This window comes from Halichoerus grypus, chromosome 2, assembly GCF_964656455.1.
Source record: "Halichoerus grypus chromosome 2, mHalGry1.hap1.1, whole genome shotgun sequence".
In the NCBI taxonomy this organism is placed as follows: domain Eukaryota; kingdom Metazoa; phylum Chordata; class Mammalia; order Carnivora; family Phocidae; genus Halichoerus; species Halichoerus grypus.
This window is the reverse complement of record NC_135713.1, coordinates 51,810,293-51,954,471: the sequence shown is the minus strand read 5'-3', so window position 1 is coordinate 51,954,471 and position 144,179 is coordinate 51,810,293.

The window sequence follows — 144,179 nt, the reverse complement described above, 5'->3', positions numbered from 1 at the left end:
TTGTCATCCGTGTCCATTGATGTATATTCAGCACTTAGGTAAGTGCCTTATACTATTTGTTAACTGAATTAAGTAATGAGAAAAGGCTTGATATATCCTAGCCAACTTATTTAAAATGGCTTGACATAGGGACACCTGGGTGGCTCAGTCGGTTAAGTGTCTGATTCTTGATTCTGGCCCAAGTCATGATCTCAGGGTTGTGAGATCGAGCCCTGCATCAGGCTCCATGCTGGGCGTGGAGCCTGCTTGATTCTATCTCTTCCTCTCCCTCTGCCCCTCTGCCACTTCTCTCTCTCTCTCTCTCTCTCTCCTCTCTCTCTCCAAAGAAAAAAATTAAGATGGCTTGATTTATAGCATGGGACATATCACATATGTGCATTTCAGACAGACCAATCAAAAAGTTAGGCAGCTATCTTCTAAGAGAAGAGTCTAATGTTTTGGTGTCAAACCTAGCTACTTTAAACAGACTACTCCAGTTTCCAGGTATATAACTTCAGATATTTAATTATGTAGAGTTAAATTAGTTAAGTAGGGCACATATATAAAATTAATTATAATCTATTTTTCTGTCAGAGAAGTCAAATAGTTATTTAATAAATGACTTTTTCTTTCTCTAAAATACATCTAATATAGCAGTGCTTATTTTATAGAATGATACACCTGTTTTGATAGTAAAAAATTAAATTTCATAATGCTAGCTAACTCATGTCCCTCAGGGTATCAATATATCCATAGCATAATTACCATACCTGGCTTGATTTCTTTATGGCATCTTGCTGCTGCACAGATGGTAGGGAGGAATTAATAGCTTTTGGTTGAGGATTCTCGATAAAGTTTATAGCCTTTAAACCTGGGGAAACTCCAAGTCATGATAGCATCTGCTTTTAAAAAGATATGAATGTGGAATCCATTACATACCATCCTTAATTTATTTTCCAGAAAGCAAAATATTGGTATTGTATGGCATTTGCTTAATGATAATATAAAGTTGTCAGGTATCTATAAAACCTATACACTATGTAGCTACTACTTCCTTCTTGATTATGACTCCAAACTACTTACTTCAAGCCCTAGGATTTCTTAAACAATAGAGGAAAGACGAAAAGCAGATGACATTGCAATAACAGCAAAACCAAACACAACAACAACAAAAAAGAAAAAAATAGTGACATAATGTAGGAGGAAGAAAAAAAAATAATAAAAAGAGGTTACCCTGACATCTCTCCTGCTCTTTTCTCAGGCAACCTCACAGAAGCCCTCTCACTTACCAGTTTTTGGGCATCTCCTTGTAGAACATGGCAGCTATGAAGAGTCCCATACTCCTATTGGAGAAACCATTCCATAAGTCTAGACTGCTTAACTGGTGCTTTATCTTACAAATAACCAAAGATATGAGAAGATAAAACAAGATGTAGGCGGAAAAATATGATAATGTAAAAAAGAGAAGATGAGAAAATATAAGCTAGGCAATTTATCTGATGGTCGAAAAATACACTCACAACGTGAAAATGCTTTACAGTAAACTGGGTTAGGTGGTACCCCCAGACTCTGATAGAAGCAAATGCTCTTCGGGAGAACTCACCTTTAATGTAGGCCATGAAGAAGTCACAAATAATTTTTAGGGAAAACACAATGAGAAACAACCAAACACATAGGGAAAAGGTAATGTAAGTAAAAAATAACAACAAAAGAACTATATTAGTGTCCTATTGTTTCTAATTACCACAAGCTTAGTGGCTTAAAAAAACATATGTTCATTATCTTATAGTTCTGGAGTTCAAGAGTCTTAAAGGGGTCAACAGGGTCATATTCCTTCAGGAGTCGCCAATGGAGAATCTGTTCGCTAGCCTTTTCCAGCTACTAGAGACTGCCTGAATTCATTAACTCCCGGCCCCTTTCTCAAACCACTTTGACCTCTTCTCCCATCAAGCCTCCTCTTCTGACTCTCACGGTCTTGCCTTTCTATTATGAGGATCCCTTGTGATTGCACTGGGTCCACTGGGATAATCCAGGGTAATCTCCCCATCTCAAATTCCTGAATTTACTACATCTATAAAGTTCCTGTTGTCATGTATGTAAACTTATATTTATGGGTTTCAGGAGGGTGATGTAGATATTTTTGAGAGTTCATTACCTTCTACAATAGCACATAGAGATAATAAAATACTCTCAGACTTCAGATACTATAATTATCAAAACACCTACTACAAAGTTATGCTTTTTTTATATTTAAAGAAACAGAGGGCAGACTGGAAGTCTGTATATGAAACAAGAAACCATGAAAATGACCTAGCACATTTTAAAAAGTATCAAATAGGGCCTCTAGAAATGAAATCAAGTAAGTTATATATATATTTTAAATTATGAGTTTCAGGCACACAAGAAAATGCAGTTAGTCAAATTATTTCAGAAAAAAATTCTAAAAATTTCAAATTTTCAGAATATATGGAGAAATGTCCCATTTCCTCTTCTGGATGGAACTATCACAGGTATTCATTTTATAGTGTTCTTTACATGTACACTTATGAACTCCTCTGTGAGAAATATGAAATGTTGAAAATATCCATAAACATTCTATGTAATTAACTGGAACCAAACTGAAGATAAATGTGAATGACTCATTAGAAAAAAATCTCACAATATTAAAGATAAGTTGTAAGAGAAAGTTGATGTGATGTAGAATGTAGATCCAGGATACTCAATATCAGCTAATAGAAATTCTAGAAAGAGTAAATAGACCAAATTTAAGGGATTAATTTTCCTAGAAATTAAGAGACTCAACTAGTAAAAGTGGGACAGTTGTCCTTAAATAATCTATACATAATTGCAATTTTAGATGTGAAATGAATTTAAATAAATTTATTGTAGAGTGAAAGAGAATAAAGTTCAGAGATCTGAACAAATGAGATGGAACATATAATAAAGTTCATGCTGATTATCAATGAGTAAAGAATAGACTGCTTGATAATTACTGTTAGGACACTAATTTTTCAAATGAAAGTTTTTGAGATTTTCTACCTTGCCCAAACAGTTCTCTAGTTGAAGCCAAGAATATAAGTGTAAATCAATAGTGAAAATTGGTATAATATAGAATATAAAGGTAAAGGTAGGCATACCTTACCAACATAAGATAAAGATCTATTTACTCATTAAAGATATTTCTTTTCAAATTTGATAACGTAATTGAAAACTTATTTGGAAGAAGTAATCCTAAATGATTCAATTTGGCAAATCTCTTCAGACTTCTAACACATACAAAGCACTATTCTAGGTTCTGGGGATACCTAGGGAACAAAACAGACAAAAATACCTGCTCTCATGAATTTTAAATGTCGGTGGAAAATAAACAAGAAAAAGATATGATCTGTGAGAAGCTCCCAAGTGCAGTGGGGGGAAAAAAGAGTAGAGAGGGTAATATGGCTTGACTTTGGCAGGAGCTGAAGTGTGTTGAAATTATTTCAAGTCATTAGCATAGGTCTTACTAAGAGGTGTGACATATGAGGAAAGACTTGAAGAAGGTAGATGGTGAGCATCTGGGGAAAAGCATTCCTGGCAAAGGGAACAGCCAGTGCAAAATTTGTATATTCAAAGAATATCTAGGAGGCCAGATGTTTGAAGCCAGGCAAGTGTGGAGGAGAGAGTAAGAAATGAAATAAAGCTAAACAAGGTGATGGGACAAGTGAATTGTCAGGGGAACATATTTGCAACACTTATAACAAGCAAAATATTGATATTCATAAAAAGAGTTCCAACATCAAGTAAGAAAATAGCATACATCCCAGAAAATATTGGACAGTGCTTATGAATAAGCATATCACTGAAGAAGCAAACTGGCCAATAAAAATCTTTAATATCTCTGGTGGTAAGAGTGGTCAGAGAAATAATAAATAAATATATTAAATGTGTTTGGAGCACTTTTCTAAGCACTTAATTAAACATATGCTTGTTAGGGGTGCCTGGGTGGTTCAGTTGGTTAAGCATCTGCCTTTGGCTCAGGTCATGATCTGGGGTTCCTAGGATTGAGCCCCGCATCAGGCTCTCTGCTAAGCGGAGAGTCTGCTTCTCCCTCTCCTTCTGCCTGCCATTCTTCCTGCATGTGCACGTGCTCTCTCTCTCCCTGTCAAATAAATGTATAAAATATATATTTTTAAAAAGCATATCCCTGTTACAACAAACCCATAACATTGAATCCTTATTTTAGAGATGAGGACCTTGCTACACAGAAAAGCAGTCTAACCAAATTTATATGGCTTGATAGTGATGGATATTAGGTATTCTGACTCCAGGATCCATTATCTAAGCATATGTTTGATATTTATTATTCATCAATGAAGTGGAAAAAACTAAATAGAATGGCATCTCCTATTGGTAAAGTGTGGGGAAATAGGAAACTTCATCATAATCAGTTTAAAAATAAATGATATATAACTTAAGTTTAACAATTACAGTGAGTTGGACCTCATATTATTAAACATAATGCCGTCTTTATGATACTCAGAAGATTAGAGTTGCCCACCTTAACAGTGGTGGTGTTTGGGTATGAATCCAAATAGTTTAGTCACAAATCCCTTTCTTTCAAACACTACACTCCAATTCCAATATTGTTGAGAATATAGCTTGTCTGTAGTGTTTTTGGAAATTGGACAGCACTTATCAAAATTGATAGCACTTGTCAAAATAATACATGCATAATTTTTGACCCAGCAATTCCACTTCTAGGAATATTTTTAATAGATATATTTGCATAGATAAGAACGAAAATGTTCATTATGATGTTTTTGTTTTTGTAAAAGATGGAGAGCAACTAAATGTCTACCAGTAAGGGAAGAGTTCAATAAGCTATGATAAATCAGTAAGATGTAATACTGCAGTACCGAAAGAGAAAATGAAATAGAACTGTATGTTCTGTATGGAAGAGTGGAATATGATTATTATGTTTTAAAGTTTTGTGACAATATGCTGTATCATAATGTCATTTATGTGAAAATAACCTTTGAATGTGTTAAATTTATAAAATGAATACATACCTAAATGTATAAGCATGTCATATGCAGATATATATGGTTTGTATATGATTTGTTATTTGCATTTGTATGAAAATATGGACAAGTAAAAGGCATCAAGTATTTAGAAACATACATCTGGTATTATATAAATTATCTTATAAACAGATTATTGAGCTAATAAAATATCATAAAATATACTATTCTAAAGTATAAAATTCTATTTTTAGTGCAGTCATCACTACAACCAAATTCTAGGCCTTTTTTTTTTTATTTTAAATGTTTTTATTATGTTAATCCCCATACATTACATCAATAGTTTTAGATGTAGTGTTCCATGATTCATTGTTTGTGCATAACACCCAGTGCTCCATGCAGAACGTGCCCTCCTCAATACCCATCACCAGGCTAACCCATCCCCCCACCCCCCTCCCCTCTAGAACCCTCAGTTTTTTGTTTTTTTTTTTTAAAGATTTTATTTATTTATTTGAGAGAGAGAATGAGATAGAGCATGAGAGGGTCAGAGGGAGAAGCAGACTCCTTACCAAGCAGGGAGCCCGATGTGGGACTCGATCCCGGGACTCCAGGATCATGACCCGAGCCGAAGGCAGTCGCTCAACCAACTGAGCCACCCAGGCGCCCAACCCTCAGTTTGTTTTTACCTCAAAGAAATCCTGTACCCATTAGCAGTCATCCCCATAATCCCTTTCCCTGAACCACACTCCCATCTAGCCCATGGCAACTACTAATCTACTTTCTGTTTCTACAGATTTGATTATTCTGGACATTTCATATAAACAGAATCATACAATTTGTAGCTCTTTGTGCGGGCTTCTTTCATTCAGCATAATTTTAGGGTTCATCCATGTGGTAGGCTTATTAATAAGTTCTACCTTTGTTTTGTGAATAATTAATGTTAAATTTATGGGTACACACTTATTTATCCATTCTTCGATTCATGGACATATGGGTAGGTTCCACTTCTATGGATACATGGCTTATTTTTGGCTATTATGACTAAAGCTGCTATGAACATTTATATATAAGTTTTTGTGTGGACTAGTGATTACTTTTTCTTGGTTATACATCTCAGAGTGGAACTGCTTGATCATAAGATATCTATAATAATTTGGGTCACTGTCAAACTCTTTTCCACAGTGGCTACATCATTTTACATGTCAACTAGCAATGTATTAAGTGTTACTTCTCCATATTCCTAACACTTGTTTTTATTTTTTTATAAATTTTTAAGTGTAGCCACCCTAGTTTATGTGAAAAGTTATCTCATTGTGCTTTTCAGTTTCATCCCCATGATTAAATTTATTGAGCATTGTTTTATGGGTTTGCTGGCATTGGGATACTATATCTGGGGAAATGTCTATTTAGATCTTGGACTGTTTTTAAATTTCAGTATTTGTTTATCACTAAGTTGTAAGATACAAGACCCTTATCAGATACATGATTTGTGAATAGTTTCTTCCATTCTGTGGATGGTTTTTTCACTTTTTTGAAGGTATGGTTTGAAGCACAAACGGTTTTAATTTTCTTATAATCCAGTGTATGTACATATTCTTTTTGCCACTTGTGCTTTTGGTGTGCTAAGAAACCATTGCTTAACCTAAGGTTAATATTCAATATATACTTTTATGTTTTCCTCTAAGAACTGTATATTTCAAGCTATTAAATTTCAGTCTATAAGCCATTTAAATTTAATTTTTGCATATGATATAAGGTAGGGATTCAGCTTTACTCTTTGGAAGGTGGCTACCCAGTTGTCCCAGCACAGATTTGCGAAAAAACTATTTTTCCCCATTCAATTGTCTTGGCACTTTTGTCTAAGATCAATTAGCCACTTATCTCTAAGTCTATCTTTATGCCAGTACCAAATTATTTTAATTATTGTAGATTTGTAGTAAGATTTAAAATTAGGGAAATTTGAGTCTTGCAACTTTGTTCTTCTTTTTTGAGAATGTATTTTTTGGCTGTTCTTCGTCTTTTATATTCCATTTGAGTTTTAGGATAAACTTGCCAATATCTGCAAAAGAAAAGGCCAGTTAGGATTTTGATAGCAATTGTGTTGAATCTATAGATTAATTAGAATACTATTGCCATCTTAAAATATTGAGTCTTCTGACACATGAACATGAGAAGTCTTTTAATTTACTTAGATCTTTAATTCCTTTCAACATGTTTATGGTTTTCAATGTACAAATCTTATACTTGTTTTATGAATGTGTAACTAAGTATTTTGTTCTTTTTGATCTATTATAAATAGAATTGTTTTCTTAATTTCATTTTTGGAATGTTCATTGCTAGTGTTTATAAATACAGTTGTCATTTGCATATTGACCTCATATACTACAACTCTGCTGTACTTGCTTATTAGTACTAATTTTTGTATGTGTATTCCTTAGAATTTTCTATATATAAATCATGTAATCTGCAAATATAGATAAGTTTATGTCTTCCTTTCCCAGCTGAATGCTTTCTATTTCTTTTTCTCACCCAACTACCCTGACTAGAATCCACCCTCCTGACCCCCACAAGTACAATGATAAATAGAAATGGCAAGAATTAACTTGATGTCCTTAACTTTTTCATGATTTTGGGAGAAAGCATTCAGTCTTTTATCATTATGTTTTATGGTAGTTGTGGGGTTTTTTCAGATACCTTCTAAAAGTTTGAGGCTTTTATTTCTAGTTTTTTGAGTTTTGATTTTTTTTTTACAAGTATTTTTTTTAAAGATTTTATTTATTTATTTATTTGACAGAGAGAGACACAGTGAGAGAGGGAACACAAGCAGGGGGAGTGGGAGAGGGAGAAGTAGGCTTCCTGTGGAGCAGGGAGCCCGATGCTGGGTTCAGTCCCAGGACCCTGGGATCACGACCTGAGCCGAAGGCAGATGCTTAACAACTATCATGAAAGGATATTGAATTTTTGTCAAATAAGCTTTCTACATTTACTGAGAAACAGTTTTTATTCTTTATTCACTTGATACGGTGTGATTATTAATTGATTCTGGGCGTTAAGCTGACCATACATGTGTGGGATAAATACCACTTGGTCTTGATGTATAATCCTCTTTATATGTTACTGGATTTATTTTGCAGATTTTTAAAGGACTTTTACATTGTTATTCATTTTAATTCTTTAAGCATAGTTTCCTCTATTTCTTTGAACATGTTTATAATATGGAGCCCTTCAAAGTTAGTTTCTATTGCCTTTTTCCTGTATGAGTCATGCATATATTATTTGCATTTCTCTTTTTATTGAAAGCTGTAACTTGTATTTCAGCAACTCTGTCTGGATACACATTCTCTACAGGAGGGAGGATTATTGTTATTTGATTGGTCAGACTTTAAATTTGTTTAGTGACAAATTCTGTGAAGTGTATCTACCCTGCAGTGTGCAGCCTCTGATGTCCCTGCTTAGAGGTTTTTTCTTTTCTTTAATCTTTTGGTTTGGCTACTTAAAGGTCAACCATAATCAGCATAAGCCATTTATTGGTCACAGATTATGCTTAAGCACCCTTAACCAGTAAGATTTCTACCCCATACTATTGGGTAAGCATGTAGTTGTAGGCTACTACCACTACTCAGTGTGTACATTTTTTTGGCCCACATTCAGCCTGGAACTATTAACTTGGTGGTTACCTCTCTAATCCAGCCCTAGAAAGTAAAGCATTGGTCATGTATACTCATCCAGACCTCCAGTAGTGGGTATGATTTGTTTTCAAATCAGGCTTTTAGGGAGTCACATTTGGGTCAGAGAAGCTTATTTGTCAGCCAAGATCTGGTTAGAATTTGAATTTAAGACCTTTGTGCCAATGAGCTATGTTCCCTGCATTGATGGGTCTGTGTGTGGCTTGGAGGTTATTTTCAGGTCTGCCCCATGTCCCACTCTGATTGATCTTGAGTGGGTACAGCTTAGTGCATGTGCATAGCTTTCCTGAACTCCACGGTTGATTGTGAGTCCAGGGGTAGTCTTCTTTTTTTTTTTTTTTTTTTTTTTTTATTTATTTGAGACAGAGAGAATGAGAGAGAGAGAGAGAGCACATGAGAGGGGGGAGGGTCAGAGGGAGAAGCAGGCTCCCTGCCGAGCAGGGAGCCCGATGCGGGACTCGATCCAGGGACTCCAGGATCATGACCTGAGCCGAAGGCAGTCGCTTAACCAACTGAGCCACCCAGGCGCCCTGGGGGTAGTCTTCTTGAATGCCTAATGGTAGAAGGAGGGCAGATGGTGAGCCATGTGTTCTTGGTTGCCCAGTCTGTAGTGGAGTTTGCATCATGCTGGGCTGGATGGGGGAAGAAAGGGAGTGTGTCATGATTCAAATACTACAGATTCTCACCATTCTTACTGAGACTTAGTAATTGGTGCATGTGAATGTTTCTTCATTTGCTATATGCTCTTAGGACAACTTCTCATAGACTTTAAATGATTTTTTTAAATATTTTATTTATTCATGAGAGACAGACAGAGAGACAGAGATAGGCAGAGGGAGAAGCAGGCTCCCCAAGGAGCAAGGAGGCCGATGCGGGCCTAGATCCCAGGACCCCGGGATCACGACCTGAGCCGAAGGCAGATGCTTAACCATCTGAGCCACCCAGGCGCCCTAAATGATTGTTTTTTTGTAATTTCCAACAATAAAATATTTTGCTGGAAAATGTCTTCACTCCTTACGTTATCATTTCGGAAGTCCTGCCTCCTATGTAAGTGTTTGTATAGGCAAGTCATACATAGAAATACATATATAATGTATATGAACCTATATACATTTACAAATGAATAGGAAAAGATCTGGCAGGCTCCTCACACTGATACTAGCAGACTGGAAAATTGGGAATGGCTGGCTAAGTGCAGAATTAAATCTCTGTCAGTTATTTCTAACAATATTCTTCTGTCACTCTCTTGCTTTAGACCCCTTATTACGTTCCTGCCAGTCAAAATACTAAATACCTAAATGTCAGCATTATAAATTCTTCACAGTCTGTCTCCAAATTATTTGCCTGATGTGTCCCTTACTCTCCTACCTTCCTACTAAAATCTTACTATTCAAGGCTCCTCTGATATCCTGCCTTCCCCATGATTCATTTCCTGATTACTCCTCTGGACTACACAGTCCTTGTTCATGGAACTGTATGGGGTAGATGGTTCAGTTAACATGACTTTTCCTGCTAGATTTTAAGTGCCTCAAGAATATTGTAATCTGCAAATATAGATAAGTTTATGTCTTCCTTTCCCAGCTGAATGCTTTCTATTTCTTTTTCTCACCCAACTACCCTGACTAGAATCCCCACCCCCCACCCCCAGCAGTACAAAGATAAATAGAAATGGCAAGAATTAACTTGATACCCTTAACTTTTTCACGATTTTGGGAGAAAGCATTCAGTCTTTTATCATTATGTTTGATGGTGGTGGTGCATAGCTTTCCATATTCCCTGGAATATGTCTTATTCACTGTTTCCCCAACACTTGACACAGAAACTGTCCCTTAGTAGGAACTTAGTGGAAGTTAATCACTCTTTAATGAAAGTATTCCATGATAATCTATCATATGTGGCAGCAGAAATCTCTTGTTTAAGGCTGTAGCTATGTACCTTAAACAGTAAGTGTAAATAGGAATATGTGCTTCGTGAGGTACTCAGTGAAAACACATCATTCTGCACACTTCGACTTACAGGGCAGAAAGTGCAACTAAGGATGTGAAAGGAATAATCTGAAGTTCTGGGCTCCCAGAAAAGGAAGTGCTAAGGAGGCTTCTATTTTCTAAGGGTCTACTCCGCTCGCTTCAAGCAGCCTGCTAAGCACTTTGCATCACTTAACTTCCTTTAAAAAAAAAATAACCTGAGATTTAGGTATTATTTGTTATTATTCAATCTTACAGAAGGAGAATTTGAGGCACAGAGCTACTAAAAGACTTGCCCAATGTCACAAAGCTGATGGCTGGGGAATGAGGACTCAAACCCAGGCCTGATTCAGAGCTTGGCATTCCTGGATTTTAATTTCAGTCCTTGTAATAAAACTGTTTTGAATTATCACATAACTGGAAGTGCTCTCTAACTTCTGTTTTCCCTGCTTGGGGGCATCTTAAAAATCAGTGGCATGTTGGACCGACTGCATCCTTCTGTCTGATCTGATACTGTCACATATGCATAGACATGGTCGGGGCTGTGACTTAGAGCACCTAATGGCTAGCAAGCTTGTTCCGCATTTCCTGCAGGAACAGCCTTTCAGATGTCTCCTTGGTGGGAGACAGAGGGCGCTGCCAAACAGCTAATAGGCACACCTATCTTTGGGGACCAGTGCTGGATGATGTTCTCAAAACAGAAACCATTTATCCATAGTTGCATGTGACGTACAGTAGGTTATTGCTGTGAATTTTCCCCTTTCCTCCTCCTACAATAACAGATAGTGGCAACTATTTGGATAATGCCGGCACTTTAATCATACTGGATGCTGTGAAAACGCAGTGTTATTCAGGCGGCAAAGTATACGTAAACACATTATAAAGATTACCTGTGTAATTGGAAATTACTTGTTTCAGCAAATAACTGGAATTCAGTCCAATAGGCTAGTGGTTTGAAGCCAACATGGTTTGTTTCTTAAGCAGGGTATCATATAAGCAATACATCACCATGATTTGCAGTGACAGATTTCTAGAGCTGAGACTGTGTTCTATAAATGATCTTCATAGATCTTATATAGCACAGTTTTACAGACATTGTCTACTTGGGAAAGAGCTGAGTGGTCGGTTTGACCCATATGGGGTTCTTTCTAAGACTTCTCAAGGGAAATCCTTTTGATATCTGGTTTCTTGTCATCCTCATGTCCAATAAATCATGCCACACCACTGTAGGCAATAGAATTTTTACAGTATGGGCCTTAGAACCAGACAAACCTCCACTCAAATCCTGTCTCATCTATTACCAACAGCATGACCTTGGACAAGTTTCTAATGCCCTCTAGACTCTTGTGTCTTCATCTGTAAAATGGGGCTAGTAACATCTAGCTCCTTGGTTTGTTGAGTGAGTAAGTGAAATGATTAAGGTTAAAAAAAAAAAAAAAAGCCTCAAACAGTTATGGTGCTATCAAAACACAGTGTTGAGAAGCTTTGAGAATCAAGTCTCAGGCTTAGCATAGGAGAGAATCCTGGTGGGTTAGGGGTGTTTCCATGGCCACGGAATGGAGGATGGCAGCCCACCTGCCATCTCCTACTTCCCACCTGCAGATCTTACTCTGTCATTGTCACTTACTTCTCCAACCCCAGGTTAGAAACAAAAAATTTCAAATAGAAAATAGTTTTACCAATACAGGATGATTCTTCCCACAGAGCCTGAATGCTAAAAATTGTAAACTTACAATAAAAGGACTTCCCTTTGATGCAAGTAAGAGATTGCTGATTATTGAATCTCTTGGCTCATGGGAATAAAATCCTAAGAGAGGTTTGGATTATTTAGGAGTTTTAAGAGTAAACTAATAAATATTGATCCATATCTCTAGAATCTAAGAGGAATTAGTCTGGTATAAAAAGGAACAGAGCATTGAGTCTAAATTAAAACAGGGTTTGTTTTTTTTTTTTCCTGGCATTTAAGTTATATTTTTATTTCACAGTAGCTAGCATTTCAGTAACTTATTTTTATCATTTCTGTAGTTACAATCATCATTAATTCAAGCAGTTAGTCAGCAAGTCAGAAATGACAAGTCTTGGGCACTGAGTATAAACTAAAGGGGAGAGAGAGAGAGAGGAGGAGGAGAAAGGAGGAGAAGGAAGTAGAGAAAGATAATGAGAGACAGGAAAAAAAAAGGGAAGGAGGGATGGAGAGAGGGAGAGAGGAGGGGAAAGGAAGAAAGGAGGGGAAAGGAAGAAAGGAGGGGAAAGGAAGAAAGGAGGGGAAAGGAAGAAAGGAGGGGAAAGGAAGAAAGGAGGAGGGGAACAGTTCCTTTCTTTGAGGATCTCATAGCCTTGAGGGCCTGCTTTACAAGTTTTTATTTAAGTAATGATTTTAAAATCATTACAAGTATTAGAAACATTTTAGATTGGAAAGACAACTGTCAGTGCATATTTTTTGTTTCTTACAATTTAATGGGCATATGCATCACCGAGAGTTGGTATTAAAATGCAGATTCTGACTCAGTGGGTCAGATTGGGGACCAGATTATGTATTTCTAACAAGGTTTCAAGATGTTGCTGATGATCTGCTCCTGGAACCACACTTGGAGTACATGGTATCCTATGGGCCCAGCTTTACCACCAAAGACTTGTTCTTTCCAAGGCAGTATAGCTTCTTGTGAAAACCTGTACATATACTTAGAGCAGCTGTTTTGAAATATGGCTACACATTGGAAACTTCTAGGGAGCTTAAAAATATTATTAATATCTATATCTCATCCTTCCCCCAGCCCCCTAGAGGTTTTAATGTAATTGATGTGGGGTATAATCTGGACATCAGGATTTTCAAAATGTCCCCGGGTTTATTAAGTTTCTGTTGGTTCTGTGACAAGTTACCACAAGCTTAGTGGCTTAAAAAAAACACAAATTTACAAATTTATTTTTCTTACACTTCTGCAGAACATAAATCTAACAGGGATCTCACTGAGCTAAGATTAAAGTATCTGAAGATGCATTCCTTTCTGGAGCCTCTAGGGGAAATTTATTTCTTTACTATTTCCAATTTCTAGAGGTTGCTTGCTTTTCTTGGCAATAGTTCACTTTAAAGCCAGTAAATCAGGCCAAGTCATTCTTATGCAGCCATCCCTCTGGGTCTCCCTTCAGAGCACTCTTCCACTAAGGGATCTTTTGATTACACTGGGTCCACCCAGATATTCCAGGATAATCTCCCTATTTTAAGGTTAGCTAATTCCATCTGCAACCTTAATTTCTTTTTACCATGTAAACTATCATATTCATAGGTGCCAGGGGTTAGGATATAGACATCTTTGGGGACCATTACTCTACCTACTGCACCATGGAATTCTAATGTATAGCCAGGGATAGAAATCAAAATATAACATTGTCACTTAAATCAGACCAGAGGGAAATAAAGATGTTCTAGAGGCATTGGGAAGGAGGTAGACTTATCCTTTTACATTTGTCATGTATTTCTCACTTCAATAATATATATGCCTTTCTTCTTGCCTGAGGAAATAAAATCTCTTTAATATGTTCTCATTTGCTTCCTGTTAGATATATAGGATATAAGATGAACCAAGGAGAAAAAAAAAGTCCTAAGTAAGGAAAATGGGAGGTGATGGGGGAATATTCAAACACTGGTATTTGTGAATTATTCACACACCATAGATTGAACCTTTCCATTTTATTCTTCGAGTTTATGATCTTCCCCCCTTTCATATGCCTCTGGCCACTGCCTTGTTTCTGGTGTCTGATCAATCTCTTAAATGCCAATACCCTGGGCCCAGAGGACCACACTGTGACACCTGAGCTTTAAAGTGACAATTCAAGGGTAAAGGGGATACTAAAAGAGAAATGAATTAGCTTATTATTAATGTGGACCCCATTATAATGCAAATATAGTTGTTCTGAATAGTCTTACCCTTTAAAATTCAAAGTAGCGTGGTTTGACAGTTAAACATGATAGGAGAAATAACTACATTATAATGAAAGTAATCAACTTCCCAAATCTGCATATTTGCATGCAAAATGAGTGAATAAAAATCTAGGGTGGGGTAAAAGGGAAAGAGATTTTAAAATTCCAAATACAAGGGATCAAAATTATTTACATATAAAGAGTTATATGGCTGATATCACATAATCTTATGAATTCCTTCGTTCTGAGTCTCATTTGCATCTAGTACAACTTTCTGGAAGCCGGAACAATGGACCCACAGATAATTGGCATGCTCTATGCGAACATAGAAACCTAAAGAAAACAGATTATCACAATAACCCCTAGTTTAAAAATTACCTTTTTTAGGGATCGTTTTGGGCACATAGAGATCAGTCGATTAAAATGTGAATGAAACAAACAAATTTATATCCCAAAGCTACTTAAGTCACAAATAAAATCTCCAGGTTTAGCTTGACAGTAATAATTTTTTCTTTCTTCAATTATCTTGTCAAGGGCTTTTTCTGGTGACTGGAAACAGAAGTACAGGTAAGATCAGATCATCGTTTTTCAGGAGCTCATAGTTACAGGCAAGAGACATACTGAAATAGCAAGTTGCAATGCTCTGCTAAGTGCTCTGGTAAAGACCAACACATCATACTCTGATTGGAAAAAGAAAGGCACCCCCAACATATTTTATAGAAGTAAAAAAATACTTCAAGACAGACCTACTGGAAAAGGTGATTTTATTAAAGACATACTCTTGAATATAGAAGGAGTTACCCATGTGATAGATTGAAGAAGTATATTTTGGACAAAAGAAGCATAAAATTACCTGAAAGAAGGGGGAAAAGGGAGATAGTGAGGAGTACAAATAGGAGATAGAATGCCTTGGGAATTTTTTGGCTTAATTAACTGAGCTGGCCTAACAGGATGCCAAGCCAAGCACCATCTCTACTGTCAGAGATGTCATACTGCACCCATATATATTGTAGTTATGTAGCGTATATTTTAATGTAGTTATTCCTCTCTCTAATCACATTTAACTGTCCTATCCTATTTTGAATTTTGAAAAATAAGACTACTCAGAACAACTATATTTGAATCATAATTGGGTCTGCATCAAATTTCACTGAGTGAAATCATATTAAAACATTTTACGCGATTCGTTGCTCAAAGTGTGTGTTCCTAGACCAGCCACATTAGCATCACTTAGGAACTTGTTAGAAATAACAAGATCTACTGAATCAAGAATTCTAGTGGTAGGGCCCAGAAATCTGTGTTTTAATATGACTTCCTAATGATTTTGGTACATGTTCAACTTTGACAGCCACTATTAAATGAACACGAGAGCAGCTTTATAGGAAAATTTGCTTATTTATTATTAATACTGTTGGTGATGGCAGTTGGTACTGGTTATGGAAGTGGTGGGTACAACGTTCTGAAAAAGCCCTATCTTGGCAAATCTGTTTGGATTTTGGACATTGCTACATTCATGTGAAGTTTTGTTTTTGTTTTTTTCCCCCTGCATGTTTTAGAGGATCCTTGGCTTTATCTCTATATTTTCTTAATGACATACTTTTAGGAATCATGGACGGTGAAAGTCTCACGAGGTTTTGGGGTGAGGGGGCATTGCGCCATTCCAATGTCAGAGAGATAATTCAAATGAAGACATTAGTGTAATATTTCCTTAGAATTTGTTCGATTTTCTTCATTGTGATTCTGCAGTTTTGATAAGAAAAGAGAAAAAAAAAAACTAATCTAGCCTAGACTCATTGGAGATTTATTTTGCTTGCTAATAGAATTTACTTATATATAAAATTTTAATTTTCAATTTAGTTGATAAGTACTTTAATTACCCAGCTGTTAGAACCACCAATGCCTTCTTAAATTATTAAAGATTAGTTTTGAAGCACCTGTCATTGTCTTCAAAAGTCTAAACAAGTAGAAGAAAATATTTTCTTTTATTCTACTTTTATACTGCTTAGAGGGATTAATCAGGCAACTTTTCCTTTTTATAAAGTTTTCTACAAATTGTATTGACATTGCTGCCACTGGAGTATGTAGTAATTTTGAAGATTTGGGGTAGATTAAGTTCTAGATTTCTCAGACTATGTAATTAGAAGCTCAGCTAGCACAAGTGTGCACATTGAAACAGAATTTCAGAGAAAATCCCCTTTATCCCAGCGGGAACAACCATGCCATGGAGAGATTTTACCAAATAAACAAGTTACCAGAAAGTTCTGTTGAACATACACTATATTTTCCAACCATTCTGGTTAAATGAAGTTCTTTAGTGCTTCCTGTTCTAAACATAAAGTTGGAAAGAATTTCAAGAGTTTTAGTATTTGAGTCACCTAATTCTTACGAAGACTAGACTGATACCATCTCATTAGGATATTGCTCTATATTCATTATAATGGTATAAATTTACAATGATTCTAAATCCTTCCTTTTTTTTTTTTTTTTTTTTTTTTTGAGAGGGCTGGGGGAAGGGCAGTGGGAGAGAGAGAATCCTAAGCAGGCTTCATGCTCAGTGCAGAGCCTGGCATGAGGCTTGATTTCACGACCCTGAGATCATGACCTGAACCGAAATTAAGAGTCCAACTCTTAACCGACTGAGCCACCCAGGTGCCCCTAAATCATTCCTTTTCAAAGTACATTCCTCAGAACTCTAATTCTCCATTTTTGTGTATATGTGTGTGGGGAGATGGGTGCAGAGGGATGGGGAGAGTTCAGAGGTCAAATAAATTTGGTTAATGCACTATACAACAGATCCCTCTTGGAGATACACACGACAAATTAACATATTAAAAGCTTTATTAAATTTTGAAATTTATTTAATAGAACTTTCAGCAGTTTTTTGAATATAAGTGCTTTAATTTTAAAAGTAACCCCTATAAACATTTCTTTTTAAAAATATTTTTAAGTAATCTTTACATCCAATGTGAGGCTTGAACTCACAACCTTGAAATCAAGAGTCACACGTTCTACTGACTGAGCCAGCTAGGCACCTCAACACAACTTTTAATATGTTCTTCTACAGGGTTTTCCATTATAGTTGGAGTTGTTTTTTTCTTTTTTTTAAGATTTTGTTTATTTATTAGAGAGTGAGAGCAGAAGCAGGGGGAGCAAGAGAGGGAGAAGCAGGCTCCCCACCAAGCAGGGAACCCGATGAGGGACTTGGTATGGGACTCAATCCCAGGACCCTGGGATCATGACCGGAGCCGAAAGCAGACACTTAACCAACTGAGCCACCCAGGTGCCCTGGAGGTTTCTTTATAGCTATTAATACAAAAGTCATTCCAAATTTAGGCCTAAAGAATAATTGGATGAGATTATTAAGCAGACTAAGTCTTTTACTCTTCTTCTCTACAGAATATCCCAAAAATATTTTGATACAAAATATCCTGCTCACACCAAAAAACAACTATTCCCATCCCTATATAGATTTCTTTTTCCCACATATAGCACACTATGTCAATATGTCCTTCAATATAGATGACAGGATCACGCCTTGTTCTAAATACTAGAAACATACATGAGAGCGTCTATCACTGTGAAAACCATACTACATTTCAATAATTTTTGAGCCATTATACTTATAAAGTAACACTTATAAACTAGGAAGCATTATAAGGGCATGTCAAAGACACTGAGAATTTAGCAACCATTAGGTTTCTCCTATATTCCAGGAACCACACTAGCCCCTGGGGATACAGTAGTTCTTGATCTCATGGGGCTTATGGTAGAGCTCTTGTTAATAAAGCCATGTTTCTTAGAGTTCAGTAGCTCAGAAATTCGTTTACTTAATCGAATTTTTACAACATAAATAATAACTATATTGATCACATGTTTTTATGTCAGAACTTGTTTGGTAATTCCCATAACACAAACTTGTGAATAAGTATTCCTATTCTACATTATAGTTATAGAACCAAAGCCATAGAATTTAAGACCTAGATAAGAGTAGAGACAGATTTTAATTCCAGGTGGTTCTTGTTTGAAAGATTTTTCCTCTACTTCACCATATTGTTCATATTAACAAAGACTGTTTAAGTCTTTACTTAGAAAAAAATGGTCATTTCTGATGAAAAGTATGAAATCTGTTATCTTCTGAGGGTATCTTTTTTTTTTTTTTAAGATTTTATTTACTTATTTGACAGAGAGAAAGACAGCGAGAGAAAGAACACAAGCAGGGGGAGTGGCAGGCAGAGGGAGAAGCAGGCTTCCCTCAGAGCAGGGAGCCCGATGTGGGGCTTGCTCCCAGGACCCTGGGATCATGACCTGAGCTGAAGGCAGACGCTTAACAACTGAGCCACCCAGGCACCCCTTTTGAGGGTATCTAAAAATACAGATCTAGAAGCTAGAAAGTCAGAATTTGGTTGTGTTTTGACTGTTCCTAACTTGCTCTGTGACACAAGGTCGACTACTTTTTACTTACTAACTTACTTATGTCCCACTTTTCTAAAACATATTATGGAAGTTAAATATAAACATAGAAAAAGGCACAAATTAGGTGTTAAAGCTTGATGCATTTTCAGAATGTGAACACATCTATGTAAAAACACCCAGATCATTATAAGCAGCTTAGAAGCCACCCCAAGAATAACTACTCTCCTAACCTCTAATAGCATAGATTAACTTTTTATATAAGTAGAAGCACACAATATGTATACATTATGCAGTCTGCCTTATTTGGCCTGTTTCACTCAACCTTACACTTGTGGGATGCATCCACAATTTTGCATGTAATGAGGTTCACTCTTGTAAAGATGCTACAATTTTTAAATTTTATATATATATATATATATAAAACAGCTTTAGACATATAGTTTCTCAGGCAATACAGTTCCCTTATCCATACAGTAGACTTCTGATATATTAGAATTTACTCAGCTTTGTGTGCTGAAATGATACCCAGAGATCTTTTCTAGACACAGTTTTCCATATCCAATTCATTTCTGTGCTTTCTCACTCTCATGCTGTTCTTCTTTCTCAAATTTCTTGAAATTATTGGACTTTGATGGGAAGTCCATTTGATATGTTCTCTGAGACACTGAGTTTTACTGGGTCTCCATCACTCAGTCTTTTCAAATGTTATTACTTAAATTTGTCATCTAGAAGCACTCTGTTTCCCAATCCTGAAAGACTAAATCCAGAAGGAGACTTTTGGACTCTGCATCCACTTTCCTCTACGCTCACAAACTGACCCATTCTTTCCTGAGCCTTTCCCGTTCCTGTAATGCCTTCCCAAATGGGCACAAGAACAACCAAGACCGAATATTTGCATTCTATCCGCAGTGCTCCTTCCTTAGAGGTGCTGCTGGAGTCGCAGGTGCTGATCTGGGGCAACGCTTTGCCCAAAGCTTTGATTCTGAATACCATTGATTCACATATTTGCAACTTCTGATACTGATTTCTTAAGGACTGATGCCCAACTGGTATGTAAATGCTATTTAGGCTTTTTGAAAAGCAACACTACATCTTGTATCAAATTTTCTGTTAGAGTAGGCAATCTGTGACAGAGTCAAAGAAATTCTAATAGCTCAGTGGCTTATCAGAAAAGTGTATTTCTCACTCACTTGAAATCTGGGGGCAGGGCAGGTGGCTGTCTTCCAAGTGGTGGTGGTAGGACCCAAACTCTATTATTTCTTATGTCTCTATCATGTTGAGGCTTCAAAGTCAGGCTAGTGTCATCCACCAGGCAGATTGAATAGGGAGGCTTGGAGGAGTGGTGGGGTTGGTAAGTGAATCGGACAAGACATTCTATTCCTCAACCTGGAAGCAGCATATATAACTTCTGTTCGCATTCTTTTGGCCTGAACACAGCCATGTAATTTAACTGCAAAAGAGGCTGGGAAATGTAATTTTTGTGTTTCTACAATGACAAAATGGAACTGGTGAGCATCTGGCCAAACTTTTCAATAACAAGAGAGATCATTCTCAAGAAATCAGTTCAAGTAATACCATTAATGATGGTATACTGAATAGAAATTCTAGAACAAACAAATTGGGTGTGTGCATATACAAGTGTATGCAGAGGTACATTCATTCATTTGGTGGGTACTGTGGACATTTAAGTCCTTAGTTGCTGATCTTGTCCCTGGCCTTTTCTGTAATGTTACTCTAAAAGAAGAAGCTCAATTCCAAAGTGGACAAAGAGACACACTAAAAAGTTGTTCTCCGGGCACAGGCTAAAGCCTCTAGCTATAGCTTGAGTCCTCAGTAACCTTCTCTCTGCTTCCCCATGACTGAAATTGTCAAGCAGAATTTCTGAGGGGAGGATAACACTCTCCATGTGGAAATATAAGGGAATGCAGGGAAAGAATGAAAGGAGGGAATTCCCAATGACATCTTCAATGCTCCTGGAGAACCTGCTGTACTTTTTCTGTCTATTCAAAAAGAATATTCTAGGCTATAGAGTTCCTTTGTTGTCCTTCCTGACTGGGTTCTGCCTTTATCTTTAAATGTGTGTTTCTTTTTAAAATGAGGAATAAAAGATGCACCTGTGGCTTTAAAGTCATCAGTTAATAAGTGATGATTAGGGGCACCTGGGTGGCTCAGTCATTAAGCGTCTGCCTTCAGCTCAGGTCGTGATCTCAGGGTCCTGGGATCGAGCCCCACATCGGGTTCCCTGCTCTGCAGGAAGCCTGCTTCTCCCTCTCCTACTCCCCTTGCTTGTGTTCCCTCTCTCACTGTGTCTCTCTCTATCAAATACATAAATAAAATCTTTAAAAAAAAAAATAAGTGATGATTAAATGTCTTTGTCAGTTATTAGTCACATATTTTCCCATGTTTAGCAAAAATGGAATTTTCCCCATTAGTTATTAGTGGCATTTAACCAAAATAATTATCTCCCTTCTATGGTTGTGTTAGCAGTTAAAAGTTCTATTTTAGCTCTTTCCTGTGAAACCAGCAGAACAAAATCTTAATTTCTGTGAACCAGATTGTCTTAACCTTGCCAAATAGAGCAAATTCATTTGCATTAATAAAATAAGCACATGTTGTTAAGTGCAGCAATGTGGGTGGTTCTGTTCACTTTTATTCTCTTCTCCATAATACGAAGATTCCACGGTTGTGAATCACCACAGTGGTGCCCTTTCCTGAGCATAATGACAGTTGGGTAGATCATTCTATATCAGTTTTTACTTGACCAAATGGTTCAGAGTTGACAGACCAGTGACTGCATTCTGGCTCTGTCCTATACAAGGAGCTAGAATAATCTTGGGACAATCTCATTATCTGTCTAAGTTTGTTTTTTTTTTAATAAAATGGGTTTAATAACAGTATCACACCTGTCATATAATAAGTACTCAGTAATATTAGTTGACATTGTTCAACACACGTCTTCTTTCTAATCTCATGAAATCCAATGACAGATTTAAGACAAAGGTTACTTGAAAGAATCCGCTACAGATGTATTTGTAAAGTGCTTACTACTTGGGGCGCCTGGGTGGCTCAGTCGTTAAGCGTCTGCCTTTGGCTCAGGTCATGATCCCAGGGTCCTGGGATCGAGCCCCGCATCGGGCTCCCTGCTCAGCGGGAAGCCTGCTTCTCCCTCTTCCACTCCCCCTGCTTGTGTTCCCTCTCTCGCTGTGTCTCTCTCTGTCAAATAAATAAATAAAATCTTTAAAAAAAAAAAAAAGTGCTTACTACTTGCCAGGCTTGGGGACATAAAGAGATAAAACAAAACAAAACAAAATAAAACCCAAAGCAACAACATCAAAAAAACACCCAGTCCCTGCCTTTGAAAACTCACAGTCTAGTAGAATAGATAGATGGGTAATAAGATTCATGATGTCCAACAAGGGAATTAATGATTCATTTTACTGGAGTAGGTCTGAAAAAACTTCAAAGAGGAAGAATGATTTACATGAGAGTAGGTAACTGAGTCAAGGTCATCTTACACAGAACAACTTGTGTAAGGAGCTAGTAGTATGACAGTGTGGGGTGCAGAGGCATTGCAAGTCATCCGATAAAACACTGTCCCTGGACGGCATATGTGTAGCAGAGTAGTGGGAGAAGAAGCCCCTTGCGCCATTTAATATACCAGTGGGATAGCATTGAAGTACTTGAGGAGTGATACCAGATTTGCTGATGTTCACTGATAGGTTTTACTAGAGAACTCTCCCTTATTTTTATTTCAGGCAAGCCGAGAAAACAGGGGGAGTAACAAAGGCAGAAAGCTAACTCCAGTCCTCAGAATCCAGTTTTTGGAATAAAATCTGCATTGATAGATTCATTTATGTAATAAATATATTTGAGAACACCTTGTGGTTGAAAGAATTCTGTTGGTACAGTGAAAAACAGGCTTTATTTCTCAAACATTTTTTGTCTTGTTTAGTTTTACTATATACTATCTTGTGACATGTTATTGCTTGATTTTTAAATGAAAATATAATAGGGTATATATACAAACATAAATATATATTTACACATGTGTATATAATATAGATAATGTATGTTTCCAGATATATATGCATATGTAAATATGAATATCTGTCTTTTATCTATTTTTTATCTATTTATCTGGATATTAAGCTCCCTGATAGTAAGGATTATGTATAACATTCTTTTGCCTGCCCAATAGTAAATACTCCCCCAAAATTGTTAAAAAATAAATGTAGGAATTGCAAATAATCACGTTTGGCAGAGAATGCTTCTTTCTCAACTCTGCCATGTTTTTTCCTTGATTTCTGCCCAGGATTTCTTGTATTATGTTTTATACTTTCCATTATGAATATCCCATTGCTGTCTAAGAATATCATAATGTTGGGCTTGCGGAAGTGTAACAGCTTAGTAAACATCATCATCATGATACTTAACTTTGGTTGAGTGCCATATGTATGCTATATTTGGTTCTTTATTGCTATTTCACATAATAATCTTACAAGGAAATAGTGTTATCCTTTTGTGGATTATCCAAAGATGTATGCAATTTACCCAAGACCACATAGTCAAGATTTGAATCACTGGTTCTCACTCTCATTAGTATATTACTGTAGAGCTCACAAAATACTTACAAGCATTATTTCATTTAAACCTCCTAATTGCCTGATGTGGTAGACAGTCACCAGATTTTACAGATGAAAGAACTGAGACTCGGTGAGGTTAAGAGATTTCCTCATGACATGTATCTGAAAGATGATAGAGTTTGTATTCCATTCCAGGTTTTCTTTTTAGCTACACTATGGTTATCCCACAACTAACAACAAAATAAAGTTTAATTGGGTAGGCTACTTTTACTACTGAAATGTTAGAGGCAACTCTCAGAAATTCTTTGAGTAACTCAAAATGGGCATACAGGTTTAAGCAAAAAACAAAACCAAAATAACAACAAACCAAAACAACAACAGGTTCTCAATCAGAAGGTTAAATATTTTTAATAAAAACCTTTTATTTTAATAAACTCTTCTCATTTAAATATCAATCCATTATGACCATCTACACAAACCCTTAATGAGAAGCAAATTAAGTTGTTTGAAAATAAATTCAGTAAGCTGTGATTTTCCATGGACCGGTGTCAGCGGGAAGAGAAAGTGATTGTGCCAGGCTGTTGGCTGACTAGAGCTAATGGCATTCAGTCTTGTGAAATGGATATTAATGATTCTACAGTGTTTAACTTGTTTTGCTTTTGACGGATTTTCCCTTTCTGAATTAATGTCTGTCTGCTCTTGATTAATTTAGAGTGATTGTACTGCAAGTCAGTTAATTACATTTTCTTTCTAATGTCAAATATCATTCATTGTGATGAAGGCAGTCATTTTGATTTCTCACAAAAGTAGTCCCTAAGTGCCTCAAGTTATAGATCTAACAAAATTAGTAGGAAAATTTCTTCATCCAGAAAGGCTATATTAAAATCAGAAGAGCGTTGTCATAAATCCCATTTAGGATCTTATCCTATAACTTCCCAAGCAGAGAGATTTGAAGTATATGTTGTGGTGTCTCAAACCTGAGACTTTGGCTAGCTGTTTATAAGATATTTTTAAAAAATCTTGTAAACTCGGGGCGCCTGGGTGACTCAGCCATGCGTCTGCCTTCAGCTCAGGTCATGATCCCAGGGTCCTGGGATCGAGCCCCGCATCGGGCTCCCTGCTTGGCGGGAAGCCTGCTTCTCCCTCTCCCACTCCCCCTGCTTGTGTTCCCTCTCTCTCTGTGTCTGTGTCAAATAAATAAATCTTTAAAAAAAAAATTATAAAAATCTTGTAAACTCTTTACTCCAGGACATGATCATGTAGGCGAAAGAGTTTTAAAATACTTTAACATTCCTGGAGAGAGAAAATAGGATATTGTAAAGAGGAGCAATGCATTCGAAGTACAAAAGTCTGGATTTTTCTTGTGATACTAATTGAATCTGTGATCTAACGTCTTCCATAAGTAAAATAGACATTATAGTGCCTGCCCTCCAGATTTAGAAACTGTTGCAAGAATCATGTGACCTGTGAAAGAATGTATTATATGTACAATTTAGACATGTAGTGTGATTATCACTGTTTTCCTGGGTAACCATTCTTTTTTTCTTTAAACATTTTTAGTATAATTGGCATACAACATTATGTTAGTTTCAGGTGTACAGCGTAATAATTCAGCATTCATATGCATTACAAATTCATCACTTCAATAAGTCTAGTTACCATCTGTCACTATACAAACTTAACAATTTTTATCTTGTGATAATTTTTAAGATTTATTTCTTAGCAACTTTTAAATTTGTAATACAGTATTATTGACTATAGTCACATGCTGTGCATTACATCCTCATGACTTATAACTGGAAGTTTGTGCCTCATGATCCCATTCACCATTTTGCCCACCCCCCACTGTCTTCTCTCTGGCAACCACCAGTATATTCTCTGTATCTATGAATTTTTGCTTTGTTTTGTTTGTTCATTTGACTTGTTTTTAGACTTCAAATATTATATGATGAAATTATATGGTATTTCTATTTTCCAACGGTGTAAAACCTCTCAAGACCCAACATATTGTCACAAATGGCAAGATTCCTTTTTTTGGCTATATAGTATTGATGGATGCTTAGGTTGTTTCCATATTATGGTTATTATAAATAATGTTATAATTAACATAGGGGTGCATATATTTTCTGAATTAGTGTTTTCTTTTTTCCTTTGGGTAAATACCCAGAAGTGGAATCAATGGGTTGCATGGTATTTCTATTTTTATTTTTTCGAGGACCCTCTATACTGTTTTCCAAAGTGGCTGCACCAATTTACATTCCCACCAGCAGTGCACAAAAGTTCCCTCTTCTCCACATCCTCACCAGCACTCATTATTTCTTGTCTTTCTGATGCTAGCCATTCTGACAGGTGTGAGGTAACATCTTATTGTGGTTTTGATTTGCATTTCCCTGATGTTTAGTGATGTTGTATATCTTTTCATGTCCCTGTTGGCCACCTGTCTTTGGAAAAATGTCTATTCAGATCCTCTACCTATTTTTCAATTGGAATTTTTTGTTATTGAGCTACGTGAGTTCATTATGTATTTTGGATGTTAACCCCTTATAGAATATTTGCCAATATTTTTCCCATTCATTAGTTTGTATTTTGACTTTGTTGATGGCTTCATTCACTGTGCAGATGCTTTTTAGTTTGATTTAGTCTCATTTGTTTATTTTTGCTTTTGTTGCCCTTGCATTCGGAGTCAGATTCAAAAAATATATCACCAAGAACAATGTCAAGGAGCTTACCACCTATGTTTTTTAGTAGAAGTTTTATGGTTTCTGGTCTGAAATCCGGTTCTTTAATTCATTTTCATTTAATTTTTGTGTATGGTTTGAAATAGTGGTCCAGTTTCATTCTTTTGCATGTAGCTGTCCAGTTTTCCCATCAACATTTATTTAAAAAAACTCTCCTTTCCCCAGGATATATTGTTGCCTTCTTTATTGGAGATTGATTGACTATCTATGCATGGGCTTATTTCTGGGCTCTCTTTTCTATTCCATTGATCTCTCTGTTTTTACACCAATACCACAGTGTTTTGATTACCATAGCTTTGTAATATAGCTTTAAATCAAGAAGCATGATGCCTCCAGTTATGTTTCTTTTTCTCAAGATTGTTTGGGCTATTAGGGATCTTTCATGGTTCTATACAAATTTTAGGATTTTGGGTTCTATTTCTGTGAAAAATGTCATTAGAATTATAATAGGGATTGCACTGAATCCATAGATTGCTTTGGGTAATATGGACATTTTTACAACATTAATACTTTGTCTATGAGCATGAAATATCTTTCCATTTATTTGTCTTCCTCAGTTTTTTTCCATCAATGTCTTATAGTTTTCAGTGTACAGGTCTTTCACATCCTTGGTAAAATTTATTCTTAGCTATTTTATTCTTTCTGATGCAATTATAAATGGAACCATTTTCCTAATTTCTCTTTCTGATAGTTTGCTGTTAGTGTATAAACATGCAACAGACTTTTGTATATTGATTTTATCTTCTGCAACTTTATTGAATTCATTTATTAGTTTTAACAGTTTTTTGGTGGAGTCTTCAGGGTTTTCTCTTTATAAAATCATATCATCTGCAAATTGTAAAAGTTTTGCTTTTTCCTTCTATTCTGAATGACAGCCTTGCTGGATAAAGTACTCTTGGCTGCATATTTTTCCCATTTAACATTCTGAATATATCATGCCACTTTATTCTGGCCTGCCATGTTTCTGTGGATGAGTCTGCTTATATGTCTACTCTTATAGGTTAAGGACCTTTTGTCCCTAGCTGCTTTCAGAATTCTGTCTTTATCTTTGTATTTTGCAAGTTTCACTATGAGGTATCTTGGTGTAGACCTGTTTCTGTTGATTTTGAGGAGATTTCCCTGTGCCTCTTAGACTTGAATGCCTGTCTCCTTCCCTGGAATAGGGAAGTGCTCAGCTATAATTTGTTCAAATAAGCCTCCTCCTTTTTCCACTCTTCTTCTGGGACTCTTATGATACAGATATCATTGTGCTTTATAGAATCACTGAGTTCCCTAAGTCTATATTCGTGATTTAATAGTTTTCTTTTCCTCTTCTTTTCAACTTCATTATTTTCCATAATTTTATCTTTTGTATCACCTATTCGCTCCTCTGCTCTTCTGTCCTCATTGTGATTTCATCCAGTCAGTTTTGCATCTGAGTTGTAGCATTTTTTATTTTGGCCTGACTAGTTTTTAAGTCTTTTATCTCACCAGCTAGGGTTTCTCTGGTGTCTTTGCTTTTTTCAAGCCCAGTTAGCATTCTTATGACTATTGGTCTAAATTCTTGATCTTTCTTTTGGGGAGAATTCCTCCATCTTGTCATTTTGGCTAAGTTTTTGTCTTTTGTCAGTTATGAAAGCTTGTTATGTTTCCTGCTCCTGAGGGTGATGCTGTATTAAAAAGGGGTCATACCCTGTCTAGGGCCTGGCACTTGAGGAAGTGTTTCTGGTGTATGCTGTGTGCACTCTGCTGTCGTGTTTTGGCTGCACTTTCCCACATGTCAATCCTCTACAGAGTCCCTCCTTGCTTGCAGTGGGGAGTGTTTGGGCCTTTAACTAGGTGTGCTTTGATTTGTTTGTTAAGATCAGCCTGATAAACAAACAAACATGCAAACAAACAAAAACCTAGTCCAAAAAGGGAGAAAAGGAAAAGGAACAAAAAAAGAAAACCAACAGACAAAATCTATAAGCCTAATTTCAAAGGGGGGGGAAAAAAAAAGGAAAGCCTGGTCCTATTTCCACCAGAACTGAAGCTGATGCTTTGTAGCGCTCTGTGATCAGTAGACTTGTACATTTGGGGGCCTCTGAAGGTCCTCTGGGGGACAGTCCCACTGTGCTGAAACAATCAGACCTGCCCCAATAAAGATGGCCCTTCAGAGCGCAGGGGCAGCGAGGTTTGGTGTAAGTGGCTCCTGCCTCCATTGGGGGTGCTCTGTTGCTCACTGAAGTCCAACTGTGCTGGTGGGAGGGGGGTGGAAGATGGCATCACTCAGCCCTCTTGTCTCTGGAGAGGGGAACTGGTGGCCATTGTTGCTCAGGAAGCCCTCAAAGAAAAGTGAACAATCTTCCCTCCTGTGGCCCAGACCTCCATCAGATCCTTGCCCTCAACTGGTCTAAGAGGAGAGGAGTGGGGGTGTGCACACCCGGTGCCACAGTTCCGTGTTTTATCTCTGGCACACAGCTGGGATTCAAAACTCTAAATCTTAAAGGACCCAGCAAGGCAGGGTCCTGCTTCCTTCCCCTCAGAGGAGAGCCTTATAGCACAGTGTCCAGTGCTGCTCTGTCCCAGAAAAGCCGTCACATGGCTGTGCAGGTTCCTGGAGTCCCTGGTGAAGAACAACAAAAAAGTTGTGACCGGGTTATCTGCCCTTTGCACTCCTCTGTCCCCTACTGTTGAATGGCTGATCAGTGGTGCCAGCCAGGTCCCTCATCCTTGGAGAGGCAATATACTCTTTTCCAAATATACTCCATGAAGGGGAATATTCTCTCCCAGTGCGACCGGGGGGATCCTCACACCACGCTGTCTGCCATCTGCTCTCAGGCCTCTGTCCTCCCTCTCCCCAGGAGCATAGCTGCCTGCCCAGCTTGACTCCAGCAAATGGTGCAGCCTTCGAAAACCTTATAATTTGAGCTCCACTGTTTGCAAAAAACTTGCCATAGTCAGTTCCTCTTGTTTCCCCAAAGGTCCCGGGAGAGTGTTTTTCTTGTGCGAACCCAACCTGCTGTTCTCTCTCCCTGTCTCTCCCTCTCCCCTACTCCTCTCTCCATGAAAATGGCTCTGACCCCTTCCACAGCACCGTGGTTTTTCTTTCCTCCAATTCACATCTCTGAACTTCACAGCCACCATATTCTCTTCCTCTAATTGTGCAGATTGTTCTCTTAACCCTCAGATCAATTTCCTAGTTGTTGAAAATGTTTTGATGCCTATCTAGTTGTGTTCAAGGGATGAGGCAAGCCCAGGGTCCACCTACTATTCTGCCATCTTAACTCCTCTCCTCTCAATAGTTTCACTCCTCCTTGCCCCCTCCCCCGCCTTTGGAGCCTTTTTATTTCTTTTTCTTGTCTAATTACTCTGGCTAGAACTTCTGATATTATGCTGAATTAAAGTAGTAAGAGGGGCATCCTTGTCTCATTCTTGATCTTAAGGGAAAACTTTCAGCTTTTTGACATTGAATATGATGTTAGCTGTGAGCTCACATGTCATATATGATAAATGTTTCATATACGTCCTTTATTATGTTGAAGTACATTCTGTCTATACTCACTTTGATGAGAGGGTTTTTTTTTTTTTATCATAAATAGATGTTGAACTTGCTTTTTATTCACCTATTGAGATGATCATGTGATTTTCATCCTTCATTTTGTTAATGTGGTATATCACATGGATCGATGTGAGGATATCCTTCCATCCCTGGAGTAAACCCCACTTGATCATTGTGTAGGATATTTTTAATGTATTGTTGAATTCAGTTTGATAATATTTTGTTGAAGATATTTGCACTTATGTTCATCAGGGATATTGGCTTGTAATTTTTGTGTTTGGTATTTTTGTCTGTTTTGGTATCAGATTAATGCTGGCCCTGTAAAATAAGTTTAGGAGCATCCTCTCTTCAAGTTTTTGGAAATGTTTGAGAAGGATATGTATTAGGTCGTCTTTGAATGTTTAGTGGAATTCACTGGTTAAGCTGTTTGATCCTAAACTTTTGTTTTTTAAGAGTTTTTTGATTACTGATTCAATCTTCTTACTAGTGATTGGTCTGTTCAGATTTTCTATTGTCTTAGAAAACTGTATGTTTCTAGGAATTTATCCATTTCTTCTAGGTTGTCCAATTTGTTGGCATATAATTGTTCATAATAGTCTCTTATGATCCTTTATATTTTCTTGGTATCAGTTTAGGGTCTTCCCTTTCATTTCTGACTTTGAGCCCTCTCTCTTTTTTTAGTGAGTCTAGCTAAAGTTTGTCCATTTTGTTTTCAAAGAACCAGCTCTTAGTTTCATTGATTTTTTTCTATTATCTTTTTTGTTTCTATTTCTTTTTCACTCTGATATTTATTATTTACTTCCTTTTACTAACTGGTTTTCATTTTTTTTTTTCTTTTTCTAGTTCATCTAAGTGTAAAGTTAGACTTGAAAAAAATTTTTTTTTTAATTTTCTTGTTTTCTAAGTAGGACTATATTGCTATAAACTTCCCTCTTGGAACTGCTTTTGTTGCAACCCATAGATTTAGATATATTGTATTTCCATTTTCATTTGTCATGGTATTTTTTGATTTATCCTTTGATTTCTTCATTTACCCATTGGTTGTTCAGGAGCATGTTGTTTAATTTCCACATATTTATGATTTTTTCAGTTTTCTTCTTGTAATTGTTTTCTAAGTTCCTACATTATGGTTGTAAAAGATGGTTGATATGATTTCAGTGTTCTTAAATTTATTGAGACTGATTTGTGGCCTCGCATATGGTCTATCCTGGAGAATGTTCCATGTGCACTTGAGAAGAAGATGTATTGTGTGGCTGTTAGAGTCAGTGTTCTGTATATATCTATTAAGTCGATCTGCTCTAATGTGTCTTTTAAGGCCAATGTTTCCTTATTGATTTTTTTGTCTATATGATCTATCCACTGATGTGAGTGAAGTCTTGAAGTCCTCTATTATTATTGTATCACTGTCAATTTCTCCCTTTAGGTCTGTTGGTATATGCTTTATATATTTAGATGCTCCTATGTTGGGTTCATAAATATTTAAAATATACCTTGTTGGATTGACCCTTTTATCATTCTATAACACCCATTTTTGTCTTTAATTACAGTCTTTGTATTGAAGTCTATTTTTTTCTGATATAAGTATAGCTATCCAAGCTTTCTTTTGATTTCCATTTGCATGAAACATCTTTTTTCATCCCATCATTTTCAGTCTATGTGTGTCTTTACATTTGAGGTTGGTCTCTGGTAGGCAGCCTATAGATGGGTCTTGTTTTCTTATCTGTTCAGAAACTCTATGCTCTTTGATTGGAAAATTTAGTCCATTTACACTTAAAGCAATTTTGATAGGTATGTACTTATTTCCCTTTTGTTAATTGTTTTCTGGATATTTTGTAGTTCCTCTCTGTTCCTTCATTTCCTTGCTTTCTTGTAGTTTTGATGGCTTTCTACCGTGTTGTGTTTATATTCCTTTCTCATTATCTTTTGCATATATATTACAAGTTTGCATTGTCATTACCATGAGGCTCACATATAACAGCCTATTTTAAGCTGATAGCAAGTTAAGTTGGAATGCATTCTAAAAGTCTGCATTTGCACTCCCTGTTTTCTGTTTTTAATGTCAAATTTTACATCTTTTTATTTGTGTATCCTTTAATTATTGTAGTTAGTTATTTTTCCTACTGGGCAACAATTCTTATGTGATGAGCTTCTTTGATTCTCCCAAAAATCAGGTTTTTTTGGAGCAATTTGAGAGTTCAAGATCATACCCAGCTCCATCATTTCACTGTTTGCATGTTATCACACAATAAACAAATGATGGATCTTTTCAGACTTTAAGTTCATTGCCTATTAAATAAACAATATTTTACTTTTTAAATTATAACTAATCTCTTATAAAAATATTTTTATAGGATTAAAAAAATAAATATAGATGTCCCAGTGCCTGGCAAGATAATACTGTCTGATGATTTAGGATTTCAAATTTGGAGTCAGCCAGACCTAAGATCATATCTGAGTTCCTCTTTTATTACATGTAAATCCTTGGACAAATTACCTAAATTTTAGGTTTAAGTTTCCTAATCTGTAAAATGTGGCTAGGAGTATCAACTACCTCATAGTACTGTTGAGAGAGTTCAGTAAAATCATGAATGTAAAGGACCCAGTATAACCCCTTCCCTTATATTTTACTCAATAAATTATAGTTCTATCTTCATATAAAACAGACATTTTATTTTTGCAGACAATCATTTTTCAGATAATTTTGGTAGTCTTAACCCTCAGAGTTGTCTAAAAGCCAGTTCAGCCTCAGCACTCATCAGTATTGATTAAAAAGTGGCTTGAAGGCCTTGGCCTTGCCGTTTTCATTGTAGGATGCTTATGGATTGCACCTCCCATTTCTCCATTTTTTATGTGCATTAGGTCTTGCATCAGATCATTACTCTCTGTATTCTACTGAGTACATATAATTATGTATTTTCCCTTAGAGTCCCTTAGAATCCTTTAGATTCCCTTAGATTCCCGTAGTATGTCTGGCATTATCCTTGGTACTTTGCATAATTTATCTCATTTTACCTTTATAACCACCCTGCAAAGCAAATACTTGGTATAGTCTTACAAATGGAGAAAGTAAAAATTAAAGAAATTAGGTAATTGTGCAAGGTCACAGAACTGGTAGGTGGCAGAGTTTCTATTCAAACCCAAGGCTCTTTACTCTGGTGCTGTACATTTTATTTTTGGTCATGCATCTGAAAACAGGCAATTCCTTAAAGATACAAGTTTTTGAGAGAGACTATTTGGGTGGATGTCTACCTAAATGTTAATTCTAATTATGATATTAGGGAGGTAGGATTTCAAATCAAATTTGGTTTATTCCTTATATTTTAAAAATACTTTTTCATGCTTTTTCCAGTATGCATCTATTTTTAGAAAATAACATTTTTTAACTGACCAGCTCATAGTAAAATTTCATCTCCTTTCAGGTGATCCATAGGAACTAAAAAAACTATTCACTCAAGTTGAGGCTTGTTTTCACCTTTACTATCAAATTTGACCAATAACTATTGCTCATGCAAATAGAGTGTTGTTTTTAGAAAGGGTGACTCATTATAAGGTAATGTGATTTGTCTGTCTCCGCAGTCAGAAATAAATGTGGACGGACAGTAGAAAAAAGCCACAAAGCAACCACTTGTTTTGCCTTTAAATTTGGAAGCTCTCTTGGCTAACATTAACAGTACTTTCTTTTTCTTTTTTAAGTTGACAGAGATTTTTATAATTAGCATACATACCCAAAGATCTCCAGGTCCAAAGAATTGTGGGCCCCATGAGAGCAAATGGTGAAAATATGTCTGTCTCTTTTTCTTCTTGACAGTAAAGGCTCTCTATGAGATGTCACCAATGACCTCTTTCCAAGAAACTGCCCATTTCCAAATTTAGCCTACTGGAGACCAGTGAGAAGAAAATGGAATTTAGAGTCAGAAGACCCAGGTATGAGCCATGTCTTTGTCACTAATTAGTTGTGCCTTTAGTCATGTTATAATCTCTCTGAACATCAAATTCTCCATTATTTATTTATGTATTTAACAAATACTTACTGAATTTACCTTATGTGCCAATTATTTTTCTATGTGCTGTGGATAGAATGCTGATCATAAATCAGTAAAGTTCATGATTTCTTATAGTCTTCATTCTGGTGGGATAGGGAAGTCTTTGTTAAATAGTCACACTGAGAAACAAAAATCTGGTAAGTCTTCCAAAAGGAACTTTTCTATAATGTTATTTGCAGGAATGGAGTAATTTGGAAAGAGTTCCCTGAAAAAGTGATGCTTAGCTGAGACTGTAAGAAAATGAAAATCAACAAGGTAGAAGGGTTGGGGGAGAGGGTAAGAGAGCAAGGTAGGAAAGAATATTCCCCACGCAGGTGAAAGGTGTACAAGTGGCCTGTGGGAGAAGGGAGAATGGCTTATCAAAGCAATTGTATATAGCTGAGAGCTCAGAGTGAGTAGGAAAATGGTACAATTAAGGATGACAGGTAAAGGGGTGCCTGGGTGGCTCAGTCGTTAAGCGTCTGCCTTCGGCTCAGGTCATGATCCCAGGGTCCTGGGATTGAGCCCCACATCGGGCTCCCCGCTCAGCGGGAAGCCTGCTTCTCCCTCTCCCACTCCCCCTGCTTGTGTTCCTGCTCTCGCTGTCTCTGTCTCTGTCAAATAAATAAATAAAATCTTAAAAAAAAAAAAAAAAAAGGATGACAGGTAAGGAGGTTAGGAAGGGACAGTGGTGCTCCTCAAATGTTCATTTACTCATGTACATACCTCACGCCTTTTCACTTGGGTGAGTTCTATGAATCATGTCACATTTGGGCTGAGGGAATTAAAGCCCATGCACAATTATCTAGTCTCTCTTCCCCTCCTGTGATGAATGAAGACACCTTATATTGTATTGGCAAAGACACCTTATATTGCATAGGCTAAACAGCCTGGACGTCAGTCATTGTTTGAAGGACAGTTGATTAGGAAGATTGGATAACTCTGTGGCAGACATTGTGTAAACAAAAAAAATAAAAATTTGCTGGGTTAGGCTGCTGATATTTTGGGGTTGTTTATTGCTGCAGCACAGCATAGCCTACCCTGACTATTACAGATGGTATCAGACTACTCTGGGCCTTACAGACAAAACAAATAATTTGGATCAGTTTTCTGAGACCAGTGGGAGAGTATTGAGTTGTCTTAAAAAGAGCAGAAATCATCAGATAGTTTTCTTTGAAAAAAAATCATTCTTTAATAAATATTTTAGGGAATGATGAAGAAAGTGAGGTTAAGAGATTTTTGTTAACATAAGAATCATAGCTGCTGTTGCTATCCTCCCAAGAATGTTGAGGAGATCAAATATGAAAAACTAAATCCGGCATTTTGCAACATGCAAACCATCAAACATTCTGGATTTTTGACATGGATCTATTGTCTCAGCTGCTGTTTTCCCTTTGCCCTAGAAGTCAGCAGTTTTGATCCATCTGCTGTTCTCTCTGTGGTTGTAATCCATATACAGAAAAGTAACTGTGAAATTGGTTAGGCTGTTCTGCCCTGCAGTCAATAGCAATTTAGTATATATGGATTTGAGAGTGGAAAATTGTTTAATAGGAAAGTCCTCAAATTTTTCAGAATCAAGTTTCAATCTACACCCTTGTTGAGATGCCAACATATGTATGTTACCTTAACTCAATCAGAAATGAGATATTCTTATTTCTTTGTCTTTTGGTAATAATTGGGAGTTTGGGCTGATAAATAAACTTGGAACCCAGCTGAGTATTGTAGAAATTTTAGAAAACGAGCTGCTTATGATATTTCATTTTTATGGTATTTCTATAAGGTAAACGAGGGAGAATCTTGACTATGCTCTGTGAAGTTGATAAAGAGAGAATGACATTTACTCAACAATGTACAAAAGTATAGTACATATTTTGTTTTAGGTGTTGTCACACTGGTGCGGAGACTCAACACACTCTACATTGTCAGCAACTCTGCTATCACTTATTCTTCAGGAATGTAGTCTTCCTACATATCACTAGAACACCAAAATCCCTCTTGGTCCCTATGACTCTAGGGTCTGTTCATCTTACTGACAGAGTTTAGCTCCTGTGACTGATTCATAGTTACAAAGGAGGCTTCAGAAAATAACTATCTGCCATTTTGTTTTTCATAAGGGCAGGAGACAGTTTTTGCTTTATAATATGCACAGCTCAGAAAATGGACAGATGCAAAGAGTGTGTGCAAACTTATCATTTTCTATATAAATTTCCAATTTAAAACATAAATGTATGTCGTCTTAGTGAACCATACTTGCCCTGATAATGTTTTACACCCATTTTTAAAAGAGGTAACGTATATGAGAGCAATACTTAGAATAAGATCTGGAACATAATATGTGCTCAATAAATATTTGATAAATGAGTGTCTATAAACTTCAAATACTCAAGGTCGCATTATATAAACACATTTGTGTCAGAGTTGGGATATAAATGTAAATCTTATGTGTAGTCCTTGGAATTGTAATCTCCTCATATAAGCATAGTTACATTAATGATTAGTAATTTTTTTTTCTGCTACTTATGGGAGGATTAAAGATGTCAATGTATTCTAGATATGTGGAAAAATGCTAGAGTTGTCAGTTAGATATGACATGGGTAGCATGATTTTCCTACAATTTTTATTACTAGCCCAAATTCAACAGGAGTGACTGAATGATTTGTTTTACCACCAGGTTGGCACAGTTTAGTTCAGTGGATGCTGAGGGTAAGAAACACCTTAGATTCTATGGTAATTAACACAGAATGTTATTTATTGAACACTGACTCTGTGCCTAGCATCAGCTTTTAGATTTAAAGAATAGCCACACTCTAGAAAAGACAACTGTTCTCCTGGAAGGCTCAGATTGGCATTCCTGTCTTAAGCTACCTGAAAAATAAACATAAATTTGTTGCCTGGAAAATTTTCTCCATTTTAGAGTTTTAAAATTTCCTAGAGTTATTTTAAGTGGCCCCGAAGGAAGGTAATCTGTAATAAAAGAAACAAATAAACGCAATTCTAAATCATTCTTCCAAGGGACAGAATCAAGGCTGTAACTGCAACAGAAAAAATGACCACGTGTGAGATAAAGCCTAGGTGATAAGGAAGTGTATCAGTGCTCTGATGAAAGATAACACAGGAAACCCACATCCTATCATCTCAGCCCACATTTAGTAAATGAAAACCACAGCAACAAAACAGCTGGCTCTGTTTATAAACTTCAAGCTTGCCAAAACTCAGGAACTCTCCCACTCAGGCCCCTGCTAACAATTCATCCCTATCCCTCTCCCTAGACCCATTGCCGGCATCTAAGTTACACCTGAACACCCAATGATTTTCTCTGAAGAAAGAAATATTCCCACATTTGGTCTGAAGTAATAATGTAGATGAGTTAGTATCACTTAATTTACTTTCAGTTTTCTTCTCTCTTTTATCTAACTCTGGATACTGAGTTTTATTTTCCTTTATAATTAAAATTTTAAAACTTTTATGATTTTTATGTAGTAGGAACTGGACTTTCTGCGTGTCATTTCATTTAATCCATACAATAGCAATATAAGTCAGTATTACTATCTTCACAACACAAAGAAACTTGCCTAGTGAGTTAAAGTGACATAATCCATCTTACAATGCTAATAAACTTCAGAAAGCAAAGTTAAGTCCAGGTCTGGCTGAGTTTATATATCAGTTTATACTACCTACTATAATCATCATCATCATCATCATCATCATAACAACAACGACTACTGCGTGAGCATCTTTTATTTATCTGTCTATCTATATATCTATGTAACTACTGTACATTGAGAAATGAAGACGGGAAGGAAATGATAAAGAAATCTAATCACAAATATGTGTAATATGCCATTTTCCTACCTGTGAGGTCCTTCTCACATTCATTACTGAGTAATTTCTATTTACACTTAATGAATCAATGCAGATATCACTAGCTCTATTTTCAGTAGATGCTCCTCTTTGCTGTACTTTTATTTACTATACTACTTACCGTAATTAGTTGCCATGTATTATATATTAATTTACATTATAAACTCCCTAAACTATCAGTTCCTGGGGAACTGGGACTGTATCTTATCTCTCTCCTCAGCAAGTGGCAAATGCTTTACCTCTTGAGCAAAGAAAAATGATAACTGGTCACAGTTATCTTGATTGTCTCATACACAGAGATTCTAGTATTTGAGTTTCTCAGATTGGAGATGAACTTACTTATATTTTAGTCATTTTGGCAGATCAGAACTGGCAACCTCTGAGCTGGAAGTAGACTTTAGTGCCCTCCCTCACCTCCTAACACAATTATTTTAATTGAATTGTGAAGGTTTAAGTAGGTTCTAATAATCCTTGCCATTGTAAATGATTGTAGCCCAGTATGCACATCTGTGATACCTTCCTAGCCCCTGTAAGCATTTGAGTCTGTTACTTCTGCTCTAGATATTCCTTCATTAACCTAACTATGAATTTGTATATTATACATCTAATGGGTTAGCCCATTTGGTTTAATGAGAATTTGGATTCAGTCCCAGAATCAGTTATGTTTTATCAGATCCCTGTCCTTTCATCATATTCCTAAACCATCAGTACTATGAATATATGCATTTCTTCAACTCAATTCTATCCTTAATAGGGAAAAATAGTAACAATGACAGAAAAACAAGCAAACAAAAATTAACCAACAGTATTTGCCATATTTGATAGTGATCTCCCTTCTGGTAGAACTGCCATTATACTGCTAGAAATTAACTCTTCCCTGCGTAAATATACCCAAGATTGGATTACCAAATCATACTAATGCTAATGATCAATGTTCCTTAGCAAGGAGTGTACTTCTTAGAGTTAAATGGGTTTGACCAAGTTTTCTTTGGCTTGATTGTGAGTTACTATTATTAATTAGTGATACTTTTTATGTTTCAAAGAGATTAAATCAATGTGTTCTTTAGTCCAGTGCTCACTATTCTTGTTTTTGTTTTTGTTGTTGTTCAAAATCTCCAAGGTGTATATGACTCATGTATATAAAGCCTTTGATTTTGAAGCATTGACTGAAATAATCATTATGATTCATGTCATGAACTATTAGGGAATGATTATTCTGTTTTTTCTCCATCTCCTAGAGAGAGGGCAGGAAGATAAAAATGTACTACTTCTCTGAAAGACTCATGTATAATAGAATAGAATAACACTGAATCTAATTCTTCACTTACAGCTATGCTTGGAATAATAACAGATCCTTCAGAAGTTCTCATGGGAAGAAATTCTCCTTGAATTATATTTGTTGGGGAAGAGGGAGATTGCAGAGATGAGAGAATTACCCAGTTTTTCTAACTTCTCCTTGGTTATTCTTATTCATTGGTTTATAGTTGAACTGGAAGCACTTAATAATACAGTATTAAAAATTATATAATATATTAAGGTTAAATAACAATTAGGGAAAGAAGTATTTCATTAAAGGGTTAGCTTTTAAGCATTTACCCAAGGTATTGTCCATGAGAACTGTGATAATAAAAGGTTTTTTAAATTAACTTTGGAAAATTATGGGATGATTTTAGGAGTGTGATATTTGATGACATCACATATTTATCATGTGCCTTCTAAGTAGGTTACAGTGCTGACCACTCTAGGTCCCACTTGGAATAAAATGGCACTAGTACCAAAAGTGCCCTTTCTTATTTCAAGTAGTTTATAGTAGTTTACTTTGGATATATATTTCATATGTTTTCTATGTTTAATTAAAATAATGGTCATTTATTGTCTAGTTACAAAAATAGTGAGTTTTGCAGCACAGATTCTTAGTAATAATAATATAGTAGCCCATTTATATAAGTATACATTGTATTTTATTTCTGTGATTCCCCTATTGTTTGATATTTATTTCATCATGAATGTTTCTTTTGTTAGAATAGATAATGATGTGATGGACATCTACTGAAAGTTTTGGGTCAAAAGGCAAGCATATTATAAAAATTTTTGCACATGGTGGCTAAAGTACATCCCAAGTAGATTCTACCAACTTTAATCTATTTGGAAATCATCTTGTGTTGTTTGTAACAGAAGGATCTTATTGTTTTTTAATAGTCAGGAAATTAACCCAGAACCATTAGGAAGTTCATCTTTCTATTGGCAATCTGAAATGTCACCTTTATATTAATTTAAATCCTATACTTACTTGAATCTAAATTTTCTATTATGTTTCATTAATCATCTTGTCTAATGTGGTTCTAGTACCACATTATTTTAATTATTGTAGTTTCAAGCCCAGTTAATATTAAATTAATTACTTCATACATTTAAATCACATTTTCACTTTCTTTTTTTGGTCCAGATCCTTATCCAGATGATGCAGGAGGTCATAAAAGGATATGATAAGGACATGCTTGATTCACACTGGCTATAACACGTTCCAAATATAGCAATCTCCGTCTTGAAAATATGTCACCTACTATATTCTAAATGTATGCAGACTACTTTTCATAATGCACAGAAGTTTTAAGCCTTGGCAAAAAGCTCCTTTAGTCTATTTCTTGAAGAAAACAAAAAGGGGACGAGTAGTAAAAACCTATGCAAGTTTTCATCCGGTATCTTTTAATTTTGTTGGAAATATAAGGACCGTGTGACATACAGATGAGTAGAGTTGCAGTTGAGTTTTAACTTCCCCACTTGCTAGTGTGTAACTTTGTTTAGTCTTTTTAATCTTATGAGTCTTAACTCCCAGTAAAGTCAGGGATAAGAATAGTTCTTAGATCTTTTTTTCAAGTAAGCACTCAAAAAATGTAGATATTATTGTTACTATTGTGTGCCTTTGGATTCCCAAGTTGTCACAAACAAGGAGAACATAGGTTAGAGATAAGCAGCTAGCCTTCTAAATGGGTTAAGATGGGTTTGGCAATGATGGACTTATACTAGGAGAAAGTCCAAAATCAATCAACAGTAAGAAAATATGGAAATTTTTGTTTTTTAAGCTTTACGTGTGTTTTCTGCCTTTACAAAATTCATTGTATAAACCACTTCACAAGAATGCAATTTTAAAGTATTTAAGTGTGCATCTCTGTGTGTTATAAGAGAAAAAAAATTACAGTGTATTAATGGGGAAAGATAATGCTTAAGTGTAGAGAGTGACTGTCCCTAAAGTTGAAAGAACAACAAGCAGACATTTCTGAGAATCTTGATAGGTCATATTTTGACCTAAACCTTTTTAAATTCTTTTGTGCAAATTCTCCAAGCATGCAGGTATTATGTCTAAAAGAAAAAAAAAAAAGGTGAAAAAAGAGGGAGAGAAATAAAAAGGAAAAAAAGAGGAGTGTCTGCTTATTTATTTGCCTGCTGAGCCAGGCTGGCCAGAGTTCCAGAGCAGTCCTCGAGTTGCCATATTGATAGGAACTGAGGCTTAGCCTCTGCCCTGCTTTGTCAAGGAGACTTCAAATCACAGTCCCCTGAGCTTTGGGATAATAGAGAAAGCAGCTGAGCATCGTGCTCTGCTTATGGTGTGAAAAATAAACCCTTGGCCAAAGGCACAAACTTCCAACTAGTCCAGCCCCCAGCTCTGTGAAGCTACTGTCAACTTTGATTAGCTTTTGTGACTCTGAAACTCCTCCATTCTATAAATTGCTCCATCCCCACAGCCCTCCTTGCTCCTCCTATTGCTGGCTCCCTTTACTGTGTGATGAGCTGTCACAGCTGGTTGATCAGACAGCTACCCAATCAGCTGTTCCTCTTAGCCAGACCCCTGACTGACCTTGTTCTGTCTTTGCCTTTCCCATCCTTCTGATCCTCCTGCAGCTGAATCTCCTACCCCTGCTGCCTGATCCCACTGCTTGTCTCATCAGCCTGGTAGACAGTTTGATTAGCTGTCCCTTCTTCTCACACTGTCAGCTCTTCCTGCTGCTACCAGCTGTGCTCAGGGCCTTCTAGGATTCACCATCAATTCCTTCTGACCCTCCATTAGTGCTGCTGGCTGACTGACTTTATACCTTTTCTCAGCAGTGCTCTGATTGGCTGTTGTCTCCCTCTGCCATGGTCTTCTGATCAGTTTCCTGACATCTTCCCTTTCTGTCTCCTACAAGATTCTCTTGCTGTTAATTGTACTATTCTGATCCTGTGGCAGGTACTTTTTCACTAGCCTTTCAGGATGGGGTCATCTCAGAGGCTACCTTTGGCAAGTAATAACATTTCAGTGCAAAGTTCCACTGCCCACTTCACAGTGTCTCTCAAATCCCAATAGCTGGTGTTATGGTCTGACTCTTTGTATTTAGTGAGCTGCATTCTTCCTGGGACAGCCTGACTTCTAGCTTGTTGTGACTAGGTTTTGAGTTGTTTCCTGAGCATCATTTTCCACCTCATTTTCCCTCTGAGTAATACTTCTTTATTATAGTCACAGTTTCAAACTGATAAACTCTTTGGATTCAAATTCCATATTTTTACCATTTACCTGTGTGACCTAAGATAAATAACTTAACCTCCCTGGTACTTACTTCTTCATCTCTAACATTCCTTCATTTATTTTTTCAACTAATAGCTAATGAGTAACTACTATGGGAAGTCATTGAGCTTAGAGCTGAGGATGCATCTGTGAATAAGATATTCAAGGTCCTTGAATATCTAGAATTTATATTCAAGAGTGAAAGCAACAGACATAAGCAAACAAATAAGAAAAACTCCAAAAGTGGCAAGCAAGAAAATAAAAGAGGGTAATAGAATAGAAAAAAAAAAAAAACTAATTTAGATTAGATAATCAGGAAAGGGATCTTCAGAAAGCAATATTTGAGCTAGTACTGAAGGATGAGAGAAAGGCAGCCATGTAATGATCAGGGGGAATAACAAAATGAGCAGAGAAAACAACAAGTGCAAGACTACAAAAAAAGCTTGGCAAATAGAGGAACATAAAGAAAGCCAGTTTGTCTGGAACATAGTGAACAACAGAGATTTGTATGAAGTAAAATCAAAGCTGTAGGCAAGGTCCAGATTTTATCACACAAGGAAAGCCATGCTAGGATGTTGAATTTTATTCTAATTGTAATGGACAGTCATTAGAGGTTTCCTCTTGGTAATTGCTGTTAAATGGAAATTTGTTGATAAAAGTGTTTTATATCGTGCTGATACAGTAACCACTAGTCATATATGGCCACTGGCCATTCAAAATGGAACCAATGTGCCTAAGGAACTGGATATTTTGTTATTATTATCTCTTAAAGATTTTTGTTTATTTACTTTACAAAGAGAACGTGTGAGAGAGTGGGGGTGGGAGCAGAGGGAGAGGGGGAGAGAGAATCTCAAGCAGACTCCCTGCTAAGTGCAGAGCCCACCACGGGGCTCCATCCCAGGACCCTGGGATCACCACCTGAGCTGAAGTCAAGAGTCATGCACTTAAGCAATTGAGCCACCCAGGCACCCTGATATTTTATTATTTTTAATTTTAATTATTTTAAATGTAAATGGCCACACGTGGCTAGATATAATGGGTGCTATAGACAGATGAGGGTTGGCTTAGATAAAGAATTTTCTAATCTGTACCTCAGATCTCTTTTGGTCCACGCAGGACCCACCTCACAGGAGCAAGGAGTCTAACGGAGTTGGTTTGTGGTCCCCTTATCTTCTTTTTAAATAATATAAACTGCTTTTATCTGCTCTTTCAAGAAATTACATTTGGGTCTTTCAAGAAATTAATTGCATTTGGAAAAGGATAGGCTGCTTAAAAAATGTAGAAATCATTCAATACTAGATTAACAACACCACTGAAGTCAAAGCAAATGAATTTAAATGCTAGCTATACCACTTGCTGACTGGTTGCTATGGTCTGAATGTGTATCTCCAGAATTCATATGTTGAAATCACCCCCAGGGTGATAGTATTAGGCATTGGGGTTTGGGGCAGGTTATTAGGTCATGAGGGTGGGGCCCTTACGATCGGAATTGTTATTCTTTATAAAAGAGATCCCAGAGACCTAGCTTGTCCTTTTCACCACTTGTGGACACAATGAAGAGACACCATCTATGAATCAAGCCTTCACTAGACACTAAATCTGCCATTGCCTTCATCTGTGGCTTCCCAGCTTCTAGAACTATGAGAAATACACTCCTGTTGTTTATCATCCATCTAGTCTCTGATATTTTACTGTAGCAGCCCAGACAGACTGAGACGTAGGTAGAAGACAAAACACTGTCTTAGTTTCCTTCCCTGTAAAGGGAGATACAAATAATAACATCAACTTTATGGGTCATTTATGTTGATTAAGTGAGATAAGACAAGTAGAGTATTGCGCAGAGTGCTAACCTCATAGCGTACACTCAGTATATATATATATATATATGTATGTATATATGTATGTATAAAATATATATATTAATTTAAGTATAATTGGTATGCAATGTTATATTAGTTTCAGGTATACAACATAGTGATGCAACTTCTGTACACGTTATGCTACCATCTCAGATGGTAACTGCACTTGCGGTAAAAAGAACTCAGTAAATACTAACCTCTACAATTACTGTTGGTTTGAGGTTGACTTGATCCAGAATAGTTGTGCTTCTTCTCTTCTAACTGGGAAGTCATCTAGCTTGACAATCTGAATATTTTAAAGGCCTTATTCAAGATCACTCAACTATGAAGGATGTAAGCTGAGATTTGAACGTAGGTTGCTATGACTCTAGAGTTATTGATACTAACCACTGGACATTCATCTGGGTTCTATGAAGTTATCCTGTGAACATGTTCTTTAAATCAATAAAAATTTAATCTAGTAAATGCATATGGCAAAGGAAGCCTTGTGAGTGGTTATTATGAGAAGTTACTCATCATAATTATAGTCTATTGGTGTTTAAATAATTAAACCCCTTGTAGATGGATCAAAAACTATTCGTTATTATATTCTAAAATGTAGCCCCAAAATTCTCAGTTCTAGCTATGACAGTTAAGATGTGGGCCTCTTTAGACAATTCTGATATTTACTTCTCACTAAGATTCCCTGCTGCTCTTGTCAGTTAGATGAATAGCTTCTAAGGGCATTTATTTTTGAAATCACACCATATCTTTATCATGTAAATGCTGTTATTATTTATTTTTATGATAAAAAATTAATACTTTGAGAGGTGATTCAACCTGTTTAAGGTCCTGTGGCTGGGAAGTATTTGAGCGAGGATTTGAATGCAGTGACTGTCCGGTACAACAGACCCTGGAACCTGAGAGAAGAGTTAATGTCTTACTCTACACAATGGGAACATTTAATTTCATTACCTGATCAGCGGTTGGGATGATTCAATGGAATCATATGGTTAAACCCTTTCTGATTTGTTTGGATTGCATTTTCAAATTGTATAGAAGTTACCTTTTCTCAAGAAATCATTGGGTAATTGCAAGTACACAAAGCAAAGAGGAAGGGACAAAACTGATGTCATCTCTAAAGCTGATGGAATAGGCAAGCTACCCTGTGTGTCAAATGTCTTGAATTCTGAGCTTTTTTAACAAGAGTATACAAGTTTCTTGTATGGTTTGTAAAGAACTAGTGAACTCAGGAAATAAAACATTTACACTACCATTCTCAGTTGCTAACAGAAACTAGGTTGAGCTTTTACAGCTTAAACAGTTGCACTGATGCTATTAATGAATTATTGTGAAGAAAGCTATAAAATCTTAACAACTTCAGCTTATATAACATCCAAAATATCTAGCTTTAGTTGGGGTTCTACTAACAAAAAAGGGAACTGATAATATTCTGAGCTTGAAAGCAAAACGAACATGCTTAAACAAAGATTATTGATCAGTATTTATTCTATGAATATTTATGGGAACCCTTATTCAGCAAACATTGCTGTTAGGTCCTTGAGATGCAGAGCAGGTCAGGTAAAGTTTCTGCCTTCATGCAACTTATATTCCCATAGGGCAGATGATAATAAACCAAAAAAATATATATTATTAATAAATAGCAATGATTAGTTCTGGGAAGAAAACTATAATATTGTGGAGTGGTTATGTGGTGGGGTGATTTTAAACAAAGTAGTCAGAGAGATTCTCCCTTTGATCAAGATTAAATGAAGTGAGGGAGTTGCTGTGGAAATTTCTGGGAGAGGATCAGTCAAGGCAGAGGGAAGCCAGAGAGTGAAGAGTCCTGAGGAGGAATGAACTTGGTGCTTTGAGTTAAAAAAGGCCAGTGCTCCTGGAACCAAGTGAGCTGGGTGAAGGAGACAAGGTTGGGGAAATAGATGTTTTTGTAAACCACAGTTGAAACTTTACTGTTCTACTGGAGGGTTATGAATAAGAGGGATGACATAATCTGATTCACTGCCAAAAACATTTTGTTGCTGAGTGGTAAATAACTGTATGGGGGCAAGTGTGGGAGGAAGGAAACTAGTTAGAAGGTTATTATATTTTCATATTATATCTTTCCTAAAAATGAAGATGGCAATGGACTAGAAGGGAGGTGTGAGAGTGATGAGAAATGGTCGCATTTGGGATATATTCTGAAAGAAGAGACCATAGAGCTTGCTGATGGATTATATATGGTTGTGAAGGAAGGAGGAATCTAGAAAGTGTTCACTAAGTAATAAATCAAATGAAAACTTGCAGAAGAGATCTTTTCAAGGTTTAGTACAAGTACTAGACACACAGTACAGTGTCTGGCCCATATTAAATTTCCAGTAAATGGTAAGGGTTATTTTTATTATCATTGCTCCACAAGCATATATTAAGCTCTAAATAGGGGAATGTATCAGAGAGTATTCTTGGTTCTATAATAAATATAAATATTAAAAAGACAACAATGATTAGTAATTCCCTCTTGCTTTTTGCTTTCCTGGTAATTTACATTTTAGCAAACTTACATCTCTTACTGTTCCCCTTTTGATCTTCATTTTATCCTTGGCTTATTTCTCAATTCACCATGTTTATTATTTCTGCTCTGTTCACTCACTTTTATTCCTTATGGAAGCTTAAGTCCATCTGAAGTTCTCTGCTACACTTATTATTCTTTCAACCAATTTGACGTATGAATGATGTTACATAAATTCTGTAAAATATTATGCATCATTTAAAAGAATAAAGTAGATTAACATGGACTAATGTCAATAGATTTTCCAAGTTAAAAAAAGGAAGTTAGAGAAAAAAATGTAGTATGGATATGAGTAATATAAAACAATTAATATTAGTACTATGACTAAAAAATAGGCTAGATAATGGTTTAGAAATCAACAACCTCAAAATCTCAATAGATGAAAACAGCAGTTTAGTTTTCTCTCATGCTTCAGGCCCATCAAAGAGTTGAAGGGAATTCTAAGTACTATTTTCCTCACTACAGGACCCAGGGCATTGAGGACTGGGGTTAAAGGAAATGTTCACTTTTCAACTATATACTTTTGGTTAGTATGCCATTTAACAAGGAATACATACAATGTTTAGGAACTACTTGGTAATTAAAAAGAATATTTTCCCAAACATTCAGCAAAGATTAAATACAAAAGTTATATGAAGATTTAAATTAATATTTTTTCTTCTTTACATTTATTTTCTTAATTAAAAATAATATTTTAGGGGATGATCCAACACTTTTGCATCATGCTGAATATGTGTGGTACACTGAATGTTTATGAGGCCTGTTTTTTCCCTGAAGAGTTTTGCCCTCTCATTGAATTTTTGGGGAAGAAATTTGATTGTCTTAGTTTTCAAGCAAATGTCCCTTAGAAAGAAGTAAAAACTTAGAGGGTTTTTTTGTTGTTGTTTTCTTTTTCTTTTCTTTTCTTTTTTTTTTTTTTATAACATCTAGCAAAACTTACTCCATGTCATCTACAAAAAGGGGCCCTGTTGCAGCAAAAGCTATTATCTATAAAGATGAGAGGAATTATTTTCTTGCCCTTCCTGTTGGTAAATTCTGTGAAATCTGGATATCACTAATGGCCAGAATCTTTGCAGACATTACTGGATGTCCAGAGGCACCTGGAAAACATAAGAACTCTTAGATGGACCGTTTATTTTTGAGGGAACTCTGAATTCTCCATTGAAATGGACCTAGAAGTACCATGGCATAAACAACATGTCACTGGGATTTTCAATCTTTATCCACATTTTTTTCCTAAGTAATCCCAGGCAGGCTGGTAAAGACAAGAAATTTTATCTTATTCAGTACTTTTAATTCCCTCTTCTGTCTCTCCTCCTCCTCCCCCTCCTCCTCCCCCTCCCCTCCTCCTTCCTCCTCCTCCTCCTTCTTCCTCCTTCTCCTTCCTCCCCTTCTTCCTCCCTTTCTCCTTCTCCTCCTCCTCCTGCTGCTGCTGCTGCTGCTTCTTCTTTTCTGTCTGTTACTTGACTACAATCTTGGTTGCCACTCTCTATTAACATTTTAAGGGAAGAAAGGTAATAATTATTGTCTCTAAACTCTATTCTCATATTCAAGAAATGGTATTCACTTGTTAATTATTTATTGGTGATTTTTTAAACTTGCAAATGTGTACTATTTAACAAATAAAAGAGAATTTCATTCCACGTTCAGGGATAGAAATCCTTTTTTTTAACAGCTACCTTTCTTCATTTAACCCAGACATCAGATTTATCATTGATTTTCAGCAAGTTATAGGACTAAATCAATTAATATTTCAAGGAAAATGTATGAAACTCTGTGTGCTGCACAATGCTAAGCTCGGTTCTAGGGACACAGGATCAATAAGATGGGTTTTCTACGTTTGGAGTAACATTTGAGTAGGGACATACAGATAAATAAACTAAATGAACTAAATGTAAAAACATGTAGTAAATTTTAAAATAAAATAGGGTGTAATGGAAGCATCAAAGGGAAAACATCTTGAAAGTTCAGGTAAGCCTTCTTACATGCATGTATCTAGAACTGGGTGTTACAGGACTAGCAGATTTTAGACAGCATTGTAAAGAATTATTGGACACTTATCCTAAGTCTTGATGTGTAATTATCTTCCCCACATTCACCCACAGACAAGCAAACATTCAGTACCTTTCTGACATTTTTATCATAAAAATGATCATCAGTTATTTCACATCTATCTTGTTGTTTTCTTTGACTCTTACTCCTGAATTATATGTTAGAAACTACTCAGTGTGAAAGATCCTGCAAGAAGTCTAGCTTACATTTATCTTCCAAATTCCATTGGAATTTAGAAAATGTCTTTTTGAAGCTTGAAACAATTTCAGGGGACCAGGCAGAAGCAGCTGCTTCATACTTGATTCATTGTCATCACAAGTTCATTATTAACTCCAGCACACTGCCCATCACAGAAAGTAGGTCAAAGATTGCATTCTACAAGGGGATGTGGAGATAAAACTGCTAAATTTCTAAAAGAGAGTGGCAAGCTACTCATCTTTCCTTTAGTCAAGGCTTTTATATGATAACAATTATTTGAAGTTTCAAATAGGTTTCAAAATTGTGTCATAAGTGACTCAAAAGCATTGAATTGGGCAAAGACATGGGGGAAGTAGTGGAAACACTCATTATTGCATCCTTTTCTTTATCAATTCATTCAACAAATATTTATTGATTGATGTAAGAAAGACATTGGGGTTTGAAACTGACAGCCAAGAAAGAATTCTTGAGACGTCCTTGGTGCAAAAAGGTGATTTTATTAAAGCACGGGGACAGGACCGTGGGCAGAAAGAGTTGCAGCGGGGTCATGAGGAGTGGCCCATTATATACTTTCAAGTTGGGAAGGGGTTAGGGATAGCATAAGTCTCTAAGGAATTTTGGAAGCAGGGTTTCCAGGAGCTTGAGTGGGCTAGTTATTGTTGGGAAAAAAGTCATTTATTACTGTCTAATAGAACCTTAGTCATGAGACCCTTCAGATGTATATCGGTGGGCCATATGCTTGGGGGATGATTTCCAACACATATCTTGGGTGGTTTAGAGATAAAGGAAGTTTCCAGAGGAATTTTTATACATTAAAGTAGACTTACAGGATCCTGGCGGGAGGGGGGGGGTTGGGGGGTTGGGCTAGGATTGCCTTTTGCCCTTAACAAAGTATTAACACTAAAGTAGTTGAGTCCCTAGAGGAATGTCATCTACCTGTTTCAAGGACTTGTCAGTGGGCTCTAGGTAGTAAGGAAATTTAATAATTTTTCTTCTGCCTTTGTTTCCCACATCATTGATTACCAATATCTGGCCTAGATCAGGGGGATAAAGCATTGAACAATAGAGGCACATCCCAGTTCTTAGGGATCTATATTTTAGTCATTGAAAATGATAATAAACACATTAAATGAATAGATAAATGAATGGCATAACTTCAGAAGATCATTATGAAATGTCCTATGTATAGAATGGAAGAAAAGTTTTCTTACTGTCATGTGTAAGTATAGTGAATACTTGCTTTTAAAAAAATCTGTATTCACCCCCTTCTTCTTATTGAAGATGAATTCTACATTTCAGGTAGCTTTAGTGAGAGGTTATACTGCATGTTCTAAAACTGAAGCTTCAGCAATCAGATCCTCCCTCTCTCAACTTGAGACCAAGGTCACAGCTTAGATTTAACTTAGGTTTGAGTAGGTTAGCTAATTGCATGTGCCTATCTAAAATTTTTTTTTTGTTTAAATTCAATTAGCCTATCTAGAATTTTTAATGTTGATTAAATGATGTGGTAAGATACTTTTAGGAGTCATTCACTGCATCAGTTACAGCAGTGGTACCTGAACTTTTCCTTTCAAAAAGAAAAAGTCTATGTTTTCAGTAGCTCTACCCTAACATGTGTCTTTGTTTTGCTAAGCCTGGGTCTCTAAACTCCCAATGCTCTACAAACTCATAGTGTTGTTTAAATAGATATTCATCCATTTGCCTGCAGCTGCCAGAGTTGGTTTCTGTTACTTGTCAGTAAATGTATCAAAGTACTAGGTCAGGTACTCTTACCATTTAAAGTGTACCTCTTATACAAATAGACTTCTGATGCTCTGATGATTGGAATTACCTCCTGCTGTATTTCATATACTTGTCTCTCCCTTGAAAGCCCAGATATTTGATCCAAAGCACTTTTGCCATCTCTAAGAACTTAGTTACTAAGAAAGATAATTTACATAACAGGGAATTTTGGCGTGGGATCTTGGAGACATATTTAATTTCCCTAAAAGGTCATGATGTAGTAATGCCATGCTCTTCTTTCTATGATCTGTAGTTAAGAAAATAGACATTTTGTGGATTTGTCTGAGAAGTAACTAGGTTATTTCCACATCTTCAGTTTTTAAACTATTTGTAAAGGAACTATACATATGGATGAACAAAATATATTTTGACAGTTTCTTAGTATTATCATAGTACTTATCATTTTGGATTTTATATTACATTATGTCATATAGTACCAGTATTTATAATATGCTATATAACATACAGTATTTTATGATTAAGTTACACATGTATTATTTAATATAAACATATGAAGCTATTCTATATTAACATTATAGTCTAAGCCTGTAAGGATTGTCACTATTAATTAGTTGTGTTCTGTAGACATTAGAGCCTTTAGAGTTTAGTTCATCATATGTAGTTAGTAGGCAATTATTGAATACCTCACTTGTATTGATATACTTATGTGTATATAATGAATTTCCCTTGTAGTCCTTGCCTATAATTTGTGTGCTCTAGAAAGAATACAAAAATGAAATAGAAGGCATAGGCAATAAATACCCTTGAGGAATTTAAGTGTTTTTCAGTTACTTGAAAATCACAGCTGGTCATGTTTCAGAAAAAAGAGAACATCTTGCATATGAACATATGAAATGTGTATGCATATGTGTATGTGTGTATATATATATACACACACACATAATTACATATAATGTATATACATATATACACTCATTGATTTTAAATAGTATAATATAAAAAATTTATGTTGCTTTCTGGACCAGCAATCTTTACATTGTAAAATGTTTTTTGAACTTTTATAAAATAATTGCAATACCATGATACATATTTTATTTTGAAATACTGCAAAGGTCATTTCCTTTTTGACATTTGCAAGAAGGGGACAGTTCTAGAAAGAAAGGGATTTTACAAGATGAAGTAGAAAATCAATAGAGAACTTGTTCTTTTAACTGGAATGCTTAGCTTTTATTTCTTGATTCCTACTCAATTCCTTTGTACACAAAGGGGAAAAAAATCACAAATTGAAGATGGATGGTTCATCGGCAGTGAAACATAGCTTTTGTGATTGTTGCTAAATAAGAAAGGAAAATTATCTTGGAGGATCTCATCTACTATGTTGGAACAATTATTTTTGAGACTACAATGAAATGGAAGGTTGTGGGATGGGATACAACTGATATACTCTATTGGGTTTATTTTGATTGAAACCCAAAGTACCAAATAATTGTTGATCTTTGACTTGTTTGTGATTTAGAAACAATAACAAAGAATGCTTATGAGTAACTTATTAAACAGTGATGGCACTTGCCAAATCCAATGAATGTCAAATACAATTCAGTTCTGCTCTATCAGTAGCCTACCATGGATAAAACAATGTTTACTCTGGGAATAGACCATTTGAATCACCAGTTGATTGTGAAATATTCCATTGACTTTGGCAAACAGGAAACGTGAATATTATAATTTTATTTTTCGTGCAGGGGATTTAGGATCTTCATTATGTTTTACTTTAATTGGTTTTAGTGCAGTGGCTTGTGCTTGAAAGCACAAAGCTCTAAACAAACATTTTTTCAGTGAATTAATGAATGCATATTGAAATCAGTTCCTATTTTCTGAGGACATATCAAGAGGAGCTATAGGTAAAAGGAAAGCGGTATTCCCGGAGTAGATGGAGACTATGGAAAAGTTACCCTGGTAAAGTGAGATGGTAAAAAAATAGCATGCAACTTGATAGATACATTCTTGAATTCTTGAATAGATTACCTGAGCAAAATATGATTTTTAGTTTCACCACTGGATTCTCTCCTAGGGCAGACCTAGGCTTTGTATGTTTTATAGAACTAAGGGTAAGAAAAGCTGTGTTTGCATTCTGGCTCTACTCTGACCTTCCCATGTGACACAAGACCTGACCTTAAACTCTCTTATTCTCAGTAATATTCTAAGACCTGTTGGATGGAGGGAAACATTAAAAATTGTATTTATCAAAAAAAAATGGTATTTATCAAAGGAGTCAGGATTCAGGATAGTAAAGTCAGCCCCAGCACATATTGAAAATCTTTTAAAATGAAGTTACTTCCAAGGGAGTGCCGTGCATATACTAAGCAAATAATCTCAAAGTATCCTTTTAGCAACAGAAATATATAGCACAGGCCAGACATTGCTTGTAAGGGAAAACATTGGAGGGATATACATTCATGATTCTTTTCTCAAGAGTAAAGTATTCTATGTACAAGAGTCCTGTAATCAAGGTACTGTATTCCGGTAATGTTCTTTTTTATAAAATAATAACCAGTGGACAATATCACCACGTATAGTCTTCTCTGAAGGCAAAACCAAAGATATCCAAAGCTTTAGAATGTTGCAAGGTACTATATACTGTATATATGGAAATATTTACATATAATTTACATTTTAGTATTTGTTTTCTCATTCATCCTAGCTCATTTTCAGTAGGCATGCATGCCCATAGGGCTGTATTTGTTCATGGCTGTCCAGTATCTACCGATGGTACTGGTACTGTAGTAATTGCTCAATATTTTGAGTATCATTTCTACTTCCTTCCATCCATGCATTAGTGCTATACTTGTTTGTTGATGGTTTACTTTGTGCAAGCAGTATAATTGGTGCTGGACTTATAGTGGTTGAAAAAATAGATACCAGATATAATCCTAGCTTTTATGGAGATCACAATAGGTTGGGCCGAGAGCTATACAAAGGACTTTGCATTCATTAGCTTTTTTAGCCTTCACAACCCCTCTGTAATGTCAGTGCAGCGATTTACTTCAATTTACTACTGAGGATACTGAGGCATTTACCCAAGGTCATACTAGTTTCTATTTATTAAAGACTTGCCTATTGTTGAAAATACCTTAAATAGGTTGTTAAAATTACTTCCTCTGTTATAATAATATGATAACCCATGTTACATTTAGAAACCTTATGAATTTGGGGTGCCTGGGTGGCTCAGTTGGTTGAGTCTCTGACTCCTGATTTCTGTTCAGGTCATGATCTTGGGGACATGGGATTGAGACCCTCTGGGCTCCCTGCTCAGCAGGGAGTCTGCTTGGGATTCTCTCTCTCCCTCTCCCTCTGTCCTTCCCCCTGCTCGTGCACACACAACATACTCTCTCTCTCTCTCTCTCAAATAAATAAATCTTTGAGGGGAAAAAAAAAAAAAAGAAATCTATGGATTCAAAATCCAAGTCTTACCCCAAGTGATTTATTTTAGGAAGTTCCAGTAACCCAGTGTTGATCTTTGCGCATGGATGAAAAAGGGTCTGCACCGCTAAATGATGCCCGTGTATCTAATTTCCCTCTCTTGAACTCAGGTCTCTTTCATTGTGCTGACTCATTCCCAGAGAGGGTCTCTTCCCCATGATCACATGTCAGACAGAGGTACCAGGGCCAAAATCTTTCCAATGTCCGTTCTGGAGCAAAAAACTGGTGTCTTTTCTGGTATATAGCACAGTTCCTAGGATTTAACCTGCCTTTTTTTAAACTGTCCTGATTTGAACTGGCATGTTCTCATCCTGCTTCATGTGAAGTGAACGTGTGTGCGTGGGGGAGGAGCATTCCCAACAAAAACTGAGGATGTTTGTAGAAGCAGAATACTTTCTTCATAGGCGAACATAAATGAACACCATACCCATAGTGTATCTGAGGTTCATTTGCTTTCCATCTGATCTCATTCCCCTTCCAGACAAGTCCACTCTGGAAGTCTATACCAGCTCTTGATACTCAGGAGTGACCAAATCGGAGCAGTAGAGAGAGAAGACACACTTGAACTTCGGACCACATGAAGTTGTATTCAAATGCACTGTTAGTTTAAGTGATTGTCAAGGTATTTAAGTCAGACCTGAAGCTTCCTGCCCATCCCCTCTCAGCAGTGGTAAAGTACAACTGCCCTAATTTCTTGCTCCCAGAGGATTTTCTCTGTCAGTCTGAGTCTGCTCTCCCTAGGCCTCTGCAGGCTTAAAAGGCCAGAGAATTAATGCTCAGCCAGCAATCCCCTGGTGGGATGAGCCTGAGATACGTGTGCCACCCTGACCCCCAGCTTCATCCCAGTGGGGCTAAGATCCAGTTAGTTGACATGAGAATGTACACTTTGTAGGCTGTCTTCCCTTCTCTGTCTCACTTCCCTGCTCCTCTCTTAATGCCTTTCAGGGTCACCTCCCAGATGAACTGCTTGTCCTCACACTATCATCTTGGGATCTGAAAATGATCACATAGTGGTCACAAAGGACCTAGGTTTTTAAGTATGTTTTGCAAAATACTTACCTTCCATTGTCATAATCTTTTTTTTTTAAGTATAAAAGAGTAAGGGGGAGAGAAATTCATAATTCCCAGGAATCTTCACAACATGTTTTTATAATTAATGCAAATTAATTATAAAATTGTTTATAATTATAAAATTATATAATTATTACCTTTATTATTCTGTATTCTATAGATAGAAAATTTAGATAGTATAATCAGATAAAAATTTAAAGATTGAGTTTTTAATCCTATCTTCTCCTCACAGTTAATTATTGTGATTCCTCTTACGAAAAGGAGAATATAATGAGAGGGGGAAAAAAAGAGGGGGAATGAGAGAGAAATCACAAAGATTTTGATGTAGAGCTGGGTACTATAAATAAGTCAAATAAGTTTCTTTAAACTCTCCTGCAAACAATAATTCTATCCCTGAATACTTTTTAATAAAATAACTATTTCATAAAAGTATGTTTAAATGATATTGTTTTGGTCACTGAGTATGCCATGGATTAATTTGGTTAACTCATTACTTAAGATCCATAAGAGGTCTTTGCTAATTGAGAACACTGACTAGTACTGAAATCATACTCATAACTTCCAGGTGGATCATTTTATTCTCCAAGTAGACAAAATGTTTATAAAATGAGCTAAATAAGAAAATGAAAAATTGGTAGATAATTTTTGAATATTTCTATTTATCAGGTTAATTTGTTTTTCTTAAGTAATGGCAGAAAATCTAGAATATAGACATGCATTTAGTCATTTGCTCTTTAAATTTAAATACACAGAAAATAAGCAAATCTGATAAAAAATCCAAACCTCTTTCTAATTGTAATGAAAAACATATTTTAGTAAAACACTAGTAAAATATTTTAAGAGCTGAATATAGCTTTTGGTTTAGTTATCATTTAACTTTTTTTTTTCAAAACAAAACTTTTGTTCCATTTGATGATACTTGATTTGACTGCCTTAACTATAATTTACTAAGATAAATCAATATATAAGAAAATAGTACCTTAAAAAAACTATTCTTTAAGCAGAGAGATAAATTTACACATGCACAATAAATACATTTTGAATCAATGTATATATAAATAGGTGCAAAAGCACCCATACATCTCTTGACTTTTTCCTCTATGCTTAAATTATCATAGATGACCAATTTATCACTTTATTATTATTGATTATTTTTGTTTCATTCATTCTTTGAAAAAGGAATAGATGCTCATGGTCTATAATTTGAAAACGCCATTCAATAAACAACAATTCCTCTCACAACCTGCTCCTTGGCCACCCAGTACCATTTTCAATTGGCCACTAACATTCCTAGTTTTTTTTCATCCCCAGTTGTCTATGAATATACAAGAACATAGAGATAAGTGGCCTTTAGCATGTAACACACCTGTTAACATACTATACTATTTTTCTCACCTTGTTCTTCTCATGTATCTTGGATGTTGTACATCACACCATGGAAACTGCTCAGTTCTTTTCAAGCACTGGGTAACTTAGCACTGTATGAATGTGCATTACTTATTTAACTAGCTCTTTGTTGATGAATATTTTTGTTATTTCCAATCCTTTTCTGTCATTTAGATATTGTGGTGAAATTCTTCAATATACACCTGTAGATAAATCTTTTGGATACATTTCTAGGAATGGAATGGTTAGTGAAGGCATATGCATTTCAAATTTGTAAAGATACCATGGGATTGTCTTCCGTGGTAGTTGAAACCATTTATCCTTCACAGTAATCAAAGGCAAGTTTGCCTTTTCAACTATAACTGATGTGAAGATTTATTGAACTTTTCCATCTTTTCCAATCAGGCAGTTTAAAAATTGACAACTTGTGGTTTTAATTTGCAGTTCTTATATTATGAGTAAGGACTTTTACTTGTATTACTTTTCTTTCAGCTATGTTCCTGTCATTTACTCATTTTTTCTACTGAATTTTTTATATATTTTTTGTTTTTTAAGAGTCATTTATATATTAAGACAACAAGCTCTTTAGTATTTGGTGGAAAATAGTTTCTCCCAGTCTGTCCAGTGTCTTTGGCTTTTTTAGTATGTGTATATGTATCTTTTCCCAAATACGGAAATGTTTTCCCCATATATTTGAGTTTATCAATCATTTTTGAAAATTGTTTTTGATCCATACTTGAAAAGCTTTCCCACTTTGAGATTATTAAGAAAAAATTCTCCAGTGTTTTTGTGTTTTTTTTAACTTTAAACTAGAACTGGGTTTCCCTCCCAGATTAGAAACAGACACAGCACTTCTCAACAGGAGGCTCCCTTGTCCCTAAGAGTCTTGACTGATAACAAGTAGCTAGGGTTGATTTACTGCTCACCTCATCAGGGCCTGCAGGGCCTGGAAAGCTAAGTTGTTGCCATACCAATATTATCAGTCAAGAAAATTTATAGAAACATCCAGATTCCCTGTAAAAGCTGTCACAATGCAACGGAACTGGAGAAGAGAAAGAGGGCACATCAAAGTGGCCTGAGTGTGAGTTTCTAAGTTTCAGTTCCTGGAAAAGAACCATGACATTAATTTAGACCCAAAATAAGGAGAAAAGATTTCCTTCAGGATAGAATTCAGAAAATGAAGGTTGGGGATCATCCTTGACAGTGAAAGCAAGCCTCTCTGCTGAGGACAGAGGCCCTGTTGAGAAAGAAACACTTCAGATTCTGCCCTGGAAGGGATAGGCTCTTCAAAAAGTAAACCCAGACAAAGGACAAGCCATATGTTACAGATTTGTCCCAGAAGAAAGGAAAATCAGTAGGTTCCATTGAAACAAACTAGTGTCAGGCTCTAAGCAGAGCACAGGCCTGGATGCAAGTAGTCTGTTCTTGTGATAGAAATACTAAAGGTCAGGACCAATGTCTATTATGAATCTAACCCTACAGAGTGGGCTGGGTCTAAGGTGTGGACTTCATGCAAAGGGAGACAGTCAACACAAAGAGGTTCTTTAGGTCTAGGCAGAACACAAGAGCTAAATTTGCTGTGATAACAGGTCCCTTTCCTTCCTTCTGCAAAGCAGAGTGTCAAAGGCCAATCCTCAGTCTGAAATTCCTGAGGGAGGAGTAAGCAGGTCAGATACAAGTCCAGATTTCCTGCAAACATTGAAGTCAAGAACCAACAACTCTGTCCAAGCATTCTCCTTCCATGCCTCTCAGAGAGCTGGTTTCCCTGCACATTCGGGAGCCTCAGACGTCCGGTTCCTCATGCTTCCTATGCCACTGCCCTGGGCTGTGTCTTTTAGGTTGTATCACTTATAATCTCTCTGCCTGTAAGTTCTCATCCCTCTACCCTCTAAGAGAAAGAAGTTATTTCAAAGAAATATTTCAGGCCTTATAATCAAAACATGCTATGCTGGCAAATTCTGTAAAAAGAGTGGTCCTTGTTTTCACTAATCCAAAATATTTTCCTTTCCAATATATTTGTTTCTTCTAATAGGTGAATGGTGTCTTCTATCTCGGCCATGTTTTGAAGTCAAGGTTTAAAGTACCCAAGTAGCTCAATCATAAAGAAGAAAGGTGCTAGATTTAGCTCCTATGGAGTTTCTTCTTTGGCTTCTAAAAGGAGACCCTGCTCATGGAGGGACAGTGACAGGGATATTGCACACTCACTACCATCCTGGGTAGTGAGTATGACCATTATTTGCACCTGTGCTGATATCCTACTTTTTAAAAATACATAGTATATTCATAATACATAATTTGTCCCTAGGGAAGAATACAAAGGGACAATTACTATTAAAACCTTCAGATCTTTTGAAATTAAAAGAAAAGAAAGTTTAGTCCCACACCCTGGGTCAAGAATTCTTTCTCCTGTTCTCCACAATAGTGAACTCTATACAGCTTCAGGTAGACAGGGTTAAACTGGTTTAAACAGTAAGCAGCATATCCCATCAGAGCTCCAGGAAACCTAAGAAAGTAGCCTCACATATCAAAAGTGTGGGGAGGGAATATCAGAAGTGTGGGGAGGCTAAGACTTGAGTTCTGAAGGCAGAAAAAAACCTATGTTCCTGATTCCCTTTGTGTGAGTAGCTGACATCTGCACCCAAGGCCTCTTTTCCTTCCTGAAAAATTATTCTGCATTGCTATCAGTAATTTACAACTTACAGAGCTGTACAATAGCTCCCATAGAAACAGAATCAGATAACAGATTTGCTTCAAGCAGTGTATAATTTCCACTGAAGAATAGATTTTTCCCTATAGTTTCCTCCCTTATGATAAAAAAAACTCATAAAAAGATGATTTTATTTGGTCACAAAATAAGATGACTAGTCTTACTAGATTTGACCTGGTTATTTACATAAGAGCAGAAAGAGTACTAACTTACCATATAGCCTTCTTAAATTTGCTACACTGGATGTTTTCATAACAAACCTCAGATTGGGATTTTTAAGTCCCTTATTACTTGCTATTCTGAAGCTAGGAAGACAAACCCAAGAAATATCTCCACCAGATTTTACCCCCAATTTATAGATATTTGAGAAGTTCCTTTCTTCCCAAGGTCTCTAAAATATCCCAATGTTCCTAGCCTGCCTGGGAGTGACCTTGCTTTCCTCCTTTAGGGCTGGGCTCTATAAGCTAGATACCAGACCACTTTTTCTGGGAAGGTTTTGCAAGAATTGGTTCCATAAAGTGTCTTAAAAGTGGCTGGTCTACCCCAGTTATAGGAGCATCATTCTTGGACATGACATTTTGGGCAGGTCTTTGGTTACATAACCATTTCCAATATGTCCTGGAAAAAAGGAGGACAGATTTTTAAAGAACCTATGGAGATGACTATACTGCCATGAAAAGTAAAGAGATATAAAGTTGCTGAATTTCTGGGTGTCAGTGAAAACATCATTTTTTGAAAGTTTCAGTTCAGCCTACCAGTGCAGTCTATTCAATTATTTGTTAGGATTTACAGATCATTCAAAAACAAAGGCTTTATGTATTTGTATGTATGTATAATACATATGTATGCATATATAATATATGTAAAATATGCAGTATAAATACATATGCATGTATAATATATACAGTATATATAATACTATATTTTAATAAATATATTAACATATATATGTGTATTATATATATTAAAAACCCACCATCTCTCAACAATTCATCCAGTCCTATTTAATTCTTGTTTCACTGGATCTTGGGTCAGCAGTCTCATGAGTCCCTTTGCTTTCCAATGACAGAGTTCTGGAAATTCTTACTCAGTAGCCCTGTAGGGTATTAAAGTTGTCTAAAGGATGCCATTAGAAGTCTGTACCCAAGAGTCTATTCTTTGAAGTATCAATTGTTTGAAATACATGGCACAGTCCTTTTTCACAGAGCTCTGAGATAGTCCTTCTTTGAGTAAAACAAGAACTCGGGCTAGAGCGGCAAAACAATCAGGGAAGGATCAAAGTAAAACAAAAACTGTCTGTAGATGCAGAGATTTAAAATGGCTGTAGCTAAATTATTACTGATAATTTTCAAAAGTGAAAAATCTGATAAGAATTCATAACAAGACTAATACAACTGACAAGAAAATTAGGTTGATGCTGTGCCATGTGGAGAAATAAAAAGATAATAAGGTCAGTCCCCCAAAAAAAGTTTTAGACAAAATGTCTATAAGTATAATGATTAAGGTTATTTTCAAAGAATATAGTGAATATTACATCTATGCTATAAAATAAGCAATTTTTAAAAAGGAAAAAATTATTGAGATAGCATTATATATATAGATATACACAGACACACACACACAAAATATACCAAGTTTTCAGCAAGAATATACCAAGAACATACAACATATAGAGACTATAAGGAGGCTTGGTGTGTCTGAAGTGAATCTTAAATATCTGTATTAAAACAACAACAGCAAACTCCATTTTTAGTATTGATGTACATGGTCAACTTGAAAATTAATGGTTGAGAAGATGCTAAATCCAAATTAAAGAAGTAAGGTTACAGCCATAAAAGCATTTAAGTTTTTATTTAAATTCCAGTTAACATACAGTGTAATAGTAGTTTCGGGTGCAGAATTTAGTGATAAAACACTTCCCTACAACACCCAGTGCTCATCATAGCAAGTGCACTCCTTAATCCCTATCACCTATTTAACCCATCTCCCTACCCACCTCCATTCTGGTAATCATCAGTTTGTTCTCTATAGCTAGGAGTCTATTTCTTGCTTTTCCTCTTTTTTTTTTTTCCCCCACTATGTTCATGTGTTTTGTTTCTTAAATTCCACATATGAGTGAAATCATATGGTATTTGTCTTTGACTTATTTTGCTTAGCACAATAGTCTCCATCCACATCCTTGCAAGTGGCAAGATTTCATTCTTTTTTATGGCTAAGATCCCATTGTGTATATCTACAACTTCTTCTTTATCCATTAATCACTTGTGGATATTGGGGCCGTTTCCATAATTTGACTATTATAGATAATGCTGCTATAAACATCAGGGTGCATATATCTCTTTGAATTAGTATTTTTGTATTCTTTGGGTAAATACCTAGTAGTGCAATTGCTGGATCATAGAGTAGTTCTATTTTAAATAATAATTTATGGCAGCTAACACCAGATTGCTTTTGTCTAATATCATCAGTCAAACCACCATGAAGATTCTCATAAATATAGAAAACCTTTACAGAACTATTTCTTACTATATATTTCAGTGTTTCTGAGGTTTAAACATACTATAGAAAGCGAGGGCACTGAATAATTTATGGAGACTTCCCATGAAGCATGCCATCTCTAAATTAGTTATATTAATAACATTTTAACTACACCTATGGGAGGCTGAGCAGCTTTTCCATTTGATAATTCTTCCACCGAAACTCATAAATAGTAATATATCAAATATGCTAATTATTTCTTGCATATTTCAAATATGCTAAATATTTCTAATTATGTCTTTGTATAAGGTGAAAAAAATAAATGTGATTTTCCAGGGTATTTCTGGGAAATCTCAAAGATAGTTTAAGCATAAAAGCCTGAAATTTTTATTTTATTTTACATTTAAGATTTGTATTTGGGCAGCCCAAATCAAATTTGTCTGGTAATTTAAAAATTTAACTTAAAATCATAAGTGCCTGAAAAATTATAATTGGCTACACATTTGAAAGTAACAGTAAAATACTTAAATATTGGAGGTAATTAAATTTAGCTACTTCATAATTAAGGAAGCTTTATTTACTTAAATAAACAAGGACTTAATATAAGGGCAATTATTTCAATAAGATACACAATCTGTACTATCACAGCAGATTGCACAGAAAAGAAGAATGACCCTTCTCATTGTAGGCTGAGGCAAAAAGCAACAAACCAAGGAAACAAGCCAACAAAAATTGAATAAATTTGCTAAGATTTTAATGCATTTTATAGCTTCCTGGACTCATGCAGTAAATTAAGGCAAATTTAATTTTCCAATTTTGTCTGTCATTATGCTCTTTCATAGTCTGGAACAAACTGATACTTAGGACAGATCTCAGGGCATCTGTGAGCTCAGAACTAACTTTGTACGATTACTAAGATGTTGTAAACATTGATTACATATCATTGCTATCTTCAAATGAATCAGTAAGCATTTAATTTTTTAGTTTCAATTTCCAATATAGTAAATATCACTAATTATAATCTACCTACTCATATAAAAAATGTTCTTTGGGATCCTCAATAAGTTTGAAGAGTATAAAGAAATTTAGAGAGTAAAAACATAAAAAAGTTCAAATCCTGTTTATTATTGCATTGTTCAGGGGATGATGTGGATAATTAAGAACTATCTTGTCGTACTCTCTATTTTAGCAGATTTGCAGAACTGATAAATACATGACACAATTTTCTATAGCTACTAACAGCTGTTATACAACTTTTTAAAATGACAAAAATGGTAAAATAAGGAGGGAACACAGTATATTCACTAACACAATCAAAGATGTCTCTATGTAGCATATAAAAATGAGAAACAAAAGCATCTAAACTTAAAATGATATGTAGTGATAAGTGTTTCTGTATTTTATTCTTACTTAAAAATGATCTAGTCATCAAATGAATATCCATTAATTTAATATCAGTTCAGAGTTGTAAATTACCTTAAGATCTTGAAAATCATGTTCAAGTGGACATACAATAAAACTTAACTATTGAAATAAAGTTTGTCATAATAATGATTCAATTTAAACACAAATTTATACCTTTCATTATCTTGAATATTAAGTATGAATTATTTTAGCTTTACCGCAATTTTAAGCTTATATTGTAGTTAACACTGGTAAATCAGAGAAGACCTAGCTGTTTTATTATTTATTTATTATTTACTTATTAAGATTTTGCTTATTTATTTGAGAGAGAGAGAGAGTGATAGAGCACGAGCAGGGTGGAGGGGCAGAGGGAGAGGGAGAAGCAGACTCCCTGCTGAGCAGGGAGCCCAATGAAAGGCTTGATCCCAGGACCCCGCATCACAACCTGAGCTGAAAGCGGACGCTTAACTGACTGAGCCACCCAGGCAACCCAACATAGCTGTTTTATTAAACCAAAATTATTAACTAATCTCTTTTGCCAAAGATTTACTTAAATTATGTAAGCTTAGATTCTTTAAATGTTTCTGAGTTGGTGTTTTTAAAAATAATTTCTTAGTCTAGTATATTTAAAGTATTAGAAATCAAACTTTCTTATTTTCTTGGGAGTTTAGAAATACTGTATGTATATATGTCTTTATTAACCTCTATAATCCAGTCATAACAGTGCCCCTTTATTTTAATACACCTTATAATGTCATTACTAACTAGTAGTTAAGTAGATTATATTCTATATTTCTATGTATGTATAAAATAGAAAATATTAAATACAGAATGAGAGAGATTTTTTTCCTGAAACACTGACATATAGACATAAAGATATAGAACTTATATTTTCATTTCTAAAATTTCAGCCATGGATCAACAGTAAACACTGACACACAAAATCTCACTGGTTCAGATACCAAAGAGCTGTTCTCTTTCCAATAGGCATGAAATTCTTAATTGATTTGAGCTCAAAAATGACAAATAAACATAGGAAGACCAACCAAATAGACATTCTGTTGTTATCCACCCAACAGAGAATAGATCTCTTATAATTTATTTAGCAAGAACATCAAATAACCCATTAACCAAAACCAAATAAAAAATAAAGTCCTACTGAACAGAGAATAGATCTCTTATAATCTATTTATGGAGAACATCAAATAACCCATTAACCAAAACCAAATCAAAAATAAAAACAAAAAACACAAAAATAGTTGAGAGGAAAATTAAAATTAGAATAACACAGCAGAGTTCTGCTTTAGATTCACTTCTGGAATGTATCTGGGCATTTTTCAGGTGATGCAGTTTACCTGGCTGTCAGATTTCCATTAGGCATCTCAGTGGAAGATCTTCAAAGTCATTAAAAATAATTTTCAAAATAAAAAAAAAGGATAAAATCATGAGTCTCATACAATTGTAAAATGAACACATGTTAAATATTTTACTCACAATGTAGTAATCAGACATGTTATAGTATGTTTAAAGGTGAATTCAAAAGAACAGAAACATTTATAGACATAAATGAGCAAATGGACACAATACTATCTTTTTCACAAGGATGTAGGGAGTGGGGAAAGAAAGGAGGGGGGTGGTTTCTTCACTCTAAATAATTTATTTGCAGGTCTATAGGCAAGATTTATTTTGTACTTGGTAGTTATCTGCAACTTCCAGAGTTGTAAAATAGCTCCTATGGAATCACAATCAGGAAGTGTTGAAAAGTGTGCTACAATAAATGTACAGTTTTCCACTGGGACACAATTTTTTCCCCCTATAACATATTCAGGTAGCACTCAGGTTACTCTCCAGGCATGGAATAAACTGGATTTAAAGCTAAGGTCAAGAAAACTGAACTCTGGCTTGGACTAGGTCTCTGAATGTCTCACCCATCAAAGGATAGTCCAGATGTTAAGTGATTCAGAAAAAAGGACACTTTTATACTTTTTATTTCCTGAAAATAGTTCCTTTTTTTTCATTTCAGAAAAAGTTGCCAGAATCCCCAGATGCAGAGCTGGGTGATATTGGATGAGGTTATATATTTGGAAGGTATTGAGATCTAAACACAGGGATGGCTGGACTAAAGCATTACAAGAGGGAGGTACAACTTAAGGATCTTTAGTAACTGTGGTGTTAGTCTGCCTGGAAAGAAACTTTGAACTAAGCATGCCTGTCTTCCCCAGGGAGTCTCTGCCCACTGCCTGGTTTTATTACTTTATTGTAAGGGAACGGGAACATCCAGACATCAGTGTTGGAAATATTTAGCTTGCTGAAATTACTGCTGTACAGCACCAGAGGAAATGTGAGAGAGAACGAGGAAAGGTTGTTAGGGAAAAGAGCAAGGAGGGAAAGGATTAATTTGCTGGTTGGAAGGAATGGAAATGTCCCCATCTTCCCTAATAAATACCCTCTGCTGTGATCTTCATGCGCTTGGTGTAACGATGGTAGATTTCTTCCAGAGATACCCTAAGTTCCTGCATCATAAGTGAGTTTTGTGCCTTGTGCTCAAGGTCCTATGGCTGGCTATGGGGCTTGCCTGGGACTCCTGCTCAGAACTTTGAGCTAGAGCTGTCAAAGACACCATGTGCTTTCTCATTTTCATACATACTACCTTGACAAAGCTATTGAAGAATCTACCATAGAGGTTAGTGACAAAGAAGTGTTTTAAAGGGTGGGAGTTACCAAAGAAAGAGGTAAAATTGGTGTGAGGGTGCCCATAAACAGTCTCTGGAGCTCTCTGATATATTGTCTGTCTTCATGCCTAGGAAGTAGACAAGTTGGGGGCAGTATGGCACATCCTGACTTCATTCCAATATTTTTACCAACCTACCCTAGCTCCTACCCTACCTATAAAAGTAACAGTGGTTCTAATTAAGTTTTTGCTAAGGTTTTGCTTTTCCTTGTAGTTGAGTTTAAGGACCTGTGCTGCTTGTATTCTGAGTGTGAGGCCCTACTGTGGTTCCCCATCTTCTATTCCAGATCTTCTTGAACTGTGGACCTGTTTTGTCCTGTATATAATTCCTTTACAAGTTCTGGAGTTCTGTTTCTAAATAATAGCCATAATGATTGGCTCACAACTGTTTCCAGATTTCTCTAATGTTTTGAGCTAGAAAATGGTGGTGCTGAGATTCCAGAGTATAGATTCTTTTTTTTTTTTTTTAAGATTTATTTATTTCTTAGAGAGAGAGAGAGAGAGAGGTGAGGGGCAGAAAGAGAGAGAGAGGTGAGGGGCAGAGGGAGAGAGAGAATACCGAAGCAGACACCCCACTGAGTACGGAGCCTGACACACGGCTCGATCCCAGGACCTGGAGATCATGACCTGAGCCAGAATCAACAGTCGGTCACTTAATCCACTGAGCCACCCAGGTGCCCTCCAGGGTCTAGATTCTTAAATAGAACAATTGGACTATGGTATTTCTGTCTTCATGTTACCTACTCTGCGGATAAAAGAGGAAAGAAAACTAGCACATAATGAGCATCAGCTCTGTAGTTACTATGCAAAGTTTGATAAAACTTTGTCTAACTAATGGAAAACATTATGATAGTTCAGATTTTCATTTTAAAATCCAGATTATTTTGAATTAACTTAGGTGAGAAACTCTAACTTTTGATAATTGAGGTCTACTAAATTTGCCTCCAGACAGAAGTGATGTATGCTTTTGTCTAAAACAATGAGATATATTATTTTATTCACTATGTCAGATTATTAATAAGAGTAATGATCCAATGAAAATTGGTTACAAATATGTGGCATCAAATAATTTTGTGCAGACTCCTTTCTGGATCTACCCCTTAAGTTTTCACAGTGCTGCTGTCCTTCCAAATTACCATCAACAAATTATACTTACTTAATATACGAACTCAAATCCTTAGTGACCAGTTAACTGCTCACAAACTCTTTGTGCAAATAAAAGTTGAACTTTGATTCTGTGGGAAAAGTGAGTAAGAGACTAGCCAGTTATTAAGGACTTAGCATTTTAAGTGTTAAATAATGACCCACAAAATATTGCAACAGTTAAAGTAAAAACAGAGCATTGGAAATAAAAGGTTGGATTTTTTTTTCCATTGGAAATGAACATTGAGGTTTGATATAACTCAACATGTGCAGATTTGTACACCTGTCTCTGCTGAAATTGATAATATAGAATACTGTTGCTATGGGTGTGTAAAAAGGGGATAGGAATAGTCATAATGGTTTTGAGTGACCTTTGTTGGGTTACAACTCAGAATAATTGTTATTCAAAATTCCAGGATCCAGAGGTAAGGCCAATATTATAATCTCTATTCGACCCACACATAAAGTGTAAGATTATAAATAGAGCAAGATTTAGGAGAGTATTCAAACCCATTCCTATAGGGAAGACTTGCTACAGAGAGAGATCCATGAAGGCAGAGTGGTCAGGAATGGTTACGTGATGGGATCGTGGATGAGTTCACTGGTGGTGAAGAGACAATCCAAGGAAGCAAGGGGCATCTCAGAGAGAAAAGCCCTGAGTGAGGAATTAAGGCAGCACTTTCTGGAACGATCAAGAAGGAAGTCATACCAAACTGAGGTAAAATTTGCTTCGTAAAAGTGAGAAGATTACTACTGAAGGAGACAGCAAACATTGGTTTGGGTTCCTGCTCTGTCTCTTACTAGTTCTGAGAACTTAGGCTAACCTAACTGAACCTCCATTTCATCTTAAAATGGAGATACTGCTTTATGATCCACAGCAATTCAAACATAAGCCGCAATTATTTTTCATAAGTTTACCTATAGGAAGAGAAACAAAGTCAGTAGTATTCAGAATAAAATAGAAAACATAAACTAACAATTTTTGGTAGGGATTAGAACATAAAGAGTTTATCTTAGAAAGTCTACTTGTTGCTGCAAAATTCCTATATTTCAATCTTAGGAATTCTTTTGTTATATATATATGCATATATATATATATATATATGCATATTTATATATGCAGTTATACACATAGTTTATCCTTCAGTTCCTTAAAGTCTTGGCTCAAAAATCCTCTTATCTGAATGGCCTTCCTTGGTTGAGCATCCTTCCTTAAACAGGGCATTCAGCTCTTTAGACCCCTCAATCTTGTTTATTTTACTTTAGGTAAAGGCCATCAACTGAGAAATTATGTGTTTATTTGTTTATCATTGCTCTTACTCTGCTAAAATAGTAACTCTTTCAAAAGAAAGACTTTGCCTGTTTTTGTTCACTGTTATATCTCTATTGCTTAGTTACTGGCAAATAATAGGTGCTCAAAAAATATCCATTGGTCTCCCTGATTTTGAGAAATCAAATATATCATACGGTCTGCTTTCGAATAAATGACATGAACATTCAAATGAGTTTTAATTAATTGGAGAATAATGTAGATAAGCTATTTATTTATCCAATATTAATGGAGAAAATTTCTTCCAACAAATACCTTAAAAATATTAATAACAAGCATGTACTGGAGATTAAAAGATTATGCTTTCTGATGTTCTCCCAGTTTTTGTGCCAGAGTAACAAATTAACTTCTTTCATAATGTGGAATATTTCTGCCTGGATTCAGGTATGTTCTTCGCTTTTCTGAGATGGTAAATACAAATGATGTGCTTTGTTTCTCCATTTCTCCACTTCCTGACTTTTGTTTGGCTTGTACAGCCTTAAAGTGCTTCTCTGCATTGTTTCTAAGTGTAATTTGAAATCAGACCCTTCAGTTCTATTTTTCACACAGAATAAAAAATTTTATATTTGTGGTATATATGTGTGTGTGTGTGTGTGTGTGTATATATGTATATATATATATGTATATGATCTATTTATCTCTCTATATATTGAGAAGAAAAGACAAAGCTTTGCTCTTCCTTCCTTCAGAAAGGTCTGATTTCTCTTTGAATTGTGAGCTAAGATTTCCCTTTCTCATTTCTCATATTGAGTTGAGGACAAATGAAAAGCAAATTACAGAAAGGTACATATAGTATGATAACCTTTTCACAAATTACAAAACCAGAAACAATACTATATATTGTTCCTAGAAACAGAAATGTGGTAAAGTATGCAAACATGGGTAAGTACTAAATTCATGACTGTGGTTGTCCCTGGGAAGAGGAGAAGGGTAATAAGGTGACAAGGAGTGTAAAGGGGATGCCTATCTCATCCTTAATAATTTATTTCAGATGGATAGGTAGGTAGATAGAAGGAGATGTGTGTGAAGTAAATGGGAGAAAATATGTACATTTGATGGTGGTTTTATGTAATATTTGTCATTTCACCCTTGTACTTCTGTATAATTTAATGGCTTTTGTAAGTTAAAAATGATAATCATATTATTATATTTATTGAGGCAGAAAGATAAAGCCTAGAGAAAGATTACAATACTAAAAAATGACTTCTATCCTTCTTAACCACCCTCTTCTGTCACTTCCAATATCCATTTAAAAAGGTTCAGAAAGATTTGCTTAAGTATTAATAACATTAATTAAACCATGAAATCATTTCATTCCCCTATTATATTTGTTCTCTATAAAGTGTTTTGGCACTAAAAATGTGAAAAATTATTATAACATTGCCAAATAATATAAATGCCTTATAAAAATTAGAATACTACACAGCTCTACATTGTTAGTAGGCTCTAATTATGTAAGTATATCCTCTGATATCCACATATTATATATAGAAACAAACACCTGAGTCTAGAATATGTTTGATCCTTTCTCACCTGAGTCTAGAATATGTTTGATCCTTTTGAGTCTAGAATATGTTTGATCCTCTCTCCTTGAAAGGAGATTCCATTCCTTTATTTTTATCACAAGCACCAGAGAGGAAGACCTGTAATCAGACCTTTCTGCAGGAAGGAAGAGCAAAGCTTTGTCTTTTCTTCATTAAAGGAGTAGATAATTCTTTATATTCTGAAACTTGGAGTGAGATTAGTCTAACTTTATGTCAGATAAGCAATTTAAAGTATTGGAACTGCATAGATTTTATAGTTGGTTACTTTCTATTTTTATGCAACTGAGGAAAAGGAAAGGGAAAAAAAAGACTCTTTTTCCTGAGAAATGGCAAATAAAACTTACATGTTAGCTTAAAGAAGAAAACAAAAAATTAAACTATCCCTGGCACACAGTACTCAGTACCAGTTATTTGGAATTTGCCAAAATACACACACACACACACACACACACACACACACACCTCAAAACTTGTGCATTTAGCTTATATAGTAGACTGATGATACTCACCAATACTCTACCAGGAAATAAAACTCTATGTAGAATTCTAATAAAATCTTAGCTCACAATTCAAAGAACTGCTCTAAGTAGCTTAAAACTTGCTTGTCTTCAAAGATATGTGACAACACAGCGTTCAAATTTATCAGAAAGAGACTGTGGTAAAATTGAGTAGCTCTTCATACATTTTATGTCCACCATACTGCCAACATATATGTTAGAATATGAAACAACTGTGTTCATGTGCATTTTAAAAATAGTTTTTGTAGCCTCTATGAATTGACTAGCAAAAGGACAGCTCACGTAGGACTTGAGAGACTGCTTTCACACCATAAAATCAATTGGTTAGGAAGGACACCCAAAAACTTATTACTCCATAAAAGCAATGAGAACACTGGCGAAATTATCAAAATCAACTTTTCAGAGCTCTGGAAATTAACCAAATGCTTGGAGCAATCTGAGCAGCCCCCAGAAGCAATTGATTCTTGACAAGAATGGTAAACTTTTTGTTTTTTTAACTTGTCTTATTTTCACCCCTCTCTCTCCAGCTTTGTAGTAGCTTTGAAAACCAACACTATGAAAACCAGTAGCCCAAAAGTCACTGGACAGGTCAGGCCACATTTAGGGCCTTCAGAAATCCCATCCAGGGGGTTTTCACTATTTTACTTTTCTGGAAGTTCCTTGAAAAAGCTTCATTCACAGAACTGGTCTTATTTGACTTGACTTAGAGCTTGCTCTGGCATGGATGAACCTTCAAAACCTTATGCTAAGTGAAAGAAGCCATTCACGAAAATGTACATGTTTCATTTTTTATGAAGATCTCACAATAGACCAATCCATAGAGATGAAAAGTAGATTAACGGTTTCTAGTGGCTGAGAACGGGGGAATTGTCAGTGACTGCTAATGGTTAGTTTATTTTGGAGGTGATAAACATTCTGTAATCCGTGGTGATGGTTGTACAACTCTGTTAAGGGACTAAAAATATTTTAATTACTTAAAAGGGTGATTTTTATGGTGTTTGAATTATATAATGGTAACAATAATACATAACATTACCACAATGAGGTACCATACCCATTAGAATAGCTAAAATTAAAAAAACTGTCCTGCCAAATATTGGCCAGGATGTAATCACTGATATTCTTGTGTATTGTTGATAGGGGTGTAAAATGGTAAACAACTTTGGAAGAAGTTGTTTGGAAAAACTCCTTGACATTACCCTAGCAAAATGAAAGCATATGCTCACACAATAACTTCTATGTAAATATTCATGGCAGCTATATAGCTAAACATTAGAAACAAGTCCTATATCCATCAGTAGGTAGGTCGGTGAAGAAAGTTGGCATATCCTAGTCAGCAATAACAGGGAATGAATGATTGATACCAATGATAACATGAATAAAACTCAAAACAATGATGTTGAGTGAAAGAAGCCAGACAGAATAGGGTTCATACTGTATGATTGTATGTGTACAAATATTTTTGAATGCAAGCTAATCTGTAGTGACAGAATGCAGATCAATATTTGCTGTGGTGTTGGAGACAGGAGAAAGTAGAGAGGCAGGTACGGATTACCAAGGGGCACAAGGAAATAGAGGGGTGATGATGTTTTTTGGCTCACCTGTGATAGTTACATATATGTATATATTTCAAAATACATCAAAGTGTCCTTTTAATATATGAAGTTACTGTGCATCAGTTATACTCAGGAGAATGTCTAAAATGAAAAAGATTGCTGATACTATGTATTGGTAAATATGTGGAGCAACTAGAACTTCCCTACTCTGTTGGTGGAAATATAAATAGGTACAACCAATTGGTACAATCACTTGGGAAAACTTTTCTGAAGTATCTACCCATGCTTAACATAGACATACCCTATGATCCCGCAATTCCATTTTTAACTATATATCTGACAGAAAGGTATACAGAGATTCACCAAAAGACATAGACAAATATGTTAATAGAAGCACCTTTTATAGTAATTTAAAACTGAAAATCACTTGAGTGTCCATCAATAACAGAATGAATAGTAAACTTGTGATATAAATATGCAAAGAAATACTATAGTGAGAATTAAAGAACTATATCGCTACCTAGAATAATGTGAACATAAAAGCCTAGCATTTAGTGAAAGAAACAAATACAAAGAGTACATAATCCAAACTCCATTACTATAAATTTCAAAAACAGATACGGTGATACCAACAAGAATACAATTATTCATGTTCTCTTTTTCAAAATTTATCCAACTATATGTGGATAATTTTTGCATCTCTCCATGTATATGCTATATATCAATGATTTCTTTTCCTTAAAAATACCACACTTAAGGAATTCTCTCTGTATGCCTAGTAAGTAGTTCTCAATCCCTCAAGTATGTATCTCTTAAAACCTTAGAACCACTTTCAATTAGTTTCCATTCTTATCCCTACTTTTGATTTAAGTAACTGATAACCTTAACTATCCTGAGCAGGACCACACAGCTGTTTTGCTGCAGAGCTGTGATTATCCAGTTCTAGTTTGTGCGCCCTGAAGTCCCCTGTGCTCAACTACTGTACTGCATTGCTACAGCTCAAAACCTCTGCAGAGTATTACAAAATTTTAGATTAGTCAACACCTTCTAGTGGTGTTTTGTGTTTAAAATAATGGAAGGGTATGAATTGATAATTAGTCCAATAGTAGAGACCTTAAGAACTTCAGTAGAATACAGATGGAGTGCTTTGTACTTGGCTCCATCACTGCAGAGTCTATAGTTAAGTCTGTGGAATGCCTGAATACTGGCTTGGAAGGTTAAAGGATAGTTAAAGGGTAATCACCTTAATTGTTTTTAATAATATAAACAAAAATAATTTTTAATGTGTCATTTTCCTGAAATATGATTTTAGTAAATATTCTGAGAACTGGTATCTGTGTCCTATATGCACAGCTATGGAGCAGGGTATTTTGGGGTCCACTTTTAAGAATTTATAACAACTTCATGTGCATTAACAAAATGTCTTTTTAAAATAGATATACTTTTATTTTCTAAGTTTCCAGCACTTTAATATTAAAATGGAACCTTTACTTTCTTGGCTGATAGCATTCTCATTAATCATTGTTTATATTTCTAACCCATTCTTTCTTTCTTATGATTGAAATGACTGCTTGAATGATTAGTTCTCTCCCTCAATTTACATACACAAAGGGAGAAAGAGTTTTGTATGTAAACCTTTAGCTAATCTGTCCCTTGGCTCTGTAGCTAACACCCTGTAAATGTCTTTGGAGAATGAATTTAGGAAAAAAAAAAAAAAGGACAAATAGAGACTCTAGCCCCAGAGAGGTTTTTACCATATTGCCTGTTACAAAATGATAAACTAATATAGCATCTTCTTACTTCCCAAGCCACATCTGAAGAGCTGCCAATAATTAAAAATATTTTTGCTTTTGGGGAGAGGTATTCTAAAGACTGAATGATTTGTTTCTGTACCTGGGAAATATTTTGAGTCATGTAATTCTCTTGCAATAGCACCTAAATTTATAATTTTCTACATTTTTTAAGGAAGTTACTTTTTACCTCACTCTTCACCAGAGATCCGCTTTCTCTACCTTTTGCTTATATATGCCAAAAACATATTTATATGTAATTTATACATATAAATTTAATGGTATGCATTTATTTTACTGGTCTTCCATAAAGAAGTATCTATTAGAAATTATCATAATAATGCAGTGTTAATGGATTATAATTTGGTTTTGGAAGGGAACTGTGGAATATCCAAATTCTACCCCTGGCTTAAGTCATTGCTCCTCTATACAAAGACCTAAAAGAGAATTATGCAAAAAAAAAAAAAAAAAAAAAAACAGGAAAGAAAAATAAAGCTGCTTTACATTTTCAACTGGGGATTTTCTGGTTTAAGGTAGCGTAGATTGTACAGATGATTGTATTACCTGCACGTCTCTTCCTCCGCTACCCAAATCCATTGAGATGAAATTCTCAGGTTACACCTACTAGAATCTGAGTAAAAAGAGTCAGAAAAATATAAAGCAAGGTAAAATATTTGCCTCCGACAGACTGCTAATGAGTGATGGAAACTTCACATGGACTGTGTTATTTAATCATTTCAGTGACACTATGAGGCAAAGATGACTATTACCTTTATGTTATAGACGAGGAAACCCAAACTCCGAGGATTACACAATTTGTTCAGGTTCATTTGTCTAAAGCCTACATCTACACCTGTCTTTCTCCCACTATATTTTAGTCCACTCCTTCCCTTTACAACTCCGTTCTCATTTAGGGGCAAGTAGTCCCCGACCACCAGACGCCCCTGAGAGAGAGAACAGAGAGCATTTCATGAGGTAAAGTGGTGTCCCGGACTGTTGGAGTCCTAAGGTTCTTATTCCTCAGGCCATATGGAAGCAAGAGCAGGATGTGGCTACTACTGTTTCTATCTTTGCCAGGTCTCTATTGCCTTGAAAATCTTCAATCCCTAGAGGGTCACCCATTACAGTGTCTGAAAATGAGACCAACCAGAATCATCACAGTTCTCCTGTAAGGGTTTAATTAATTACTCAGCAAAATCTCATAGGTTTGGAGAATCAGTCATGAATAGGATAGATGTGGTCTTTCCCCTCAAGGACTTATATTTAGTTGAACAGGGAGAGAGATGAATCCCTTAAATAGGTCAACAAATGCATCGGAATTTCAGATTCTGAAAGCAGGAATAAAGAAAACAGTAATAGTATGCACAGAGAATGATGGGATGTGGGGGGAGGATAACTCAGATTTTAATTATGTGGGGTTTTTTTTAGGTAATTTGGTCAGAGAAAATTCTCTGAGGAGATGACATTTGAAATAAGAGTAGCATGCTAATTAAGAGAGGGTAGAATATTCCAGCCCGCCCACGCCCCCCCCCAAAAATAGCCAAATGCAAATGCCTCAACTGTGTATCAAGCATGGGATTTCAGAAGAAAGAAGGCCAGTACAAATGGATGTAATGGTGACTGATGAGAGATGAGTTCAGAGGACAGAGTCTGGTCCATGGGGACTTCTAGGGAGTTGAATGAAAGTAATGGGAGTTCTCTGATATATGAGTGATATAATCTGATTTGTGTTGTTGAAAAAATGACTCTGGGTGCAGTGTGGAAAATGGATTAGGTGAGTGGGTAGAAGGACAATGAAAGTGAAATTAGATAAAAATAGGAGACATAATCTTCATGAAATAAAAATGAGATAGATTGCACTGTGCATTCTCATTTCTGGAGCATAATCAGGAAAACATTTCAAAGTAGTTGAAGTTGACTAATTGCGAACTTGCAGATATTTGTAAGTTATTTCTCTTTTACTAAAAATTAAAGCCTGAAATTTCATTTAGCATTAGAATTAGCAGTTTTTGGGTCAGAAGTTACCATAAAATCTTGTCATGTAGTTGAATTTCTTGTACAAAACAGTGAAAAAATTTAGAGAGTTGGAAATATTATCATATTAAAAACATCAGTGAGGCCTTGTTATTTGAGCAGAGGAATGCTTTGAGTAAATGTGATTTCTGTTTGTCAGGTCTGAGAATTGGAGAAGCTTATTACATTTTTTCTGCTTCTCATGGTAAATGACAAGTCTTACAAAGAAAACACCTGTGTTATCCAATTAATGAAAAATACCTAGAAAAGAGCAAGTATGTGTATTTATGTCTAGTAGTGCTTATAATATATCAGGCCTTGTGTTAGGAATATAAGCATGACTTCATGAAATTCTTAGAACAGTTACGTGAGAAAATATTGTTTCCCCATATTAGGAATGGAAACCTGAAACTTAGTGAGTCAGATTAATTTGTCAAAGTTGACATAGTTTGTGAGTGATGGACATAGATTTATCCTAGGGAGAACAATTAAAAACAAAAATTACTATTAAAAAAGCTTTATTTTTTTGACATACCCTTCCCCCCCAAAAAAAACTTTAAACTAAACTAATTGTTAGTAATTATAAACAATTTAATATCTGTCTTGGAATTCATGTCTATCAAAACTGTATAACTCCATGGGACACCTGGGTAGCTCAGTTGGTTAAACATCTGCCTATGGTTCAGGTCATGATCCCAGGGTCCTAGGATCTAGTCCGACACTGGGATCCTTGCTCAGCAGGGAAGCCTGCTTCTCCCTCTGTCTGCTGCTCCCCCTGCTTGTGTGTGCTCTCTCTCTCTAACAAATAAATAAAATCTTTAAAAAAACAAAAACAAAACAACAACAAAAAACTGTATAACTCCAGTAGCTTGTTTTATTAGTTTGAAAGAACATAAAGGTCAGTTTGGTGTAAAATCTGATGACTAAAAAAGAAAAGAAAGACAAAAGAACAATTAGAAGGAATAAAGATAGAAATAATTTATTCCAAGTATTTCTGCAAATATGCTATATCCACACTGCCCGATGTGATAACCATCAGCCGTGTGTGGCTACTGGACACTTACTCTGTGACTAGTCCAAGTCGACATGTGCTGAAAGCATAAAAAAAAACTGGATTTCAAATATTTGATATCAAAAAAAGTAAATATCGTATTACTACTTTATACTGATTACATATTGAAATGATAATATTTTTATATATTGGGCTAGTTAAAATATATTATTAAATGAATTTTTAATTTTTAATTCACCTGTTTGTTTTACTTAATGTGGCCACTAGAAAATATAAGATGACCTACGTTGCTCACATTTGTGGCTGGCATTAGATTTCTGTAGCCTGGCGCTGGTCTAGAGGATTTCTTTTTTCCCTCCAGAGCCTGGGAATCTGGTAATATCCAGTATCCCTGGATATTATAAAATATCTGGTAAGATGCTTTTCTGTTATCTCTTCAAAGAGGAGATATTTAATAGGAGAGCTTAAGAAGGAAAAGTGCTTAAGGCGTTCCAAGGGATTGATTTTTATTTCCTTCATTTCCCATGACACTAAATAAGTTGTATTTTAGTAATATCATGAGACAAAAATGAGTTTTATAAAGATGTATCTTTATGGTTTTTAAAGGTGAATGAATAGCTTCCATTTTCACTTCAAGGTCAAAGTTCACTCATGAAAGAGAAAACATAATTTCTAAGGTTGGAAGAGTTCTTGAGCTTAAGATCTTGTAAAACTTATTTTGCTGAGAAGAATAGAATTGAGACCTTGAAATACTAAGAAAAAAAACAAGGGTTTGCCTTTCTCAGAACATTGCCAAATTAGAAACCTGATCTTGTTTGTCTTAGGAATTGTATGAAAACTTGGGTCAAATAGGGTTCGTTCTGCGTGCTGTCTACATGACCTAACGTATTATTTATTATTCACTGATCAAATCTATACATTGGTGTTATCACCTTACTTAGTGAACCCAGACTTAAACTAAAATTTTACCTCCTTTTTTTTTTTTTTTTTTTAATGTCTCTGCTTCAGGAACTTAATGTTTAATTTCCAGCAGTGAGGATTACTGAATTTCAGTCACATTAGAATCTAATAGTACTTACTTAACACGCCTCATTTCTTCCCCAGATTGGTTCAGTGTAGGTTTGCCTTGAAGAACAACATGTGGAGTCTTTGGAAGTGACAAATATGCTGTTGAGGGATATTAATCAGATGAAATTTAAAAGACATTTGTGTCTGGCCTTAAAGTCTTTGGTCTGGAACAAATGGCAGTCAAAATCACTCAGTCTGAAGTGTTGGAAAATGATCAGGAGTTTGTGTGAGTGATCAGGCATCTGTTGTGTGTGAATCTCTTGTGCATCTGTCATTGAGAAGACGAGCACACTTTTAATTTCTGTCAAACTCACACTTGGATACAGTTTACATTTCAGAGTGGGTTTTTAATCAGCGAGAATGAAACACCTTGGCAGCATTTAGACAATTCTGAAACCTTTAGGAATCATGTTTAATTTTTATTACTCAATTCTCTTCACTATACAGACAGCGGTTTTGGATCTTTATCTTATCCTTGGCACAATAAATAAAAAGAAATAAAATGCCAATTACAGAACTAGCCATTCTAACTTCTTCAGATTTTTAGGTCATCAGAAACTTTGATTAAATACTAAACATAAAATGAGTGATAGCCTCCTCTAAAAACTTTGCAGAAATGGGTAGTTTCAAGATATTTTACCAGTAAAAAGAAGATAGTTGGGGAGTTTAGTACAGATGCACATACACATCTGATATGTTTTCAAAATTACTCTGACCAGGGCGCGTGGGTGGCTCAGTCAGTTAAGTGTCTGCCTTTGGCTCAGGTCATGATCCCAGGGTCCTGGGATCAAGCCCCACATCAGGCTCCCTGCTCAGCGGGGAGCCTGCTTCTCCCTCTGCTGCTCCCCCTGCTTATACACACATTCTCTCTCTCTCCCTCTCTCTCGCAAAAATAAATAAATAAAATCTTTAAAAAAATTACTCAGACCAAAACTTTGTTATTATGACATACTCTGGCTCTTATAAAGTATAAGGTAGGATATTTTTTTCATTATAAATATGTGGAATATTTAGAAGGAAAGATAAAGAGAATATCTGCATGACTTAAGGGTTAGCAAGGACCTTTTTTTTTTAATTAGACAAAAGTGCTAAAATTTTAGACTATACTAAATTTAGAAACTTTATTAATAAACACCACTAAGAGAGGAAAAGAAGGTAAACTACTCAGTGAGAGAATCTACCAAACAAAGCATTTACATCTAGAATACATTTAAAAATCTAAAAAGTCAATAAGAAAAAACAGATAACTTGATAGAAAACTGGGTAAGTATCTTGAATGGACACATCTCAAAAGAAGATATCCAAATGGCCAGTAAATGTGTAAAAAGTTCTTAAACTCCACTAGTTATCAGGGAAATGCAAATTAAAATGGTAAGAAATACCATAACACATCACTAGAAGAGCAAAAATTTTAAAGGCAGGACAAATACCAAGCGATTTGATGAATTAGAGAAGCTCAAAAGCTCATACACTTCCGTTTGGACTATAAAATTATTCAACCATTTTAGAAATTCTCCTGCAGTGTCTACCGAATCCGAACATCTAAACTATCTCTTTGATTCCAAGATATGTACCCAGTAAAATGTATATAGGTGTTCACCAAAGAAAAAAGTGATCATAGAAGCAACATTTGCAATAAATAGCTGGAAATGACCTAAATGTGTTTCTAAGTAGAATGAATAAATAATAGTATATACATATACTGGAATATTATCCAAATAAAAGAATGAATTATAATGACATAAATAACATGAATAAATCTCATAAACATTAGATTGAGTGCAAAATGTCAGTCACAAAAGGAGACCTAAAATATTATTTTACTTGCATAAATTTCATGGAATAAATTTGATACGTTTATGGGAAAAATAGATATTGATACATAAAAATCAATTTTAGACGGATTGTGAATTGAATTATAAAACATTCCTAGAAGGAAGCATAGCAGATTATTTTAATTACCTGGAGATAGACAAATATTTCTTACACTTGATCTTAGCCAAAAGGCAGAGAAGCGATGACAAATATTTCTTAAACAGGACTCCAAAAGTCACTAACCATGAAAAAAATTGTAATTGGACCATCTTAACTGTTAATAACTTTGTTAATTAAGTGAAAGTACTAAGAAAATGAAAAATCACGACGCATAGGGGAAATATTTGCAAAACTTTTATGCAAGGAAAAGCACATATTTGGAGTATATATGTATATATTTGTATGTATATGTATGTGTGTATACACATCACACATTTATGTATATACACATAAAATTCATACAATCAATATGAAGAGGGGAAATAATGCAGTAGGTTATCTGGACAGACTTGACAAATACATCACAAAAGTAAATACCCAAATTGCCAATAAACATATGAAATTGTGCTCAACAGCATTAGTCCTCAGGAAATTCACATAAAAGCATGATGAGATACCACAATGTCATCAGAATTCATAAACTGAAGATAGACAACTGCAAGTCTTGCTGAGAATGTGGAGCAATGGGAACTCTCTCACACTTATGGAGTATAAACTAGTAAAATTAGTACAAGTTTTCTGGCAAAATCTTATTAAATACAATGTATATATAGCATAGAGGCATTTGAAGCCTCTGACCTGCAGCTCTACTCCTAGATATGTTCCCAATAGGAATAATAAAGATGGAAACAGCCCTAATGTTCATCAAGAATAGCAGTTCAGATAAATACATACAGTGAAATACTATACAGTAATGAAAATTAATGAAATTATATCTATATACTGCGGCATGATGAAAATCATAAAAGAGTACATTCTGTATGATGTCATTTACATACATTTTAAATCAGACAAAAGTTATGTGTTAGAAGTCAGGTTAGTGATTATTTTGGGAGGGAGCAGTTGAAATTAGGAGTGAAATGAAGAGTCTGGACTGCTGGTAAGGGTCTGTTTCTTCATCTAGATAGCGATTTCAGGGGTGTGTTCTCTTTGTGAAATTCCATTAAGTTGTATACTTATTTGTGCATGCTTTATTATGTATGTCATGCTTCAATAAAAATGTAGTTGAAATATATGAAATATTCAATAATTTAAGGGAACTTGTTTCTATAGTAACCAGTTTATAAAATATGAATTGATGTTTCCAAATACAAAATTAAGGAAGTGATGTTGATAATGGGGAGGCTATACACCTGTGGGGGCAGGAGGCATATGGGAGATATCTGTACCTTCTGCTCAATTTGTGAACCTAAAACTACTCTAAAAAAGTCTATTACAAAATAAAATGATAAATGTTTAAATTGAAGTACACTTAGAAATCATAGCTAAGATTAGTGTCCTCAGAATCACCTGAACTCATTTACCCAAACAAATTTATTTAATTATTGCTTATTGATGTTTTCTTCTGTCATTCTATCAAGAATGATGTTATTTAATAAGGGCTTTATCTATCTCAGAGATTATGAAGTAAGGTCCACTCCTAACTACACGCTGTAGTTATCTATTGCTGCAAACGTACATCTTCAAAACAGCAATTTGGTGCTGATTGTTTACTAGGAACTCAGTCATATCTGAGAGCCAGGAGCACAGTTCCTCTCCACATGTGGATCTTCAGGTAGCCTGAGCTTCCTGTAATGGCTGAGTTCCAAGGATGAGTATGCTGAGAGAGAAACAGGCAGAAATCCTATCAGCTATTGTTTGAATGTCATAGAGTGTCACTTCTGCATTACTCTATTACTCAAGGCAGCCATAAAGACCAATGTAGATTCATGTGGAGGGGACATGGATGCCATCTCCCGGGGGAGGGGCAGTGTGACAAGGTTTTGTGAGATGGTATTTGCTGTAGCTCTTTTTGGAAAATACAGTTTAGCCCAAGGTAGTTTATAAGGCTCTCTTGATCTGGCTCCTATTTCAGCTCCTCACCTACACCATGGCATAATGTCCTTATTTCTGTTTCTATAACTTGTCAAAATCAGTTTAATCCCAAGAACATTACACTTGGTATTCTAATACTTTTTTTTTTTTTTGGAAGTGTGGAGACCCTTTGGGAGTTGGAATGCTTTATCCCAGATCTTTGGCTACCTTGTTCTTATTCAAATCCTAAAATATCCTCAATTATTACCAACTTGAAGTGGTGTGCTGTGATAGCCTTAACTAAAAGAGACTCCGCGCATTCTTTATCATATTAATTATTTTATTTTTTTCATGGATCTTTTAAATTGTAATGAAAAATATTTATTTCCTTTGGTGGTATCCATTGTCCTAGAAGAAAAACTACAAAAACTGTATTATTTAAGATATTTAAATACCAACTTTGATCCAGATGTATGTGAACACAAGGCGAGGTATAAGGTGGTAATATGCTCAACTAAAACAAGTGTGGTACATACCTATATGGTGAATCGGACAGTCTCAAAACCAAATTAGACTTCCTGAATGTTTTATAAATCAAGTTTTGTTAGAACACACCCATACCCATTCATTTACATATTGTCTCTGGCTGCATTGGCATACAACTGCAGAGCTAAGTAGTTGCAACAGAAACTGCATGGCCCACAAAGTCTAAACTATTTGCTCTCTGACCCTTAATAAAAAGTTGTCAATCACTGTGCTAAATGAGTGATTACATGGATTTATAATAAGTATGTCTGAGGAATTGTCTCTTTAGTAGAGAAAATTACCCAAGCATGTTGTCACACCCAGTATCTGCTGAATATGAATCCATATGAGGCTTATTGTGGACACTTGATAATCATGGAATGAAGAAGCTCATAGAACCATCTGAGATCAAAGTTATCATGAAATCACGTGTGATGGACTAAGCCACTTATTTAATACTAGATATCATGTATGGCAATCATTAATTAGAATTTTCAGTTATGGTAACTCTATGTAGTCACTTTCTCCATCTTACTGTACTCTAGAACCTAGACCAAAGCACTATCAATTCTTTCCCCCTTTGTTAGGACAATGTACAATCTATTGCTCTTCCAACTGCTACTCTTTTAATCCAATCTTCACATAGCAACCAGAACAATTTTTTTGGTACACAAATTGGATCACATTAAGCCTTTGCCTAAAGCTTGCCAAAGACTTCTTAAAAATTTTTGTGTAAATCTAACATTTACTTCTATACATGACAAGTACTGAAGGCCAATTGATTATGCTGAGACTACTGGAGACCAGTTAAGATGTTGGATTTGTTCAGGTAGATATAGTAAGAACCTGCATTAGGTTTGTAGCAGTGATAATAAAGAGGAGGGAGTAAAATAAAGATTAATTTATTTTGGAGATGGGATTGACAAGATTTGATGAATAAGAATGAGGTATTGAAACATAGTAAACAACCTTGACGAAGGATCAGCACATATTTCTGTATAGGACTGGATGGTAAATATTTTAGGCTTTATGGGTTATACCCTCTCTGTTGCAAGTACTCAACTCTGCTATTGTACATGAAAGAAATAATAGACCATAAGTATAGGTATGGGTGTGTCTGTATTCCAATAAAGCTTTATTTAACAAAAAAAAGGCAGCAAGCTGGATTTAACTGGCTAGAGTAGTTTGTTGACTTCTAATCTAAACAAAATTTTAAGTCTTGATCTCTGCCAACTTACTGGACAATAATGATCGGTTTATAACTATCAGTGGTTTGCTTTTTGTGGATATTTGGGTAGAATCATTGCAATTCAAAATTTCGAGTTTCAGAGGACAGAATTATGGGTATCATCTTATTCTCAGTCCTTGATATGAAGAAAATGATGCAGGGTAGGTAGATAATGTGATACCTAGAATTCAAGAAAGGTATTGGAAAATTCATTGTCTAGCAATCATTGTTATGTAAATAAGCTTTTGTTTATCTTATCTACAAATAGCTAATACTTTAAAAGAAGTAGATGACTAATACTAATGTATGTCTAAGAAATATGCAAAGAGATACCCCATGAGGCACAACACATTTACAAAATTATTCCTCTCTTACTGGTAGTGGACTCCAAGGGTATTATCTTAACACAGATCATCTACCAATGTACTGAGAACAATTGATACAACTATGAATGTCAGATAGTTCCAGGGACCCCAAACATGGTTTCTACATAGTCAATTAATCTTCAAATAGCCATTATGTAGCACAAATTATTAACAAGAAAAGTCTCATGTGGGAAAAAGATTTTGCAAGATCACTAGTTCAAATAAATTTAAAATCTCTTTCGCTTTCAAAGTAATAAAGAGCTATTGTTCAAGGAAGAGATTTCCTTTCTGGTTCTTCTGGAATCGGAATTTCTATTAGAGCCTCATACAATCTGTTTTTTATTTCCACTAAGTTTAAGAGAAAAAAGATGGCCATTATAAGTATTTGCCACCTAAGTTTGTCTCTCCCAATAAAGTAACAGATAATATATTAAGCAAACTAAATTCATGCCAAAGGCAAAAAGCAATGGGCTATCCATCTTCTTTTGTACCTCAAAAATTAACAGAGATTAGTACCTGCAGATTACATTGAGGTACATTTTTCAGACCTTGTTTGTCTGGTTTACTTTTAACTAGAATAAAATGACAGGTTTTAGCAAGAGTGCTCATTAGGTCAGTTGAATAGAACCTAGTGCTATGGTTCAATCATCACGGCTTTACTTGGCTGTGCAGTCATCTTCCATACCTCTGTCTTTAGCAATTTATTGCACAAACAAGTAAACCTCATTCTCAGTCTGAGATGCCAAAACAAGCGTCAGCATTGCCTATTAGTAAATGTCAACTTTGTACCTGTTGTTTTGACTAGGTTGGTAACAAGATCATTGTATATAGGTCTCTGTTGCTGTACTTCCATAATGATTTTGTAAAAACTTATTTATCCATGATCTATTAAATGCCTAACACAGGATTTGGTACCTAATAAATGCTCAATAAAGAATTATGTATTAAATGAATGACATGAATAAAATGATTATCCTTCATTTATCTACTTCATGAATAATCAGTATATACTTCAGTTTATAGATGTAGACACTCAAATAATGATTCTTCTTTAAAATAGCTGAATTAGAGTCCTCATCTATGGTTTAAAATCCTAGATTCTAGACTAAACCCTTTTTATTGATCATAATTTTCCCAACATATATATTTTTTCTTCTGGATCTGTTTCTACAGTTTTAAAAAGGGGGCTAAATCTATTGTCAAAAAATTCTGGAGTAAAATTTTTCAAATATTTGCACTCAAATGCCCCGAGAGGACTTTTGAAGGTCCAACTTTTGGAAACTAAGTTTTGATTTTGATTAGATACTTTTGGAGTAGAGGAGAATTTCTTGCAATTTATGTATTCTCACTTTCCAGGGGCGTAGCATAGGAAGACTCTTTCTATAAATGGGATTATCAATATACTAGCATACAGTGTCTTGGGTAATAATGAGTTCACTATCCTTGGAGTACTCAAATAGAAGACGGATGAACAACTGAGAGAGATTCTGTAATGGAGTTTTTGATATTGTTCAATGAATTGACTGTTAAAAACCCTTCCAACTCTGATCCTGTATTTCAATAACTTCTACACAATCCAAAATCAATTTTAGAACTTTCTTGGTGCCAAGAAATCTGGATGTAAAAATGGAAATAATAAACTTATCTCTTATTTATATTATATGAATATATTTTTGAGTATGTGGATGTTTAGCATTGTACACAGTTAAAAAGAGCCATTTATGGTCATCCAACTGTTTTTTCTTAAAATGCATCTATTTTTTCTTTGACATATTAGGAAAATTTCAGTTCCAAAATAGTTTTAATATATTGAATTCACATTTGATACTATTTGTTTTTTAAAAGATTTATTTATTTATTTATTTGAAAGAGAGAGAGAGAATGAAAGCATGAGTAGAGGCAGGGGCAGAGAGAGACGGTGAGAGAAAATCCCCAAGCAGACTCCCTGCAGAGTGCAGAGCTGATATGAGGCTCAATCTCAGGACTCAATCCCAGGGCACTGAGATTATGACCTGAGTGGAAATCAAGAGTCAGACATTCAACCAACTGAGCACCCAGGTGCCCCCTAACGGGGCTTTTAAAAAATAAATTGCCCACCTTTATTATAGTTATCTTTTTTAAACCTAATTAAAAGTTTAATAATAAATTTATAGTTTTTCAGCTTGAATACAAAATATTACTGCAACTTCTTCAGTGTAGCTAGACCTGTACCCTTACTATATTTAGAAAAATATTTCAACAAATTTAAGGAAAAAAATGATTCATCCAGTTCACCATGCTTGTTCACATTTCAAGATGTGTAAGCATGTGAGTCATAATTATTTTTTGATGAAATCTCCAGAAACAAATGGCCCTTATAGTCATTAAGAAGAGAAAAATAGAATGAGAAAAAACAGAATAAATAGCATTATGTATAGCAAAGTTATTGTATGGTTATATTGAAAATTTATTTATTTACTCTAGTCCTCTAGTAGATTTAAGTCAATCCTCTATTGTTTCTGTGTGATAATTTCTAAATAGGAAACAGCCAATTTAAATAAAATACAAGCCATCAATTAATAAATACCACTAAACCTTTCTCTCCCTACCATCTTAAAATACACATTTCAACTGACTGATAATTCATCAGGATATAATCTTTCAACAATATTCTCATTTCACATTTAGCTTGATAAATATAGTTTTATAGAATCCCAATGATCTCCACTTTTGGCCAGCAAAGGAATAGAATTGTCTACCTACTGAGTCCATAGATGTTTCTATCTTCATAGGACCTACTCTTGGCAGTAGAATCCCAATGTCCTCATTAGTAATCAGTACCACGGGCTTTCTAAGTATTGAGGATACAGCAATAAAAAAACCAGAATAAATTCTCCACTCCTTTACATCTGTGTGAGTATAGAGGTGAAATGCAAATCCTATAATAAAGACACCCTGTCAAACATACTCTTTTACACACATAGAACAGACTGTGATAAGTACCTTAAATAAAAATAAAGCTTGATAGAAGGAAGCAGTGGGGGAGGAGGGGTTGTGATTTTAGACCAGATAATTAAGGAAAGTCTCTCTATAAGGATGACATTTATGGAGCGATCTTGTGGTAGATTGAATTACTGGCCCCAGTTCGTCACCATCTGCATACCCATATCCTTTGTCATATAACTTTGCATGTAACTACCACTAACATAGGAGTTCACTACCATGTTTCTTGACTTCAGTCTCAGTGATGTAGCTTGCTTTGGTCAGTGAGCTGTTAGCAGATATGGGAAAAAATAAAGGCATAAAATGTGCTGGTGCAGTGAGGCATACTGTTTTGTGGCTCTGCTCTTTGCTTGACAGCATTGCTTGACAGCATTCCTTATGGGTAGCTGTTGTCCCTTCACCTGGTGCCACACAATAAAATAAGTGGAACATACATGACCTCAACCCACAGTAAGAAGCCCAGTCCTGCTGGGCCTACAGCTTGAAGCCGAGATCACAAGACAAGTGCAGTCTAGTTTATTTGACTCCCAGACAGTCCACACACTCATAAGTGAGAATAAAATCATGCTGTTTAAACCTCTGAGTTTTGAAACAGCTTATTATTCAGCAGTCGTTTTTATCAGATATGGAAGAAATTGGAGAGAAGTAATGCAGATGTTTAGTTAATAATCGCCCAGGTAGAAGGAGCAGCAAAGCAAATGTTCTGAGTGTGTGTGTCACATCCAAAGTCGTTAGGAGGATTGTGGCTACAGTAAAGTGAACAATGGATTTTTATTGTTGTTGCTGCTGTTATCATCATTGTCAATGCTTTCTAGCCAAAGAACTCCAGAAACATATCTGTGGCTGAACAAGCTGGGTTTATTAGTTGCTGCAGCATGAGAGACCACACATCATGGGAAACCATGGAGAATTGTACTAAGAAGGTGTTAAAAAGAGCCTATATAGGATTTGGGTTTTGGTTAGGTAATTGGAGGAAGGTCTAAAGAAGTCACAGTTCTCTCTAGATTGGATGCTGCCAGAAAGGGAGAGGAATTCTATGGTTACATATCTCAATAACTCTTATCTACTGGGAGGGAAGAGGAGAATGAGAACAAAGTTGTAGTTAGTAAAGAAGTATCAATCCCTCATTTATTTATGGGTAGCATATTGACATTGTTTGTGATTAGACAAAACTGTTAAGTAGTAGTATTTGATCTTATTTGATTATAGTCTCGGAATAACCTTGTCTGAGGATGGTATTTTGTGTGATGGTTTGCATTTAATAGAATAACACGGCATAGCTGTGAATGTCACGCCAACTTCTGAATGTCACGAGCTGCTTTTTTTCTCAGCTCTTTTATCATTATCATTATCAAGGTTAGCCTCAGGATTCTGATGACACCAGTCACATAGGCAAGTGTTGCATAAAAATGCTCAAAACAGTATCCATTGTCTGCTAGCACTATGATTAAATACAAAGGGATCTAGCAGCTATACACACACACACACACACACACACACACACTCTCTCTCATAATCTATAAAATGGCCTTATCAGTTTTATAGTTTCTTAAAATATCTATATATCAAGGAAAGTGATTAGATGACTACAAAAGAAGTCACACTTCCTTGTGTTCTTAAACTCTCATTAAATCAAGGTGTACATGGTCTATTGTGTTCTAAGTGGTAAGTATTCAGTGAGTAAAATAAGGCCCCTTTCTAATCTGTGTATACATTAAAATAAATTATTTATTATCCTGTCACTGTGAAGCAAGTTTCAGTGTTGTTTTACAGTCAGTCTATTTACAAAGAGCGTACTAAATAAAAATTGTATGTCATCAGCATTTTAAAATTTATATTATTAACAGCATATCAAATATGGATTGTATTCCTCAACAGCATAAACCAAAATTAGCCAGACAAATAGTAGTAAAAATACATCAATTTTTCAGTGTCACAGTAGTTAGTAGCTATGGGAAAAACATATAATCCTCCAAATTTTTAATTTTAAAAAATTGGATTTAAAAAAAATCCTTCTAATTTTTAAATTAAACTAAATGCTAGAATCAAGCCCATAGGTAAAAATACATGGACTATTTTGTTAATGTGGTAATTAAAATATGACTGCCTCCTTTTGAGAGAAGAGCACTCAGCAGCCATCCAATAAGATTTTCTTTGTTCCATTTAATTCTTATAAATATCCTATCAATCAGGGGCACATGACTCTTGATTTTGGCTCAGGTCATGATTTCAGGGTCATGAGATCCAGCCCCAACCTCCATGTGCAGTGCAGCGTGGAGTCTGCATGAAATTCTCTCTCTCTCCCTCTGCCCCTCCCCCTGCTCGTGCACTTGTGCACTCTCGCTTGCTCTCTCTCTCTCAAATAAATAAAATCTTAAAAAAATATATATCCTATCAATCAATTAGGTGTTCTTAAGCAAAATTTATTCAAATTTTATTTTGTCCCAATTTTAATTAGGTATAGCAAGATAAATAAAAGCCAGGATTTATTAAATGATTTATAATAACAAGAAAATAAGTGGGTTGGGTAAAGGCGGTCTTGGGTAGCTAATGCGCTGGATGTGGCTTCAGATTCTAATCACAATGCTCTGTATTGAAACCATCAGCTCTAGTTGTTAGCTTTATCCAGGAAAGAATAAATTTAAATAAAGCCCTCCTCTCCACAGAAAGCCAATATACATTTTACTCCAAATCATATTTATTTTTGCTAATAAGTCAGAGTCTTAGTTTAATGGGTATACTAGGAATAATAATTAGGACTCTTGGATTTTGAACAAACAATAATTTGTTTTGAAAACTATGTCTTCAGAAAATGGAGATAATTTCTGTATATTCTCTACTTTCCATGTTGACTATGATACAGATGTTATTACCAAACTTAGGAACAGGCAAAGGAAAAGATGTTCTCCTGCTGTGATACAAGTCTATGATGATATGCTAGAACCCTGATGATCAGAAGCTTCTTTTAGTATTTATTATGCCTCGACGTCAATGGGTCCATGATATTTGGCCCATAAATCTCTCTTCCTTCCTTCAAGTCATGCTCAAAAATTTCAAATTGACTTTTTTTAAAAAGTGAAATTGAAATATAGTTGATGCACAATGCTACATTAGTTTCTGGTGTATACCATAGTGATTTGACAACTCTATACATTAGGCTATGCTCACAAGTGTAGCTCCCATCTTTCACTGTACAGCTCTATTAAAATATCATTGATCATATTCTCTATGCTGTGCCTTTTATCCGTATGACATATTCGTTTCATAGTTGGAAGCCTGTACCTCCCACTCCCCTTCCTTCACTTTGCCCATCCCCCACTACTCTCCTCTCTGGAAACCATCAGTTCTCTGTATTTGTGTGTTTGTTTCAGCTTTTTGTTTGTTTCAAATTGGTTTTTGATAGTTTCGCTCATTGAATTGAAATGTCTCCTGCCCTAGGCCTGGTTCCTCGTGGCTGCTGTCAGCCAAGGAGGAATGTCAGAGGCTCTAACCACTCCGGATGCCTTTGCTCACTTATGCTCCTGCCTGGCTTCCCTCACATTTCAGTTTTTGATGTCTGATTCCATCCAATACCTTGCCTTCAAGAATTAAATAATTCATATCCCCCACTATCCTCCCTCTCCTCGGGGTCCTGAAGTTCCACATTCTGTATAAAATAAATCTTTCTTTTGGAATTTGAGTACATTTTTCTCTGAATAAGATTTACATGACTATAGGTAATACCATCTGAGTCATAATAACCTTCCTAGGTTAAAGACAGATGCTTGGTCACATAATTCCTTTTTAATGTTCCTGTGCATCTTGTTCTCCTTCCTTTAAATGCAGGTAATCATGATTTCACCCATCCTCTATTGGGCTGTGGCATTTAGTGAAATAATAATGAGTAGGAAATATATTACTATTCAGCTAAGGGAATCATTTATTTTAACGCCATGCCTGTGAAATAGTTAACTTGTTCCACAATGCTGCTTTCAGTCCCCAAAAGTTCAGTAAGAGAGTACAGGGTGGGTCACTCCTCACGTTGTAAAGTAGAAAATCTGGGCCCTCAGTGTTCATAATCCAGCTGCTATGACTGTCACCTCTAAGAGCCCCACAAATCAAAACAGGGTCAGGAAGGAGCAGTGAGATCCATCAATAAAACAAAAATATGTTATATATTTATCTTGTCATCGTCTTTCAAATTGTACTGTAATATGACCCTAAAAAATGTGGAGAAGTCACTAATTTGTTACATGGCCAAGCATTATGTATTATCATTTTTGATAATGTACTTTATTATATTTTATATTTAATGAAAAAGGAGGGGGAATTCTCCCAAAGAGATATTTCAAAATAAGCTACTAATTTATAGCAGATGCGGGAGCAAATGAATCTATGTTCTTTTATCTTTAATTATTTTCCTACCTTCAATTTAGTTCACGTTGAATATTTGACATCCTTGAAAATAGTGGTTTCTAATCTTCCCTGGCCCTGGTGTATAAATACTATGCTGCCTTTTTTCCTTACCTATTAATGTGAAGCACAGTTATTTAAGAGCATGGCTTTTGGTGCACTAGACATGGAATACAGGGCTCCCCTACCACACATTGTGTGACCTTGCTCACGTATTTGATCCCTTTAAGTCTTAGTTTTCTCATAAGGAAATGGCTTACAAAATCCTGTGCTTCACATATGGATCATATAGTTCTTTTCTCCTAGACTTACTGTGAAGAGTTAAGTGAAGTAACCCATGTTCCTATCACAATATTCAGCATGCAGTGAATATACAATAATTGTTAGCATTTATTATGATCATTTTCAGTTAATTCAACTGGTCAGTATGATGCCATCTTGTAATCAAATTGTGCCTTCTCTCTTTTTCTAACATCTAATTCTTTTTGTTGTTGTTGTTGTTATGACAAAAGTAAATGTTTTAACACTTAAAAAAATGTGATGGGCTTATATCTCCATGATCAAGTTAGTGTTTCTAGAAGCAGTTTCACTGAGGTCTATCAAGCCTATTGCAAACTATTTCTGACCCCTAAGAAAAATGATGAACTTTTCATGACCAAATTCATTTAGATGTTTGGTTTTGGGTATTATAAAACAAACTTGGATTTCATCTCATAGAGTAGACATACAGTGTAGAGTTAATAGAAAAAAAGTACAATAAACCTTACTTGTCATTTTGACATTTAAAAATTATAATCTTTTTTCTCTGGTAAGGTCTGACCAAGATCAGAATATATCAATGAAGGGCAAATTGCTTGAATATTTATAATACAAATTATAATGAATTGGCAATGATTGTCCATGGTGTAGCTACTCTTGCCTACCTGAGATTTTCAAAGGCTTTTTACAAATGAGCCTAATTCTTTCACATCCCTGTTTTAGTTCAGGCTGCTATAACACACTACCATGAACTGGGTGGCTTATAAAAAAACATACATTTACTTCTCACAATTCTGGAGGCTGAGAAGTTCAAAATCAAGGCATTGGCAGATTTCGTGTCTGATGAAGGACTTCTTCCTGGTTTATGGAATGCTGTCTTCTCTTTGTGTCCTCACAATGTACAAGGAACAAGGAAACTCTCTAGTCTCCTTTTTGAGGACACTAATGGCATTCATTAGAACTCCCCCCTCATGGCCTAGGCACCTCCCCAAGGCCCCACCTCCAAGTGTAGTCACATTGGAAATTTGAATTTCAACTTATGAATTTTGGGGTGATACATTCCGTCTCTAGCACTTAGTATATCTTAATATGAGGACTTAACAGATTAGAAAGTTACCTTAGTCCAAACTGCCAGAGAAAACCAAGATGTGCCCTATGTTTTGAACGATGTGTTTCAGACAAAACTTACCAATTTGAAAATGATTCAAGAAAGCAAACCACCGTTTGACAGAGCCTAATGAGAGGCATTACAATGAAGTGGAAAGAGTGCTAGAGACAGTTTTATTTTTTCCACTTATGTGAAATGTCAGGCAAATTGTCTCATGTCCCTAAGCCATCAGAATCTTCATTTATAAAGGAAAACTAAACAAAACTGGCCTACTGAATAGAACCACTATGAAGATTAAAAGATATATGACATATTCACAAGGGCTCAATTAATATAATCCCTGTCCATTGCTCAGTTAATCTTTACAAGCTCTTCATCAACCATGCATCATCTAGACAAGACCTATTAGGATGAACAACAACAACAAAAAAACATATGTATGTTTATCTGTATCTCCTCTATAGCAATACTGAATTTTTAAAAGCTGGCATGGGAGGTCTTTCTTGTACATTGGATCTATCCATCAATTCCATCCATCCATCCATTCATTCTTTATAGATATCTATTTAGCATACCACTTTTATTACATCTATCATAGGTTCTTTCATCTAAGATAAATAATACTATTAAAAGTAGCTTATTTTTATTAAATTTCCATTATATGTCAGAACTTGTGCTGTTTTATGTAAATGAATGTTTTCAAATATAAATTACTGATCTTTAAAGAGAATATTTTAAAAAGCAATAGTGGCATTATGGTGACTATAATCTTTCTGCAATGATTTAGAAGTTACTTCAAGTTTATAGAGTTGCCTAGATCATTATTATAAGTGGTCCAGACCTAAGAAAACCTTTCAGTTATTTAAATTCCAGTCTGTCTGAATTCTGTAGTCATTGAGACTGATCAAGGACCAGAATAACTGCACATATTAATTGATTATTTTACATTGAATATGCTATGTTCACACACATAAACAGACACAAAATTCATTGTGCCTAAGATAGAATAATCCATGACTGATAATATCTGAAGTACTATTTTGGGAAAGACTAATTAAGACTGTAGATCGTACGAATGTATGTGGGAATAATCAGATTCAATAAAATATTCTCAAATTTTAGAAGCAAAGAAGAAACTGGAGATACAAATAAAATTAAAATAAAATAAAATAAAAAAGAATGTAATTGGCTTCAAAGATCTTAGACTTTACTTTTAGGAAAATAATATCGTTTCATAATTGCCAAATACATTTGACATTCAAAACTCTCTGTAAGAGCTCATAGAAGGGAAAGCTCACCATGCATAATACTATTTTACTATAGGTTATACAGAAGACATGGGACTTGGACAAAATTAGAAGAAAATGTTCAGGCTAAGAAAGTAGAAAGGAGAGGGAGTGGCATGCATGGAGAGTGAAAAGCCTAAGCAAATGAATGGGAGGGGAAAACATTTGACATTTGTTTATTCATTTATGTAATCATTCCACAAGATTACTTCAGGGCCAAACTATATGCCAAGTATATTATTTTATGCTAGAAACGGAAATAGAAAAATGAGTAAGACACTGTTCCTGGTCTCAAACTTCCTGGCTTTAAAGAGAAACTAAGTATGCATGTACACAAATAACAAAATATATATTGTATAAGATAGTGCTAAGTGTCACAAGAAAGATAAAAGAGGGCAAGGAACTAGAAGGAGATAAGTGGTGGGAGGCCGAGGGGAGCATAGTAGTTTAGATGGGTGGTTAATGAAAACTGTCAGGCAGCATTTTGAGTTGAGACCAGAGGAACTGAGGAAGTGAATAAAGAGTAAGGTAGATATTAAACAAAACAAAACAAGCAAAAAAAAAAAAAAAAAAAACCAAATAGCAATCAAAGGAAAGAACCTAAGGAAGAAATAAATTTGGTATATTGAGAAACAGAAAAGGTCAGTGTGGTTGGTGTAGAGTGTAGGAAGGTAAAAATGAAGTCATGGAGAGGGTAAAGTGTGGGGGCTGGTCATAAAGGGCCCCATAAGCTATGACAGAGGTAATGGGTTTTTTTTCTGAGTGGCAAAGAAGGCTATTAGAGGGTTTGTACAGAGGAGTGGCATGGTATGGCTTATAATCTGTTAAAAAGCACTTTGACACCATGTTGAAAGTAGATGGTCAGGAATTAAGAATAAGATGTACAATGTGAGGAATAAAGGATTATGGTCCTTGAATTGAGAGGATTGGAGATTGTGGACACAATTTGAAGGGTAAGTTGAAGTCAAGCTTTAAAGGCTTTGAATTATCAGTCTAAAGCTTTTTATTTTATTCTGTAGTTACCTTATTAAAAGTTATCCCAAAAGCATGTAATCGTATACAAAGGAAGATGAAGAGACAACACTGATAAGTTTGCAGGAAGGGAGATCACCAGGGACTGGGACAGTCAGGGAAGATTCATGGATAGCTTTGTACACAGGGACCCTCCAGACCTCAAACTGCATCTGGCTCCTTGAGCAGCCTCATTGCTATCACCCACAATACTCCTTGGTCCTTGAAGGGAAAGAAAGATGAGTCATGCCCAAAGTCCAGAATGCAGTGAGCCTCACTGTTTGGAGAGCGGCTCCACCATTAATCTTCTGTACTGGGCATGTGCATAGGATGGATGGTCTTAGAGCCTGAGGAAAGCCATTCTGAAGAGAGCTGAAGCACAACAACTACAAGCAAGAAGAGTAAGAGACTTATTTTTGTCATTTACTGACATCCAGTGAACTGGCTGAGATCCAGCTGTGAAATTCTGGAAAATGGTGGCATCCCCAGGCAAGTTTTAAGTACAGGATATAGAAGAGGCTATTCCTAACCTAAGGCACAAAGAGGCAGAACAGTGACTGAGACTACAAGTTAAATTATTCCAGATACCAGAACCCACCTGCTGCCAGTAGCCATGTTCTTTTAGTTCCCCTGCATGGTGACATACAGATGAGGAATGCAAGAAAAAACTTTTGATTCAAAAATCTTAAAATATTTTATGAACTACATGGTGTTCCTCATGTCATAAAAGGCAAAAAAATGTCCCAGTATTACCTGGACCCTGGAGAAGAGGCTTTACAGATTATGTAAAACTTAACATCATAATATTTGTCCCCACATTACATCTAATTTTGTCACTTCAACCCATTAAAGTTGTTGCTGATTTATAATTAACAGCAGACCTCACATGTATCAGTCCTCTGCCACATTAACTTCTTAATATGTCTTATTTGACAATATATCATTTTTCTGTGTTATGAACAAAATACAGTATTCTTCAAATAGACTCACATAACATTAGGGAAGACACTTTGGACATTATCCTACTTGCACTCATAGGGAAGAGGAAAAGGACCAAGAATCTATTTGGCATCTATTCTGTAACAGATACATCACCACCCTAGGTGGTAGATGTTATTATTCCATTTTACTTAACAAGGAGAGTGCTGGCAATTAGGAAGAAGAGTGCTGGCATTGGTTAAGGAGGGATATGGATAGAAGTAGAAAAGAATTGTAAGAAATGCAACTAGGGAAGATATCAGGTTTCCAATCTTAAAGGACAGTATAACCTCTCAAAGAACAATATCTAGGAACAGCCGACCTCTGAAAGGCGAGCTCTTTGACACATGACAAAAATTCTCTCAATAACCTTGCTGTTTGGTTTCATATTGTACATCCTTGTCGTGTATAGCACTTACCAAATTACAATTTTACAGTTGGTAATTGTTAGTTTATCCAACTGTGAACTCAGTGGGCACAGGGTATGAATCTGTCCTGTACACCACTATGGCCCTCAGGGCTTAGCACAGTATTAGGCATGCAGAAAGAGTTCAATATAAATTTGTTCAATCACTAAATGAGTGTTCGCCATCATCTAGCCAAGGGCAGCATATAATTTTGAAAAGAAATCCCTCTTGCCAAGGGTGTGGGACTCCACTCATGGGGATTTAAAGCATGTGACCCACCAAGATCAATGAAAACAAATACTATTTTATGTCTGCATTAAAGCAATCAAATTTCACTTTGTCAGTGAGTGTGCCCTCATAAAAATCATTGTGTAGCTATATTTTTCACTTGTTCCTGAGAAGCACTTGAGTAGTTACATTATTAAGAATTTTAGAAGCTAGGAATTAGTCTATCAAAGGTCTTGGATTAATGAAATGAGTCTATGTTTTGAGGGTCCATGTCTGGCTAAAATATTTTATTAAAACAGCCTTTAGTCTATGATAACCTGTCCTTTCACTCAATACAAATCATAGGGTCTTTAGTAGGAATTGTGGGTTATAAATTCTCTGATCTTGATAGAAGGGGGAAACCTTCTTCTGAAGGTGACATTACAGTTCTTAATTACAGATTAAGATGAACCTGAAAGTTCTGAAGAATGTGTGTTTGGATTCTACAGAATTTATTGAAAATGTGAGTCTCCTAGAAATGTGACTGTTTAGCTACTACAAGCATTCCTGTAAAGCAAGCACTTGAGGCATCTGGAATGGGCAGGTAATCATCTCAACATTCTCAGGAAGAGCAAAGCTGCCAAAAATGTAGAGAGAGGACACAAGAATCCTGGCTTAAAAGGAGGTTTTTTTTTTTTCTTCTTCTCTCTCTCTGACATTATTTATGTATTTTCCCCTTGAATCATATGGGATTCATAATGGTTGCCTCAAATATCTATCAACTGGATTATTGGTTTATTAAACCGTTCTTTGAAAAATCAAAATAACAGAGACTTAGCAAAGCCACTGAAGATATTTTTACATGATTTTGTATAAGAAAGTTTATAAATTTACAGTGTGAGAATCGAGAATGGGACCAGAGACCAAAAGTGGTATTAAAAAGAGTCGAGGACGCCTGGGTGGCTCAGTTGGTTAAGCGACTGCCTTTGGCTCAGGTCATGATCCTGGAGTCCCTGGATCGAGTCCTACATCGGGCTCCCTGCTTGGCAAGGAGTCTCCTTCTCCCTCTGACCCTAACCTCTCTCATGTGCTCTCTCTCATTCTCTCTCTCTCAAATAAATAAATAAAATCTTAAAAAAAAATAAAAAATAAATAAATAAAAAGAGTCAATAACTATGGAGGATAATAGATTTTACCCTACTTGAAATTTAACAAGTAAGCCTATCCCATTTTTATAGGTTATGGCAGAGGACAGAAGACTTCAGAGGCAAGTAGGAGTGTAAATTTCAGTTTTGGGCCTCAGTTCCCTTTGCCCCTATCTCTCTGGTTCCACGAGTGTGAGGCAGAGGAGGACCCAGAGGGATGCAGTGTATACAGTGTGTATGTGTCACTGCTGAGAAACCAAGTTTAGGAAATCCCAGTCATATGAAAGTGTTGCTGGCAAACTTCCCAACTTTTGTCGTAAAGGGAGATGTTATTTTTATTATCCTGATCTGGAAATGATCTGTCCTCTGCTTTAAAAGATATTTCTTCCAATGCTATTTGCTGTACAAATACACTTGAAAAGACAGTCTGGAATGGACGCTTTCAATGCCTCTTCACAGAAATCCAAGAGACACAAGGAAAGTTTCTCCTAGCAAAAAACTGTAAGCTTTAGTGTCTTTTCTGTTAAAGATAATATATTGGTTATTTCTATAGCTTACTTATTAAATGTAAGAGTTTCTACTTATATTATATTACTGCAGTATTATAAGAAAGACATGGGCATTGTAAAACTCAGGGTAACAATGAACTGAAGAGAAGAATACAACCAGAATTCAATAAATCTGAGTTCTGTCATCTCAATTCTACCTTCAGTAGTGAAATTGATAATGCTAATAATGAAAATACTCCAATTTGGTGAGTACTTACATGTACTAGGTAGGCATTTATAGGCACTATGTAACTTAATACAATAATCACAAGACATGCCATACAATACTTAATCTGTATTTAACATTAACAGTGGGTTGAGTTCAAAGTTTAAATACACTATTGATATTTTATGAATATTTGTTAAGGTCTCAATCTTTTTTTTCCCAGTATCATATACAATTTTATTTTCCCTTCCTTTCCACCTGTTTTTTTTTTTTTTTGAGAGAAAGAAAGAGTGTATGTGAGCATGAGTGGTGGGTGGAGGGGCAAAGGGAGAGGGAGAGAGAGAATCTTAAGCAGGTTCTGTGCCTAGCATGGAGCCTGAGATGGGTCTCCTTCTTATGACCCTGAGATCATGACCTGAGCCAAAATCAAGTTGGTTGCTTAAACAACTGAGCCACTCAGGCACCCCCATTTCCACCTTTTTTTAAAAAATATTGAAGTATAATGAATATACAATGTTGTATTAGCTTCCTGTGTACAACACACTGACTCAACAATTCTATACTCGGTGCTCACCACAATGAGTATTATTACCATCTATCACCATACAACATTATTACAATATTATTGACTATATTCCCCATGCTGTACTTTTCAGCTCCATGACTTATTTGTTTTATAACTAGGAGTTCCTCCCTCTTATTCCACTTTATCTATTTCACTCATCCTTCCCAACCGCCTCCCCTTTGGCAACCACCAGTTTGTTCTATGTATTTAAGAGTTTGTTTTTTGGTGGTTGGTTTGTTTTGTATATTCCACAGCAAGTGAGTCCTATATTATTTGTCTTTTCTGTTTGACTTATTTCATTTAGCATAATACCCTCTAGGTCCATCCATGCTACCGCAAAAGACAAGATCTCGTTCTTTTTTATGGCTGAGCAATATTCCATTGTAGGTATACCACATTGTCTTTATCCATTTATCTATCAGTGGACACTTGGGTTGCTTCCATATCTTGACTATTGTAAATAATGCTGCAATAAACATAGGGATGCAGATGTCTGTTCAGAGTAGAGTTTTTGTTTTCTTTGGGTAAATACCCAGTAGGGAAATTCTTGGATCGTATGGTAATTCTATTTTTAAATTTTTTAGGGAACTCCAAACTGTTTTCCTCAATGGCTGCATGAATTCTTGTCCAACAGTGTATGAGGGTTCCCATTTTTCAAGTCCTCACCAACACTTGTTATTTCTTGTCTTTTTGATACTAGCCATTTGACTGATGTGAGGTGATGTCTCATTATGGTTTTGATTTGCATTTTCCTGATGATTGGTAATATTGAGTATCTTTTCATGTGTCTGTTGGCTACCTGTATGTCTTCTTTGGAAAAAATGTCTCTTTAGGTCCTCCGCCCATTTTTGATCAGATTGTTCATTTTTGGTATTGAGTTGTATAAGTTCTTCATGTATTTTGGATATTAAGTCGTTACCAGATATATCATTTGCAAATATCTTCTTTCATTCACCGGGTAGCCTTTTTGTTTTGTTGATAGTTTCTTTTACTGTGCAAAGGAAGTTCTCAGTCTTTTTAACTCATCACAATAGACAAGATAAATGACATACTCCTATTATAACATAGGGATAACAAGATGCTGTCAAGATAATAAAAGCTTAGTGACAGTTTGCATTGCCCAAGTTTAAAGCCTCCCATCCTCTCCTATTCAAGAAGGGATATCATAATATAAGTAATTGAAAGTGACTTTCTTATAAAGATAATTTAAATCCACTCTAAATCATTCACAAAATGTGTTACATGATAAGAAGTAGCATATTATCTCTTGAATACATTAAAACTGAATATGGTATATCTGTGAGTTGTAACTCTATAATTAAGGCCCTCCCCCAGTGAATAAAGAGATATAAAATAACATAGAACGATTATTAGTTAGGTACATATGTGGTTGTAATTATTTGATATATATGTAAAATATTATAAGCCTCTAATGAGATAAGGACCCTCTGATGAGGTATATATGCCTGACCATTAATTTAATTGTAGGGGAGGGGAGTGAGAAAGGAGTAACAAAATTCTAGAAGAGAAAGCTTCCTATTGATGTAAACACAAACATGCCGGATAGCCCTTCTTCATGAATTTCCTTATTTTTTTTTTTTACATTTTATTTACTTTATTTTTTTATTATGTTAATCACCATACATTACATCATTAGTTTTTGATGTAGTGTTCCATGATTCATTGTTTGCATATAACACCCAGTGCTCCATGCAGAATGTGCCCTCCTTAATACCCATCCTTAGAAAGAGAAAATAATTTTTCTCCCTCTCTTCAATCCTGTTTCTCCCCTTTCATTCCTGAAGTTATTATTGTAAGACAAGATTAGTTTTTAAGCCATTTGTTGAGACAGAGTAGGGTATTGAACAGGGGAAGGAGGCTGTTCATACAGGAGTTCTACACACATGAAGATTTAGAGCCCTAAGAGGGTCAGGAGGCCATCTAGGCTAGTCAGAGAGAGTGAAAATGATTGGGGAAGGTTAAATACAGGGTGATTGATTGAATAAATATACATATTAAGGATAATGGGAGTTAGGCTTCTCACTGTTAGAGAATGGAATTATGAATATGAAAGGGTAAAAGTGGAACAAACTCTATGACATTGAATTGAAATTGGAGGTATCTGTGAATTCATGGTTTTAATAGACAAACTGATAGAAAGTATAATAAGGAGTGAAGTATTTATAGAGTTTTAAAGTACCTTCTTACAAAATACATAAAAAAATATAGAGTGATTTTACAGTGGAAAAATTATAGCTTTTATAATGAAAAAGCCTGGCACACAACATCTTAGTCACATAATCGAAGTGTACATCATCAGTTATGGGACAACTTGAGTCTGTGTGTTACCTGATACATTAAATTACAACATAGTGTCACTTCTGTGCTACTCTTCACAAAGAGTTAGACTTAAAATTGTTAAATAGGAAACCTCACATAGCCACAAATCAAAAGAAGCTTCGCAAAACAACTGGCCTGTAATCTCTAAAAATTCAAATTCATAAAAGTTAATGAAAGACCTGGAAGCTAGTTCAAACTAAAGGAGACAAAAGGGACTTAACAGAAGGCAATGCATGATTCTGGACTGAATTCTTGTGCTACTAAAGACTCTATTGGGACACTAGCAAAACTTGAATGGGATCTAAGGAATAGATGGTAGTAATTTATCAGTGTTAATCTGCTGAGGCTGATGGGTACATTGGGGTTATGTAGGTTGTATATGGTTTGTAGTTAATACACATTAAAAGAATGATAGAGTGGTAGGACATCAAATTGAACATTTGATCTTAAATTATTCAGGGACAAAAATGTATTTTATATTCTACTTGTAACTTTTCTAACATTTGAGGCTTTAAATATAAATGAATGGATGAATGAATGAATAAAGCAGCTAAATAAATGTCACAGTAAGTAAGGACCAACAGCAAGAACTATCTAAAGTGTACCCAGGCAAAGGGTCACTTTAACCATTAGATAAAAAAGAGGAAGTCTAAGGTGTAAGAAAATATCTGAGACCTGAAAAATAGACAAAATTATTGAATTGAAATCTAAACCACAAAATAAAAATTAATAAACATGTAAGTAAACATATTATTGTGCCAATTTCATTAACTGCTAGATTTGGTATTTATAAGATGTTCACTATGTTTTAAAGTAACTTGAAGGTTCAGTTTCTCATAGTGAGTGATCTCCCAGGCTTGTGCAATAAATGCTTAAAAAAAAAAAAAAAATCAGTCAACCATAAATGAAATGAGTTTCTCAGCCCTAAGTAATTTCAAAAGTAAAATAACAAAAATTCTTTCAAATGTTCAGGGCAAAAAATATATTTAATTTTTTCATAGCCCTCACTTGGTTTTCAGGAGGGTCTCTAAAGGGCTTAAAAATAGCCTTCCCAAGCCCATCTGGAAAACACTTTGATACTTATTAGCAGACAATGTGACTCTTTTTTTTTTTTTTTTATGGAAAAGGTATTTTATGGATAAGGGTATTATGCCAAGTGAAATAAGTCAATCAGAGAAAGACACGTATCATATGATCTCACTGATATGAGGAATTCTTTTTTTTAATGTTATGTTAATCACCATACGTTACATCATTAGTTTTTGATGTAGTGTTCCATGATTCATTGTTTGCGTATAACACCCAGTGTTCCATTCAGTACATGCCCTCTTTAATACCCATCACCAGGCTAACCCATCCCCCCACCCCCTCCACTCTAGAACCCTCAGTTTGTTTCTCAGAGTCCGCAGTCTCTCATGGTTTGTCTCCCCCTTCAATTCCCCGCCCTTCATTTTTCCCTTCCTGTTATCTTCTTCTTCTTCTTCTTCTTTTTTTTTTTAACATATAATGTATTATTTGTTTCAGAGGTACAGGTCTGTGATTCAACAGTCTTACACAATTCACAACGCTCACCATAGCACATACCCACCCCAATGTCTATCACCCAGCCACCCCATCCCTCCCACCCCTCTCCACTCCAGCAACCCTCAGTTTGTTTCCTGAGATTAAGAATTCCTCATATAAGTGAGATCATATGACACATGTTTTTCTCTGATTGGCTTATTTCGCTCAGCATAATACCCTCCAGTTCCATCCACATCATTGCAAATGGCAAGATTTCATTCCTTTTGATGGCTGCATAATATTCCATTGTGTGTATATATGTATGTGTGTGTATATATATATTTATATATATATATGCCACATCTTCTTTAGCCATTTACCTGTCGATGGATATCTTGGCTCTTTCCATAGTTTGGCTATTGTGGACATTGCTGCTATAAACATCGGGGTGCACGTAACCCTTCAGATCCCTACATTTGTATCTTTGGGGTAAATACCCAGTAGTGCAATTGCTGGGTCGTACAGTAGCTCTATTTTCAACTTTTTGAGGAACCTCCATACTGTTTTCCAGAGTGGTTGCACCAGCTTGCATTCCCACCAACAGTGTAGGAGGGTTCCCCTTTCTCCACATCCCCGCCAACATCTGTCATTTCCTGACTTGTTAATTTGAGCCACTCTGACTGGTGTGAGGTGGTATCTCATTGAGGTTTTGATTTGGATTTCCCTGATGCTGATCGATGTTGAGCACTTTTTCATGTGTCTGTTGGCCATTTGGATGTCGTCTTTGGAAAAATGTCTGTTCATGTCTTCTGCCCATTTCTTGATTGGATCATTTGTTCTTTGGGTGTTGATTTTGATAAGTTCTTTATAGATTTTGGATACTAGCCCTTTATCGGATAGGTCATTTGCAAATATCTTCTCCCATTCTGTCAGTTGTCTTTTGGTTTTGTTGACTGTTTCTTTTGCTGTGCAAAAGCTTTTTATCTTGGTGAAGTCCCAATAGTTCATTTTTGCCCTTGCTTCCCTTGCCTTTGGCAATGTTTCTAGGAAGAAGTTGCTGCAGCTGAGGTCAAAGAGGTTGCTGCCTGTGTTCTCCTTTAGGATTTTGATGGACTCCTGTCTCACATTGAGGTCTTTCAACCATTTGGAGTCTATTTTTGTGTGTGGTGTAAGGAAATGGTCCAGTTTCATTCTTCTGCATGTGGCTGTCCAATTTTCCCAACACCATTTGTTGAAGAGACTGTCTTTTTTCCATTGGACATTCTTTCCTGCTTTGTCAAAGATTAGTTGAACATAGAGTTGAGGGTCCATTTCTGGGCTCTCTATTCTGTTCCATTGATCTATGTGTCTGTTTTTGTGCCAGTACCATACTGTCTTGATGATGACAGCTTTGTAATAGAGCTGGAAGTCCGGAATTGTGATGCCGCCAGCTTTGCTTTTCTTTTTCAACATTCCTCTGGCTATTCGGGGTCTTTTCTGGTTCCATACAAATTTTACGATTATTTGTTCCATTTCTTTGAAAAAAGTGGATGGTATTTTGATAGGGATTGCATTAAGTGTGTAGATTGTTCTAGGTAGCATTGACATTTTCACAATATTTGTTCTTTCAATCCATGAGCATGGAACGTTTTTCCATTTCTTTGTGTCTTCCTCAATTTCTTTCATGAGTATTTTATAGTTTTCTGAGTACAGATTCTTTGCCTCTTTGGTTAGATTTATTCCTAGGTATCTTATGGTTTTGGGTGCAATTGTAAATGGGATCAACTCCTTAATTTCTCTTTCTTCTATCTTGTTGTTGGTGTATAGGAATGCCACTGACTTCTGTGCATTGATTTTATATCCTGCCACTTTCCTGAATTCCTATATGAGTTCTAGCAGTTTTGGGGTGGAGTCTTTTGGGTTTTCCACGTAAAGTATCATATCATCTGCAAAGAGTGAGAGTTTGACTTCTTCTCTACCAATTCAGATGCCTTTTATTTTTGTTGTCTGATTGCTGTGGCTAGGACTTCTAATACTGTGTTGAACAGAGTGGTGATAGTGGACATCCCTGCCACGTTCCTGACCTTAGGGGGATAGCTCTCAGTTTTTCCCCATTGAGAATGATATTCGCTGTGGGTTTTTCATAGATGGCTTTTATGATATTGAGGTACATACCCTCTATCCCTATACTCTGAAGAGTTTTGATCAAGAAAGGATGCTGTACTTTGTCAAATGCCTTTTCTGCATCTATTGAGAGGATCATATGGTTCTTGTTCTTTTTTTTATTAATGTATCACATTGATTGATTTGCAGATGTTGAACCAACCTTGCAGCCCAGGAATAAATCCCACTTGGTCATGGTGAATAATCCTTTTAATGTACTGTTGGATCCTATTGGCTAGTATTTTGGTGAGAATTTTTGCATCCATGTTCATCAAGAATATTGGTCTGTAATTCTCCTTTTTGATAGGGTCTTTGTCTGGTTTGGGGATCAAATTAATGGTGGCCTCATAAAACGAGTTTGGACGTTTTCCTTCCATTTCTACTTTTTGGAACAGTTTCAGAAGAATAGGAGCTAGTTCTTTGAAAGAATTAACAAGATTGATAAACCCCTGGCCAGACTTATCAAAAAGAAAAGAGAAATGACCCAAATAAATAAAATCATGAATGAAAAAGGAGAGATCACAACCAACACCAAAGAAATACAAACAATTATAAGAACATATTATGAGCAACTATATGCCAGCAAATTAGGTAATCTGGAAAAAATGGATGCATTCCTAGAGATACCAAAACTGAACCAAGAAGAAATAGAAAACCTGAACAGACCTATAACCACTAAGGAAATTGAAGCATTCATCAAAAATCTCCCAATAAACAAAAGCCCAGGGCCAGATGGCTTCCAATGGGAATTCTACCAAACATTTAAAGAAGAATTGATATGAGGAATTCTTAATCTCAGGAAACAGACTGAGGTTTGCTGGAGTGGTGGGGGGTGGGAGGGATGGGGTGGCTGGGTGATAGACATTGGGGAGGATATGTGCTATGACAGTGTGACTCTTGATCAAGAAGAAAAACTCCATCTCTATTTTAAAAATCTGACAAAAACATAAGAGATGTGGGATTTTAGAATGAATAGTCTCTTTAAAAAGGCAGATATTCCAAAACTATCCAAGTGACTACCACATAAAAATAACTCACTTTCCTTAGCTTCCTATTCCCCTATCAGCTATCACAATTGTCAATACCCTCTGGCCAAAGATCACCAGAAGTATGCCTATAGTTGAACAAGTGAGTTTATTACTCATTGCAACCAAGGGGAATGTACTATCTGGGTAACCATAAGGTGTCTATGTAAGATGATATTGGAAATAACCTATCAAAGGATTTGGGCTTTGATTGGGTAATTTTGGGGGATGGTCTAAGGAAGCACAGGTTTGCTCTAGATATGGCCTGTTAAAAAGTGGGAGAAATTTTATGATTAAACATTTCAATAAATTCTACTTACTGATAAGGCGAACTAGCATGAGGATAAACCTTTAATTGTAAAGAAGTAGCAATCCCTCATTTTGGCTGAGAGTGAGGGATGTTTGGTATTGTGTGAACTGTACAATGACCAAGTTTTTGTGCTACTTTATCATGGCCTCAGAATGACCTTATCTAATGCTGATGTTCCATGAGATTTTTTTATGTTCCACAGGAGAGAAACATGGTCTAGCTATGAACATCAGGCCCACTTGTATTGACACTGAAGCCTCCCTCTGAGTATGAGACAAGTTCCCAGATACCAGTTTTCTGTGTCATAATTCTGGACAGGACCTACTCATTTGCAGCACAAACTTTCAACTCTTCTGTTTTCACTGGTTCTTCTTCTGTTCTTGGTATTTTGGAAGAACTGGAATGCAGTGGACAGAAGCATAGGCTTTTGTAGGGGGATGACTACCTTGGTTGAAGATGAGGCTCTGCCTCCTCTTGGTTCTGTAATTTGGGCAACTTCTCATTGCTAAGCCTTAGGTTCTTTACATGTAAAATGAAATTAATAACTTCATAAGACTGTTTAAATGGTATTGGGTATGTAAAATGTTTACCATAATATGTGACAGAGGGAACATTCAATAAAAGTTCTTATCACACTTGCTGGAGACTCACTAGTAACCATGACCCAGACCAACTTCTTCACTATGTGGTGTATTTATCAATGTCTTGCTAAGCCCCCCATTCCAACCTCAGCCCAGTCATTTGATAAATATTTATTAAGCTCCTATTATTTTAGGCACTCAGATTATAGCTTTGAATTCTCAAGGTCCTTACTTTTTAATAGGGGAGACCAGCAAAGCAAAACAAGCAAGAAAGGAAAAGAGAAAAGGAAATGAAAGGAAAGGAAAAGAGAAAAGAGAAAGAAAAGAAAGGAAAAGAGAAGAAAATGTCTATAGTGGCTGTTTAAGAATGGTTGGTCAGAAAAATCCTTTACAAGAAAATGAATATTTAAGCAGAAGTAAAGATAACTAGAAGAAACCAGCTCTACAAGTATTAAGGGAATGAGCTTACCAGACAGAGGGAATATAGCTGGTGTAAAGGACTTAAGGCAACAAAGAGAGAGACCTGGTCACCATTCTCCCCAGATGCTGTCATTTGATCTCTTGCATGAAAATGAGATTTTAAGTAGTCATCAGGAGTTTTGAGCATTGGAATTGATATAACAAGAGCAATAATGGTCATGACATATTTACACAATTCCAGGCTTTCATCAGTTGTGCAAGACACCATTGATATAGTAACAGCTTTTCTGAAAAAGAGTAGAATCATGGCTGCAACAAATGTACATATTCATTTTTAAGACATTGCACTCAGAGAAACAGGAAAATGTGAGCGAAAAAATTTTCCTTGAACCAATGAATTGCTATCATTTATCTAGTACTTCCTTTGTATGAAGTAGTGGGTAATATGCTTCATCAGTATTATTTCATTTAACCTTCATAGTACCAATATGAAATAAATGCTCTTTTAACTTTAATTTTTAGTAAAGAAACTGAGTCCAGAAAAATTAAAAGTCATACACTTGATAAGTGACAGATAAAAACTCAAACCCAGGTTTGTCTGATCTCAAAGTCTTTTCCTTTAAACACTTTGTGACCAGAGCGAGACTTTTACCCTCTCTGGGTTTCAGTTGGTAGAATGGTTTCATTCTGTAGAATGAGTTATTCTAAATAGATATGAAGTCCTCCAGCATTAATGTCTATGAATGTTTAAAGTATACTAATTCATAGACTATAACCAAACATCTGTCTTAGAAAATTCAACAATATTTGCTTGTGAACATAATTTGTACATATTGATTATTCTCCAACTTTAGCATTTCTCAAACTATCACTTGGAGGGCTCATTCAGAAGGTGTGGAAAGGGGCCTGAGAATTTACATTTCTAATAAGTTCCCACTTGACGCTGATGCTACTGGACTGGGAACTCACTTTGAGAAGCACTGGTACAAATGTACGGCAAGCAAACAAGGTGAAATGTGTGTTTACAATTTAAAAGTGACACATATTTGTTATATGAATGACCTGTTTGGGATTGATATTGGAAACTTGTTTTTATTAAAAATTTTCAGAATGTATACCCATTTCTTGGTGTTATTTAAAAATCTACAATTTTTTTTATATCTTACGTAGTGAAAGAGCCTGTATTCTAAGCTAACTTATCTGACTTCTAGCCAGAGGCTTTTTACCTCATGGTTAAGTGATTATACTTCAGTAGTAATATATTCTTTCCCAGCACAGATCACATAACCACATGTACTCTTCACCTAACACTCAGAGTGATCTTTAAAATGTATAACATATTTTCAAAATATGTAGCACTTCTACTTAAAAATATTCAGTGGCTTCCAACTGCCCTTATGATAGGGGACAAATTCCTTAACATGCATGCCTTGTATGGTTCAGCCTGTTTCCAGAGGATCAATCATTTGTTTGCTTACCAGACCTCTGCAAAATACTCCTTTCAAATTCTTAGATTTCCCAAGCTCTTTGTCTTTTCACAGGAACATCTGCACAAAGTTGGTCATTCAACTGGCTTATAAAAAATGCTTCCCTTGTCCCCACTGTTACTCCTATTTGCCTCACAAGTTCCTATTGATCCCCCTTGTAGGTATTTAAATGTCCTTTCCTTACAGAATGATTTTTCTGACAGCCACTCCTTACTCTCAGCTAATCTTTCAAAAATCCTGTGCCACTTCAGAGGATTTAAAGAATCCATAATTATTTTATTGAATTATTTAATAACTGCCTCCTCCAGGACATTCAACATGTCTGCATCATTCAATGGATCCCCAGTGCCTAGCACAGTGCCTGGCACCCAGTAGGCACAAAAATAAATGTTTGTTGAATGACTAAATGAATGAATGAACCAAGGAACAAAACATATTCTATGGACATATGAAAATTCTGGAAACATTTCTTTTGGGCTTAATAGAATTTATAGATGTAACATTGCAAATAATTTTGTTATGATAATGTAAAGGTGGATGTATATTTTAATGCCTCATGTTTGATTGAATTTTGAAATAACACCTAGAGCTTTTTGAACTCTTGAGATAAGAGCAATGCCTACCTGCTTTTTTTCCTATAAATGAGATCATTCTTCAGTCTTCTCCCCAGGGCAGGGTGGCATAACAAAGCAAGCTCTCTGGCTATGGCAAGGATGCTGCATCTACAGAGACTCTCTTATTAAAATGCTGTCTCTCCCCTAATCAGAAAAAGGTAACTCAGAACACTTGAGGACCTGAAACCTTCCACGATGAATTCCAAATTCCTTCTTTTTCTGTTAGCATGCAGCAGAACTGGTGAAATTGTATAATAGACCCTTTTTGTAAGGACCTCCCTTCTGTCCTTTTGTGAACCAATCAATAGGGACAAGGATCAAGGAAAAAAATGAAAATGTTTACTTGCATAAATATGTATATATGTGATCCTTGTTATTTAAAATGAAAAAAAAATAGAGAACAAGGACAGGGACCGTGACTTGGGTGATATTGCCTGGACATAACTAACCTAATTTTCTAGAAAATCTTGGCATCTGTAACTTTTATGACAGAATCCACAATATTATTCTTCCCAGAGATTAGTTGGATCCACTCAACATTGTTGATTTTCATTTGGTGAATAAAATGACACAATGTGAGAGGTCTCTGGATACCACTGATGATAAAAGAATCTAAGACATCCTTGTTAAAAGGTGAAAATCAAATACCAGTGGGTGGCATTGGCATATCTTACTGATTGAAAGGGCAAAATCTGCTGCTTTTTTCAAATTTGGCTGAGGCAGTTGCCTTAATCACATCAGGGTTAACAAAAGGCCAAACATTTGAATCTGTCCATTGTTTGAGTCCTTCTCATCTTCTAGGTTTCAACTTAAAAAAATAATCTCAGTCCAAAGCCCTGTTTTCCACCTGAGCACACTGTGCTTTCTTCTAGCTCTTATCTTGATCTCATAGCAAAAAATAACTTGTCCAAAGAGGCTGTTCTTGATGACTGTCTCACCTAAGTACACCCTTCACAATTATTTTCTGTTAAAACCACTTGTATATACATTGTGGTATGTATCATAATTGGCTGCTTTCTTTTTTTCTTTTTTTTAAATCTTTTGTATCAGAAGGGTAGAGCCATGTTCATTTTTTTTTTATATCTACAATTCCTGTCACAGTACCAAGCATAGAGTAAGTGCTCAAAAAATATTGGATGAATTGATTATCTGATTCCATTATTTATTTCTCCAAGAATATTGGTTATCATCTGACCAAATAAACATATATTAATTATTATTCTTGTTAAACAGAAAACTAATATATAAAGAAATTATATGGCTTGCCTATGTTCTTTCAGCTATTAAGGGATAAAGTTAGAATTGAACCCAGTATTTTTTTAATATCATTATTCTAAAAGTATTTTGTTTACTGTTCCCAGTATCCTGGGAAAGAGTGAAAGAATGAGAAACTAACATTTTTTGATGCTCTGCTGGTAGTTGCCCGCATTATCTTGTTTGTAGCTTTCAGCAGACCAATGAGAAAGGTACTGTTATTCTACTTTTCTACATCTTGTCTTTCACTTTTGGCTGAGTAACACATTAGCCGGTGAAGTTTTAAATCATGCACATATATCCTGTTTTCCATTTCATAAGCTCTGAGTTTGAGACTCAGTAGCTCTATTTTTTTCAACAAGTGATTCCAAGGTATAATTAAGCTTAAAATATTCTTCCATATATAAACAAAAGAGGCTGTTTAGAAGTTAAATCATCCAAGATTACTATGATAAATGGTAAATCTAGCACTTGAACGTCAGCCTCCTATTTCTTCTTCCCTGTAAAAATTGAGGTCAAAGTGTCCATTAGTTTCACCCTATAACCAACTCTTACGGTTTCATAGAATCTTAAATAGGCAAATAGGCTTTTGCAATGATTCTTAACTACACAGAAGTTCTGTATTCTATGGACATGTAGATAAACCCCAGTTAATAACTTTTGCTTTAGATGTTTAAATGCTCATAAATTCAGTTTTCCATGACAAGACATAAAGCAATTTTTAGCTGATTAAAATATTCAACCAAGTATTCAAAGTTTCAAATTTATATTCCTTTATTCCTTCAATATTTATTTTTGAATATTTATAAATTTCAGGATAGTTTACTAAGTGCTGAAGATAAAATGATGAATAAGATCACACTGACACACGCCTTAAGTGGAATTACTATTATAGTAGAAAGACAGATGTGCATTTAAATAAAATCATAGGAATCCTGCAAAGAGATTGAGGGTGCCAAAAATTATAGGGCAATTTTGGGGAATCAGGACTACGTCTATGAGCTATTCACTACATATAGCTGGGAGAGGAGCTGGAAATGGGAGGAAGAGAAAAGAATTATCAAAGTGTTACCGTGATTCTCTCTTGCACAACTGCATGTAGATGATGGTGCCATCTGCTGAGCTGGGTAACAATTGAAGAATGCCATGTGTGCTTGGTAAAATGGAGAAAACATCAAGGAGAGATGTGTACATTTTGAATTTGGGATGTCTTTGAGATAGCCAAGTGAGAATATAAATAGAATTCTGGAGTTCCATGATCTAGAAGCTTAGAGAAGGTGTCTGGATATATATATATATGCAGACATAGTCAATATGAAGGGACGGAAGATGTAAAGCTCACCTAAAGGTGGAAAACTGGATGACTTAAGTAGAAATCTTAAGACCAAGGCTTCAAGAAGTTCAGTATTAAAAGCTAGATGGAAGAGGAAGGTCCAGGAAGCTATTGAAAGAATAAACAGAGAGGAGGGAAGATGAACATGAAAGGATGGTATTATGGAACACAGTGGAAGAGTTTTTTTTTAAGAAGGTGAGAATTTTTCACTGTGTTCTGAGAGATTAAGCAAACGAGAACTGAAAAGTGATGTAGATGTTCCTCAGCAATCTTTGCAAGGGCCATTGTGGCTTGCTGACTGGAGGCAAAGTCAAATTGCAGTAGGTTGATGAGTTGAGTGGCAAGTGAGGAAAGCAAGAAGTACAGAATCCAGAGTGCAGATGGAATGTTTGGCTTTAGATAAAGACACTTTCTTTTATGTAGGAGGAAAAATTGAGGAGAAATGCCAGGATCATTTCCAGTAATTTGTAAGTTTGGGGACAAAAGGAAAAGAAAGTTCCTGTCTGGTGGCTTCTTTTTTCTCTGTATGAAAGGTCACACGATCTTCTGAGGATGATGGTATATCAGCTGGCTATTGCTGAGTAACAGCTAATATCAAATTTTGGGAGCTTAAAATGACAACCATTTATTATTCCACATCAGTCTTTGGATGGGCAAGGCAGTTCAGCGGATCCAGCTAGGTTCCATTGATTGTGACTGGACTTGCTCATGTGTCTGCCGTCAGCTGCCAAGTTGGCTGCAGGCTGGTTGATCTAGGATGACTTTAGTTGATTCAATTCATTTCCTCTCCATGTTGTCTCTCATCCTACATCAGGTTGGTTCAGGCTTGTTCTAATGATGGTAGCAATATTCTAGGAAAGGAAATTGTTATGTACTAATATCTGTGTCACTCCTCCACCCTAAATAGATATGTTGAAGCCCTACCCCATCCAATATGACTATATTTGCAGCTTATGGAAGTAATTAAGATTAAATGAGTCATAATAAGGGTAAGGATTAGTGTCCTTATAAGAATAGACCCCAGAGAGTCAGTGTAATGACATATTGAGAAGGAGGCTGTCTGCAGACCAGGAAGAGAGCCTTCACCGGAACCTGGTTATGCTGGTACTGTGACTTCACATCTGCAGACTCCAATACTGTGAGAAAATTAATTTCCTTTGTTTAAGCTACAATCTATAGTATTTTGTTATGGCAACCCAAGCAGACTAATATTGAAACAAACAAAAACCCTGCATATATCCTTTATAAGCCTCTGCTTGTATCTAGTATGCTATTACCTTATTGGCCAAAACAAATCACATATCCGCCTCCAGATTATGAGTGGGAAAAATCTCCAAAATTCCAGGGAGGGCATTCATTGGAGCCCGTTATAAAGCAAATCCAACAGAGAAAGGAAAGTGGATTTGGGTATTTGAGTGAAAGGGACAGAGTTTAATGTATCCACTGTGGACTACGGAAAAACTTACTGACAAGAGAAATGCATTAGTAGTTTTAGTCTGTGATGAGTCACACTAATCAACTTTGTAGTATGACTGTTTTCTCAGGAATGTTAAATTACCAGGTGTATTAGTCAACTGGGACTAGCATAACAAAATACCATAGACTAGGTGGCTTAAATGACAGAAATTTTTTTCTCATAGTTCTGGAGTCTGGAAGTCCAAGTACCAACATGGTCAAGTTAAGGTGAGAGCTCTCTTCCTTACTTGTGGACGGCCACCCTCTCACTGTGTATTCACACGACCATTTTTCAGTGTGTGTACATCCTCTTCTGAAAAGGATAATGATCCTTTTGGATTAGGACCCCACCCTTATAACCTCATTTAACCTTAACTCTCTCCTAAAAGCTCTGTCTCCAAATAAATAATAATGGGGGTTAGGGCTTCACCATACAAATTGATGAATTGGGAAGGAAAATGATACTGTCCATAGCACCAGGTATAGAAAAGAGAAGACATATTGTTGTTTATTTGGTTTTTGTTTGTTTTTCCAAGGTTTTCCAGATGACAATTAAAGGGCTGAGGTGCAATGCAATTAATGCTTTTGGTTAGAGAACATCTAAAATACAAACTGAAAATAGATGGTAATAAAAACAGGAGGAAGATGGAGGGGAAGTAAACAGAGATGCCACAAGATTAGAGGTGCAATTGCTTTTAATAGTAGTGGAGTAATCGAGCTAAAAGAATTTATGTTAGGCTATTAGAATTAATAATTTGGGGTGTAGAGTGGTTTCAGGAATGAAAAGATTCAGGCTATTTTCATGAACGTGGATCATGGAGGTTGAGAAAATATCATTGGAGAGGAGGAATTAATGGGACTGACAAGTGTGCTGTAAATGTTGTATGTGTGTGTGTTGGCATCATCCTCCCCAGTGGCAGAGACTTGGTGGGAGAAAACCCGTGTGAGACAGTATTACCTTTAATAAATAAAAGAAGTGATTCACAGAGATGTGAAAAACACTAGGACATTTTCTATACCTTAATGTTTCAAAATAATCATAGTGAGATGAACATACTGAGTCTTAAAAATTATTTATATGAATAATCATCTTGAAATTTATAGGAGATAGCTCCTCCAGTAAGATATAATGCAGCAAAGGCAAAATACTAAGGCAAAGCAGTTAGGTATTGCTGGTCCTAATTGTTCACTGAATAAATGTTTTGTTTTTAGAAGCACTTGAGACAATGAGAGAGATTCGTTCTTTCTTCCAAATTTAAAAGCTGCATTCAGAGAATCAGCCAAAGGAAAAGACAAGACTTAGGTTGCATGTCTTACTATTGCATTGCTTTTTTCTAGCCTTTTAGCTGACAGATGGCCCTTGAATTTCTCCTCCCCCCCCCCTCACCCTTCTGCTTTGCTATGTCTGTAATCTCCATTCTCACATTCCTGAGATCTGGAGGGGCTCAGCTGTCTGAGTATCTTTCGGTGTTTATATAGTGCCTCTCATTGTAGTCTTTTTGAAGAAGGTTAACAATCTTCAAAAAAGATGTCTTTCCAGCTGGAAAATGCTAAATACAGGAGCAACTAAGAATAGGGTAAAATTCCCTGATCAGGCCTTACCCTGCACCCACTTAATCTTTCTTTACATGTTTTTCAGCTGGAAATAATAGGACTTACTCTTAAGAGACATGGTTTCTGATGGAACTTTCAAGATATTCTACCTCCCTTTATTTGATTTTCTAAAGTTGCATGTAGAAGAAATATGGACTAAGGCTGTGAGTACAACATAAGGTTTCTCTTCTAATTGGGAAGGCTTTTCAATATCCCCTAGGCAGAAATTTGTGTACCTTCTTCTCATTAATAAAATAACTATTACGGAGACCTCTATAATGCCAATTAACTCACTGTTTCATATGAGTTTCCTCTACTAGATTATGAGTTCTTTGTGGGCAAAGTACTAATATTCTTAATCTTGAAATGACCTGCACAGAGTTTGGCGATTCATAATAGAAAGCATTTATTGAATGTTATTGTGTTCCAAGAACTAACTAAATACTTCACTATTATTCATTCATTTGACTCTTAAAAACACCACAAAATAGCTACTGTATTTATCTCTGTTTTGCAAATACCAAATTTGAGGTATAATGAGGTAAAATTTATTAATCCAGGTTACCACAGCCCTTAAGAGGAGGAATCAGAACTGAAACCCAGAAAGTCTAATTCCAGATTACATACTTTTCACCACCACACAATCATTTAACAGATATTTATTTAGTGTGGACTGTCTTACCTCCCTTGTTAGTCACTGAAAATCCTCCAATATCTTGTGAGACTTGTATTAATGGGGTTAAAAGTACAAAGTGTCTTATGTAAGGGAAAGTACAGATTGGTATTAGAAAGCATTATCAGTTAGGACTTTTTTTAGCTGCAAATAATGAGAAGTCAAACCAACACCGGCTTAATCCCTAAGGATATTTACTGTTTTCTTAAGAAAAAATTCAGAGGTAGACACCGCCAAGGTCATTTTTTGGGCTCAGAGTGTCATCAGCCACCCAGGCTCCTGTGCTACATCCATCTCCCTCAGTATCACTGGGATGCTCCCTTCCTGGCTCTAAGATGGTACACAGCTTTGAGTCAACATAGCAACTGCAACGGTTTTCTACCCAACACTCTTAAAACACACTGTGTTCTGTGGCCCTTATGTAATACAACTTGATAAACACTCAGGAAATTTGTAAAGGAAGGAGTCCAAAGCTACTCTAAAGACAGGTCTCTGTACTCTGATTTCCTGCTAAAATCCAGTGGGAAAAGCTCAATCTATAGGGAAATGAGAGAGGAAGAGAATTCTGATGTGGTCCATACAGGGCAGCTGCCTGGGACAGAGAGCAGGATGTAAAGGATGGGGCAGGACTTGAAGTAGAGTGAAGACTTGAGGGTGAGTGCCTTATTAAATGTGTGCTCTGGTTGCCTTTCTTTTGAACTCCATCCTTGTCCTAGCCCTGACAATGAGAATGAATCTGGATTTTTAACTTGTAGCCAGAAATAACCTAACTAATGGAAGATATTCAGCACACCTGAGTATGAATAGTTTATAGTTATGTGTGTTCAGTTAAGTAGTTCCATCCTCTATACATCTTACTGTCCTTATTGTAAAATGTGGTTGCTCTGAAGGGTCATATAGAACAACTTAGGGTAAATGCTTACAATGATAGAACACTATCATTGGCATGCTCAGAAAATAGTAGAGAGTATTAGTGTTATACTGCTGATGGATTGGAATTAGATTACATTTTACTCAGGCTTGCTGTCTTTGTCTTCCTTGAAACTTGTCTTTCCAAGAGGTGCAGGTGACAGGGAGGATTTTAAGCCATTAAAGCAAGTAGTAAGGAGAGATACTTTGGAATTAGGAGAATGTCACGTAGGTATTCATCGATATTGCCTGGAGATACGACATGTCCAATCTCAGTGGTATGTATTGAGATAGTGTTCTAGTTTCTCAGGATGAAGTAAAGAATATGAACATGTTCTCTGCCCACTGGGAGCTTACAGGCTAGTTATAAACATTAGGGAAATTATCACATGTATTAATGGGGAGTAAAACTGTGTTCTTGGTATTTAAATTATTCTCTGAATTTTTCTTCGCTGGGCCAAAATGAGGAGTTTTAAAGCATAAAATGATTAATGTCAGCTTATACCAAAATCGGAGTGTAAGATTTATAACATTTTCCAAATGAATAGAAGAATTTGGGGATATGTTAATGCATAATATAAGATGCAGGCTATCAAAAGATCTCTGAAGAGGAATTATAAACTATACAATAATACATGAAATTCCATAATCTATCGTAGTGCTTTGGCATCAGAGAGAAATCTATGATACTCACATAAGATAGCTAGGAGTGCACAATTGGTGGAAAATGGATATCGTTACCATGGCAACCAGATTTGAGACTCACAAGGTGGGTTTTAACTTGGCTCCTGTCTTGGGGATGAACACATGCAAGTAATTAAATAGCTGAATTGCTGAGACAGCATGTGAGAAACACAAGTATATTTAATGAAAAATCTCTCCCAAATCTAAATCATCATCAGTTGTAAACAGAATCAGAATTAATACCATACTGCACTGAGCAGTGACTTCTCTTTTATACTGTTCTGTATGAAGGTTTGAGTCCTTTCCTTTCATCTAGAGCTATAATATTCCTTTTTGAGATTGCTATTGAATTGCATAAAATGTAACTGTACAAAGAGTTTCCCTATCTATAAAATGAAATTGTTAGATGAGATGATGTTTCAGTATCCTAATCAGATGGATGCTGTTGGTTTAGAATTTCAGACTTTAGCAGTAGTTTGAAGAGGTCAATTTCATCCTCCCTCAATAGATTTAAATGTTTTCTCTCATTACTGTGGCATGTGTCTTAGGCATGGAATAACTTGGGGTTAAGTGTAAAATGTCTGTTTGAATGAGTTTAACCTAAAAAAATATATATCAAAAGAAGTCATGTTAGCACATGGACTTCCAGGCAAGGAAGTGCTGCCATATCTTAATGACTGGGATTACACCTGGAAAGTCATCTGTAACTTTTCATCTCTCTCTCTCTTTCTGATCATTATCATGTCTCTGCTCCCTATATTTGATTCATTCTTTTATCCCGTTGGCAGCTTTTTCCCTCTTTACTTGTTCATGGGCCCATACTAAGATCTACTACATTATACCCTAGTTCAGGTACTTAGTAGGTATTGTCTAGGGCAGTGGTTTCCAAATTTTTCTTTGTGAGACCTAGAGCTATGAATTCCCTGTGCCAGGCCAGATAGCCCAGATTTAAAAAGTTTAATGATCAGCTCTTGTTGCTGCCAGTATGCCTGGGTCCCAGGCATGAGCAGAGCACACGCCTACGCTTTAGGCCCCGTGCTGCAGGCATGCATATATGCATGTGACCATTCACTTCTGCTTAGAATGCTGTTGCTATTCTTGCTTGTGGCCACTAGGCAGTCAATTCAAAATAGAACAACCTGTTGTCAATGAATTCTGTTGCTAGTATTTGAAGACCATGCCAGGAACTCCCTAAAAGGATATTGAAATGTAACAGTGATCTCTGAAGATCATACTCTGACAAGATAGAAGTCATAACCATGTTTAAGAATGGGCAGTGAGGTCACTCTACATTGCAGCACCCCATGATACCCATGATGCTAAATAGTATAACTCCCATTAATGAGCTATTGTTGATGCATGAAGCTGTACTTAATGAAAAAGTAAGAATAGAAATAATCAGCTCCCGAAAACACCTAGACTACTTTGAATATTTTTTTACTATTTTATTACAGTTTTTCTGTGGGGTTTCAGAAGTCAAGTGAAGCTGCCACTGATGAACTTAACTCTGTACAGCACTGAGGCAGGTGATTCGCTAGAGAATACCTGGAGGAAGACTGTGTATCTGTCCTTTATGGCTAGAGAAGGAGTCTCCCCCTTCTGTCACCCAGGTCTCATATGAGTGTTTCTCACTGACAGATATTAAATTAGAGCCTATTGGCCAGTAGTTCTGAACCACAGACCCATGCAACTTAATCATGCCCTAAGGACCTGATCAAACCGCATTTTAAATGCTCCACTTCAGCTGGATGATAAAGTGCTGCTGTGAATTTCCACCTTATGGCTTATGATAGGCAGCTCAGGTTGCATAGTCATTGATGTTCCAGTTACTAGTTCACACTATCAAAGTCCAATGGCAAACTAGGAGCTTTTTTTTGTAAAAACAGAATAGGAATTTGCAGAACTCATGACTTTGCTTCAATACCTATCAGTGTGTACTGTGTTTTTCTTATTAGAACTTGCCAGAGGGTCTGTAGAGTGTCCACAACTCTCCATCTATATTTCTGGCATCACTGTGTTTAGTGGATCGTATGGACAAAGGTGAAGACGAACTTGTTCTATAGAATAGAGCAGCTGCAGGGCTTTTGTCAAAAAACATGTTAAGAATCACAAGCAAATGTGATCAACAATTAATGTTATTTCAATGTATTTGAAAATTTTAATGAAATGCCTAACTTCCTAGAAAATTTTATAATTTACCAAAACTTATTTCAGAAGTAGAAAACCCCAAATAGGCCAATTTTAATTAAATCAATGGAGTCATTTGTTTAAAAAATATTTAAGAATATTGAAAAAAAGCAACCCATGTGCAGAGATTTTATAGGTGAGTTTTACCAAACCTAGAAACAGGTCATGCTTTTATTTTGAAAAAAACAAAACAAAACAATCTATTTCAATTACTATAAAAAGCAGGAATAGTCCAGTTCATTTGTGAAGTTATGATAGTCTTTATATGAACACTAGATAAGCATTGTATAAAAGAAAAATTATAGGGCCATGTCATTTAACATATTGAGAAACACAAAAATAAATAATAAACAGAATTTGGCAATGTATAAAAATACACCCTGTGTAAAGTGCTGCTAATTCATAAAAATGTATTAGTAAATTCACTTCATGAGGCAAGGCTTTAAGATGCCCCTGAAATCTGTTCTCTCTTCCACTGACTTGAATTTTTACAAGCTGGGAAATAGGAATCTATCTGGAAACTATATTTTCCAACTCTCCTTGCAGTTAAGTGTGGCCAAGTGTTTGCTGGTAGAATATGGGCTAACATCATAGGCCAGGGCACTTCATACTGTGTTGCTTCTTCATCTGGATGTGGCAAGGACCCAGCTAGACTGGGAAGATGAGGTCAGAATCATAGGGGATCCTGGAACAAAGTTGATTTCAAGACATCCACATCTGCAAATGGCTAGATGAAGCAGAGACTTTTGCCAATCAGGACTACTTCACTTGGACTCTTTTATGATTAAAAAAAATTATTTGTACTGATATATATATGAGTAGGTATGTACACATATGTATATCTTCAGGTATTCACTAAAATAATTTAAAAAATTAACTCCTAAATACTGTAAGTTGTCACCTAAGATTTTTCATCCTAAGTTTAATGGCTTCAAAATATGATTTCTGGTTAATTGCTTATCATATATTGATTTTTAATGCATATTTTAATTAAAACTCTGGATCTGCATATTTTACTCATTCACTTTATGGAAATACTTATAAATATAATTTATAATTCATATAAATTGAGTAGCAGAGAATTTTTTTAAGTCAAATGAACATGTCACATACCATAAATACTTCTTCACATGTGAAATTGAGAAAGAGAAAGAGAGATTTATGGATGGATGAGAAATATGTAGACAGTTAGATGGAGAGAAAAACAAAAATAACTAAGAGCTTTTCAAGAGCCTTTGAAAGTCAGAATTCTGCCATGATTCTATGCAGGAGTAAAATTTCAGTATTTCTCACCGACTTACTGATTTTTTGTTTTTTCTCTTGGGTCTCTTCCTTAGCAATTATGCACTCCAGAACTGTCCCTCTGTTCAGTGCCTGTATGATTTATACCTAAGGGCAATGCATTCTGGCAAGATTCATCCAGCAGGAGAAATGTGACTCCTTTAGAAAGTGAGAAAGAAGCAATTGTGAAAGCATTGGTAGTAATGGTAAACTTGTAGGCAATGGACATTTTCAGGACAATTACCCTTAGGGAAGTCTATATTCAGAAGTTGAGGATCTTGATATATATTCCTTAAAATCATACATGCCTGCATATCCCCTAGAAAGCCTGTGTGTGTGTGTGTGTGTGTGTGTGTGTGTGTGTGTGTGTGTAGGGTGAAACTTGCCCAACTTGAAGACCAGCTTCTGACCTACATCAGTGCTTCAAATAACATGGCATATGGACTGTGCGCCCTAGAAATAACTGGGATGTTTATTAAAAAGGAAGATATTGGAAATCTAGCTCTAAACTTGATCTACAACTCTTGAGGTGGGACCACAGAATCAAGTTTAATCCTGTCCAAGTAATCCTGATACAGGGAGTTGCTCTAGTCCAAACACACACACACACAAAAGTATAAAAGAAACTAGAATGTTTTTCCTACCCCTCAATACACATAAAATGAGATTCAGTTCATAACTCCTAGCAATTTTCTCAAATACTCATTTTTTTTTCCAACTCTGTCATACTCAATCCAACTCTGTTCCTTTCATTCATCACCGACACCTCCCACCATCCATAAAGTATACCAAACAAAAATGCTAGCCCCACCTACTCCCATTCTTGGTTATGTGGGTCAAGCTTACAGCATTCTTCTCTCAAAAGTTCTTTCCATTTTTATCTCTCAGTTCTATGGTAGTTCATCATATATGCTGGAGAATCAAGAGAGTAAAAAATGGATTTGCCTCCAGGGGCAGACAAAAGGCAGATATTTTGATGCAGAATGTGTTGGATTTGGTGCCCTTCTTCCAGCTCCAGGAATTTCAGTGCCTGGAAAGCAACCTCATGGAGGAAATAGTTCATAGATTCTAATAGCATGAACCACAAAATTAATATATGAAAATTCACAGGTTCACTATACCTTTCTAACTGTCCTTTATGCATACATGACCCCATGAATTTATGAGAGAGGGGATTTTTACTGTTCAAATTGCAAGACTTGGAATTCCCTTTTTTCAATTAGACCAATGTGCAGAAAAAAATAAACTAAGTTTGGAAAACTGGATTCATTTATTTCTGATTTGACTGAACTGTCGCCTGAAGAACAAAATAAATATGGGGAGTCTTGGGAACTAGGTTCTCTGGAAGCAGTTGCTGAGACTCACTGTCTAGTACCAGAGGTTTATTAAGGCCAAAACAATGAAGAAAAGAACCAAAAGGATTGGGAAAAGGGAGAAATCTAATTGTCATGCAGGTGTGATAAAGCTGCAGCGAACCCTGCCCCTCCCCCACAATCCAGGCTCTCCAGGAGCTTACGGTCACACAGAGTTATCCCAGTATGGGCTGAAATGGCTGGGGCAGGGTCTGTATATCCCCACCTGTCTCAAACGCCAAATGTGAGCTGCCCCGGGCAAGGTGATGGGAAGAAGAGATTGCTCACTGTGGCTGAAGAGGCTCCTGATACGAGCCTACATCTGAAGGCTGCCTGCTGACCGCATTCCACCAATGTGTCAGCAAGCACTTCCATGCAGGGCATCTGGGTCATGCATGTGCAAGTCCATCTTGAGAAAGAGCAGTAGAATGAAAGGAGAGGGATAGAGAGAAAGCCAGGAGTGGTTTTGAAAATGGAGATACAGGAGCAATTTTGGAAAGGGGTGTGAGCAATGGCAACAGTAGCATTTATGGTGAAATGCCTGTGATTGGGGGGGAGATAGATGGTAAAACAAAATGCTAGGATGTTCTGTGCTCTGTTCAATTTAATCCTCTATGAGCATGTTTAAAAAGAGACTTAGGTAAGCATTTAAATTCTTTTTTTAGTTCTTGCGTCGATAGAAGCCTTAGGTTGAATTCAAGCTTTTTCTGGGGAACAGATGGATTGGCACTCCCTTGCTTAAAATTCTTCAGTGATTTTTCATGATCCTCAAGACATAATCCCCACTTCCTAAACTGGTGAACATTATCCTATACCTTTATACCTTTTGTCTGCCTTTATAGTTTGTCTTTACCCTCCTTGTCACAGTCTGCATTCCAGCCCAGCCACAGGAAGGTCTTAGCTGGCACACTCTTCCTTCCAGCTCCGCACATGTGCCTTTTACTTGGTTGAACTCCCTTCCCCAGGTTTCATCTTAAACACCACCCCCTCAAGGAGTATTCCATGATCCTAGCACCCCAATTATACTTCATCAAAACCATATTTTCCCTTTCAAAACATTCATCATACTCAAAATTATTTATCTCAATTCTTACAGTCTCTGAGAAGCTGAAAATTTTATGAGGGCAGGGAGGCATCTGTTTTGCTCATCCCTGTATCCTTAGTGCTTCATTCAGGAAAGGACAGTTTTAATGGTGAGGTTATTGATCACAAGCGCTCAAGGTAAAAGAGCCACTAAAGTGTGAATAACAGAACTAAATTATGGGTACTTCGGGTGGAATTAGAATATGAGTAACTTACTATAATAAATATGATCATAGTTAGCACTTCAATGATACTTATTCCATGCCAGATATTATTTTAATTCTCACAACAATCTGGAACAATCCATTTATGTGGAATGGATATAACAATCTATTATATTTCTTCAGATATGGGAACTAAATAACACAGGGTTAAATAACTTTCCTAATTTCACACACTTTGTTAAGTATTACAGCCAAAGATTTGAAACTGGCTCCCAATCCAGTGCTCTTAGTAATTTTCCATCACACCATTTGTACTTGAGTTTGCCGTCCATAATCACAATATAATGGGACAGTATTTTCTCATTATCGGGACTTTTTTAAATTAAGAAAGTAGAGCATATATGGTTTTGTGTTTTCTTGCTGAAAAGCGGATTCCCTTCCATTAGCTCTTACATCAAATGAATAGCTGAATGAGCACTTAGTAGTTACCCCGATCTCCTGTTAGCTGTGTCTGCCTTCTTTTATTCACCAAGGGACTCTGCAGTCAGTATGAATGATTTAACAATGTCTTTTGTGGTTACATAATATAGAGATTAAAGTCATGGAACGCAGCAGAAGTCAACTTGGGTTCAATTCTCACCTATTTTGGACAAAACAAATTTGAACCTATTTTATCATTTGTAACTGGAAATGGTGATGATGATGATGATAAATCTTAATTACAAGATTACTTGATGGATAAATAAGCATGGTACTTGTTACAGAGTAAGAAAATGGCAGAGAAAAAAGCCAATTGTATTTTTTCACTCTCATCCAAAATGTTTCCCTGCTACCAGTTGTACCAACTTAGAACTGCTTGTTGTAAACTAATAGTAGCTAGTTAGGTTTATGTATGGTCAACTGGATAATGGAATTTGAAAAAAATTATCCAACTAATTATCAATACTATGGCTCTCTTGGCTTATGATTATAAGTTTAGGGTTCAATATTATAGTTAAAGGTTCACCTGAGCACTGTTGTTGCTAGTACTTTAATGCTCAAGGTAAAAGTAAAGAAGGTTGTCATAACTCTGTTTTCTACTCACACCTATCAGACCATGAATCCAGTGTAAAACTTCGGAATTTCACCAGGTCTTGATTAGTTTCTTTTAAAATTTTTTTAAGTATCTTTATGCCGTAAACCATGTATTGTTTCCTCAGTTCTGATCTTGGCTAAGGCCAACCATTCTCCCATCAGAGTCCACAGCACACACTGCTAATCATCCAGTTATTCTTTCCAGCTGAGCCTTGACAGGTCCTCCAAATCCTTCTCAAGCAGCCAAACAACTGATTGGAGTTGGCCTGAAAATCATATGTCATTCCAGGAATAGGAAGTCAGAAAAGTGATGTTAGTAAGAGATAGAAGAATTAGGTAAGGCTTCATGAGTGAGGTCAGGCTTTACTTTGGCCTTGACTTATAAAGACAAGGTAAAAAAGAAGAGCTTATTTCAATATTCTGATCCTAGTCTGTACCACCATGCAGCATTTATGTTTTAAAATATGCCATCCAATATTTTGGTTTCCTATACATATCTCTAATAAGGGAGTAAGACAGGTTTTATACTAAATTATTATTCATGTGTTCCTAACCTAACCAAGTTAATTTTGATTTTCATCTCCACCACATATGGGAATACTCATTATCACAGATGACAAAAAGAGAACATACATGGCTTTCTTCAACTAATTTCTAACATCTTTTTGAGCAGCCAGTTCATGCTTCCAATAGTGAGAAATAACAGAAAAAAGAAAAAATATGGGACTTTGGGAGGGCTAGATATTAGAGATTTTAATTTTGTGCTTCTTTAAAGGTCTCCTTTCTCTCTGAAAAGTTGATGAAAGCTATTGACCCTCATGCCAAGAAATACATACTTGTTGAGACTTTTAAACATAGTAACCTTTGCTAGACCTGTGGCTTCCCAGAGTAAGAAATCAGATTACTAATGGCCAACGTTTGAACAAGAATATGATTTTTCCAGTAATATAGCATCTTGGGCTGCATGTTGGATTCTAAGTGAACTGGAGCTTCCTCAAACTTCTATTAATCATTTTAAAGCACTATTTTCCACATTTCATCTATTTTTGTCCAACCTTAATGGTTTTCTCTGTATCTGTACAAAAAGAAACATTGTATAATTTGATAATCCTCTTTAAATTAATTTTCTAACAAATAACCTTATATAAACTATAGATTTTGACAGTAGACATAAAACAGATATATTTTCCATATGATTTTCATTCCCAAAGTTATCTTAAGAAAGATAAATAATTATCACCATGGTATAGATGCGCAAACCGAGGTCAGGGCATTGAAGCAACTTGGATAACTTTGCATTGCTAATAAGTGGAAGAAGATTCAAGTACAGATATAACTGACTTTAAAGATTTTGTTCTCAACTACTGAGTTTATTACTTCTTATGTTATCAGTAGGTTATAAAACATGAGATGTGTAAGTGAGGAAATTTAAAGAATGTGGAAAGATTTCACTAATTATTTGGCTATAATTTGTTTCTTTCTTGTAAAAAGTTAGGATAAGATCCCATAAGCCTGTTCATAAATATCTACGCTTAGTTCAGAAATTTTAACTTTCATCCTTTTTTCTTCCTTATTAGAAAAAAAAAATAAGAAAATTAAAAGAACTTTAAAAACTCCTATCTGTATTGCAAGAAACTTAAAAACCACTATCTGGGGATAACCACTATTAACATTTTTGTTTCTGTCTTTTTTCTCATCCATAGAAGTAGCTGCTATATCCTACTACACAAATTAAAGTTGGGTCAAATTAAAGCGGAAGTTCTTTTTTATTTAAGTTATAATTATTCTCAGCCTTGTGCTGTATGACTCCTGCACCCACAAAGGGAAATTCCATTTCTAAAATTTAAATGCCTAACTAGCAAGAAAACACAGGTAGAGGAGTGATGTCAGTAAGATGGTGGGATAGGAATTTCTAGAGCTCATCCCCTCCCAGAAACATCAATTTGAATAACTATCTCTCATGAAAATACCTGCACAAAAGCTAAGAGTTCCAGGTGAGATTATAGACCTTGGGTGGAGTACAGAAATAAGGAAAGACATTGGAGAGGGTAAGAAAGACGGTTTAATATTACCCCCATTGCCCCTACCCCAAGCCTGGGCAGCTTCGTGTGGAGACACCTTCCCTGTAGCAGAGGGAGAGATGTAAGCACCTGACCATTGCAGACCCCAGCAGTAGACCCACATCAATGCCAGGCAGGCTCCTGCAGCTCCAGGACCCAGTCCACTATAGCACCAGGTCAGCTGCTGCGAATTCTGATGGCCCCCATGGCTCCAGGCTTTAGGTGGGCTCCCAGGAAACAAAGTTTTTAGCCCACTCCAGCACCAAGGCAGTACCCACAAACCCAGGCTCCTGATGGGCTCCTGTGGAACCTGGTCCTCCCCAGTGCCTAGGCTAGTGTCTTGTGGACCTACATATATGAATGCCAACAGGTACATGAAAAGGTGCTGAACATTAGTAATCATCAAGGAATGCAAAGCAAATTGAAACCACAATGAGATAGCACTTCACACCAATTGGAATGGCTATTATCAAAAAAACAAGAGATAACAAGTATTGGTGAGGATGTTGAGAAAAGGGAAACTTTGTGTACTGTTGGGGGAAATGCAAATTGGTATAGCCACTATGGGAAACAGTATGAAGGTCCCTCAAAAAACTAAAAAGAGAACCACCATATGATCTAGCAATCTGGCTTCTGGGTATAGGTCCAAAAGAAATGAAATCACTGTCTTGAAGAGATATCTTTACCCCTATATTCATTACAACGTTATTTTGTAACATAAATGGCCCTTGAGAGCTTTATGTTAAGTGAAATAAGACAGAGATTGACAAATACGGTATGATCTCACTTATATGTGCAAGCTAAAATAAGCCAAATTTATAGAAACAGTGTAGAATGCTGGTTGCCATGGGTTGGGGGATAAGGGAACTGGATAGATGTTGGTCAAGGTGTACAAACCTCCAGTAATAAGATGAATAAGTTCTACAGATCTAATGTATAGATTGTGACTAAGTTAATGATATATATTATGTATTTGAAATTTTCTAAGAGAGTAGATCTTAAATGTTCTGACCACACACACAAGAATAATGTTAATTAGATGATGGTGGAAGTGTTAACTAACCTTATGGTAGTAATAACTTAGCCATATATATGTACATGAAGTAATCATCACATGTACACCTTAAACCTACACAATGCTATATGTCATTTATATTTTAATGAAGCTCAAAATAGATATAAAGTTAAAAGAATAAATACATAGCAAAAATTGCTTAAACTATATCTTCATATAGCACCTTCTCGTACATACATACATTGTCATTTAAACAAAAATTGGATTATATTTTCAGGCTTAGTCTGATTTTTTTAAATTATTGTTCTAAAGATTTTATTTATTTTTATTTTTTTAAAAGACTGTTATTTATTTGACAGAGCGAGAGCACAAGTAGGCAGAGCAGCAGGTAGAGGGAGAGGGACAAGTAGACTTCCCGCTGAGCAGAGAGCCTGATGTGGGGCTCGATCCCAGGACTCTGGGATCATGACCTGAGCCGAAGGCAGACGCTTAACCAACTGAGCCACCCAGGTGCCTCATGATTTTATTCATTTTTTAGAGAGAGAGAAAGATCGTGCAAGCAGGGGGAGGAGCAGAGGGAAAGGGACAAGCGGACTCCGTGATGAGCGCGGAGCCAGAGGCAGGACTGGATCCCACCACCCTGAGATCATGACCTCAGCTGAAACCAAGAATTCCATGCTTAACCAACTGAGCCACCCAGGTGCTCCATGATTTTTTTTTTAATAGTGTTTAGTATGGAGTTTTTTCAGTTTTTTCATAACATTAACTATTAGATATAAATTTTGAAAACTTCTTTGACTGTTTCCCCAGATTATGAACCAAAAGTTGGTTTCTTGATTGAAGGAATGCTTATTTTTAAGGCTTCTGATATGAGTGATTAGTCTCTATTTATTGGTAACAATCTTTCTGTTATTGGCATATATTCTTGTGAAGATGTCAGTTAAGGTTTCCTGCTCTGCCTTAGAAAAATAATGATCATGTGACCCAAGTAAGGCAATCAAATTTTATCTCTTTGAAATGTAAAAATGAACATTTGAGTCAAAAAGACTAAAACTGCTTAGACATGGTTTATTTTATTTCAGGTTCCCTAAGAGACATTCATTAGCCCCTGCTTCTTGTACCTCCACTCAGTGCTTTTCTGGCTCTAGTTGAACCTGGTCCCTTCAGTTCTATGAAGTTTGAGGTATCCTAATATTAAAATCCTTATCTGCCTCTTTTGGTTAGAGTCCATTTCTAATGCCTCAAACAAAGATTCTGAAAGACAGCATTCTTGTTTTTAAATTTCTCTCCAACAGGGTCAAACCAGCTTCTGTTCCCATCAATAGTGTATGAAAGTGTTAAGGTAGGATTTTGAAAGAAACGAAAAAAAAATATCCAAATGACAAATGTGAACTGGCAATGTTTTATTTAGAATTTGCTTGATCAGAAACAACATTCTTCTTTCATTGAAACTAAATAATTCTGGGCTTGCAGTTAATATCATAGTGAATAAATGAAATCTCAACCTCAAAATTAGATTCATTTTGTGATGGGGGCACAGTTCCCTCAGCAAATGCAAATGTCCTTATTACGCTCTGTGGAGATTGCCTTTTTAACAGTATGCTTGGATCTCCTTTGGAGTTACTTTGAAACGTGTCCAATCTTGCCAGCAAGTGATCATCAATTAGATGTTTCTGTGAATAAACATCCAATGTGTTGCAATGATTTGCAGATATAATTTTGCCTCTCTCTGTGTATCTTTCTTTATTTAACTGTATATAGCAGCAATGAATTTATGAACATAAAAATAGCAAGGTATGTATTATTTTAAGTAGTAATTAGGAAGCAAATTACCTGTGAAACTGATGGAATGATTGTTAGGGTCTAATGGGCTTGAATAATACCATTTATGTTTGGAGTTAAACCCAAATGTAAAAGAAGATGATGTGGTTATTAACACTGAAGTTGAAGACAGTTGTTGAGAACAGATTAAGTTATTCCCTTCCTTGGGAATGGAGGCAGAGAAGGAAATCTTTAAGTCGTGTGTGCTTATGTGCAGGGGGTACTGGGAGTCTCCAATAGCAATAAACCTTTAAAAATCAAACAAATTGATTCAATGCAAAACAAAACAGATGGTGTTTAATCAAGGTAATATATATATTTAGGATTATGAGGAATAGGTATACTTGTAATTTTTGGTGGGAAAAATTATACATTAATTTGAAATGTTGGCAATATTGAGGTGGGGGGAGTTTACTATTGTTTCAATTAAAGAAATATTGTGCTACACAATAAGTTATGTACTGAGAACATTCCATTGAAAAATACACTCAGTGGAAAAGAATATATGGTAGAGGGGATATGTAGTAGGTTTTGGCAGCAAAGTACCTACATTTGAATACAAACTCCACTAGTTATTGGCAAGTTAGCTAATCATCTCAAGTCTCCATTTCCTAAAATTTATAGTGAAATCTAATACAACTAATCTCTGTATTTTTGCAAAGTTTAAATGTACACAGTGGTCTAACATATAATAAATGGTCCAGAATGGTAAACTCTTATTACCTTAAAACAATCAAACTATTTTCACTCATGTCTTGTGTTTTATAATTTTGATTGCTGTGAATTAAACCATTATGTTTCAAACCAGAAAAACTACTAACTTATATCAGGGTTTCTTATTAATGACACCATTAACATTTTGGATAGTTCTCTGTTTTGGAATGTTGTCCTATGCATTGCAGGATTTTTACCAGCCTCCCTGGCCTCTACCCACTCAATTCCCATAGTAGAATCCCCCCTTCCTCAGCACCCCCTTCCCATCATGATAGTCAAAAATGTCTCCACATATTACCAAATGCCCACTGGTTGAGAACCACTGAACTAGATCAAATCATTGGTTGATGGTTTTTGGAGAGCATTTCAGGGAATTTTTTTATTATTATTATTTTGATGCTATGCGAATGTGTTCATTCACTTAGAAGAGTATTCACTAAAATTTTCTAGTAAATAAAAAAATTTACTGAATTGTAATATGACAGTAAACACCTGTGGAGGCAATTGTCTATCTTTGAGATACTGTTGTGGTTGAAACTGAAATGGAGAGTCCACTGTGTATCGTATGCTTAACCCCTTCCATCCTCATCTTTCATGGAACCTGAGGGATCCTCTATAGAACACAAATTGAAAATCACTGGCTCAGAGAAAGGGCCTAGAGGAGAAGAAGTGAGGTGATCATTAGAAAGCAATTGAGCTAAATCTTAAGTGTATCCTATGTATAAATGAAATGCTAACTTTTCATCGTGGCACCAAGGCCAATGGATTCCTAGCAACACTGTTCCTGTACTTGTATGATATTTTTAGTTGCTGAACTTCTCCTACTAGTGAAGTCACCTCTGTCCTAAGTGTTGTGCTGGAGATCATCAGTACAGAGAAGTTTTCATCAAAATCTTTGATCAGTAGCGTGGTAGGGGATTCATCTGTGTGTCTTTCTTGACTATATCCCAAGACACATTGAAGACTGTGCTTGACACATTAAATGCATGAAAAGTATTTGCAGACTACATGAATGAATAAGTAAAAGGCAAAAGGATTTCTCTTGTTCACATTTCAGTCTCTCTCCTACCTGCTAGAAGGGTTCTGGGCATCAGTCCCAGATGAGAACCTGTAATGTAGATTGTCAGATAAAATTTACAATGCCCAGTTAAATTTGAATTCCAGATAAACAATCTTTTTTTAAACATTTTACTGTTATCCTATACAACATTTGAGACATACTTATACTGAAAAAGTATTGTTTTATCGGAAATTCAAATTTAATTGTTCATCCTGTATCTTTACTTGCCAGTTCTGGCAGCCCTACCTGGAATTCTTTAATCAATCTTCTCTGCCTATAAGCTTTCCCTCCTCCTAGAATCTTCTTCCCTCCCATTGCAGCTTTTATCTTTTCTTTTACCTTTACTTGTCATCTCCTAATTCTTCAAGTTTCAGCACAAATACTCCAATCCCACGAAAATCTTTACTGCTTCACCACACCAAATTGGACTCTCTATATTATATGGCATAATAGTACCCTGTAGTTCTTCATGATGTGTTTCATAATCAAAATTAAATGATTATGTATGTATTTATTGGTTTACTATGTTTATCTCAAGCTAGAGTTTAAACTCCATGCCAGCAGAATCTGGATCTGTCTGATTAAATGCTGCAGCTCCAGCACCAAGGAGCTCCATTATTAGTGGAATGAATACTTTGATGCTGTTCATCTGGAATAGTTCTGCTATTCGCCTGATATATTCTTAGAGCAAAACAAAGGAATTTTTTTACATGGAATGGAAAACAATTTCTGCATAGAATGAAATATCCAAATATCCATTAATATTTTGATGTTAGTGTTCCATATTGAGGTATGGAAGAGAACTGTTTGAGTGTAAGATCAGAGACTATTCTCCCCACATGCTATAGAACAGAATGCCTAGAGCTTTTTTCCTTGATTGGTTAAAAAAAGAGATAAATTCAACAAGAATCAATTTATTCACTCAAATATGCATGGGAATTAGTAGCAGCAACATATTGCACTAAAAATGGGAAGTTTAATTTGTTTGGTGTTCAAATAGTTGATCTTTTACTTAGGTCAGTCTCAGGTCCCAACAGCCATCTCCCTTACCACTGAGCATGAATCAAAAACAGACACTATCTGGGTTTGAAATACCATAGAACCATAAGTGTTTCCCATTGGAAGAGAACATAGAATCATCTAGCATAGCCTTTCCTGAAGGGGGATATGGTAGAACATCCCCTCCAATGTGCTTTGTGTTAAAAGGTACCTGAAGTCAAGTAATTTTGGAAACAATCTACTCAAAGTCCATGGGGATATTCATTATGAACAATGATTAATGAGAATTCTGCAGTAAAGATAGTTTATTTACCTGATATCAAACCCACCATTACTTAAGATTATGTGACTGAGAAATTCCTTTTTTTAGCATTTATAAACATCCATAAAACTTGGTGAAATGTTTATCTGTGTGAGAAAATTGAGGCATAGAATGGGTAATTAACTTTTCCAAATTTATGCAGCTATATATAGGTAGAAAACAAGTCCCCTGATACCTATTCCATATTCTAACCATCAATTCAAGAAGTTGGAGATATGGTTGTAAAGAGGAGAGTCAAACTCCCTTTACTCTCTAGAAAAGAGACATGTAAAGTAGTGTGTGTGTGTGTGTGTGTGTGTGCATGAGATATTATTTTAGAAAATGATAAAACCCACAAAGACTATTAGAGTATGAAAAGGTAGATAGCATGTATTTGAAATAGCATGGTCAGGAATGACCTCCATAAAGGTAACATTTAAAAAGACTCTTGATTGAATTTAGGAAATTAGTGAAGATACTCTTGCTAAGGGGGCAACAAAGGAAAATGCTAAGGAATGGGGGTAAGCCTGACACTTCTGAAGATAAAACAGGAAGTTGATGTCTCTAAAGTTAAGTGGGAGAAAGTAGTTGGCGATAATGTTGGGGAATTATGTAGGAGCAGATCATGTAGGGTCTCTCAGATCATGATATGAATTTGAAATCATATTTTACAAAGGGACAGTGAGCCATTTGAGTCTTTTGATCACAGAGTCATAGTCAGTCATTTCCTTGTTCTCCACATCTTTTTTGTTAGAAGACAGTGTGCAGTCAGTAGTTGGTGTCTGTCTTGTTCACTGCTTATATCCCTCTTATCTAGCATGGCACATATATAAAGCATCAAGCATTCATTAAGCACTGTAGAGTCTAAATGAATATAAATATGGTTCCACAATGTTAGTGAAATTGTATTTCTGCTGTGAAGGGGCAAATACTAAAGTGATTAGAATTTAGAATCAAAGACATGTATTTGTACCAAAATAGTTGACTGGGGCGGTATTCTCCTTCCTACTTGAGCATGAGCCCTGCTTATTTTCATAAGGGAAATCAACCAAGATGCAGATGCTATTACTCCAGGCTGTGCCTTTGTAGACTAAACTTTGTCATTCAAACAGAGTGATCATGTTAATTATAATAGAACAGTAGGGGATATTAAAGGCTTAAGATATTCTGTAGGTTTACATTACCAAAATACATCAAATTGAATATTTGGCAAGTTTCTCTTTATAACTGAATTGACTCAGCTTTCATTTAAGGTAACACATTAAATACAAAGTAAAAGGACTTTGCCTCTGCCTGCAGTCTGCAAAAAAATATTAATCTTGATTTTCCCAGCCAATATAAAGGAAATTCATTAATCAAAATGAAACTGTTATTAAAGCCCCTAATATTTACATAGCTTTGTGCTAAATGTCGGGGAAACTCTTTTCATGATTCTGTGCTATTACTTCTGCCTGGAAATTTCCTGACCCTTCTCTAATTTTTATCCTAATTAACTGCTATTTATTCTTTAGAACCCAGATTAAATATCTATTTGGGCAAAATTCATTGCCCATCTTTTATGTCTTCACAACTCTTTATCCATAGAACTTCTTACATCTTCCTGAATTCATCAGTTCACAAATCCATCACCTCCACTTGATTGAGAGCTTCCCTAGAGAATGGATTCCAATGCATCTTCTCCGTATCCTCAAATATTAACCAGGGTCTAGCATGTGATGTGCTCTCATTATATAGCAGTTCAAAGAAGGTCTGTGGAGGTTATGTGGTAAAGATACAGTTCTTGTTTTCAAAGAGCTTCTATCATATTCGAGGATAAAATGCTGATAAAATAATGAGAAAAACAGGTACCAAACTTTGTGGCTACAGAAGTTCAGAAAAGAGACTATAATTACTGCATAAAAACCTCATGAAGGAAGACAACTTGAGGTGATTGTCTCAAATACAGAAGGTAGAGGAGATTTAACAAATACCGGTGAAGGTTGTTACAATAATTGGTATTTACATGCAATGTAACTGAATCAACAAGAAATGACTTTGATACTGGGGAGAGTAACAATTGATAGGAATTGATAGGAATGATACTTGAATTCACTGTTTTAATAATTAAACTGAGGTTCTTTACGGAGCTTGTTGAGGGAAGAAATGGACCACACAAAATGTTAGGTAGATATTTCAACAGATACTTTAACTTGGGCTAATTAACTGGCCACTAGCAGTTATTTTGCAGATTAATTTCTCTTGGGGCACAAAAGCAAAAAGGTGTTTGGAAAGAAAACTAGCTTCAGAGCAGAACAAAGAAGTAGCTTCCTGCCATCTGATTCCTTTTCTTCTTTGCATGGTTAACAGGCACTGATTAGCAGCTTAGATTCAATACCGAAATTTAGAACCAAGGTAATACAAACTAGGTAAAGGGTTAAAGAAATCAATTAGTGCACAACTATATAATATTTTCTATTTGTCTAGATTGTGGTCCAGGTCTTTCGATTACCCTGGAAGCATAATGCTTGCTTCACATTCACAGATAATTTCAATCTTAATCTGGAGATGAATGAACACCTAAGAATGAGAGAATAAGTTAGCATTTATTATGTTGCTACTTTCTATATTGACCATGATGGCTGACCAAATTAGCTAGAGATAAAGTTTTCTCAGATAAGATGGTATGAACTAATCTTTTATAGAATGAGAGGACAGGGTGTCTGGTGCATGTGCGTCCCTGGAAAAACTACCTTTAACTAGAGTTAAGGGTCCAGTTGTACTGTGGGTCTAACTTATAATCTACGGGATTGGAATAAATAATGCAGAGTTAAATGTTTTTTTAAGGACAGGAAGAAAACAACTGAACTTAATCTGGAGGTAGCATTTTTATATTCACTAATAGAATTTGATTAAGGGTGGAGGCTCCATATAATTAGGCTGGGAAATTAAAAATTGAACTAACCATTTGTGGAAAGGAGAAAAAGATAAGCTGATTTTTAAAGATATTTTTTATTTGTTTTTGATTTTTTTTTTTCCTCTTTTCTTTTTCTTTTTTTCTCTTCTTCTCTGTATCCTCCTAACCCTTCTCCTAGTTTACTGTATTTTCTCCTGAAAAGTGATAATCAGAGCAAAAATATATAAGGGCCAAATAGCAATCTCAACTGTCTGCATGACAGATTTATATCAAATTACTTAGGTGAAAGATATCTAATGCTCCTTTGGCATAATGGTAAATCAGATTTTAAGTGCTTTATATAACATACTGGTAACTGAAAAAACATTTTTTAAGAACATTTTCAAGAAAATTCACTTTTTCTCTTAATTTGTTATGAAATTGAGAGCTTTGATGGTGTAAGTTCACTTCACTAATGTAGCATCATAAAGTTCCTTACCTTCTTACTCTTCACTCTGCTCCATTAGAAGGCTTAGCTGACAATTGTGATTTCCCTAGAAATGGCAAATGTTCAAGGAGAAAGTGTCAGCATTATTGCCGTGACATGTTGTTGTCAGCGAGGATTCATGGGGTGCACTTTTCATGGGCAGATGAATATGTGCATGCTGAAGATTGGCCCTGAAGGAGACTGACGTCAGTTCAGCACCTGCCCTTCTGCAACATGCTGGGCCCTTTGATTACTGGAAATAGCTCCACTGAGTGGTCTGGGCTGGCCTGGGATGTAACAGCTGCTGTGTTCTTTTCCTCCCTTCGGAAGAACATAGATGACTGTGTTTATGAGAGGGGTCTGAATAGAAAGCAGATTTCTCACGTCACTTTTTTCTTTTTTTCATTAAGTTCACCACTATCATCCACAAAAGGAGGTAGGCAAAGTTGGCCATAACCTGGAACACTCTTAAGAGATTTGCTAAATTTAAAGAATTGGTTTATGACTTCAGTACATGAAACTACAAAGGGTATGGTGGGAGGCACTTGGAATGATATTTGTTCTTCCTATTGTGATTTCTGGTAAGTTAGTGTCAACACCATCCAAACCAATTATACATGTAAGGTACAGTGCCTAGAACCAAAAAGCTTTCGGAGGGCTCTGAAAATGATTGAAATAATATATAAAACTTACATACACACATATGAAAACAGAAAAATTAAAATTAATAACTGTTAAATTGTTCATAAATCATTTTCTGGCAATTAGACAACTACAGATCAATGCAATTCTTACAAAGATGTAAAAATTATAAAGTATAATAGAGCCTAATGATGTAAAAATCATTAAAAATGATGTGTCTCATAAACTGAAAATTATAAAAATTAGAACATTCTACTTTCATTTATTAAAATTATGACTTGTATGGGTTTGTGGGTATATTTTAATATGCCTAATACAACATGGGGTAAGGACTCCTGGCCTAGAATATATGGACCATGAAAGTCCTAAAATGGCCCTACTATCATCTATTCACATAGAAATTATGAGTTCTTTTTCTTTGTCACTCATCCATTTATGTTTTTCTTTTCCCAAGCCATGGGAGTCCATTTCACCACCCTGTCATCTGAATCACCCCAATTTTCTAGCAATAGTTCTTCCTGCCTCCAATAGTGCCTCTCTCTTGTAAATAGTTCCTACTTCAGCTTAATGTGATCACCCATACAACTCTCACCTTGCTCTCCCTTCTCAGTGGCTCCCAGCGCTGGCAGAGTAAAATCCAGTCTTTTTCACATGATAGAAAATAACCTCCCAGCCAACCCCCCAGACTCCTCTTTCTCAATCACAACCAGTGTCTTCTCTTTTCTTTTCCCATGTATAAACACTATCTTTTATTCATATTAAACTTCTTGTTGTTCTTTAAATAATCAATATTTTTGTCTCCTTTGGGCTTTTGCATGTGATGTTCTCTCTAATGGAAACATTTCCTTGTTCATCTTCCACTGTACAAGTGAATAACATCTTTTCATCATTGAGATCTTAATTTATAAAACATTTGTTCTGCTTCCCAAGATAAATTGGGTGGTGGTTTTATTGGCTCCCAAATCTCTTCCCCTTTCCCTTCTTGAGCCCTCCTCTCTCCATCCATAATACTCTACTGATGGTTCTTTCTATATTTGTTTGTTTGTTTAGGTTCTTCTATATGTTATATTCAGGCCTCCTTCTCTATATTTCTTTCATACTATTTTCCTCTTTGGAATTCCCTAGCTCATTCTTTTGCTATCTAACTCTTATGCATTCTCCAAAGTCTTTAATTCATACCACCTCCAAGAAGCCTTCTCTGGTTACTGCTCTCCACTATAACAAGAAATAATTCTCAGAACACATGGCATACATGATGTATTTAATTTATTCAACATTTGGCATGTACTTCTCCAAAACATCATTGGTGTCTTGTCGTATATGTTTATCAGCTCTGGTATGAACAGTTCTGATAGGAAAAGAACCAGTTGCAACTTCTGTAAGGCAAAAATTCCATGTATCCCCTGAAACACCTATCAAAGTGGTCTATCTACATATTGGTAGTTGGTAAAAAAATAATAATCATAATGAATTGAATAAGTTCATACGTGACAAAATAATGATCTTGTTGAATAAATAATAATGGCAAATGGGAAGGGCTTATTTTATAACAGTTGAAAAAACAACTTATGAAAAGTTATTTAAAAATCAGATTATAAGAAATGTCAGAGCTATGAATCTTTAATAAATATAGCTTAGAGAAATCAGTAGTGATAACTTGCTATGAATTCTTAACCAAAATAAATTGACTATAGTGGGAATCTTAGGGAAAAAATTTTGTATACAACGAATCCAGTGTTCTGTGCACGTCTCCACATTTTCTTAGTTGCACATTATTTTCGATGAGCTTAGACTTCTTTTATATCCAGAATTGAAGGGATTAACATAATGCAACATCTGCTGATGAATTGTTATTTAATTTGCCAGTGTTTTAACCTCAGAACACAATGTTGTGGTAATTGCCACCTGTTTCTGTATTTCAGTCAGTAAAATACTGTTGTAACCTTTAGCCTTCATGTTTTGTGAAGATGATAAATAGTGTAGTGCTGTGTTAAATACACCAAACAGGAATTAAAAAAGCAATTAATTAGCATCTTCTTGATAGGTTAGAGCGTAGACATGGTGCTTATACATGCTACTAATATTACTTTCTTTGACTTTAACATTTAAAAATACTAAGAAATAATAAAAGAGGAAATTGAGATTTGAGAGGGAAATCACAGAAGTCTGTTGTATGACTTTTACTATCCCTACCTGAGGTTTTATTTCCACATACCTTCAGAATAATAAATAACAGCAGTAATAAGGAACAGAGAACAGAAACAGAACTATGAAAAAGAAAATAGGTCAACAGGTTTTAGTTTCTGTGTTTTTTGATGTTTTGCTGTGTTTCATCTTACCTGAAGAAAAAATAGAGTGCCTGCATTGTTCATTTTGCTGCCAGTTTTGTTGGTAAGATGAACCACAGATTTTTGATTCTTAGAAATCAGCTTATGGGAGGTTTTGTCTACTATCTTAAACAGTGTACTAGCAGAGATCAGTAGCTGTTCACCAAACATTCTTGTTTATTCTATCCATCACGTACAGCTATGGCTGGCAGGTGACTGGTTAGCTAGAATCCACATTTCCCTGTATCTAAATTGAACCATATGACCAGTTCTTGTAAATGGAATATGAACTATCGTGGTGTCTTTTAATTCTGGACATAGTTGGTTAACAAAAATGGGTATGCCTTCTCTATACTTTTGTTCATTTCCCATCTGATTGCTGGATGCAAAGGATTTTGAGGTCTTTGCATCCAGCAGAGATTGGAGATGGTGCAGCCAGAAGAGTCCCTGAATTCCCTTAAGGAGAAGGGCTACTCACTGCCCAGGAACATCTGCTCAGGAATTATGAGAGCAAGCAGTAAACTTCTATATGTAAGCTACTGAAATGTGGCAGTATATATCGTTATGGTAACTAGAGTTATCCTGTGATCATTAACCCTAGTCTTGAGATCTAAAGGGTACTGTTGCTATTCACATTTAGATAGTTTTGCTGCCAAATTTAATTGCATACTACAAAGAAGTCTTACCAAACACAGTTCTAGAGTTAAAATCTTTTTAATCATTTTTAAAAATTATCTGTCTATGGTATTCAGTGCCTTTGATGATAAAGTGCTAGCAATGAATAAATAAATAATTTAGGTAGTGCATATGCTTCCAGTCTAACAGGAAAAACAAATATTACCCAATTACAATTATAATAAGTGCTATAAAGGAAAAACAAAACAAAACAAAATGAGCTATGATAAAGTAAACTGAAGATCTTATTCTAGTCTGAGGGGAGGTGGAACCAGGTAAAAATTCTGAGAAAAATATATTTATGGGCCAGATAAACAGGGGGTAATTGAGAAGGGAAATGAGAGAGAATAGCATGTAAGAAGGCCTAGAACTGTGAAAAAGCTTGGTGCTCTGGAATTTTGTGTTCATTCAGAGATATTCTGTATGTTCAAGTACTATGGTATTCCCATGGAATAAGCACTATATTGCCACTCAGTCAGTAAATAGCTGGCATGCACAGATCAGTTACAATATGCATAGCCCACTCCTTGGTGAAATAGGGGATATAACCATATGTAAGGAAGGTTTCTGACACCTGAGATGATACAGTCTGCCAGGGAGTCAATATTAACACTCCTGTAACAAAGAATCATACAAATATCACATAATCAGATTTGACTTCCCATTTATTGCTAACATTCATACACAAACAGAGCTAAGGTGAGTACTTCCTTGGATTTATACACAGATTCTGGGACAAAAACAAACAAACAAACGGTTCACTTCCTTCCAGTGGGGTAACTAAGCTGAAACACTGTGAGTTCTGATTTACCATTGGTTGATTGCCATGTAAAGGAGGCCAACGTGTAGAGGAGAAGGGGAACAGAGAGTTGGGGGGATAAGGAGAATAAAACAGATGATGTCACTGCTTAAATTTCAGGATCCATTTGTACCTAATGCAAAGTACCTAATTCTTAATTCTCTTCTTTCTCCTTCTCCCTGTTCATCTATATTGTTTTCTTCTTCTTCTTTAAACTGGTTTGTGTTAACTGAAAGCATGCTCAATAAAACAAAGACAGGCTCTACAGAGCCCTATATATTAGAAAGGGGATCTTAGCGGTTGCAATTAGGTGTAGAAAGTAAAGCTGGTTGCCACTTAAGTGGGGGTTAAACTGAAGTATAAAATTAGGTCTTCAGGAAGATGTTCCTCATTTATGAAGTCACCTTAGTGAAAAAGTTTGGGATCAGGACAATGAATTTTATAAAATTTGTTGAAGCTTAGCAATGTTTCATAGAAATTCTTGGATTTATTAATAGTTACATAAAATTGTATGCATCCTTTAATTAAAACTCAGTAAAATATAAGTGCTGAGGCATTTGATCCATGAAATATAAATGAGTTACAGTCAAAAGTTTCTTTCATTCTTTCCCATTTTTTTAATGACCTACATATTGTAAACCAAAAATATATTCCTCCTGGAACCTAAGCCTAATGGACACTAGTTTGATCAATTTTTGTGGCATTTTCAGCTAACTTTTGATTATGACTCAAGCAGCTGTTGTGAAGGATTGAAGGCTAATGTATAAAGCCTTAGGCCATGCCATTAACAGGCTCCTAAAGAAAGCCAAACTTGGCTCACAGAATCATAATGAATAACATATCACACAGATTCAAACATAAGAAAGCAAAATTGAAGCATTAATACCTTGAATGTGAGTGATGCCAAGCATTTTCTCCCAGTAAAATCACAGGTACTAATCTATGTAGCAGGGAAACAAGTTTTCCTAGTTAACTGAAGCTCTTCTTCTTATTGTATATAAAGTACTGATTTTCAGTGATCAATACACTTTATGCTAACGCTCTTTTGGGTATAATTCTCATCAAAACCACTCATTCATAAATTAGATATATCACATATCAAAGGTATTATCAGGAGAGATTATAGGTTGCTCTGTTCAGGACATCTACCCTCAGTGAATTTCATTGGAATTAGCTCATTAGTCAAAGGTGAGTTGAAAGACATCCTCCTAAAGGCTTTGTCTTCAGGGAATCTGCCTCACCTCCACATTTCAACCTTGCCAACAACTATTTCCTGGACTTATTTCCAAATTTTGGCTTCAGATACTGTTTCATTTACCTGCCTTCTTGGACTTTATCTAGTGGAGTAAGTCAGGATAGCTTCATGATGTGGTCTTTTTCTCTGTGCCTTAGTCCATATGGACACCATTCTCCATTCCTGACCCATAGTACCTTAACCTGGGCCCCTATTTTTCAAGGAGGAAAGTTTTAACAATTCCAGATGACTCCTAGAGACAGAAAACAAACCAAAGCTTGTCTAGATAGATAAAAGAATTGGCGACTTGTGGAACCTAAGAGTATAAGGTCAGATAGAGTGATCTTCTAGAAAGACCAAAATGAGAACCTGAACACTGCAAGAACTCTTTTTCTCTTTGTTTTGTGGCTTTCCTCCATTTTGGACTCATTCAGTCATTCTCTTCCTATATCGAAAACCCAAACTCTGTTAGGCTTATATGGGATCCTTCTCTCAGCAACCAGTCCCAGCATAAAAGAGAGTTTCCCTTTCCTCGTGGTTCCAGAAAAATCCAAGAATTCAGTTTCACTGGACTGGCTGACTTGAGTCATGCTTTCATTCTACCATAGCTAGAAGAGAGAACATGATGATTGGCCAGGGTTGGATAGTATACCCATAGTTGGAACCATAAGACGAATAATGAGAAATAGGTGATTCCAAGAATTAAGGTCTGTGTGCTATTGTCAAAAAAAAAAAAAAAATGAACACTGAATGTTGAGAGGCAAACAAATAAAAATAAAACTAATCAAATGTCCTTTTTATACCAACTGCAATAATACAAGGCACATCTAACTTACCCTGTGGTCAAAGTGTTATTTCTTCTTAATACTCACTATGCTTGACCCTGGCTAGAAATTGCAATGATTTGTAGAGCTCTTTGTCAGATACAATCTTTTTCTAACTGCACTCTCTATGGACCTGTGATGATTAATCCAAGTCTAAATGTATTTCTGAAGGGGTGATGATGGTTGTACATCAATCCTAAGAGAAACATTTCTAGTTTAAACAGCCCAAATAATCACAGTGCCATTTTCCTAAATTCAAGGAGCCTATCCATCAATAGTAAGCTGAAGCCAATCCCCTCCTGGGAGACTAAATGCAGAAAAGGAATTGATTTTGTTGGGTTTCTTATTAACACCAATTACCATTCTTTGATGGGCCTCAAATGTTTCTTGACAAGGAGATGATCTCCTTGTGGCAAGAAGCCAGCCATTTTCATCCATAATGAAATTTGCGTTTGTCCTGGGCATATATAGACAGTTAGGACAGTTACATTATTTGAAAAATGTGTCACCTGACTCCAAGGGACAGATGTTGACAAAAATAATCTTTCTTTTTTCTTCAGAAGATAATCGGATAAACTTCAGGCATACCTTGAGAGTACTGATGGGATTCTAATGGGACAAAATGGGGGCACAATCAAATTTTGGTTTGGGCTGTTAATTAGGATGTTAAGAGAACTAGTAGATACATCATATATAAGCTTCATAAGATCAGGAACCTTTGTGTTATCCATGGTTGTACTTATGTACTTAAAATGATAGTGACTGGCAGATAATACATACTCAAAAATATTGGTGAACAAATAGATTACAAGATAAAGTAAAAGAAAATTCTAAATCAGTCCAAATTATAAATCCTATTTAATCTGGTGAAAAATTAACTGAAACTTAATCCTCAATCCAAACTCAATCCTGAAATTCAATACAACATGGAAAAAACAAATTACTTAAACAGGTCACATAGCTAGAAAATCAATGGGTTGAGCCCAGGTATATTTAATTCCAGAATCTACTCTATTTATTCTTCTATTCACTTTGTTGGCACAGAAGATTTTATGTCTGAGGAGCATGAACTCTAGGAATAAACTGCTGGGGTTAGATTGTGGGATTCCTCTGCTCACTAGTAGTGAGACCTTGCAGGAGTTGCTTAAACTAGGTTTCAATTTCAACAACTGAAAACTGGGTATATTATGACAATTATAAACAATATTTTTAAGTGATTAGAAGGGTTCTTTTGGGTGGCTGGGTGGCTCAGTCGTTAAGCATCTGCCTTTGGCTCAAGTCATGATCCCGGGGTCCTGGGATCAAGCCCCGCATCCGGCTCCCTGCTCAGTGGGAGGCCTGCTTCTCCCTCTCCCACTGCCCCTGCTTGTGTTCCCTCTCTCACTGTCTCTCTCTCTCTCTCTCTGTCAAATAAATAAATAAAATCTTAAAAAAAAGAAGAGTTCCTGACTTGAAGAAAATTCTACACATTTTCTTATTAAATAAGTTCCAAAAACAACTGTATTTTTCAGAAAAAAAATTCCATAAGAACAACCAGTGTTTTAAGCAAAGGTCATTTTTTATCGAGTTACCCTGTATGTATTTTATTAGATATTTACTCTAAATCAATACCAAAGTCAAGAATGTAGAAAAGATTTCATGATCCCCATAGGCTTATTTATGAAAACATAAGAAGGCTTTAATGTACATGAACAGATCTGGTCATGAATCCCTGCTTCTGAGGATAATTTATTTCAATTACTTAAGAGCTCCCTGGGATGGTTCTCTGCCCTCTTTTACACTTTTAATCCCAATATAGATCTCCACCATATTTCTTTAATATTGTTTGTTTCCTGAATACAACAAAATTCCCTGAAAGTTTAGTGCAGTCATATTATTTCCACAAATATTTGTTGGTTTTACAAAAGATTTTAAAGTTGAAACTAGAAATTCTTATATTTAGGATTCCTTTATTACCAGAAATTCTTAATTGATCAATTTTCTCTGCTTGTTCCAGCCTTCCTTTGGCTTTGGGTCTCAGCCTCCTCCTATCC